Source organism: Mirounga angustirostris, unplaced genomic scaffold, assembly GCF_029215605.1.
Source record: "Mirounga angustirostris isolate CCGP_5_RB_7025 unplaced genomic scaffold, mMirAng1.0.hap1 SCAF_8, whole genome shotgun sequence".
Classification (NCBI taxonomy): domain Eukaryota; kingdom Metazoa; phylum Chordata; class Mammalia; order Carnivora; family Phocidae; genus Mirounga; species Mirounga angustirostris.
In genome coordinates, this window is record NW_026991716.1 from 49833857 (window position 1) to 49978035 (window position 144179).

General features: G+C 36.9%; 2 protein-coding genes, 1 non-coding gene and 1 pseudogene across 3 annotated transcripts; 2 read left to right on the top strand and 2 right to left on the bottom strand.

Moving 5' to 3' along the window:
• Positions 1-11643: 11643 nt before the first annotated feature.
• Positions 11644-72338, top strand: FAM83B (family with sequence similarity 83 member B). The gene is made up of 4 exons (XM_045866022.1): positions 11644-12087; positions 64740-64904; positions 65666-65790; positions 70037-72338. Exons 1-4 carry the CDS (start codon positions 11644-11646, stop codon positions 72336-72338), a joined length of 3036 nt encoding a protein of 1011 aa, XP_045721978.1.
• On the top strand, positions 27183-27289 carry LOC123838022 (U6 spliceosomal RNA). The gene has a single exon (XR_006789365.1). It is a non-coding gene; the product is annotated as a U6 spliceosomal RNA (small nuclear RNA).
• A 5135-nt stretch (positions 72339-77473) lies between the features above and the next one.
• Positions 77474-77743, bottom strand: LOC123836417 (transmembrane protein 258-like; annotated as a pseudogene).
• Positions 77744-86939: 9196 nt separating this feature from the next.
• Positions 86940-87154, bottom strand: LOC123836995 (H/ACA ribonucleoprotein complex subunit 3-like). Its single transcript, XM_045866023.1, is given in 1 exon segment — positions 86940-87154. A coding segment is annotated over 1 exon segment (198 nt). The 3' UTR covers positions 86940-86956.
• Positions 87155-144179: the final 57025 nt, after the last annotated feature.

The window sequence follows — 144179 nt, forward strand, 5'->3', positions numbered from 1 at the left end:
ACAGTGGAGTCAGTCACCCAGCGGATTGTTTGTCCGGGCTGTCGTTTATTTCCACGCGCAAGCAGTGACGGCTTTCATTCTTAACAGTACATTGCTCTAACTACTTAGTCTCCTCTGACTCATTTGGCAGCTGTTTCCTGATGTTTTAAAATAATTGTCTTTTTCTCGAATAAATGTGACTTCTGAATTATTTGTTAGAGAACGGCAAAATCAAGCCAAGATGTTCTTACAGTAAGGAGCTAGTGACCGCGATCGCGTCCCCCAGTGATCCCTTGCTTGCTTCGGGTTCATGCCTTCCTTTCCTTCATCTCTTCATTCCTTCATCTCTTATTGGCCCTCTGATCCTTTGTAGGATTTTAGGTTTCTGGCCTCTTTGTTCCTCCTCTGTGCTTCTCTTCCTTTTCTTTTCCTCTGTCTTCCCTTCCCTTCTTTCCTCGTCCCTTTTCCTCCTTAGGCTCATCTTTATTTTTCTGTCCCACCTCTCATCTTTTCTTTTTCCTTCTCACCCATTCCCTACTTCTATTTATTTGGCTATTTCTCCATCTGTTCACCTATTTGTCTTTATTTCTGTCATCTCTCAATATCAGTAGTTTTCTATTTTGGTACATTGTAGGTTTCTAAAAATCTATAAAATTCAGATAATATGAGAATCAAATAACATATTGCAGAGGTAATTTTGTTCTGTAAGAGTTAAAATATAAATAAAATTGCCAGTTATACTTTAAATATTAGATATACTATTCAACAATACATTTCTGGCATTTTATACATTTTAAAAAATGTTCTTTAGGGATTCTGGGTGGCACAGTCAGTTAAGCGTCTGCCTTCGGCTTAGGTCATGGTCCCGGGGTTCTGGGATCGAGCCCGGCATCGGGTTCCCTGCTCGGCGGGGAGCCTGCTTCTCTTTCTCCCTCTGCTGCCCCCCCTACTTGTGCTCTCTCTGTCAAATAATAAATAAAATCTTTTAAAAAAACACGTTCTTTACCTTCACAGTAGAACATGTGTACAATGATCATCTGATTAAAACTCATGATTTGCCTTCTTTGGCATGTTCAATAATTTCCATCTTTGCCTCTATTATACTCAACTTATTAGATAAGCATTTTACTAACATCAAGACTTTCATTTTTCCATTTGCCTAAAACTTACACAATAAGTTAAAGTTTCAAATATTCAAATAAGGGTGCAAATAAGATAGTAAAAAAGAAGGATCATGATGTTACTGAAACTGGATATTGACATGCCCACAGCCTCTGTGCAGTAAGTTGAAATATTTGTTAACTGATGGATTGAAAACTGGATTCATCGCAGGAAAGGTACTTTTAGCGTCAGTGTCTAATGTAGAAAAGTTCAAAGGTCAAAAACACTACGTAGGGGACTAATACATACAATTGAAACTTTCTTTTAAAAAAATCTCAAGAAAATGACACTAAAGAAAATTAAAATCTCTCTTAAGGCCATTGGACCCAAAATACGGTTCTGCAAAATGTGGGACAGGAGCCCATGAACATCCTAATTAGGTGTGTGCATGTATCACACATAGAATAAATGACTTGATAAAATCATGAATTACTTGAGTTAAAGAAACTAGTTATTATGTTGGATTTTCACATCCTAGCGTAGGGATATCCTTATTTGGGGTATCGTCTGCCTTCTCTGTCACGGTTACACGGATGCAGGTCTTACAGACAAATGGGAGTGAAACGGAAGAGCTGCCAGGGGCAGTTTCTGGCTCAGGTCTGGTTTAGGGAACCATGACTAGAACTTTAGAAGCATCAGCCTTCAGTCAGTCGTTACCGTTGCCCAGGGTAGAACCGCTGCACAGGAACGTAGCATGGTTATCGGGGAACACTGTTCACCCGTAATCCACACGACCTACAAATCCATCTTTACAAATCCAGCAGCATTTTACACATTTAAAAAAAATGTATTTATATCTTTTTGGTTAACTTCTGGGTGTGCAAGTGTTCTATAAGCAAGTGAGAGGAGCCAATGAAGAAAACAATACAAGGTCTACACTAAGACAGGCTAGTTTTCCAGTAAGATTTTTGGGGGAATTTCTGAGGAGAAAATAAAAAAGAAACACTTCATTTCATCTGTGATATAGCTACCTAAGCAGGCTTAAATAAAAGTGAATCCTGAGGGAAAAGACTAATAAAGGATTGTTAGACATTGGGCTTGCTTTACACATGTTCAGTTTACTTACGTGGCTCTTTATAACAAATTAAATTATAAAAATTAAACTAAAATCTTTCCAGGCTAGATATATTAATAATACTTAATATTTTTTGGCATGTTAAAAAATAAACTTGTGTCCACTTGCACAGTTTCCACAATGTTATTTGTTTTAAACCTCTACTTTTAATTTTTTTTAAAGATTTTTGTTTATTTATTTTAGAGTGCACACATAGAGGAATAGAGGGGTCAAGCAGACACGGAGCCTGATGCAGGGCTCAATCTCCCGATCCTGAGATCGTGACCTGAGCCGAAATCAAGAGTCCAGTGCTTAACTGACTGAGCCTTCCAGGCACCCCACTCCTCTACTTTTTAATAGTCCAAGATTTTTTTGTTGCTGCTAAATACTTAAAACACTGACTTTGATTGCCGTTCCCAACATGCGTAGGGAAAACACATTTTCTTAAGACATTTTATTTGCAAACTTTCACTTTTTCATAGATGAAGCACACTGCTTTTGTTACACATATTTGGAAAGCCACTTCCATGGTTTGTATTGGAGCACATGTTTATGATGTTTTCCTACAGCACCTGTTCTGTAAATGTCAGCGTGTACCCAGATTGGCTCTCTGTTGTCTTAAGTAGACTCAGAAGCTGGGACAAGAGGGCATATGAGACACATTCAACATTTTGCTCAGTGGGGCCCTTGTTGCCTGCGGTGCTCTCATCTAAATATATCAAGTCCTTGTTTTATATTAGACAGAGGTTTAGAAGCTGAGGTTGAAAGATCCTGAACCCACTTCCTGTCGTAATCTGGGAATCTAGGTGTTACAACTTGGGGAGGGTTGGTAAGGCAAACAAATGAGGAAATAGGTAGACCCCTAGTTATTTCACCTTTGTGAGGACAAGTGAGGGAAGAATGGAACATAGATCCCAACATACTTAAAATGTTAAGACAATAGGCCTTATCTAAGACAGCAGTGATACTCAAAATAAGGAATACCCAGTATGACAGTGGCACAGATAAATTAGAATAAACAGCTTGATGGCCTTGATCAACTTCCATTTTCGTGAGGGGGATACAGGCAATGGCAAGTAAACGAATACCTTGATTATTTTTACATAATAATAAGTGCTAGAAGTTAAATAAAACCAAGTAATAGAATTAAGCATAGCAAAGAGGGTAGGTCCTTTTTAAAATGGGAGGTCTGGAAGACCTCTCTAAGGAGGTGCCACATGAGTAAGATAGGAACGAAAAGAAAGATAATTCCAGGCTGTTGGAATGAATAGTGCAAAGATCCTAAAACAGGAATTAACTCCGCATGTTCAGTGTAAAGAAAGTAAACCACGGAAGGTGTCCAGAAACCAGACGAATAGATGAGTCTGGAGCCTAGGGGAGCAGTCACGTCTGGAGGTGTTCGAATCATCTGTGGATATAGAATATTTCCTGCTGTAAGACTGGATGACATTATCCTGGGAGGCATATTGACAGGGAAGACTGAAGGTACAGCTGAGTCAAGTTCCCAAGTCCAAGCCCAGACAGCAGGAAAATAAGGAGCTTTGATGGCATTTGAAGGAAAGTCGTAGCCTTCTGTCCTACAACCCAGTATCCCAGCAATGATTTTCAGATACCATTGGCGGTAACAGCAGTCACTGTTAAAAATCATTTCCCCTACGACTGTAGCACTCAAGGGGGGGAAGAAAAAAGATGCTGATCCTGTTGCAAGTTATTCCTACCTTTAGGGCAGAGTGATCTACGTACTTCTGAAACCAGAATCTGGATGATGTGTTGGATAAACTTAAGCCGCGCACAGCTCTGTTTTACTACATTGGAAAATATGGACTTTTAAACTTCTCAGCACTGCTCTGGGATATATAGTTAACTCTAATTTCACCTTAATGGTATACTAACCGTCGATAATCATAATCCATTTAAACACCCAGTGAATCCTTTCCTCCTGCTGAAATATAATAACAGAACTAGTATCAAAAACAGAAGAGAAATAATTCCTACTTTACAGCTAATTTGTATCACTATGTTGAAAAACAAGACTTAGAACTTTGTTTCATGAAGATTAATTTAAATACGCAGAAACTTTTCAGAATGACTTTAACATAATTAAACATTTCAAAATACAGTTCTTAGGGAGAATTCCCAAAGGACACTTGATAATATTTCTATCCATCTCACAAAGTGCTCATTTGAAATTAGTATTTATGTTTATTTTCAATAGAGATCTAGGGATTTATCTAATTACTTTGACAGTGCTCAGTGGTTTTTCTAATTAGTCTACTAAAAGCCCTTTTCAGTGGGTAATATTTTGTATTATCAAAAAACTAACTTCCATTTAATAGAAACAAATATGTGCTTCAGTCTTAAAAAGTTCTGCGTGGATATTATCATTTAAAAAAATTATACTTCAGGATTTCTTTTGGCCTATCATATTTAATCAACTCTCATTCTGTTATGCTGAGTTATTAAAGCAGTATATTATTAGCTTGTTATGTAACAGTTATGTACTGACATTGATAATTGTGCTAAACAGATAATCTCCACCATCACAGAGCTTATAGTGAAGAAGGTAGAAAATAATGCATTTAAATAGTGCATGGAAAGTGATAATATGCACAGAAATTGCTATGGGCTTGCAATGGCTCTGTCCCTAGCCCCGGCGCGTTAGGGACAGCGTTGCGCATCAGTGAGCTACTTACTCAGACCTCATTAAGTGTATGCTGTTATTTTTATTTTTTTTCCTTGTTGGTCCTTAAATCCATACAGCTTTAGTTTCTCATATTCTGCACTTGTTCATATGTTGCTCTGTAAGAATTATTAAACTGTTTTATATGCAGCATTTTGAATTACCTATGACAATCAACTTAGTACATGAATGGATAAAGAGGAGGGTATTCTAAAGTAAAAAATAAGTATTGGAATAATTCTCTTAAAAATTCATTTTTTCCCTCCAAACTATATGTGTATATATATATATATATATATATATATATATATATATATATATATGTAAACATTTGGTAAATACAGAAATGTGTAAAGTAGTTTTAAAAAATCACCCATAAAACCACCTCTCCAAATCAGTCACTTTCATCTTTATGTATGTTTTTATTTTTGTTTTTGGACGAATTTTTTAAATTATAATTCTGCTCTTACATAGTTTGATAGCCTAATTGTTATCCATAGAGCATCATAATATAAACGTTTTTGCATGCTATCAAAACTACTAAAGGAGGCTTTTGATTTTCTTGGCTTTTTGTTTGTTTTGCGTTTGAAAGTGAGTATGTAGAATATTCTTTATTTAACTTCAAAAAAAATGAAGCTGAGGGGTGCCTGGGTGGCTCAGTTGGTTAAGTGTCTGACTCTTGATTTCATCTTAGGTCATGATCTCAGGGTGGTGAGATCGATGGAGCCTGCTTAAGATTCTCTCTTTCTCTCAAAAAAAAAAAAAAATATGAAGCTGAATTGTGAAGGCTGACTTAGGAGAAACTGAGAAGGACATGAGGCAGTTCTTTGTCACACTAGAAACACTTTTTTTTAAACCACCTCCCTCCCTCCAAACAATGTTAACAAGTTTGTGGGTATCACAGATCTTTTCAGCAGGCAAAATGAATATCATCTTAGAATTTTGGCAAGGGTGCCCTGGAGCCCACTTGGTTACACATTATAGGATTCTTTCAAAAGTATGTCCTCTGCTTGATTACATACAGAAAGAGGATACTCATTAAGAAAGTAAGAGAAAAATAGAACCTTATTAAGTAAAATTCTCTCCTATATTACTCTAACCAGGGTGTGGGGGTGCAAGAGTGCCTGACTCCGGGATCCCAAACAGACCGGGTTCAGCCACTCGCTGCTGACAAAAACCCAAAGGCAGAGAGACAAGTGGTGGGGAAACGTGAAAGGAGTTTATTTCAGTGAGGCCACCGCCGGGGAGACAGTGGACTAGCACCTCAAAGACTGTCTCCAAAGTGCCGAAAATACTTCCAGGTGTATATAAGGAAAATGTGGGGCAAAGGTCAGTGGGTACCTGCAGGTGGGCAGGAAAGGTCAGGCCCATTATTGTCTTGGGGTCAATCACAAGGGGTCTCGCTGGCTCAGGGCAGTCCTCATTGCTTGAGGGGGTAGTTCAGTTCCTTGGCAACATAGGATGCTTTGCCTGAAGGGTCTTTTCCCTGCCTGAAGAGATAAGCTGGAAAGAAGAATTTAATCAATTAGGAAGTACACACTGAGGTCAAAATGGAAGTATTTGAAGTCATCTTTCGTTACTACCTAACAATTTATGTAGCAGTCTTTATGGCTGATAGAGTTGAGGGCTTTTATCTCCTTTAGTCCCTTTGCAGTCAGTAATGTTCCTTTACCCATTTTCCTAGTGAGGGACATGCAGCTTAGAGCCCTGAAATTTTGTGACCAAAATCTTAAGACCAGTATGTGGCAGAGCAGAAGACAGAACTTGGGCCATCTCACCCCTCTGAGTCACTGAGCTAACCACTGATTTTTCCCTCAACCCTACTTTCCCCCTTCATACAGTTAAAGACTACTCTTCTGTGTCTCTTTTAGTGTTCTCTTTGGATTAAACCCTCTAATTTTTCAGCTATTCTTCGTGATATAATCTGCCTCAAGCTCTGCTCAATCCTGTACTTGTATGGTTAATTTTTAATGTAAATTAAAACTTTTACACTTACTGTATTGGATTTAAACTCATTCATGTTGCTGTATTATTTCACCACTTTAAGATCATTTTGAATATTAATTCTGGCACCTAATATATATGCTATTGTTTATTTCTGCCACCTGTATCAGTGTATTTCTATTGATTCATCTGAATGATTGTTATGTATATTGATCAGGATCAGGACAAAATGGAACACTTTACAGCACAAGATTCAACCCCATTAGGATGACCTTAGCTCATTCATTGGAGCTTCTGGAATGCTTGTGTCATGATAGAATGCAATTCAGGAGTCGTTTAGGTGTTGGTAAAAGAGTAATTACTTTAATTCCACTTGCATTTTAAGCCATGCATAGAGTATTCCTCTAAAGTGTGACTATCTAATATATGCTGTCCGAGAAAAGGGTTTATTGTTTTTTTTTCCTATGAATTTCTCTACAGGAATTACTCCCTGATTCCAAATAAGTGATTATAGTTTAAACTGGGGATGGAAAATATATTGAATAACAGGTAATACAAACAAACCCTGGAATTAAGTACTTTGATATGAAGTCAATAATGTCATACCATCACCCAATTAAAAGAAATTAAAGAAATTGATGTTTAGATATTGAGTAAGTAGAATTTTTATTTGGGATTTGTGAAATGAATTGGAGGTATTTAGTTTCCTTTTCATGAGCTTGATAAGGTGGGTGATTCTATTTGTGATCTACATATGGAGATACTTGCATTCAGAACCCTGTGACTGGGTGTGCTGTGTGTTCATGGATTCCTTGGCCTGCTGGAAATCAGACCCTGTGGAAGACTGTAATCTGTACTGTTGGTCCATTTTGTTGTAAGTATTATGAAACCAGCTGAGAATTTTTTAATAAGTTCGGATATGCCAAAATTTGATATCAAATTGCACTTGGCAGCTTGACAATTATAGTAAAATTTTTAATTTAATAGTATCTTCTTTAATGTTTTAATTGTCATCTTAAATTTCTGGTAATCAAATTCATAGTCAAACACAATCTTGGTAACTAAAAATTCAAGGAAAAAAGAGATATATAATTTTCAACTGTTGTGGACCACGGATTAAATATGACCTCTCTTAATTTGATTACATCTGCAAAGAAGACCCTATTTCCAAATAAGATCACATTCACTGGTACTGAGGGCTTGTACTTGAACATACCTTGTTAGAAGACATTATTTAATCCATAATGGCATTTAGTAGTGGAAAAGAAACGGCCTAAGACAGAAGTTAGAAAAGGTGTACCTCAGAGATACCAGCATCTGTGATCCTTTTTGGTGTTCTTTCAGTCTTGACGTTGGTCATCTGCTTTCATGTTAGTAATCATAACCTCAGACCATTTGTGATTTAAGAAAATTGTAGTTTCTCTTTGAGCATTTTTCCATTGACCTGTTCTTTCAGAAGTCTTTCCAATGAGTCTTCTCAGATCAGAAACCATAAACAAGTATGTCATTTGCATGTTTAGTTTTATAATGAAACTGTTTTCCCAGAGTAGCCCATGAATTGAAATCTAATGTTTAATACCTCTGCAATGTTTACTTTCCACAGATGACACCAAAGATTCAATATCAAATAAATTTGTAATGCTTTTGAGGCATGGATTTGAATCCCATATTTTATAAGCCTATTTTTTTTGGAATGAGTCACTTAACTAGCAGATGAGCCTAGTGGTTGGTTTAGCTTTTACATCATAGTGAAACTTTTACTCTACTCATTAACTCTATTATGTATGTTTATATACTTTCTAGGAGTTTTTAATGGTTCTTAATAAAACAATGCACTTTTACATGTTTAAAGGCATACCCAATTAATTTTGTCCTCAAATTAAATCCTTAAAATGTTCAGTGATTGAGCTTCTGAGAGTGCTATATTAAATCTGTAACTAAATACAGGTGCTGTTTTATTGCAGTACCCATTTATGCAAGTGCCATTACCTTACCATTCTCCCTTAAAATTTGTTTGTAAATGGTTCCTTCAACAATTATCCCTTGTAAACAGCTCTTGTGATAAATGTGTGTCTCTAGACAGTGGTTAGAGGGTCTAGCTTCTCTAGCAGGACAAAATCTCAAGCAAATTTATTTTTTTATCTTAACTCTTTTACGTAATATCTCAACTTCCATGCTCATAGCTGTTGCATTTTTTTCTGTGATGGGTTTTTCTACATTGTATCTGGCGTTGCTATTCGATGAGTCCTATAGTGTTTTACCTTTTTTCATCTTCAGTTGTTTTTTCCCTCATAATTAACTTTTTGTCTTTGTCTTCATGGTTTTATTTTACTTTCATGGTCCTTTTGATCTCTGTGATTTCACAGAGTGAATTTTTTAATAGTTGCAGAGTATATATTTACCTAGATAAAGCTTGGGAATCAATACCATTTTTTAAAGCACTTTATGCATTTTAGCTTCTAAGTAGATAATAGGTGTTTAACTTCATATGTTATAGAACTTCAAAAGTTAAATTTTAAAAACTAAGAAATAAGTGCTAAGAAAATTTAAGATTTTTATAAATAACCAGTAGTTAACTACTGTCTTAAGCAGTTACAAATAATAGATGTGATTTTCATGGGATCACTGGGTGCTGTCCCTTCATGAACTGGAATTGTCAAATGAACACCACACCTCAGTAAACCTTAGGAACTATACTGTAATCCAATGGATTGATTCTGTCAAGTAAATAAAAACTTTATTTCTTTGTTAAAAATGAGTCCAATATGAGGTGCAAAAAAGAACTTTAATGAACATCAAAAAGGTCATTAATTAGTAGTATAATACCATGCATATTAGGTGAGCAACTTGATGAAGATTTCTCAACCATGGCACCATTGACATTTTGGGCCAGATAATTCCTTAATGCAGGTGGCTGTCTTGTGTATTGAAGTAGGTTTAACAGCATCCCTGGCTTCTACACAGTACATGCCAGGAGATAAACATGTTTTGTTTTGTTTTTTTCTTGTATCAGATTTAATCTTTAGCCTCTCTGTACTTTTAGACTTTGTTGGTAAGAATTTTGAGCCTAGGGATGGGGACAGGATTGTCTCCACTCAAAGAGCCAGGTCGATCCTGTATCTTCCTTGTTTCTTAGCTCTGCGTTAGTATGTGTGCTGAATCTTTTCTGATCTCCCCACCCTTTCAGCAAAACTTGTGGCCCCGTTTCCCATTTCTTCACAACTCCTCTGTATGATTAGTGACTTGTTACATCTTTTGAGCTGAGGAGTTAATACATGATAATAGTTTTGTGGATTACCCTCCCAAATCAGGTTTGAGTTTTGATAGTCCTGAGTCTGAAAACCTTGGGTTAAGTGGAAAGTTTTAAATTAGGACGGGGCCCTTGACAAAGAGGTTTATGGTCAAATTAGTCCTTTAGTGTTTGTAGCACTTCATGGAGCTGAATTTTGTTTGAATCTATACATTGGAGAGCATGACTTCAAAAGATTGGAAAGGTCCTTATTTGATGGAGATAAAGTGTAGTGTGGTATCTTACACAGTAAAGGATTGAATGAGTGACAGTTTGTGGGCATTGTGAGGGGTTGGGGTATGAGCTTGGTTAGGCAGATTTGAATACCTAAGAGAAATCCCTGAATTATCTTTGATATCTTAAATTTGTTCATCACCTAAATGCTGTCAAACTATCAAATCTCAAGAGTTCTTACTTTGAACCAGCTCTTGAATATTCTTGTCACTTCTTGACTGGGTGTTTGAACACTGAAAGACTTAGCTACTTGTCTCTCCTCCATTCCCCTGATACTGCCAGACTAATTGTTTTAAAGACTGGTTTTGTTGAATCACAAAAATCTCCTGTGTCCCTCCACACCTGGCTCCATCATGTCTATTCAAATTTGCCTCCTATTCCTAGTGAAAGGAACCTGCTTTCCAGCAGACCAAGGTTTTTTTTGTTTGTTTGTTTTTAACTAATTCATGAATATATCAAGCTCATGCCTATTTGCGCTTTTGCTATGTTTTTCTCTCTTGGGTGGGGTTAAAATATGCCTTCTTGCCACTGATCATATTCTTTCTTATCACCCTAGGTTCAGCTGAAGCCAGGTCCTGCACATAGGGATATACATAAATCCTTCATTCTGTAATGATCTCTACTTGCTTTAACCTGAAAGCATTGACTATAGGCAGTACGCATTTTGGCCCTTAGCAATATATGGCTTTGTTCAAAGTGGTAACAGACAGTTTGTATGTTTTGCTTCTTCAGTTAATTAATACATTTCTGGAAGGCAAGTATTTCATGCTTTTTATATTCCATTAGTATGCAAGTATATGCGTAACAGGTACCTAGTAAAAACTTATATTAATGGATGGCCAGGTACTGATTGTACTCTATTTTAAGATACTGTAAAACCCAAATCAAGAAAGCGTCTAGAAACTGGTATGACCATTTGTAGTCCCAGATTAAAATTAAGGGTGACCTTTCTGGATGTCAGAGAAAGGAAAGTGTTTTTCCATAGGTGAGAAACTGAAAGTAGAGGTACCTTGGAAAAGGAAAACCAACTAGTGGCTTGTAAAAGGAAATCTGTTTAGCTTATTTGTAATATGTATGTGAATTATGATGCAATTAATGCCACTTTGGACGTGAAATGTATGTCATATTGAGTTACTGGTAGTGGAAATGAGTAAATGCAAAAATGGTGATTGATGTGGATCATAAAAAATTTTCATTACAGAATTCTAACTGATCTTGATTTCCTTCCTTTCGAATACCCAGATACCTCTCATCACTGCACGAATGGACATTTGAAAGTGCTGTTGTCAGACGCTTGCAATCATGGAAACCTCATCAATGCTGTCCTCATTGAATGATGAGTGTAAATCAGACAATTACATTGAGCCTCACTACAAGGAATGGTATCGAGTAGCCATTGATGTACTAATTGAACACGGGTTAGAAGCATACCAAGAATTTCTTGCCAAGGAACGAGTATCGGACTTTCTAGCTGAGGAAGAAATTAATTATATTCTGAAAAATGTCCAGAAAGTTGCACAAAGTACAGCACACGGTACTGATAACTCCTACGATGATACCTCCTCTTCAGGGACTTACTGGCCCATTGAATCTGATGTGGAAGCTCCAAACCTTGACTTAGGCTGGCCGTATTTGATGCCGGGACTCTTAGGGGGCACCCATATAGACCTCCTCTTCCATCCACCGAGAGCACAATTACTTACAATTAAGGAAACTATTCGGAAGATGATCAAAGAAGCAAGAAAGGTAATATTTTCCATTTCTAAATGAAATTTTTCTTTTAAGTGAAATTTTTTTTTTTGTCATCGAAGTAGAGTTGACACACAATGTTACATTAGTTTCATGTGTATAACATAGGGATTCAACAAGTCAGTACCTTATCTGGTGCTCACCACAAGTGTAGTAACCGTCTGTCACCATACAACACTATTATAATACCATTGACTACAATCCCTATGTTGTACCTTTCATCCCTGTGACTTATTCATTCCACTCGAAGTGAAAAATATGAAAAATGTGGAAAATGCACCAGAGTAGTATAACAGATATGTATGTTAAAAGAATCTCTGTATGTGTAGACCATGCCTATTATTCTCAGGAAATATGCATATGAATACATAGGAGGGTTGTACTTCCCATATCTTGTGTGTATTTAACAGAGTGGTTAGGTCCCTGCTACAGGAGATTTCCTTCTTTTAATGTACCTTCTTCTCCCTTTGAAGGCTAAGGTATATGAATTGGCAACAAGATGATGTGTGATACATTCCTTGAGTTCAAAGCACTTATATTTTCCTTAATCTCTGAAAGGAAATGTGTTATTGGTAAATCTGGTGAAATTTTTTTTTGTACTCAAAAGGACTGAGCCCTAATTCTTGCTCTGGATATAGTTTATGCTGTTAAATAAACCGTAGATTTACTTATTAATTTCCTCAGTTGTGTGGAAATGGTATAAAATCAGGCATGACAATGTAAAATTCTGAGGTAAGGTCCTGAGCTACTTAGCATTTTAAGGCCTCTGTGTTCTTTATTAAATATTTATATTGGCTTATAAATCTCAGAAATTCTATTTTAGGGATCAAAAAAAAACCTAGAAATTTTCTTTTAATCAATCAAATAAAAGTTGTTGAGTGTTTTCTAGGTACTCAGTACCATGATAGACAATTTTGAGATTACAACAAAATTACCTAAGCTCTTTTTTGAACTCAGTCTACAGTTTTAAAAATGAATGGATAGGGCGCCTGGGTGGCTCAGTTGGTTAAGCGACTGCCTTCGGCTCAGGTCATGATCCTGGAGTCCCAGGATCGAGTCCCACATCGAGTCCCGCATCGGGCTCCCTGCTCGGCAGGGAGTCTGCTTCTCCCTCTGACCCTCCTCCCTCTCATGCTCTCTGTCTCAAAAAAATAAAAAATAAAATCTTTAGAAAAAAAAAAATGAATGGATAAGGAGTTATGATTTTTCACTATAAAGTGTCTATTTCTTACAGATGCCATTTAATATAGAAATGTAAATCTAAAAGGGACTTGAGGGTCCACACATACATGACATTGCTTTGTTTCATGTCACCAAGACCCAGAAATGCTCCAGAGCTTGCTTTTATGGAGTACAGAAATATAAGACCCTTGAAATTCTCAGTGACATTATAGTTTGCAAGATAGGCAACTAAAAGCCTCCCAATCATGTTAGGGAAACACAGTGTTCTGAGGCTAATGTTAAATGTAGGCTTTGCAAAAGTAAGGTGACTTTTTTCCCCCCCTATACCTTTTGAACTCAAATAACCTGGCTTTTAGCCATGAACTTAGCAGTATTACATGAGAGAAAGTACTAATCTATTCCATTTGTTAAAAATTAGCTATAAAATCAGGCACATGGTAGGTGTCCAAACTTATTGAATTAAACTGCCAGTTAAATTTTCTGGATTGAACCATGAGTATTTTTTATTTTATTTTATTTTTAAAATTTAATTTATTTAACAGAGAGAGAAATAGAGCAGAAGTGGAGGAGGGTGCAGCAGAGGGAGAGGGAGAAGCAGGCTTCCCGCTGAACTGGGAGTCCAACATACAGGTCTCAATCCCAGGACCCTGGGTTCATGACCAGGGTCATGCTTAACTGACCAGGGTCATGCTTAACCAAAGGCAGATGCTTAACTGACTGAGCCACCCAGGCGCCCCAAGTATTTTTAATACTTTACTGTTTACTCTGTGGACACGTCATACAATTGTATTTTGTAAAATAACAGAACGAAAGTCAAGAATATATATGAATCCTTGTAAAGGTAGAATAACAAATATCAGGTACTATAACATTTGCTCATTTTTGTTTCAGGGGACAGTATGTTTTTGAACTATAATAGTAACTGAAAATTTAGAACATCAGTGAAGATTAGTATTATGGTAAACTTAGTTATGAATTCATGAGCCTACATCACAGCTAGTTTCCTTTGGAGCATTGCATTTCTGTGATGCAAAATGAAATTCAGGAAATATCATAAGTTCTTGGGCTAGCACTCACTGGAAACTGAACAGTCGTCATGACCGTTTGGTGTGTTTTTCTTTCTTTCTAATGTGGCAACTATTTATTTAGTGAGCCTCTGAAAGTAATATCCTCTGCCTGGTCATTGTCTGCTGGGAACTCCCACTTGCACTGGCAAGATGAGGAACGTGAAGTCCATACTATAAACAGTGATCTAATGGTCTGCTTCTCTTCCACAAAATCAAAATGACATGAAATAAGAAAACCTTTATTGGGTTTTGTGTGTACATACCCAAGCTGAATTCAAAGAAAGAGAATTATTTGAACCTTGTGCATTTGAATATAAATCAAACCAGATAACATAGTGTTTTGTTTTCCAAAAGTGTTGGAGAATGTTTTAATTTCTACTGGGATGCATTAAATATTGAGGTCAAGTGGTGTGTGTATACACACACACCCACACACACACACACACATATGTAATGTATAATTCCCTAGTCTTTTGGAAATATCTTTGAGTGTCCTATGTCTACTTAAAGATTTTAGAAGGATACAGTACTCCAGAAAAGAAAAAGTTATTGAACCCATTTTTTACAAAATGTTACACTGTTTAGCCCACAACTGGACAAGGTCTTATGAAAAAATTTAAAATAAGAGCAAATATTATTTTGAAGTAAAAGCTAATCAGAACACATTGTAGATTCAGTGTGATTTTCATGACTATCATTACTCAGCAGGTAAGTCAGGTTCTTATAATCTTTGGAATCAAAGGAAGCTTATTAGTTATCAGGGTCAACTTTCTGTTTTCAAACTATTTTCAGAAGACGGATTCTCTTTATTGGATAACTCAATGAATTGTCATGGCATTATGAAGAGGAAGGCATTTTTTCCATAAAGTGTTTGAGTAATGTATATTTTATTTTTTTTATTTTTATTTATTTATTTATTTATTTTTAAAGATCTTATTTATTTCTTTGACAGAGAGAGACACAGCGAGAGAGGGAACACAAGCAGGGGGAGTGGGAGAGGGAGAAGCAGGCTTCCCGCCGAGCAGGGAGCCCGATGCGGGGCTCGATCCCAGAACCCTGGGATCATGACCTGAGCCGAAGGCAGACGCTTAATGATTGAGCCACCCAGGTGCCTCTGAGTAATGTATATTTCAATGAATAGAACGAATTTTCTTGCCTTCAGATTTCTTAGGGAGATTCTTTAGGTAATCAACATTATGAAACTGTTGAGATATGAAGCCAAACAGGTAGGGCTAAGAACCAGCAAAGCAGAACCCAAGAAAAGTGATCTTGGAGAATAATTTAAGTCCATTTTCACTGTTCTGTTTGCAATTGACAGAAGATACTTATGAAAAAAAAAAAAAGTCATATGATGGAAAAAATCTTAAAATAATGAAAAGAATCCAAAAGCACTTTTCTTAGAGGTCCAAGCATTGGAAGTCTGACCACCAAATTAACCTTCTAGTCCCTTGAGAAAGGAAATAAAAATGATACTATATCATATCTATCTGTAACTGGAAATACTTTGTTTTTAAATTTCACTGATTTATATGCTCTTTTTTTTTTTTTAAGATTTATTTATTTATTTATTTATTTGACAGAGAGAGAGAGAGAGACAGACAGCGAGAGAGGGAACACAAGCGGGGGAGTTGGAGAGGGAGAAGCAGGTTTCCCACGGAGCAGAGAGCTGGATGCGGGGCTCGATCCCAGGACCCTGGGATCATGACCTGAGCCGAAGGCAGACGCTTAACGACTGAGCCACCCAGGCACCCCTATATGCTCTTGTTTCTATCTCAAGTCACACAGTCTCTGAATGACTCTACTTTTATAAGCAAAATATAATCTTTATAGTATTTGAAAGATCCATAGATTTGTTTTTATTTACTCATTTTTTTTTTTGCCAGTTGTCACTCAGAAATTGTATAAAGTGGGCACCTGGGTAGCTCAGTCAGTTAAGGTCTGCCTTCACTCAGGTCATGACCCCAGGGTCCTGGGATCAAGTCCCACATTGGGCTCCTTGCTCAGTGGAATCTGCTGCTCCCTCTCCCTCTGCTGCGCGCACTCTCTCTCTCTCCCCCTCTGTCAAAAACAAACAAAAACCTTAAGTTGTATAGAGGTTTTTTGTTTGTTTGTTTGTTTGCAATTAATAATAATTTAATAAAAATAATTTTATACCACAGAGGGGTATGAATGTTTCTACCATTCAGACCAATCTACATATCTTCAATAACATCAATTTCACTAATGAAAACCCATTACAACCATCATTTTGCTAATTATTAAGCACTAAATATTTCAAATAAAAGCTTCTAACATTTATTATTCTAATTAACAAAACTTATGATGTTAAACCATAGTTATCTTTTTTTTTATTCTTATGTTAATCCCCATACATTACATCATTAGTTCTAGATGAAGTGTTCCATGATTCATGGTTTGTGCATAACACCCAGTACTCCATGCAGAACGTGCCCTCCTCAATACCCACCACCAGGCTAACCCATCCTCCCACCCCCCTCCCCTCTAGAACCCTTAGTTTGTTTTTCAGAGTCCATCGTCTCTCATGGTTCGTCCACCCCTCCGATTTCCCCCCCTTCATTCTTCCCCTCCCGCTACCTTCTTCTTCTTCTTTTTTTCTTAACATATATTGCATTATTTGTTTCAGAGGTACAGATCTGAGATTCAACAGTCTTGCACAATTCACAGCGCTTACCAGAGCACACACCCTCCCCAGTGTCTATCACCCAGTCACCCCATCCCTCCCACCCCACCCCCCACTCCAACAACACTCAGTTTGTTTCCTGCGATTAAGAATTCCTCATATCAGTGAGATCATATGATACATGTCTTTCTCTGTTTGACTTATTTCACTCAACATAATACCCTCCAGTTCCATCCACGTTGTTGCAAATGGCAAGATCTCATTCCTTTTGATGGCTGCATAATATTCCAATGTATATATATACCACATCTTCTTTATCCAGTCATCTGTCGATTTGTTTTCTTGCTTTTTCCATTTGTTTGTTTTTTCTTTGTATGCTTATTTTGTTATTAGAGAATTTTCCATTGGGAAAATCCAGTTAGAAATAACTTCTTACTTGTGCCCTAAGTGGGCCATATTTTTATTGACTGGCTCTTTTTTCTAACTCCTTCCTATTTTTCCCTATGTGGTTGCCATACTTATATTTGGGTGAACTCTATATAATCTGATAGCGTCTAGCAAGACTTTTCCCAGGTAATTACTTGTCTCTCAAGAGGTGTTCCCAAGATGATATATGCATGTATTCCTAATTACTGTGAACACCTCTCATGAAAGTATCCTCTCTAATTACTTTAAAAAGTCATCTTTCATTAAAGTAATTTTTCTTCTGGCCTCTTGGTGATTATCCATAAAGTTATGATTTCTGATAGTTTTGAATATGTGAATGCTTACCCAGAATGCTATTTTCATCTGTTTCCTTATTCTAGGCTAGCTGCTTCTGTGAGGTATGAATCTTACTCTTGTGAAATAGGGACTCAAGAAGACACAGAAGCATGAATCTAGTGAGAATTAGGGCAGAGTAGTTCCTGAGGTGTTTTATACTACCTCTCCTGAGTCACTGCTGTTGGGTGTGGCAGATATGGCCAGGGGAGCTATTAGTAATACTGAGAAACATTAACCACCAACTGGCCCATGGCCACAGATGGGAAGGTGAACAGATGATGGGGCTTATCCTGGGATTTGCCTGGCATTATAAAGGTAGTACTAGACTAGAGGCTCTATTATCAGGGGTCTACCACTAACTAGTTAGAGATTGAACAGGTCATTGTACCTCCCCAGGTATCTTCATTTATGTAGTGAAAGACAGGAAGCAAAGCCTTTCAGTGTTTTTTTTTGAATCTAATGTTCCTGTCCAGATCTCTAATAGTGCTTCCCAATTCAAGATTATTTCAATATGTTATACTCCTTGCTGAATTAGTCCATTATATGAATAATTTTTTTGTGTTACAGTGTGTCACTTCCATCTGCATGACTTTGTGATCATATCCTTCCCAGCAAAGTGATATTGATGTATTTATCAGTGCCTTTATTAGGCTAGGATCATCACTGCCCTGATGTTCCCGATTTTTATTAAGAATTTCCTCTCTGCCCCCCCTGTTGCAACTCTCACTGTGAATACTTTCATTGAACTTGAGTCAAAATTAGTTTTTTCCAGGGGCGCCTGGGTGGCTCAGTCGTTAAGCGTCTGCCTTCGGCTCAGGTCATGATCCCAGGGTCCTGGGATCGAGTCCCGCATCGGGCTCCTTGCTGGGCAGGAGGCCTGCTTCTCCCTCTTTCACTCCCTCTGCTTGTATTCCTGCTCTTGCTATCTCTCTCTCTGTCAAGTAAATAAAAAAATAAAATTAAAAAAAAAATTAGTTTTTTCCAGGAAATGTTTTTTTTTGTGTAGTCAGATTTAATGACATTTTTTATCCTGTGGCATTAATTTGAATACCTCTTCTCTAAAATGTATTACATGTTCATATATATATATATATATATATATATATACATACATACATATACATATATACACACACACACACACATTGTGTATATGTGTGAGAGAGAGAGCGGTATCTTGTTAAAATTGCTGTGCTAACTGTTGTTGTGTCTGTAGGGGAATCCACTTTCTCCACTGAGCTCCTGGTGCTCTACAGGGAGGTAACACATTGCACATTCTTCCCAGTTCATTTACCTACTCCCTTCTTCTACTATTAGCAGTAACTCTGATGATACTAAGTATACAGTTTTTAACACAATTACTTACTGGAGGGGAGAGGAAAGAAGGCACCATGCAGGGACTCAGACCTTATTGCACGATCAGGTTATGGGCTTCCTTAGTTGACTTGAAAACGTGTATGGACAAAACACTGTAACTTCTCTCTCTCTCGCTCTCTTTTTAAATTACCCAAATTCAAATAATGTTCTTTTTTAAAGAGGCTTCAGGGAATGGTATGAAGGCTCTGAATCTTGGAGTCAGTTAGGGCTGGGTTGAATCCCAGTTCAAATAGCTGTTTGTATTAGCTATCATACTACAACCTCTCTGAGCTTTATTTTTCCCATCTGTAAAATGGCGATGCTAATACTCCATGGGCTCCTTGTGAGGATAGAGTTGAGATAGTTGACATGTCAAGCATGACACATACACATTTATTGATTGATTTATTGATTTGTCAGAGAGAGAGAGCACAAGCAGGGGGAGTGGCAGGCAGAGGGAGAAGCAGACTCCGCACCCAGCAAGGAGCCCAATACTGGACTCCATCCCAGGATCTCAGGATCCCAGGACCTGAGCCAAAGGCAGACGCCTAACCGACTGAGCCACCCAGGTGCCCAGACTCAGATCCCTTTAGAGCCAAGCTAGAAAAATAACGCTGCAGAGGGGAAGAAGGCATGTGGTATTCCAGCAGGGAGTGAAAAAAACATGGGCAAAGGGAAGATAACTTGACTTTGTAGGCATTCTTGTTTAAAAATCTAATAAATGAAACATACCTTGCAGCTAAATGAGATAAATTTAGGACCTCAAGTGCACACTGAGGCATCTTATCAAAAGTTAACTTTCATGAGAATAAGAGGATATAACTGTCCTTTACTTATCTGTCCTTCTAATGAGATGTAAAATGTAATGGGGGTTTGCTGCGGGAGCCTTTTTGAGATGATGAGGGCTGTAACACCAGACTGACATTTTGTATTTAAAGGGTTCTGCCTGCCCTTCTATAGTTGCCACAGATTCATCATGTGGTGTATACATTTATATTAATTATTCTTTTTTTTAAACTAGTAACTCTTCAAATTATCTTGAGAAAAAATTGTTGGCTTTTATCATCAGGACTAAAAGTGGGATCTGGTTTTGAGTAATGGATTTATATTATGTAATCTAGTAACAGTATCAGGTAATATTTACTGAGTGCGTATGTGTCGGGCACTGTGCTAAGTACTTTACATGCATGACCTTAAAGTGACCTTCACAACTACCCTGTGACTTATGTACTTTTTATCATCCATATTTTACTGGTGGATAATCTGCTTTTTTTGTGATAGGCAAGCCTCCAAAATGATCGTAATTGGAAAGTAGTGATGACAGCCTATTCCTAAGTGAAGGTATTAGAAGATACGATTGAGAGGCTCTAGGATTCAAACTAGATGGTGGAGACGTGGAAGCACTGGTTTCTAAATGAACCACGTAGGAAGCCATTGTGGGCTTGCTATTAGAGGTCACAGGAACCTCTCTGCCACTGACAGAAGGTTGTGATTGAGTTGATGAGATGTAGCATCTAGGTTGCAGACTACATCAGGAGGCACTAAAAAGAAATGGAATCTCGAGTTTAAATGCAGGGGAAATTTGAAGAAGTAAGAGAAGGGGCAGTCAGATAACGAAGCTGTCCTTTGGTCTCTTCAGGCTTCAACTGTGAGGGGGGGATCAGTCAATCTTTGGCCAACCTTATGGGTAAAAAATATGACAGGGTGTTCATTCATTCAAGCAAATATTTAGTGCCTACTGTATGTCACGTACTGTTCTAAATTCTGTGGATACATAAGAGGGTAAAGTACATAGGAAACCCTGCCTTTGAATGGAGCTTACATACAAATGAGGTAGATAATAAGCATAATAAATGAGGAGTGGTATGGAGAAAAAGAAAACAAAGCACAAATAGGTTGGGTCAGGAGGATTGAGAGTGATGGTGGTGTTAGTCTGCATTTTAAATAGGGCGCTCAGAGTATACCTCATCAAGAAAGCGACAGTTGAGGAAAGAGGAAATGAGACAGCATCTTTTTGCGGCAGAGTAGGCTAGACGTAGGGTAAGCTTTAGGGCAGGAACATGACTTCCTGTTTGTTAGAGGATGCCATTAAGGATGCCAGTTGCTGGACCCAGGAAAGAGGGGAGATGCATAGGTGGGTTCAGAGAAGTAACGTGGAGGGCCGCATGAGCTATTATAAGGATCTTGGCTTATATACTCTATGTAAAATAGGGAGCCACTGGAGAATTTTGAGCAAAACAAAGACACAATCAATTTCAAATATGCTATATTAAAGGATACATCTGGCTGCAATATTGAAAATTGACTATAGGGCTCAAGAATAAGCACATCAGAGGCTCTGAAAATAATTCAAGTACAAGACGATGATACATTAAATGGTCGGGATGGCAGCAGTGATGGTTAGTTTTTGGACATATTTTGAAGACAGTAAATGTCGGTGTGAAATAAGTTAGAGTTACTCCAAAATTTTTGGCCTGAGCAATTGGAACGATGGCATTGTCATTTGAGGGTGGCGTCGGTCATCAGAGAGTTGGAATCAGGAAGCACAGAGACCAGGTTACAGAGGCCTGGAAGTTCCTATTTTCACCACTTCCCCAGGATGGTTGACCAGTAACCTAGCCACCAAGACCTACAGACATGTCTGAGTAGACATTAGGGATCACATTTGAATCCAAACACAGACTGGACTTGGAGATCAGTCCTGATCCTGAGGGCGTAGGTGAGGGATGGAAAGTAACTTACATAAGATTCGGATACAAAGTAATGAGCGAATGGAGTGAGAGATAAGAAGACTGACTGGCTGGGGCGCCTGGGTGGCTCAGTTGTTAAGCAACTGCCTTCGGCTCGGGTCATGGTCCCAGGGTCCTGGGATCGAGTCCCATATCGGGCTCTCTCCTCTGCGGGAAGCCTGCTTCTCCCTCTCCCACTCCCCCTGCTTGTGTTCCCTCTCTCACTGTCTCTCTCTGTCAAATAAATAAATAAAATCTTAAAAAAAAAAAAAAAAAAAAAAAAAAAGACTGGCTGGATGCTGACCCAGGACCTGATAAAGCAGGAGCTTACATAACCTGCTGAGATGTGGAACCTCCCAAAGGCAATTATTTAGCAACTCTCATATGCTGGGTCAGGTGAGTGAAAGACAGAATAAGACACTGGGAAGTTGTCACTTGGGAGGTCACTATTTTCACAGGTCATTTGGGTGGATAAATTTGGCATTTTCACATAGTAGGGGATGTGGAGTGAGGAGAGTGGGTTTGAAGAAAAGGAAGGCATGGGTTGGTGGGAGAGGTAGATTGAGATCCAGTTGTGGAGGTCTTTCAAATCAGTTCAGTGGTTATGGCTGGTAGGAGGTCATGAAATAGGGAAAAATACAGGACAGAGATAAGGAAATAAAATCTAGATATTTTCTTCCCTGTAAGAGAAATAGATGGATAGAGAAGTATATGTGCACATAAGGGTGTGTGTATGCATTTTAACACCTTCTGTAGATCTCTGAAATAGAATGTTTATATGTAATATACTTGAGATCCTACTTGAAATTATGTATAAAAATGTCTCCTACTTTTTTCACTTAGGATTTTTCCCATAATAAAATAATTGATTTCCTGTACTGATAAGCAATGGCATCACAAAGCAGGAACAGTGGGAGCTGCCTGCCCTGGATGCAGGTAGTAAGGAAGTTCATTATCTCTAGGGAATTTAAAACAACATAAGATTTACTAAAAGGCAGTCTGCTTTTTTATTACACCATATGCTGGCAGTTGTAAATAATGTCACTGATGATATGCTGCTCCTCACCAGGACAGATCCCTGCTCCCCCCACCCAACTTTACCCCTTCTGTCATTCCTTGGTACACCAGCGCTGATATGACGAGAGTCTCATGGTAATATTCCTTTAGAAAAGAACAATGCTTCATAACTGTTTTTGTGTAATCATTAGACACTCCATAATTAGTTGACTCACAAAGCTTTAAAAGCAGAAAAAAATCAGTACACATTTTTTTTTCACAAACCAACACTTTCCTTTGGACTGTATTAATTTCTTATTAATAATCACCTTTCAGTTTCCCCCTTAAGAATTCAAACAAATATTTTAAACAAGTAAATAAATGTGAAAAGCAAAAACATTGCCATTTGGCTAAATATCAATCCAATATGTGCTACTGGAAAATCCATAATCATGAAAAAAAAAATCAGTATCTGTGTCATAGTAGTCCTATTAAAGCCTGCTGAAATCCTGGAGCAGTTACTGAAAAAAAATAATAAATAAATAAATAAATAATCATGAACCATGTAGTCTTTTTACAAATGGGCTGTTGGAAATTGAGAAAATCTGAAAGTCTGAAGTCACCCAAATGATTAGTAACTATTAGGACAGATAGTATTCAGGCTTCTCAATTTCCATTACCAGACTTTTTTTTTTTAAGATTTTATGTATTTATTTATTAGAGAGAGAGAGAGCATGTGCACATGAGAAGGGGTGGGGGGGAGGGGAGCAGAGGGAGAGGGACAAATAGACTCAGCACTGAGCAAGGAGCTCAGTGTGGGGCCCTACCCCATGACCCCAAGATCATGACCTGAGCCAAATCAAGTTAGACACTCAACTGACTGAGCCACCCAAGCGCCCCTCCATTAATCAGACTTTTTTATGTTATGTTGCTTCTCTACTGGGAAGGAGAAGTAAATTTCTCAACAATATCAATAATATCTAATGTTCATTGAATGGCATGTGCCAGGCAGGGTTCTAGGCTCTTTAAATGTATTAACATATTCATAACCGCTCTCTAAAATAGATAGCTCTGTTGCCTCCTTTCCGAGGTGAGAACAAAGAGGTTAAATAACTTATGCTAGGATTTAGAAGTAGGAAATGGCAATGCTGGTATTTGAGCCCTGGCAGGGGGTCCAAATAGAACACACAGCGATCAGTATTACCTCTGATAGACCATTCCGTGCTGGTACTGTGGAGACCAGCTGAACTCCCACCATGCTTTTGTGCAGGTGCTGTCACATCTGATTCCTGCTTATCTACCAGATAAAGTCCAACTCAGTAGGCACATTTATAAAGCTCTTCCTGTGTCCTTTTGTGCTTTATCTTCTTCCTCCTTCCATCAGTCACCTTAAACTCCAGTTTTATTCAATTGCCATTTTCTGGACATTCCATGGTAACTTACTCCTTCTTAATCTTGTAATGGTTATTTCCCTACTTGAAGAATTCTTTTCTGTATTGTCTCCTATTCAGGTTTAAAAACCCTTCTTAATGATGAGTCACCTCCTGTGATATTGCCACTTTGTACTTGTCCTTTGATTTTAGATGAGCTGCATTCTCCATTCTGTCATAGGGTTCAGGATTATTATTCTTTTCTCTCTTAAAGAAAAAACAACTGGGTTATTTTCTTTTTAAGATTAGATTCATATTTTTAATTGAAATATAATTAACGTACAATGTCTTTGTTTCAGGTATACAACATATTGATTCAACAGTTCTATACATTGCTCAATGCTCACCATGACAAATGTAGTTACCATCTATCACAATGCAACATTATTTTTTAAAACTGATTTGTAATCTTTTTCTTTGCTGTATATGAATTCTTTGTTAGATACCTATATTGCAAATATCTTCTATGGCTTACTTTTTCACGCTGGTAATGGTATTTTTTTGATAAACAGAAGTTCTTCATTTTAACATAGCCCAATCTTTTAAGGTTAGCTATTTCAGAGTTTCTTGGAGAAAATATTCGCCTATCCTAAGATTTATTGGCTTTTAGAAGTTTTATTTTATCTTTCATATTTGGGTATACAAATCCTTCCAGTATTGACTTACATGTATGATGTGAGGTCAGGGTCCATGTTAATGTTTGTACGAAGATCTAGTTGACCCAGCACCTTTAATTGGCAAATCATCCTTTCCATGCTGTACTACAGTGTCACTATTGCCCTAAATCATGTAACCACTTATATATACTGGTGTATTTCTGGTCTCTGTTCTGATCTATTTTCTATCCTTGTGCCAAGACCAAAGTATTTTAGTTACCATAGCTTTATAGTAAATCTCTTTGTTTAGTAGTGTAAGTCCTCTGTTGTTTTCGTTTTTTTTTCCCAGTATTACCCTGGCTATTCTAAATCCTCTGCTTTTCTGTAGGAATTTTAAAATCATCTTGTCAATTAAAAAAAAAAATCTGAGATTTTCATTGACATTACGTAGAACAGTTTGAAAAGAATTGGACTTTACAATATTGAATCATCCAATCCATGAACAAGGTATATCCCTTCTTGATACCTTAAAAGTTTTTTGTTCTAATTTTTTTTTTGTCTTCTTTACTAGTATATAGAATTGTGTGTGTGTGTGTGTGTGTGTGTTTTGACTTGGGTCCAATGACTTGGTAAATTGACTTATTCAATCCAGTACTTTGTATATAGATTATTTGGAATTTTCTACCTGTATCATCAGATCTATAAATAATGAGTTTTATTTTCTCATTTAATTTTCAAAGTTTTTGATTATCTTATTACATTGCTAGGTCTTCCATTACAATGTTGGATATAACATGAAATATGAATAGTGCTTCCTATGGAATTTTTTCTTAAACTCATTTTAATTGTAAAGTCAACTGACTTTTAATGTTTGTTTAAAGATAATGTGTTTTTTTCTATTTTAAGATTTTCTTCTCTCATTTTCAGTAGCTTTAATATGATGTAACTACATGAGTATGTATTTTTCATTTTTTTTTTTCTCTTGGACATATTAAAGCTTCTTGAGTCTGTGTCTTAATGTATTCCTGTTGTTTAAATATCTCAGCTGGCATCTCTTCAAATATTACTTCTGCCTTATTCTAGTTCTCCTCTTCTAGGAATTCTAATTAGAGGTATGACATACATCTTTGTTTCTTTATTTAAAACATCCCATATAAATTTCATACTCATTTTTGTAATTTCCATAACTTTCTTTGTACTTCATTCTGGGTATTTTCTATATAGTTATCCTTAAGTTACTGTCCCTTCTTCATTTGAGTATTATTTACTATTAAACTCGTCCATTGATTTCTTAATTTTGGTATTGGTATTTTTCAGTCATGTAATTCTTGAATGCCTAAATAACAGTTACTTTAAAGTCTGTTTATGATAATACCAATATCTGGATCACCTATAAGTCTGTTTCTGTTGTTTGTTTTTTCTCTTGGTGTTTGTTCATTTGGTTCTGTCTTCTCATGTGCTTGGTATTTTTTGATTGAATGCTGGATATTTAGTGTAAAAAAATTGCAGAGGTAATCTCCTTTAGACAGGATTTAGTTTTCTTTGGGTCGACAGCTAAAGTAAGATTAGATCCTCATATTCCAAATAGGGATTGAGATATAATGAGGCTGAGATTTAGTCTTTCAGAATAGTGGTCTATCTCCAGTTTTCCCTTACTCTTAGGGTAACACTTGTGGAATTTCCTTTAAACATTGAAGGTGTTTACAGGGGCCTTTTTCTTAGAAGAATCTGAACTCCAATGTGATTGTCAAAAACATTCTTAAGCTTTTTCCCCTCTTACCAACTTCCTTCTGCTTGGTTTCTTACCCTTTTACTCAGTGAGAAATTTAGGATTTGGCAAGTGTCTTAAGGGCAATACCACAAGGAATCTTGAGTTCACTTTATTGTGATTCCCTTTGCTCTGTGATAAGGGGTTATTGAGTCCGTTTTGCCTTTGTGGTACTGGCCTCCAGTTTTGTTTGTTTTCTCTATCCCTCTGAGATTACTGGAAGGTCTTCACCATATCTTACCTTGCTACCAGTGCCTTGCTCTGAATTGGCAAATGTGTAACTGTGAGGTGAAAAAGTGGCAGGAAAAATTTGTCTTACTTTGTTATTTCTCTTCTATCTCTGATCTTGGCCCCACAAATACTGGCTGCCTTAATTATTCTTTTCTGGACCTTATTTCCAGTAGGAGAGTTGGTCTAATAAAATTATCATTAGAGAAATCCCTTTTATTTTATTTTGAATGTATTAGGATGATTAAATATCACAAAATCTGTAGGTGAATTTAAGAAAAAAATAGCACACATATCAGATACATATTAAAGGAGTTTAAAATAAAAACCATTGATAGTGTTCACTTCAGCAGCACATATACTAAAATTAGAATGATACAGAGAAGATTACCATGGTCCCTGTGCAAGAATGACATGTAGATTCATGAAGCATTCCATAATTTTGCTGGATGGGGGATGGGTCTTAAGGAAGGCATTTGTTGTGATGAGCACCGGGGTGTTATATGTAAGTGATGAATCACTGAATTCTACTCCTGAAACCAATATTGCACTGTATGTTAACTAACCAAAATTTAAATAAAAATTTTTAAAAATGATAAGCTATCACTATTTAAATGTTTAGAAAAAAATATTTAGAATTTCTGTCTAGTACAAAAATATAGATATTAACCATTCAGTGAATCAGTTAAAGCCTAGTTTTATTTTATTCTTCTTTTGAGCATTTCCAATATTTTTATGAATGGAAACCATCCTGTGTCTTATTTTAACTTCTCATGCCCTTACTTTGTCAACATTTCTCTGTATAAGGCATGTCATGAAACTCATTATTTTAACCAGTATTCCAAAGAAATTTTGTCTGTATAAGCTATAGATGATAAATTCTTGTGCTTAGAGTACTACTCAAAATAGTATACATGTAAGAATATGTTAGGTATAGATATGCTACCTATGTAAGGATGGACATTCATGTGTATATATGAGGGGATAGGTACAGTTTTGCATGTTTAAAATATTAGAGACCTGCAAGTCCTTGAAAAACACAAATGTTTAACTGGGAAACTTAATAGGGCTTACATGCTCTTAGGTTTAAAGTCTTAAAAAATTAACTCTATATGTCACAAATATCATATACAGCCATATATAATTTAGTAATAGTACTTTATATATATAACTTTTATATTTTAACTGTTTCAGTTAAACTTATTTTTTTAAACAGAAGTATATAATGCCATAATCTGTTCAAAACATGAAGATGAAAGCAACCCTGAGTGAAACCAAAAACAAGAATTTTATAGCATTATGTTCTTTACAGTTGTGTTCTAGAAAACATGTTTGGGAAACTGTAATATTAATTTTTTTCAAGTGTATGTTTACTTCATCTTTTTTCCAAAAACATTTGCCACATTCAAACAGTAAATGTATTCATTGAGCCAAGTATACTAATCTTTCTCTCTTTGTAAGTTACATTCCAAATAGTTTATTTCAGTTAACAGTCCAATTTAAAAAAACATGCAGCTCATTCCTAAAATAAAAGATTGCCCTGTCAGCTGCCACTTTATGTTTTTGTAAAAGTAGACCAATTCTGATTCAATCAACATAGGTTTTAGGATTTATTTACATAGTTTCACAGTAGCAAAATCCCTGGAGCTCAAAGTCACAGATTTCCCAGAGCTTAGTTTCACATAAGTATATGCGTCCACACTGTTTTATTTATTTATTTATTTATTATTTTTTGGTTTATTTAAATTAATAATTCCAGTATAGTAAACACACTGTTTTTTTTTTTAATTTTATTTTGTTATGTTATGTTAATCACCATACATTACATCATTAGTTTTTGATGTAGTGTTCATGATTCATTGTTTACGTATAACACCCAGTGCTCCATCCTGGTGATGGGTATTAAAGAGGGCACGTATTGAATGGAGCACACTGTTTTATTTTTAAAGGTGATATCAAAGAAATTGAGAGGTCAAACAATTATTTAAAATAATATTTCAGGAAATGTGACCCAGAGAATGCACTCACTTGTTACTCGTGTTACTCCCCTCAACACCAGAAGTAAAAAAAGTCCATTTTTTCCCCCTGGTTACTACTGAAGAAACTGGTACAGATTGCTATAACTATGTAACAATATACTCAACTCATGTGGTCGTATTAACTGAGAAGAAACAGTGATAACAATTTTTTTTTTAAATTACGCATTTATCATGGGGCTTAACATTTAAAACTGGACTGAATATCTTTGTTCTCAAATGCCAACGGCTGCTTTGATAAAATCCCCAAAGCTTCCTTCCCAACTGGGGACTTTCTAGGTGAATGCCTTTGAGTTTCCAGCTCTTCCACCTCAAATGCTACCCTCTCTTCTAATCTGTTTTCTTCAGAGGAAAAAAAAAAATCTCTGCTCTTGACCCACACCCCTGATATTCTATTACTTTGATTTTTGTTTTTGTTTTTTACTATAGTTGACACATGATGTTAGATTAGTTTCAGGTGTACAACATAGTGAATCAAGGACTGTGTACGTCATGTGATGCTCACCACAAGAAGTGTAGCTACCATCAGTCACAATACAGGTTACATCACTGACTATATTTTCTATGCTGTGTCTTTTTTTTTTTTTTTAAGATTTTATCTATTTATTTGAGAGAAAGAAAGAGAAAACAAGCAGGGGGAGCAGCAGAGGGAGAGGGAGAAGCAGGCTCCCCAATGAGCAACGAGCCCAATGTGGGGCTCGATCCCAGGACCCTAAGGTCATGACCTGAGCCGAAGGCAGACACTTAACCAGCTGAGCCACCCAGGCACCCCTGCTGTGTCTTTTTATTTCCATGACCCTTATTCATTCCATAACTGGAAACCTGTATCTCCCAGTCCCCTTCACTCATTTGCACCCCCCACCAACTATCAGTTTGTTCCCTGTATTTATAGGTCTGATTCTTCTTTGTGTTTTATTCATTTGTTTTTTAGATTCCACATATAGATAACATCATATGATATTTGTCCTTTTCTCTTTGATTTATTTTACTTTGCATAATATCCTCTAGGTCCATCCATGTTGTCCTAAATGGCAACATCTCATCCTTTTTTATGGATGAGTAATATTCCATTGTATATATATATATATACCACATCTTTATCCATTTACCTTATTGACAGACATTTGAGCTGATTGCATATCTTGGCAATTGTAAATACTGCTGCAATAAACATAGGGATGCATATATCTTTTCAAATTAGTGTTTTCATTTTCTTTGGGTAAATATCCAGTAGTGGAATGATTAGATCCTATGGTATTTCTATTTTTAATTTTTTGAGGAACCTTCATACTGTTTTCTACAGTGGCTGTACTAATTTACATCCCTACCAAGAGTGCAGAAAGGTTCCTTTTTCTCCACATCCTTGCCATCACTTGCTATTTCTTGTCTTTTTGATTCTAGCCATTCTAACAGATGTGAGGTGATACCTCATTGTGGTTTTGATTTGCATTTCCCTGATGATTAGTGGTGTTGAGTATCTTTTCATGTGTCACTTAGCTATGTGTGTGTTTTGTTTTGTTTTGTTTTTGTAAAAATGTCTATTCAGGTCCTCTGGCCCATTTTTAATTGGATTATTATTATATATTACTTTATATATTTTGGGTACTAACCCTTTATTGGATATATCATATGCAAAAACTATTAGAAATAATAAATGAATTCAGTAAAGTTGCAGGATATAAAATTAGTACCTAGAAATCAGTTGTGTTTCTATACAGTAGTAATGAAGTGGCAGAAGGAGAAATTAAGAAAACCGTTCTATTTACATTTGCACCAAAAATAATAAACTTAGCCAAGGAGGTGAAAGATCTGCCTGTACTCTAAACTATAAAACATTGATGAGAGAAATTGAAGGTGATACAAGCAAATGGAAAGGTGTTCCATGCTCGTGGATTGGAAGAATTAATATTGTTAAAATGTTCATAGTACCCAAAGCGATCTATAGGTTCAGTGCAATACCTATCAAAATACCAATAACATTTTCCACAACACTAGAAAAAATAATGCTAAAATTTGTATGGAACCACAAAAAATTCTGAATAGCCAAAGCAATATGGAGAAAGAAGAACAAAGCTGGGGTATCACAATCTCAGACTTCAAGATACACTACAAAGCTGTAGTAATCCAAACAGTAAGGTACTGGTACAAAAATAGATCAGTGGAACAAAATAGAGCCCAGGAATACACCCACACTTATATGGTTAATTAATCTACAACAAAGGAGGCAAGGATATGCAATAAGGAAAAGACAGTCTCTAAAATCAATGGTGCTGGGAAAGCTGGAGAGCTACACACCCAACAAATGAAACTGGCCCACCTTCTTACACCATACACAAACATAAACTCAACATGGATTAAAGACCTCAGTATATGACCTGAAACCATAAAACTCCTAGAAGAGAGCAGAGGCAGTTATTTCTTTGGCATTGGCCATAGTAACATCTTTCTGGATATGTCTCCTCAGGCAAGGGAAACAAAAGCAAAAACTAAACTACCGGGACTACATCAAAATAAAAAGCTATTGCACAGTGAAGGAAACAGTCAACAAAATGAAAAGGCAACCTACAGAATGGGAGAAGCTATTACTTTGGTTTTTATACCTTTAATTTGTATTTATGAGTGTTTCCTTTCTGCTTTCCAGTATAGCACTGCTCTAGAGCGAATTGCTTGCCTCCATCCTGCTATCATTTCTTCTACCATTTTTTTATCTCTTATGTTTTAACCATTATACTTCCTTAAGAAATAGTTTCCATCAAGTGTCTGTACTTCCTTATTTTTCTTTCCTCCCATTCCTACAGTCTGGATTTCTCTTCCGTTCTTCTCCTCTATAGGTCGCTGTTGTCTGTGTGGTTGAGACACACTGGCGACCTTTTAGTCACCCTCAGTTTCTTCCGCTTTGCTGTCAGCTAGTGTCAACTTTTAATTCTCTTGCCATTAGTTTCTATGATATTTCTCTATTCTTTTCCTGTACCTTTAACTGTTGTTTCTTAATGTTTCCTGAAAGGGAATGTTTCAAAGATTTTTCTCCTTGGGTCTGTCCTCTCTGTGCATTTTATTCCTTAGTGCTGCCTTCTACTTCACACCTTCGGCTACCATTGCTATTTATGACTCTGGGCTGGCCTGTCTTCTGAACATTGGTCTTTAATTCTAGCTGACCATCCGGCGGCATCTTTACCTGTGTGGCCAATGGGACTCCTGACGCAATATGTTCAAAGTAACAGCTAGAAATTTATGAACTTCACTATACTTTCCCTCCTGTCATCTCTCGGTGAAAGGCATCATCACTTTCTTAGACACTGAGGCCATCATACTTTGGAATCACATATGATTCTTCTCCCTCTCATCTTACCCAGTTCTGTGTGGACTGTACTTAGTGACTCCCTTCTAATGAAAACAACATGGCTGAAGTGATGATGTGACCAGGTTACAAAAGACATAATGCTTATTCCTTGCTCCCTTTAATACTTTCTCTGGGGAAGCCAGCTTCTGTGACTTGAGGTCACTCAGCAGTTTATAGGTAAGCCCAAGGGGTGAGGAAATAAGACCTCCTACCAACAGACATGTAAGTGAAGTGTCTTGGAAGCAGATACGCCGTACCAGCCAATTCCAGATGACCACAACCTTTGACTCTTGAGTCAGAACCACTCAGTTAAGCTGCTCTCAAAGTTTTCAACCACATAAACTATGAGATAATAAACATATGTTACTTTAAGCCACTAAATTTGGGGGGTAATTTGCTATGCAGTGATAGATAACCAACACAGGAAGCCTGATGTCTGCTAATGAGATGAGAGTCCTCCTTAGAATTCTCTTCATTTATACCACTGACGTGTTCCTTGACACTGTTTATTTGTATTGTAGTTACTCATCAACAAATTTTATACTTTGGTGAATTAGGGCAAATTTTTACAAGTCTGAACTGTTTAATAACTATGTAAATAGAGCTTAAGATATGAACCAAATTTCTGTATCAATTCAGTAACAACACTTTATGTCTTAAGAGATTCTAGATATAATTGTTTACCATCACCTGGTGGTTCTTAAAAGACATTCTCAGCATCGTAAGTTTCATATTTCCAATTATGTTATATTCAACATCCATGAACCAATTAAAATACTGTAATTCTACTAAATCAAGTTACAAGTTACAGGGCCAATTTCTAAATTAAATTCTGAGGTTGAATACTTGCACAGAGTAATATAGATGGAAAGTGATTCTTTTTTATAAAAACGTAAAGTTTAGCACCAAGGATTCTTCTTTGATAACACTTATATGCAAAGAAATATAAAAAGGAATCTTAAAAAGTACTTTGTAGTGGACATTTATATGTGTGAGCCCTCAATATTTATGACTATAGCCATCCTACTTCTCCATTCTGGAAGTGATTTGACAGTCTAATCACTTTAAGTGTTACAAGTGCTAAAAGATAATTGGTATTTTGTCATCTTATTTTAACCTGAATCAGTATGTTTTATGGTGGTCAGAGAACAGTCCTCTTTAATTATGCCACCAAGGAAACTCTTCTTTTCCATTTGGACATTTATATTTGTAGAGGGTTAGTTTAAGGGTGAGGGAGAAGAGTTCTTTCTAGGCTCGTATTTAACAGTGTGGCCTTTGCTCTTTAACCACATTAATTCTGTAGTATATGCAGCTGGTGGCCTTCGATGACTGTGGTGTCCACTGCTTTAAGTGACTCTCCCAGGTGTTCCATATTTAAATTCAGGAAGCAATGGATCTACCAAGAATTTGCAAACTCTCAAGTCCTAGAAGCATTTTTTTAAATCTCATAATTAGTAGATGGTATAAGTAGTCTATTGGATTCTGATGAATGTCTTGATTTTATTTAGGATGACAATCCACTTTCTGTAACTTATGTGTGTGATGTCTGCCAATAAAAAACACATATACCAAGGGCGCCTGGGTGGCTCAGTCGTTAAGCATCTGCCTTCGGCTCAGGTCATGATCCCAGGGTCCTGGGATCGAGTCCCGCATCGGGCTCCCTGCTCGGCGGGAAGCCTGTTCTCCCTCTCCCACTCCCCCTGCTTGTGTTCCTGCTCTCGCTATCTCTCTGTCAAATAAGTAAATAAAATCTTTAAAAAAACCACATATACCAAAAAAATAATGGACAGATATAATCTGGTTTATGCAGGTATCTAATATTTGAGAGAACATACTTGAAGAGATTTTAATTAAGAATATGTGTCATCTTAGGGAAGCTAAGAAACAGAACTCTACGGGGGTTTGCCCTCAACCATCTGGTGTTTGAATTAACATTTTTGTTTTTGACTGGAATAAAATACAAAGCCTCTTCCTTAAGTTTGGAAGGGGTACAGGCCCTTGAAATTTAGGATTCTAGTGGAGAATGGTTTTGTTTGGCCAGAAATGTATTAGAAATGAGCAGGGACAAATTTGACATTTTCCTTTCGGAGAGAAAGAAAGTTCAGAACATGCAAGTGTCCGTGGCGGCTTCAGGCAACGGTTTTGAGCACGGACTCTGGATCCAGACTGGCTCTGAATTGTAGTTCTGCCGACTTCGCTTTTACCATGTGCTAGGTCTGGTGCCCTGTGACTAAAAGAGTATTTCATTGGATCCTCAAAAACACCATAGGCATGTTTTATTTTTCCATTTTTTCAGATAAACTGAGATTTCAAGAAGTTAAGTAATTTGACCAAGATTAGCAGCTGATACACATGGTAGATGGAAGACTGGAACCTCTCTATGACTTAAAGCCAAAGGATTACAAATACTCTATTGTTGTAGACTTTGTAACTCAGAAGGGATCTGGGAAAACAATAACAACAGTAATTTCCAAATACTGGAAGGGTGAGAATGAGCATTACAAAGAGCTATTGAAGAAATGATCACTCCTGAGCTGGGAGAGAACAAGTTTTGGTTTGACTGGAGCAAGCCTATTCTTGGGAAGGTAAAGGGGAGGGTAAAAGGCCCCTTCAGTCCTTCTCATTTTAGCCTTGCATAAAATTCTATTATACGTGGGTCTTTTTACTTCCTTGAGACTGCCTTTGTAACATATGTGTACCTTTTCTTTCCTCAGGTAGATGTGCCAGTTTGTGGTTCTGGCTTTTACTTTCACAAGCAGTATGTGTTCAAACACAGTTGTTTCATCAGAGAATGTTAATACACACTCACATAACCCAAGCAACACCTGTTCTAACAGCAAGCATGTGAAGTTTACGTTCATAGTTTTAACGTTGTGTGGTTGTATGTATTGTGTATAATGGTTGTTTCTATTGAGAGACACTTCAACTAAATTAGAGAAAATGGGTTTTAAAACCAATAACCGATAACGTGGCATATTTTTTAAAAAATCTTTGGTTAAAATACTTTATCAATTGCTTGGGCACCCGGGTGGCTCAGTTGGTTAAGCGACTGCCTTCGGCTCAGGTCATGATCCTGGAGTCCCGGGATCGAGTCCCTCATTGGGCTCCCTGCTCAGCAGGGAGTCTGCTTCTCCCTCTGACCCTCCCCCCTCTCATGCTCTCTCTCTCTCATTCTCTCTCTCAAATAAATAAATAAAATCTTAAAAAAAAAATACTTTATCAATTGCTTAAACCAAAAGTATATGCCTAACGTGTTGCCTTTCAAGATTCGGCTGCCTGTTTATAGCATCTAGAATGATTCAGAGAACCAAGAAATCAATGAATCAGCCCTAAAATAGCCAGTATAGACATGACCATAAACTACAGCTTTTTGGTGTAGCAACCACCTGGGCGTCCTCCAGAGCCTATTTATCTTTATTTCACACACAATTAAACTCCCTAATCTTTCCCAACCCAGATCAGGTTACAACTACTAAATTAGAATACAAGGAGCCGTACTGACAAGAAGAGGAAAGATTAGTTTGATATCTTGATAGCAAGAGAAAAACAGTAGGAAGCAGAACAAGAATACCATGAGCCTTAGCAGTTAAGGCCCTAAAATGTAGTGACTGGCGCTGTCAACAACCTTCTAAATTGCCATTGTCAATAAATATACATTTTCACCGTAATTTTTTTTTATCCTGTACCATTGCTGAATTCATTTATTAGCACTAATAGTATTTTTGATTGCTTTAAGATTATATATATATCATGTATATTTATTGACATTGAAAATATTTACTCTATATTATGATAGGCAAACAATGAATCCCTTTATAAGAATTCTGCAAGTACCCTATAACACATCCAAAAGACAGAAGATAAGAAATAAAAAAAGGAGGGGGGGGAAGGCAGGCAGGCAGTCCTGAGACTTATACCCAGTTGTTTTCGACTCATGAACATTTATTATCTCCCTGTGAAAAGGGAGACCAGTGATCCAAACTATGGCTCTTCTGCGATATTCTTACGATTATGGTACATTTAACTGTTTATTAAATTAAAATAACTGTTTATACATTAAAAAAAATAAATTGCCATTGTCTTAGAAATCTTTAAATAATTCCAGATTTAAATTATATTCGGTATACTATGCTTGAAAAGTCAAGGAAGATTGTTCTCTATGTAAGAATGTTTTCCATTTAAAATTGATAGGACAAAGCAACAAACATATTTTGGTACTTAAAGTCACATTTCTACAACTATCAGGAAAATTACTGTGTATGTTAGCCAGGATCCTTGGAAGGAACTTCTCTTTAGTAAAAATCAAGTATATCTGTTATAAATTAAACACAATTGAATATTATAGTCAAGCCTAGATTCAGTTGGAAAAAATAGGAAATGCAAAATAATATAAAAATACATTTGATGCCATCCTGACTGTTAGTATTTAGTTCAAAGTTGTCTCTGTATTTTCTTCACTTGAGTCTTCTCTGTTGTTATTAATACTTCATTTAATTTTCTATTCAACACTGCATCCATTCCTTCGCATGTCCTCTCCCTCAGACCCTTTAGGCTACTTACTACCCTCTAACAGACCTGGGATAGCTTTACCTGCTAATTCTGCTTCTACACTGGTGTGGCAGTAACCTGCTACGTGACCTAATGAGAAAACCACAACAGTAAAATCTGGATAGTAGATAGTCCCACAGATGGGACACAGCTATGGGTACCATGATTAATCTAAAATAATATTTATAATGCTGATAATGAAAGCCTTGATTGTATTATTATGTATTCTGGGTAGTTTAAATCTTAGAAAGCTCTTAAGTAAAGTCAAAATTTCTGGCATTTACTTACGTAATATTGCGTTCTCTATGAATAGAATAGAGGGGCAGAGGGTTAAGGAAATTTTCTTAGAACTTTTGACAGAAATCCTAATAATTTCCATCTGAAAAATTCTGCAGATGTCTGGAAAAATACAAAAGAACACAAAAACCTAACTGTTAAGTTAGCTGTCAAATTCAGGTCAAAGAGTTTAAGCTTTTGTTTGGTAGATTTATATTCTGGAACTTCTTAGTAACTTTTTTTTTTTTTTTTCCTGGACTAGGAGGATAATATGACAGTAAAAAAGACATGGAAGTAACACTAAGCTATCTGACCGAAGAAGAATTGAGCAGCTCAGTTCACAGCAATGCTTTTGGCAAGCAGGGAGGGATTAGGCATGTATAAAATAGAAATAATGCCTGTCCAATTTCAGTGTTGTAGTGTAATCAAGTAAAACAATTGTCTGTGCCAAAGAGAAGACCTGGGAAAATATCTGAATTAGTATACATTTTTACCCAGCCTTATCAGACATTCTCAAAATCATGCTATCCCTTACATACTTTTCCTTTTTCTATTCAGGTTGGCCTTTCTTAGAGTGGCTAATGTTATGTTATGTTCTCCCTACCCCTTTGGATGTTTTAGCTACTTTTTTTTTTTTTTTTTGCTTAAGTAGCATTTCCAAGGAACCAACATGGATTTCTGTATATATCCCCTGGGAATTAATGCCGGAGATGAACAAGAAGGTTCTGGCATTTTCTAACTGGCCTATTGCTGTCCTCAGTTGCTCTTCTCCTCCAAAGCGGCCTATAGCTCAGAAAAGAATTTTCTGCCAACGCCAAGACTCTGCAGGAATAATAGGAATCCTTGGGAGACTCATCACTAGCTGTGTTCAGGTGGGAAGCAGGCTTGGGTATTCTCTATACTTTGTGCGGAGACTCAAACATGGAGATGGCTGGTCTTGTAGGTCATTTGTTACTTGTTGAGAATTGGGACAGAAGCAGAAAGAATGAATTGCTGCCTATCATTAGTTCACAATCACTGTCTTCTGGACATTTCCATCTGAGTGCCTGCTGCACCCCAAACTTAGTATTTGCCCAACTGAACTCTTTATCTCTACCCTTCTTACGAATTGGATATTGCATTTGTATTTTCTCACTAGGATAATGGTATCACCATCTTAACATGAATTGAAAATAGTAACCTATTTTCCGTTTTTGAAATCCGTTTTTGTTAACTCTTCCCTCTCCCATATACCTTCTTTTACCCCCATTTAAAATTTTTATCAAGACCTGTTGATTGTCTCACCAACGTATGCTAAATTGGTTTTATCTCTTCTGTCCCGAGTGCCATCTGCTCTACTTCAGGCTTGCGTGGTCTCTTGCCCATACTGTTTTGAGAACCTCTTATCTGTCTGTTCTCCTGCAGTGTTCCTTCCTGCTAATTTCTTCTTAACCTTCAAGTTTTAATTAACATGTCTTCTCTGCTAAGCATTTCCTAAACTTCCCACGTTAGTTCAGTATTGCCTTCCATGCTCACGTGCACATCTTTGTAGCACTTACTCATGCCATGATCCACATCTTTGTTTATGCCTCTGTTTCTCCAACTAGACTTGGAAGCCCTCAAGAAATTTTAAAGGTATACTTTAAAATTCTGAGCACATAGTAGATGTCCAGCATCTTGCTTAAATCAAAATGATGACTAGAACAAGTGGCCTTATTATTGTATTTTAAACAGACCTTATGTACAGCATTTATGTGAATGAGAGAATAGGTTCCAGGTTTTCCTAAATATTTCTCTCTTAAGCATTTTAAAAACCACAAGCAAATATGATTTACACTGTGATTTTAGGATGTAGTAGTAAATGCGGCAACTCTGTGCCTGAATCAAAATACACAGTATTCCAGCACTCTACCTGGTTCTGTCAGTAGTTGGTTCAAAAGCTAGTGGAAATTGCCAAATTGAATGCTTTTCAAGGGTTCATTGGTGACTGAAGATAAGTTGAACTCCAGGGGCCAAATGACCCAGAGCACACTTTTTAATCATAATGAAATGATTCATAATGAAATGATTCAGGTATAAACAGACAAAAATAAAACCTATACATGAAACAGGTTAAAATAGTTTATTCCATGATGCACAGTTTATGAATGATTATAAAATGCAGTATCACATTTAAAATTGACTAGAATTTTGTGAAAATGTGTACTTGTGTGCAAAATGTAATTATGTACATGAAGGTATTAATGTAATAATTATTATAGCATACTTCAGCTTAATGGTGGGGCTTTGCAGCTCTTAGTATCCTCATGTAAATTACAAGGCAACTTGAAAGCAAGAACGTAGAATTTATCTATCTTTAGATCATTGCCTTTCAGTGGGGTGGAGTGATCGGAAGAGAGTGAGGCACTCCCAACCTCATCCCACCATGGCAGCGTATCAGAATCTCTGGGGGCCTTTTCAGACTGTTCATTCTTCTCGGACACAGTAGGAATCGCCGTGTGTAAAGACAGCTTTTCCTTGACGAGAGTTTGTTATTCTGGAAGAATATTAGGGCAGAAAAAATGAGAGTACTATTGAAAAAGGAGTCAGTGGTTGATATCACTTTTGTTTCATATTTGCCTTTTATATTTTCACATACTCAAAATGAAGCATTTATAAAATAATAATTTTGGTGTTACAGATTCTGTCTTTTCTGTTAATCAAGTAAATATTGATGACTAAGGGGAGAAAAAGGGACATATCATTGACAATATATGCATAAATACCTGTAACACATATACATAGTAAATAAAATGCTTGACATAGGAAGGCTGAACCGACTCTGCTTCTAGCTAAATGGTGGTAAACCTCACATATGTCCCTTTTACAAGGAAGTGAGAGATGCCAAAAGTGAGCATGATAGACCACTCATTCTACTTAGTAAGAATGGCTGGGAAATACGGATGCAAGACCACAGGAACTCTGTTTACATGTGTAACTGCTAAATAACACCAGGCACCGATATACTCACCATTCAAAAGAATGTTAATTGTGTATTCAGACATTAAAGGGCATCATAGGTCAGAATTTAAATTTCTTCAATAGAACATGACTGTTCTTTGACACGAGTCAACTTTGCTGAGTTGCTGGCAACAAAAGCTATTATGGACACATATGTAGAAAGAACTGGGGATCTGTCTATATATCTAGCCAAATCAGGATTCTTGAGTAGTCTAAAAACAACAAGTCTGAAGGTTAAAGATGATAAATGTCTCAGAATATAATTTATATTGATCCTGCTTTTTTTTTTTTTTAAGGTTATCCTTGAAATCTGTTGCCCTCCTCTTAATACATTAACCATGTTTTCCTAGACTGGAAACATCATAGGAACTAGGGAATTTGGCAGATGCCTAACTCAACACAGTATCTCAGTAAGCAAAATTGTATCAGGTTTAGTGTGGCTCACCTTTATAAAAAATTGTATATTATTATGACTTGAAACAAATATGGTAAAAGCCTGTTACAATAAGGCAAAGAGGTGATGGTCTTATCCCCTGAAACAATTATGTTAAAGACTTTCCTGTCCAATGAAAGAAGACGTAACACATCACATACTCACTGAAAGAAGCTTTTAAAAAGGCTGTGGTGACACAACATTGCCATGATAGAGATAATTAATGAAATAACACATAGGTTCTTATAAAAATAGCCTTGCTTCGTTTATCCGTTCTTTTAATACTGAAACAAAAGAAGGAACAGTTGCTGGTTGAAGTCACGCTGTTGAGGTGATACTAAGTTTTACCTTGGAATGACTTTGAAGAGAAGTCAGTATTTTACATTCAGATCATTTTTATTAACCAACTTGATAAAGAAGTAATTTAAGGTAATTAAGCACTTTAACGCTGACAGGTTGATGTTGTTTAGTGACAGGTGTGTCATTTGTATGGCAAGTAGCTAATTTGAGACTGTATTTTTTTTTTCAGGAGTCCCTCTCCTGCCTCCTTTTCCAGTCTTCAGAGGTCAGCTGTCTTCCCATCCTTGGGTCTTTCTTATTTAGGGAGGATAAGACTGACTTTATTTGCATTCGTAATATGTGATTGTGCCACCATTTGCCTGAATCACTTTCAGGACAGTTGTTTATTTCATCTCACTCATGGCAAAGGGATTGCCTTTTGGGATTGAACATTGTTTTCTGTATCTCTGTGCTTTGCTTCTGACACTGAAATCAAACTGCATGTTGTGAGATAGCAGAGTAATTGTGTTTCGTGATGTTGACTCTGAAATTGGAAGACCGTGTCCCCAAATGCACCTACATTTCTATTTCAGAGGCATATGTGAGTCTATAAATCATGAATTCACTTTTAGTAATTTTGGATCATATTTCCATTGTTTTGACTCTACTAACTTCCAGAAGTAGAAATTTTGGAAGTCTGATCCCTAGATGGAATTTTGTCTTATCTAGGGACGCATTAGTGGGAATTGTCCAGGTCTATCCCAAGAGTCTTCAACTCTCTTGTGATAATAGTATTTCTGAGAATTCTAATTAGTTTGTCTTGGTTATCGGAGAGGCTACACATGCCCTTCTTAATTACAGTCATCTTGCTTTTGACAATTTCCAATACTTTTGCGTTTGTCTTAAGATAAAAAGACTGCAGAATTCTAGGCAGACCTCCCTTATATTGTATAAGAGTAAGATTTAAGATTGTTCTCGGGCGCCTGGGTGGCTCAGTCGTTAAGCGTCTGCCTTCGGCTCAGGTCATGATCCCAGGGTCCTGGGATCGAGTCCCACATCGGGCTCCCTGCTTGGCAGGAAGCCTCCTTCTCGCTCTCCCACTCCTCCTGCTTGTGTTCCTGCTCTCGCTCTCTCTCTCTCTGTCAAATAAATAAATAAAATCTTTAAAAAAAAAAAAAGATTTGATTGTTCTCTTCATTTTACTTCTATTACTTTACTAGTGATGTCCAAAACCTTTTATACGTGTAACCCATTGTTCACTCGGGCAGAAATAAGTCTCATTAAGACAGAATTTTTTAGAGTGCTGGTTTACTGTATTTTCTCTCTATGCACAGGAATCTTGAGGGACTCTTTAACTTCAGCCTTTAGGATAAAACGATTTGTTCAGAATGACTGAACTCCAGGGCACCTGGGTGGCTCAGTTGGTTAAGCGACTGCCTCCGGCTCAGGTCATGATCCCGGAGTCCTGGGATCGAGTCCTGCATCGGGCTCCCGGCTCGGCAGGGAGCCTGCTTCTCCCTCTGACCCTATCCCCTTTCATGCTGTTTCTCTCTCTCTCAAATAAATAAATAAATAAAATCTTAAAAAAAAAAAAAAAAAGAACTCCAGTTATGTAAGGTAAAATCTATATAATTTAATTTCATAAATACTTTCATAAATACATAAGTAAGGTAAAATCCATATAATTTAACTTCATAAATACTTTTCATAAATACTTAAATTTCATAAATACTGTCATTAAGACAGAATTTTTTAGAGTGCTGGTTTACTGTATTTTCTATGGACAGGAATCTTGAGGGACTCTTTAACTTCAGCCTTTAGGGTAAAACGATTTGTTCAGAATGACTGAACTCCCAATTATGTAAGGTAAAATCTATATAATTTAATTTCATAAATACTTAAACATTTTGATAATCCAAAAAATGGAACTAATTCTACTTATCATAATATTAATACAAATACAACACCAGAGGTGGAAAGAAGACAATAAAAATAACCTGAAATAATTTTGTGATTATAGTTGTAGATTTTTTTCTATGTATATTTCTCTATATTTCAGTAAATGGGTTTCTATCCTACATACTGCTTTGAATCTGGCTTATCTGCACCACTTTTTTCCCCACTATATGATTGTACCGTAACTGCAATGCCCTTTTATTTTCCAGACATTTAGGTTATTTATGTAATTATAGAGAATCCAGTGTTGAACATGCAAATACATACATCTCTACATTTGAGTAATGTTGCCCCTTAGGGTAAGTCCAGAGAATTGGTCTGGTATGGTAAAAAGGTATAGTTTGGTCACCTATTAACTGTAAAGAACATTGCCAGATTGTCATCTTGGAAGATTATTTCAGTTTGTACGCCCTCTGAGATTGCATATGAGTACCTGTTTTCTCTCTTTACCTGCCAACATTGTGTGTTGTTAATCGTTTCAATTTTTTGACATGGTGATAGGTAAAACCTAATAACTAGTTTAATTTGCAATCCTGTCTATTACTGAGGTCTTGTACATCTTCCCATACATTTATTGGATATGTGTATTGGTTTTAATCATTTTTCTATAGAAGTATTACTCTTTATTTTCTTATTTCCTAACTCCATTAATGTAATACATTGTTTTTCTTCAACTGTTCTAAAATCACCTTTATCAAAAAGCATCTTGAATATATTTTTGACTCATTCTTCTTTCCTTTATTTTTTTTCCATTCCTTTCTACTGATCTATTTTTTTATGTGTTAAAAGCATACTATTTAATTCTAGCAAAATATTACACTTTCATTTACTCAAATTTTTGTGAATTTTTCTATATATTCATGTTTCATTTTCCAGGCAAATATTAGAATCATGACTCCATATATTTACAGATCATGCACATACAGAGTAGGTTCTGATAGCACTGCCCAGCTCTTCCTCATTAAGGAATTAGTGTCAACCTTATCTAGTAGGACTAAGGGAAGAGTTCTTCGTTAGAGTGAAAATAATGTCCTGCACCCACACCATTTGGCCAAGATATTTGCTTTTTAAGGCTCCCATGACTAATCACAAGTAGTTTAAAGTTTTTGTTTACATATTGTTCAGTGTTCAGTTATTAAGTATTGAGTCAATGTTTTAAAAAAATTATAAGTGAAAGACTATTTCTCTTCTAAAATACTTTACAAAGTAGTTGTTCTTCTCAGATATTTAACAGTGTTAGGGATACTTTACAAAGTAGTTGTTCTTCTCAGATATTTAACAGTGTTAGGGAGTGATGATCAGTAAATATGTTGATATGAAGGCAGTTAACAACAAGTTCACTGAACAAACAAAAATTTGTTCTAAAGCAGTGAATAGCATTATCTTCCCAAAGTCCTAAGGCACCCTGTCAAGTGAATTTACAGATACTACCATGTCTGTCTAGAAGTACTATTGCCCAAAGATTGAATATTGTTGTAACCTAGATATTGCCTCCCCACACTTTTCTGAGGTAATTTAAGATAAACAGTCATCCACGGTACCCTCCCACCCCCCACCCTCCGGCCCCAATTTAATACCTCTCACAGTGCCTGGCAGAGAATGAAAGCTCAGTACACAGTGTTTTGTTTGTTTGTTTTAAATAAAAAATATACAGATGGACATGACCCCACCTCTGCCCATTTCAGTCGTTAGTGTTTGTTTCATGGATGGGCTTAAGAGGTTCTGGCCCAGACATTAGACTAAGACATTCAGCACATGGGACTGTAGATGACATTAGCTCTAGAGCTGGGAGGCCAACAATAGTCAGACCCAGAGTTTAGCTCCGTCTACGGGAACGTCACGCAAGCCAAAGTTGGCCAAGTGGGCGTGGGAGGCAAAAACTAACTCTGGAGAAGCCAAGGGGTCAAGAGAAGCAAAGAAAAAATATATATCCAGAGGGACAGAGAAATAAAATGAGAGAGGAGAAAGGATGGGAGGGAGAATTGATTACCCGTAAGGAAAGGAAAGGATGTTCTGGCAAGGCCTGGGGAGGAATCCCAGAGGCAGGAGCCATGTGGAAGCAAGAATAGAGTAGGCAGAGATGAGGAGGAGCTGCTGGCTAAAGTCATGCCGCTTACTCAGTGTAAAGTCTTCTCTGCTTCCACTCAAGGTAAGAGGAAGAGGGTGAAGAAAGGACAGAGGGGAAGCGGAACTGCTGCAGAGACAGTGTCGGGCATTGGAGCGGTTGGGGGTCACTGTGGGCTCCAGCCGTGCCTGTCGGAGCTGCTCTCGTACTGACCACATGGCCAGGAGTCCACTCCTCAGGAAACGGGTCCCCCCATGGCTGCAATGTAAAGGCATCAGTGTGTGTGAGTATGCTGGTGGGACTGAACGTGGAGTCCGATCTTGCTTCAGCTGCCCATCCTGTTCCATCACTGCAGAGAGCCTAGACTCCATTTAAGTGGCACTTGCAAAGGGCCACAACTTACAGAATGTCTGGCTCAGTTTAGAAAAACGGGGTCATTTATGCTATTAAGAACTGATCAAAGCAACATAACCTGTGATAGTGATTCCATATAGGTATCGCACGGACTGAATGGAGCTGCTACTTAATCTATTCTGTCTGATCATCTAAATTGAAATGTTTAAAACATCCTTATTTTCCTAGACTCAGAACTCAGTAATCTAAGTCTATACTATAGACTACATTGTCAAAGCAAAACAAGTTATTGACTATTCCTACAGTTGCTTAGGTGATTTTAAAAATATGGAGATTTGATATAATGTTGCCAAGAATTATCTTTAAGTCCTGGTAAAATACTGTGACTACATGACATGGTGAAATATCCATCCACAGGTACAGGAGGTATGATGCAGTCTCCTTCATCCAATATGTATTCATGAACCCTTTTGGTTAGACATCCTTTCTTGATTATATTAAAATTCATTCCGTTTTATGAAGTGCCCATTTCCATTTTATGTTATTACTGCAACATATTTAGAGTAAGCAGTACCATCAAATATAAACCTCATTACAGTTACATGGAGAAAGCCTACTTTTTAATATGTGCTTTGTATCCATTTTTACCCTGTGCCCTTTCTTGAATGCTGGTTAACTGTAAAAAAAAAAAAAAAAAAAAAAAAAAGAAAGAAACATATTCCAGCCTCTTTTGTTGTTGTTTCTGTAGTGTACAGCCATTATCAAGATGTCTTACCATATTTTTAATTAAACTAAAGATTGTTCCTATCATTATTCAACCAAATAGTATTTAAGAATGTGTTATTTTTCTTAGTGTAATTGTATTTACTGATCTCAATTGTTTAGAAATGTTATAGTGGAAAACCATCAAATTCCAAAGCATTGTTAAAATGTTGCTAAAATATAAAAGTAAAATGTTTGTGCAGCTAACACGTTTGAGTACTGGTCACCATTTTCATAAAGGGAGTGCCGTGTCTCTTCAGTTCCTTACTCTCTTTGCTCTCATTAGATCTTTACTTCCAACTTCTATACCTAACATCTCGTTAGCTTGTAGCATAAAGAGCCTCCTGATGGCATGAGACCAAGGAAATAGAAATCTTGGTAACATTTTCATAGGGGATGTGTTTTGTGAAGTTTGTGTTTGTTTTAGTTTTTGTTTTTTTTAAAAGGAGCGTAGAATCTGAGTTTGAAAGAATTTCAGAGGTCAGAATTGACCTAATTTATGCCTTTGATAAATGAATGAATTTCTTCTATTCTGTGCAGGATTCCAGTTAAACACTATAGTGTTGACCAAATTTCAGAGAATGTATTAAAAATTGAAGGAATCTCAATTTCTAAAGCTAACATGTTTTTTATTATGGCTTGGAAAGGGACCAAATATAAATGTTGTAACACATTTAGCTTGAGTCACCATATGATTTTTATCAAAGAAATGGCATTAAACAGATGTGATATAGAACTCATTATGAAAGAAAATCCACTCAAGGGGTTAAAAAAATTACCACTACTTATTTAAGGCTCTCTTTTACCAAAATTTAGAGGAAGAAAAAAAGTAAGTGGACTTGATATTTGTGCAATAAAAGGCAGCTGTTGCTACCTCATTTGTTGACCCAGTGGAGAGCATTACCTTCTTGGCATTTCATGGGGAAAAAAAAAAAGTGCCTAGCAAATGCTAGCAAAGATGCTGAGAAAAGATATTCCACTAATAGAAGTTGTAGTCAGTGATTTCATTCACTCTCAAATTCCTTATTATCTCATTCCACTTTTTTCCCCTTCGTTTCTTTATTAGAAACTAAGCAGTTTCTCTCTTGAGCCATTCTGTTTATACTTTTGTAGCTTTGACTCCTTTAATAGGTATAGTTCTTCCATTCTGAGAAATATTTCTAAGGTACAGCTCTACCACCGAAGAAAAGAGCTCCTTTAAACATTCTGAAACCTGTCTTAGGTAAATATTCTGTGAATTTTAGCATGGATGAACATACGATTCATTTTGATTACTTGATTTTTAATTTTTAAATTAATGAGATAGATTTTTCAAACAACCACTTTTCAGCTATACTTTTTAAGAAAAAAATCCAGCTGTAATTTTCATATCTCATATAACTTATGCATATATTGGAAAGCACCCATAGTGATTTTATATACATTTGGAATAGACCCTTCAGACTAAGGTTCTGCCTGTAATGGCTTTAGATATGGCTCTACATAGACTATCGAGAGAAAGTAGAATTCAATACTAGTTTAATCCAATGATAATAACGTGGGGATTGTCAGAATTTTTTAGACAACATTCAGAAGGTAGCATACATTTTTATTTCAAGAATGCAACTCTGGGGCGCCTGGGTGGCTCAGTTGGTTAAGTGACTGCCTTCGGCTCAGGTCATGATCCTGGAGTCCCAGGATCGAGTCCCACATCGGGCTCCCTGCTCGGCAGGGAGTCTGCTTCTCCCTCTGACCCTCCCCCATCTCATGTGCTCTCTCTCATTCTCTCTCAAATAAATAAATAAAATCTTTAAAAAAAAAAAAAGAATGCAACTCTGCATCAAACTATTCTTTGCCTCTTATTATCAGTGAAGCATTAACCATACATCTGGGATCAAGTTGGATTTTTTTTTTTTAAAGATTTTATTTATGTGACAGAGAGAGACACAGCGAGAGAGGGAATACAAGCAGAGGGAGTGGGAGAGGGAGAAGCAGGCCTCCTGCGGAGCAGGGAGCCCGATGCAGGGCTTGATCCCAGGACCCTGGGATTATGACCTGAGCCGAAGGCAGATGCTTAACGACTGAGCCACCCAGGCACCCCTCAAATTGGATTCTACCAAAAGAGATGGTCACCATGTTCTGGAACCCCCTCAAGTAAACACATTTTCCACTGATTCAGACAAGGGGTCATATGGCATCATATTAGAGTGCTGAGCTAGAAGAAAATTAGTTCTAGTTATAACTTCATCGCTTACTGTGTGATATTAAATAAATATCTTAGTTTCTGTGATCGTTCGCTTTTTGTCACGGATGTCATTGGTCTGTGATACGACTTGTCCAGCCTAACTCATAGAACTGTTTTGAGAAATATGATTCTTATTAATACCTTCCACAGTGCAAATGTTTGTATTCCCAATTTACTACGACACACATTTTTAACATTTATTATCTGTGGCAATTACAGTATATTTCAGGACATACTTTATTTGAATAGCAGGCAGATAACCTTTTGGAAATCTTCTAGTTTTCTCAGAGAGGTGCACATACATAAAATATTGCCTACAAACGCAAGACTGTAAACATAGTAGTAACGGCAGTCCACGTGCTCCCTTCTACTTCCTTCCTGGAACTCAGTTTTATTTATTTATTTATTTATTTATTTATTTATTTATTTATTTATTTATTTATTTATTATTTTTGAGTACTCAGTTTTAAATGAAAAGCACCATGAGAAGTTTCCAAGACAGTGCTTTATTTAGAAAATCACAAGAATCTTGAGTTCAAAAGAAGAAATGTAAATATTCATTTAAATTATTTGGTTGTTTACTATTTGAAAATAACTACACTTGATGCTTTGGAGAAATAACAGTAATATTATTGAGTTTTATTGGTAAATTGATGGGGACACAAAAGTGACTGGTATACCTCCCACCATCTGGTAGTTTATTTCTTCCTTGACTAAATAAGCAGCAGAGCTGAGTGAAATAAATGCTAAAAGTATAAATAAACTACAGATGGAATATAAATTAGGATGTAGTTAATTTAGGCTCAGGAGTTGGCAAAGTCTTTGTGAAAGGGGCCTGCAGGTAGGCTAGGGCCTGAAAGGTAAGTTGGATTTTCCTAGAGAAAGGGAAGGATGGGGATTTTAAACAAAAGGAACTGCACAAGTAGTACAATATGAAAGATGGTGAAAGAACATGGCCATCAGAGTGGGATGCATGGAATATGCGGTGATGTATGAAACTAAGAAGAAAAGTTAGATTGATGAATTCCATTATAAAAAATTCACATTTGATTCCATAAATTATTTTCAAATATTCTGAAGTATAGAACAGAATATGTGAAATTGGAAGCCAGAAGCTTTCTCCTGAATCTCAGCCCCGAAGACCAGCAGACTATATGGGTTTCCACCTACTGTGTCATAGATGGCTGAAATTCAACAGACCCAAAGCCAAGTTCATTCTTTCCAACCTCCCATCTGCGCCTATGTCTGTCATCAACGATACCAACTTATCAAGTCACACAATCTAGAAATCTGGATGTTTTCCAGAAGTACACTCTCCTCATGTACTTTGCCATCCAGTTGACTGTCATATGTTTTTGTCACCTCCATCCTAAATATCTCTGAAATCTGGCTTGTGTTCTACATCTGTGAGCGTTTTATCCTCTTGCCGCATGCTTGTCAGATCTTTTCCACATTTCTCTGCCCTTTGGTTTTTGGAGGGTGCTGCAGTAGGCTGCATCACCTGAGTCCTTCCTGCCTGCTTTCCTCTTGGGGGGTAAGGGGTGCCCAGGGGGAGGCACCAATAGGAGAGTGAAGACCGAACAGAGAAAAGTTCATTTTCTTTTTGTTTTTTCCCTGGCACACTCCCTGCTTAAGTTCCAGGCTTTCATCTCCCTTCTTGGTACCCTTACCTGTGCCCACATTCCTGTAAATAGTCTTTTCATAAATTTGTCAACATTAAAACCCTGCAGGAAATTTGTTTTCCTGCCAGAACTCTGAAAGATAGAAACCCCTTTTCCAATTAGGGTTCTGGACTTTTGCAGCAGAATTCTAACTGGTCTTTCTCTGTCCAGACTGCATTCTTCACACTGCTTTGGAGAACTATGTTTTTTGAACATGTGATGTTATGACAGTTTGTATAATAGGAGAATATTCTGTAATGACCAATGTGTGGCATTACATAAATAATATAATCTCAGTTTTGTAAAAAAAAAAAAAAAATGTACATACTCCAGTATGGAAGGGAGATGGCATTGTCCCTGGCATAACTGTGAAAATATTGCTGTTTTTCTTTACTTGGTCTGGGTTTGTTTGTTTAATATTTACTCTGGGGGTGGAGAGAATTAGACAAACTGTGTATTTATATAATAGACAAATATTTTATAACTTTTTTTGATATTATAACAATGTTGCTAACTGCTGGTTTGTTTACTTTCTGACCCAGATGCTAGAATTGAAAGAAATGCCCCTAAATTTTACTTAGAAAGTTTGAGTTCAATGTAAAAAAGGGCAGATCTAACATTAAGTCTAAAAAAATAGTGAGGTGATCTTTTAACTGGATATACAAGGTAGGGTTGGGAATCTTTTCTAGATGCTCATGAATTATAATTTAACTTAAAACTAAATATGTTTGATCCCAGGGTTCTGGGATCAAGCCCCGCATCGGGCTCCCTGCTCGGCAGGAAGCCTGCTTCTCCCTCTTCCACTCCCCCTGCTTGTGTTCCCTCTCTCACTGTGTCTCTCTCTGTCAAATAAATAAATAAAATCTTAAAAAAAAAACCAAACCTGAATATGTTATTTAAAATGCTACATTCTATCAGTTATTTAAATTCCCAAGAGCATTTTGCATAACCCTCTTCTACACTCCTCTCAGAGGACAAATTACTTTGGACCCCTTATCAGTTGGCAGGCTTACTGCTGCATGTGATTAACTCAGTAATAAAAGCTTATGGTTGGATTTCTTACTGAGTTGCTCCACATTTTAATCATTTGGATAATTTTTTCTTCTGTGATTATCTGAATGTTTTAATGCCTATCTGGTATAAGTTTATTTTGCCATTTGATCTATTTCCAAAAATGAAGTCTCAAGAAACCTAAATTATAGACATATTTAATTTTTTAAAAAAATATTTTACTTGCCCAAATTTTGTTAGAAGGGAAGTACAAATTTAATGTATTATTCCAAGAGAATTTGTGTATTGTTTTTCTTCTTGTCCTCATCTCATTCTGCTCCTCTTTAATCATTAACTTCCATTTTGCCTATATTTACAGCTTGATTAGATGCTTGAGGATGTATTATATGGGACACATTTTATTTTTCAAATGTTGTATTTATGGAGAATTATCAATCAAGGGTGATATATGAGGACATGGAACTTTCTTAATTTTATAGATGAAACAATTGGGTTTAATGTAATGGCAATGGTTGGAATAAATGTGATTATTTCAGCTCTTGATAACGGTCTCATTTTGATAAAACCTCAACTTTCAGATGCAAAATATGTAATAAACAGAAACAGACTTTACGTAGACATCTGACCCGTCCCTTGCTATGAACCTACTTTAGGAAAACAAATAAATTATACTTTATCATTTTCTCAGAGAAAATGAAGATTTTCACAATGGGATTTGAATAATAATATTGAAAACTTGAAAATAAAATAGCTGCTAATAAAATACAAAATCTGTGTCTTCTTATTAGAGCCCCACTGAAAAACATTTACTGTTTTGTGTCTGTATATCGTTTATCTGTATAGAATGACTGCCATTAGGTGTTCAAAATGCTTAAGAAACCTGAAGTGCGTGGGAGAGGGATTATTCAGGAAGTAGTCTAATGCGGCTAAAGTTTTTCAGTTTAGCTTGATGGTCTCCTGAAAATTATTATCCGTATCTCCTAGCTTTTAGAAACACTGCTCCCTATACCAAAGGAATGCTGTCTTGCAACTTTCAAGCACCAAAGTGAAAAATAATACACAACTCACAGAAGTTAGTAGTGTGGATATTACCCAAGAGAGAAAAGAGGAGTATTGGAGTTAAATGAGCAGGGGATGAAATACATATGATTTGACTATAAGGTAAAGGCATGGCAATGTGTTGAATTCAATACAAAAGCTGCTGCAATTATTTCAAGACTTTAACTCCTTGATACTGAAGTTCCTTATTCCAATAGAAATTACTAGAATAAATAGGATTTATGGTATTTTTGCCATGCAGTGTGTTTGTTATTTTTTATGTCATGTTAATTAATTATTTATGGTTGGCATTAAAGTGGAACAATTGTTTCCCAAGTAAAGACTACAGCCTCTTAAAGCAGGAATAGAAAGTTTTGTTCTGTTTTGTGGTAGTTGTTCTTCTAAGGATTCAGGAATATTTCTTTAAGACCAACATTATAAATGAAGAGGATAATGAAGTGAGAAATGTGAAACACTTCACTCACCTTCTCTTTAAATTAGGGACTATAAAGTTCTCAGTATAATAAAAATGTCTATTCTTTTTAAAAAAATTTTTTTTTAAAGATTTTATTTATTTATTAGAGAGAGAATGAGAGAGAGAGCATGAGAGGGGGGAGGGTCAGAGGGAGAAGCAGACTCCCTGCCGAGTAGGGAGCCCGATGCGGGACTCAATCCCGGGTCTCCAGGATCATGACCTGAGCCGAAGTCGCTTAACCAACTGAGCCACCCAGGCGCCCAAAAATGTCTGTTCTTTAAGCTATATTATCACCAACATTTGTTTTTTAGTAATAACAACTATTTAATGATCCTTTGCCATGTGCTTATAATGCTTATTATTATTTCTCACGGGCCACTTACCAGCAACTTGATACACGTCATCTTAATTTCTCTAACAATCCTGCAGGATAGGAGTTATTTACTTGATTTTATAGATGAGAAATTTGAGGCTTAAAGAGATTCATTTTCCTCACTTGATTTTACCTAGTTAGAAAGTGGCTGATCTCAGATTCAAATAGATATGTAAAGACAGACATTTGTAGAAGAAAAGGAAACCTCAAAAAGTGACTTAGGAAGAATGAGTACAAAAATAAATGGAAAATTTGACATGAGTTAAAAAGATAAAAATAGGAAGAGAAAAGATAAGTAATAAGATGAGTCAAACTCGTTTCTTGATTACTTAATCTTGTTAGGGAAGTTTTCAAACAGACATAAAAGAGAAGATAATATAATGAAACCTCATGCACCCACCACTCATTTCAGTAATGACCAACTTGTGGTCAATTTTGTTTCCTCCATATTCCCCTTTGGTGCTGAATTAAAACTACATATATTAGATCATTTCATTTCATCGGTAATTGTTTCATTTTCATTCTCTAAAAAATAAGGGCTTTTAAAAAAACATACATTACAAACCTAAAAAAAAATCATTAATATTAAATATCCAGTCAGTATTAAAATTTCCCTATTTGTTACAAAAATGTCTTTGATAGCTATAGAACATTGCTGGAAAATTTCTCAAAAACTTGCTTAAAAATCAACAACAAGTTCACATTTTTTTAATCCCAATTGGTCTCTCACTTTACACCATAAACTCTTGATTTCCCCCTAACTTTTTACTGTATTCGTGAGAGCAGACCTTTTTCATTCCCATGCAAGCCCATAATCTGGGCTCTTACCACACACCCAGGGGAACACTTTAACTCTAACCATGAAATGTATGGTATTTCTTTCAGTTACCACTGGTTCTCTTCTTCCTTGTGGTCTTAGCACTTTTGTGTAGCCTAATTCGAAGACAAACTCTTCTTCCTGTGCTCACCCCATCCCATTCTAACACCACTGAGATCTTATGCCATCAACCTAATTACCTCTTTCCCATTTTATTCTTTTGGTGTCCACCCAACTTTTCCCATATGCCTAAAAATGCCTAAACAATGGTTAAAAAAAGGAGAAGAAGATGACTGCATGGATGGGTGGGTGGATGGATGGATAGATGATTGGATGGATAAATAGATGGATAGGTAAATAGAAAAATCAAAGAATACAACTTTTTTAGCACATTGTTTATCACAGTTTTGGCTTTCCTACATACAAAAAAAGTGAAATACTACTTTTGAATTTTAAGTTTTCTTATAATGGTGCTATAATTACCCATTTAATTTGGGTCTCTTATCCCTAATGATCCCAGACTAGCTGCTCTGTGTTGTGTTCCTCAAGCACTTAGCCATTGAATGTTGTCAAAACACCCTTTACAAATTTACCTCCACCCCTTCTTTTTATTTCTGCTACCACTATCCACATTGGGATCCTATACATTTATGCTGCATTAGGATTGAAACCCCCTAACCCCTCTACTGCTGATAGATGTTCCAATTTCTAATTCATCCCATATATACCAACATATTAATCTTCTCAAGTATTGTTTTGATTACATCATTCTTTGAGTATAAAGCTTTTAAATGTTTCCCTATTGTGCCTTATGGCATCTGATTAGACTGGCATTCAAGGACTGCCCCCTCCAATCTGGGCCAAATTGACCATTCTAGTCTTTCTAACCTTATGGTTAGCTCCTCCTCAGCAGATTTCCATGTCTCAGCAAAACTGGATCACGAGCTGTTCCCACTGTAGTGCTTCCCTGTCCCTGAGCCTCCCTTACGATTCAGCTCCTATTACCCAAACCCTTCCTCCTCCTCAGGCACTATTCTGCAATGTTCCTAACATACCTGGATTTCCACTCTTTCTTCTCTTTCTCTTTCTGACTGCATGCCCTTCACTCCTTTCTTCACGACAGACACCCCTTTATAGTGCAGAAATTCACATATGAGGTATTTCAAGCCCATGGATGATTATGTTTTAGAATAAAAAGATCCTCCTGAGTCTCAGGAAAAAAAGTTAACTTTCGTCAACTCAACAAGATCTAAACGCTGGACCTTAGACTTAAAAGCCTCATCCATTTCTTTAAAGTAAACCTATTTTGACTATGTTTTGAACACTGATGTCTGACATCAGAATGCCATTTTAACAGTGCCTGTTGTAAGGGCTCACGGTCCTGACAGACCTTAGTTATCTAGCTGTCTCCTTCTTTCCCTGTGGCAATATGATAGTAAGCCCCAGTATACTTGAAGGCCACAAAATTAGAGTAAGAGGGACTTGTTACATGAGGTTTAGAATGTGTCTGGTTCAGATGCTGTTACTAAACCAAGTCTACTTGGCCAATATTACAGAAAGCTCAAGTTCATGCCTTTGGTCACCCACTTGTCCCTCTGGACAGTACTTAAATGAACGTGGGCAGTATTTGTCTCTGTGACTCTGTTTCCACAGTTAACCAACTGCCATATTCTTCTGTTGAAGCATCTACTTTTATTTATGTTACTGTCATTCATGCGGATTCATTTGACTATCCTCATATTGGGCAGACCTCTCTCTCTCTCTCTGCTAAGGGACTCTTTGTACCAGTGCTTTGATCCACTCTTCAGTGACATTTAATTCTTAGAAGGTAGTCTCATTCCCTTATTTAACAAGATCTAAGGAGACACTTCACTCAGCTAGGCTCCAGGTACTAATGGCATACAGTTCTTAGTTAGAAGAAATTTTTCTCTTACAGTAGTTTGGTCATAATTTTATTATGGCAAGTATCACATTGATTTATAGTTCTACAAATGAACCTCATAAAAAAAACAAAACTGTGCTCCTTGAGAGCAGGCATCGTGTAGCTACTGCATCCCAACAAAAATTAATTAAACACCTGATTTATTTCAGGTATACTTATCCTTGGGGGCTAGGTAACAATGTAAATATATTCAAGTTTTGTGGAGTTACAGAAAGTTTTAGCTAACCCAATAATTACAGCACACTTACTCAGAACAATTAAATATGTGTTAGTCTAAACAGAGGTTTTACTTAAAATTACAGTTTTTATAAGACTATAAAATGATTTTTAAAGAATTTTCCGCTCCTAATTCTTTCTTTCCCAGTGGCTTCCTCTTAAATTTAAAATATTTTTTAAAAAATTATTTCTCATTTTAATGCCATGCTAATACTCATGATTGGTGAAAATTAAAAAGCAAAAAAATTTAAAAATATAATGACATACCCTTTGCCATAGTTTTACCTCTTTGGTCAGAATTTTGAATAGTTTAGTTTAAATTAATGATTTAAAATAATAATTACTCTAATAAACTCATTTTCCCCATAATGTTTTCTTTTAAACATCATCAGTGAAAATAACCAATTACACATACAATTTTAGGGCAAAATTGAAAGGTTAATAGCTGTTAAGAAATTAAGTAGAGAAATGTTTATTACTACTAATGAATGGCTGTTGGTCTCAAGTGAATCTTCTGTTCTAGTCAGGTGCCTTATGTATCCATCCCAAGCCTTTTTCTACACCCTGGGTAAAAATTACAGCCATAATCAAATTTATCTCAATTTTTATTCTGAATTTTGATCCCAAATTTCTTAATACATTTACATGACAGCATTTTAACACTTCTTAAATATTGGTGTCAGTATGGATATTCATTCTGATATTCTTTCAGCTTTACTGCATGTTTGACAATTTTGAAAATAAAAGTTAAGAATGAAGTTTTAAAAAAAAGTCACATATAAATATTACATTTTAATTCAGTCCTAGGGAGGTACTGCTACTATATATCTATATTGCTGTATACTTATATACCTTGAAGTATTAGGCTACTATATAACATGTACTGTGTCTTTTAGAAATTGTGAATGCTTCATAGTTTCCTAGTAAAGTCTGTTATTACTTTTAAATAAATATATAAATTTAACTTTCTCCTTCTGTTTTTTTTTTTATAAATGTTGCCAGAATTTGACTAAAATGTGACTCTGATTTTTCCATAGCAGCAGAATAAACTAGCATTTCTAGTGCTATGATGACAGAGCACAAATCTTTATTTTAGAGAGCATCCTTTTGACACACTGAGTTGGGCTTTGCACAAAGTCAGTGGTATGGTAACTGTTGTTGGTTGAACAGAATTGGCTTCCATGCTGCCTCCTCGCATTCAGGCTCTCCCCGTCTTCCCTGGTAGGGCTCCTGCTTCAGCAGTCCGGTGGACTGTGCTGTGATCACAGAGGCTGGGAAGTCCTGAGCTCCTTTTTCCCACTGCTGACTCTTCTGTCTAGATGCTGTGACGCCTCAGCTTTGGGGGCTCGTGCTAGAAGACCCTTGCCTGGCCAGATTTGAGGAAAAGTCACTTTAGGGGAAGTACTGAACTGTGAAATCAGTGAAAGGAGTATGGCTCTTCCTTGCAGTTGCTTTCAGGCTTTTAGGCCTGCTCCCATTTCTTTCTTTCTTCCTTCCTTTCTCCTTTTTCTTCTTTCCTTTTTCTTCCTCTCTCCCTCCCCTCCCTCCCTCCCTCCCTCCCTCCCTCCCTCCCTCCCTCCCTCCCTTCCTCCCTTCCTTCCCTTCCCTTTCCTTCCTTCCTTTCATTCCTTTCCTCTTTCTGTATTAGGGTAAAAGCTATTTTAAAAAGCAAAGAGGGGCACCGGGGTGGTGTAGTCGGTTAAGTGTTTGACTCTTGGTTTTGGCTCAGGTCATGATCTCAGGGTCATGAGATCCAGCCCCATGTTGGGATGCATGCTGAGCACAGAGCATGCCTCAGATTCTCCCTCTTCCTCTGCCCGTCTCACTCATGCTCTCTCTCTCTCTCTCTCTCAAATAAGTATTTATGGGATATCTGGGTGGCTCAGTCAGTTAAGTGTCTGCCTTTGTCTCAGGTCATGGTCCAAGTGTCCTGGGATCGAGTCCCACATCGGGCTCCCTGCTCAGCGGGGAGTCTCCTTCTCCCTTTACCTGCCACTCCCCCTGCTTGTACTCGCTCTCTCTCTCTCTGACAAATAAAATCTTAAAAATCAATCAATCAGTCTTTGAAAAAGCAAAGATCCGACTTGCACAGAGCTGATAAAAGGCTTTGATTAAATTATAAAGATAAAAACATAATCCATTTTTGTAGTTGTCGTAGTCCGTTCGGGCTACTGTAACAAAAATATCACAGACTGAGTAGCTTGGTAGCTTAAATAGCAAACATTTATTTCTCACAGTTCTGGAGTCCAAGATCAAGATGCTGGCAGATTCAATGTCTGCTGGAACTCCCTTTCTGCTTTATAGACACCTGTCTTCTCACTCTCCTGACATGGTGGAAGGTACAGGAGAGCTCTCTGGGGTCTTTCTTTATAAAGTCACTATTCCTATTCATGAGCGCTCTGTCCTCATGACCTAATTACTTCCCAAAGTCTCCACCTCCAAACACCATCACATTGGGGGTTAGGATTTCAACAAACAAAGTTTGAAAGGACACAGACATTCAGTCCATAACAGTGGTGTATAAGTACCTTCAATCATATAGTACAATGTAAAAGATACAGGAAATAATTTATGCAGTTTCTCTTCTGAGTTGTCAGACATGCATACTAGTTCAACAAATTTATGTCGCAGCCATAATAGAGCCCAAACATTCCCCCAGATGTTGGGTAATCGGGAGTAAATCAACAGTTCTTGAAACATAGAGTTTTAGAACTTGATAAAATGCAAGATCTTCTCTGGTTTATTTAATGTATAACAGAGGTCAGTGAGACTCCGAATTGTTTCAGCGGCTTCCCCAAGGTCACTTGTGATAGACCAAGCAAATGATATATTGGTAACAACTATTAGTACAGTCTGCAAAAATTAAGGCCTTCATAAGGTAAAGCTGTCATACTAAACAATAGTATAGTGCACACAATATATTGTATGTAACATTTTATACAAAATGAACACTTTTCCTTAGGCTGCAGAAGGATAAGGGCCAAAAGCATTTATTCATAACATCAGCCTCTCTTTTTTTCTGAAATCCACTTAGCTCGTTGCTTTTGACAGATTTTGTAGACTCAAAAATATATATTCCCTAAGTGATCATTTCCCTTGATTTCCTCAATTCAAAGTTTTCTAGCTATGTTGAATTTTATTAAAAACATATTATAGAACTCCATTAATTTATTTTTTTTTTAATTTGAACTCCTTCTTAGCTTTTCTTCTGTTGGAAAAAGTAAATCTTCCTGTATCTATGTAGGCAATTACCAAGGAAGTCCGAACCCTTTCAAATGGTGCTTAGTATTTTGAAGCATAAAAGGTATAATACTCAGTTTTTCAATTTTGAGGATGATAATGACAGTTCTGTGACTACAGAACATTAACCCAAGGTATACTTACATTTCATGAAGTATCTAGGTCATATAAAAGCATATTGCTAATGGCTTTCTTTCCTAATGGATTACAATGAGAAAAATAAGATAGGGTTCAAAATTAAAATTCTGAAGATTATGAAGCATGCTTCTAAGGTAATGCAGGTATTGAATATTAACATTGTGATAAACATTTTCTATCAAATCTATCTTCAATTTTCAGCTCTTTTCATCTTATCACTGGTTTCTGCCTCACTTTTTTTTTTGTATTTTAGTGCATTTATAAATATGAACATTACAATGAGAATAATGGGGCTTCATAATCTTCAGTCATTATCACTCAGTGGAATTTAGATACTTTCAATATGAGTATTACCATCAGACTCATTTTCTCAGGACACTATTTTGACCAGATATTTATTTTTTCAGGATTTATATTGCACTCCAAATCAAATCTAAACATGTGTCAGATTTTCAAGATCTTTCATAACCTGTATAAATCCTAAGTCTATTCCACATTCATAAGGAATGACCTTTGTGTTTAATTTGAGGTTAATTCAATAAACATTTTTAAAAATATTACTATCATCTTCATTCTGATCTTTGTCTCTTTGTCTTTGCAATGCTGGTCCTCCAGCTTAGATAGCTAGAAGTAATCTTTACTCATTATTTAAGGCTTATCCATGAAGCTCTGTTAGTCTTTTTCCTTCTGCTGTGGACCCACCCCTAATAACCATACACATATAGAGCATGTTTTTTCTTTCTCTGAATTACAATTACAGTATATTACTTAACAACTGATTATATAATCTCCTGAATGGCCTTATATGAGAAATTCATTGTCAGTATTCATATTATTTTAACTTAGTGTGACCTGCAGTGCCTGGGTCACTTTGGGAGAATTTGCTACTGTGAGTAAGCTGAGAGAAAACCAATGACCTTGAGTCAGGTTCTCTGAAACTACTAAAAGATGTGAGGTATCAGTCAAATCTTAAAAATGACCCAGGATATCTTTCTAAAAATTTTCTAAGTCTCATGTTGCTGATAAATGCATTTATTTGTTTAGTTTTTCAATTTACAAAGCAAGAATAACACAGGAATTAATGAAGAAGCAAAATAAGAATTTAAACAGTATATAGCATGATAGTTTAATGAGTACCATTTCATGTGACTGGTTTCTTTATTGACTTATAAAATCAATTGATGTACCTTTTGAAAAGCCTTATGTTAATTAGGTATATAATTTTTCTTTCATTATAGTCAGTCATTGTCATTTCTACAGCGCAGTGTGATTTACTTAACTACTTGGAATTGTTATACTTTCAGATCAGGTTGGCATACCTCCTTAGTAATTATTATTCCTTTCCAGGAATATAACCCCCATAAGAAAAAAAAAAGCACTACATTTTATTTTGCCTTCCTTGGCACAGCTGAAATTTTCTGTAGACTTTATATAATTTTCCACCTCATGAGGATGCAGGAAACCTGAAGTCCTGATAAGCTACCTGACTCGGTTGACATCAGATAAGCTTGTCAAAGATGTATAATCTAGTCTCTTGGATCCTGATCCACTGTATTATCTGTCATGCAAGAGAGACTGTAATTTGTTCTACATTTAGTATGCTAGAATCATCCATTGGCTGACTGACTTCAATTACTTTTTTGCAAACAGAGACCTTTATTTATCCTGGTAATGTGTTTTGTTTATTTCCAAAGTCTTAATTAATTTATTACATGAGACTCTAGCAAATAAGAGATAAATTCTTTAGATGTGCTGATTAATTTCTTAAACAATACATGTTGTATAATAATGTTTTCTTATTTAAAAAAAAATTCTAGTTAAAAAAAATAGTGTCAGACTGCTTCAGACCTAAATTTTTAGAAGTTATTCTGTAAAATAAGTTTATAATACAGACATTTTCTTTTCCTTATCTCAAAGTTCTACATCGTCATTCCACTTGTCATTTCAGAGTAAATGCATTGATTAATAATTTTGATGTGACTTGAAGGTTTTTTCTCATATGTAGTTTTATAAAGACTATGCACAAGACATGCATGAGTTTGTTACCACTATCTTTTTCATTGTTCTGGCACCTCATACCATTCATAAATAAGAAAAGGGTCATGTAAAGCTGCTAGAATGATTGAAATTGTTCTTCCTAGAAAAAATCTGATGAAGTATGTTTCATTGGTAGTTTGAAGAATGTCATCGACTTGTATAATTTGGGTATGGTCCAGTTTTTTCTTACAACCTCTCATTAGAGTAAATAAAAACAAGTTTACATATCATCCATGACTTTCTTCATCTTCTAACATATTCACAGTTATGTTCATTACATTTTCCTGGTTATCGTTGCCATGTGTCTCTTCCATCCCCTCTCGTTTCTTGACAGTTTTTGTTCCTTGGTCTCCATCACTCTTTCCAGTGCTACTCTCATCTCCACTATCCATGAAGAGATGCTTCTAAGATCAATCCCTTGCCTCCCATGATTTTGTCCTACATATACCTCAGCCATTGACTCTTGGTCATATCCTTGATAACAGCATAGCCTGTAACTGCAGATCCTCTAGAACCTAACTCAGGTATCCCCATCTGATTGTCACTTCTCTCTGGTACTTGCTAGTATCCAGTATTCCTTTATTTATTTATTTTTTAAACTTTGTGCTGTGAAAGTTTCCAAAAGTAGAAAGTAAGTATGTAGAACGCTCATGTTTTCCCAATTTTGTTTCATTGACTATCATGTGAACTAAATACAAGGCAACCTATTATTTCAACTGTAATTATATTAATATGTATATTATTATGTATATTTAAAGGATAAGACTTTTTTTATTATTATTATCATATATACTGTCAAAAAGTTAAAAGTAATTTCTTAATATTTGTTTTTTAACCCCATCAAGACCTCACAGATTCATTGATTCCACTCTCATTTCACTGCCTCCCACATCCATGACTCTTTCCTCTCTTTGTCTAGTTTAAATCCCATGACCAGTCACTCTAGCCACTCCACATTACCTACACCTTCAGTTCCGTTTCCTTCTCTCACTCCATTATACTCTCATGGCCGTAACTACATCTGTGGTTAAGTCAAACTCTCTGCCTGCTCCATGCTGGAGCAGCTCATTAAAGCTGGAGAATAACTCACAACCACATTGACTGTTCTCATTTTAAATTTATGATCTAGTGAGTCCTTAATACAGCCCTGTAATTTTATGGTATTTCTGTAGTTCATTCTGTTTCCTGCCATCCTAGATGATTGCTTAATACCCCTTTTGTCATCTTCTATCTAACACATCTCCCATAATCTAGGGTCTTCTCAGTTGAAGCCCTTGCTTCCCAGTTTATGGAAAACACTGAAGCATTCACAAGAGAGCTTGCCCAGCACCACCGCCACACCTGCCTTTCCTCCAGCATCTGCACCCTTGGCCTTCTGTCTTGATATTAAAGATGATCTTTTCCTGGTCTTTATTCTCTCTGCTCTCATTACTTTATTTTACATTAGATTTGCTCTTTTATTTCCTACTCAAAGACACTGCTCCAGAAATTCTTTCCTTCCCCACCCACCTCCTACCATCTCCGACATCTTTCAGTTTTACTCATTCAGTTAGCATACAGACATGCCGTTATTTCTGTCACCCTAAAACAACAAAAAAGTAAAACTCCACTTGATCCAGCTTTCCCCATGGCTACATCTTCATTTCTGTGCTTCTTATTATAGCCAACTTACTCAAGAAGAGTTGCCTATTCCTGCTATTTCTAGTATCTGTCTTCCCGTTGCCTCTTAAACCCCTTACAGTAGGGCTTTTGCTCTCACCACTCCACTAAAACTATAGCGTCCTTTGCTGGTAGCTTCTCTTGTCCCAGGGCACAGTCTTTGATCTCCTTTCCTTTATCCAGTCTCCCTTGGTGACTTGGATTTAATTGTCATCTCCACACAACTGACACCCAATTGATATCTCTGGCCAAGACTTCTTTACTTAGCATTCCACTTGGCCCCTCAAACTTAACTAGCCTTTCTAATCTTCTACCTAAAATTTTGTGTCGCTGCATTCTTCCCGATCTCAGTTGATGACAACTTGGTCCTTCAGGTTGGTGAGGCTAAAAATTTTAGAGTCACTCCCTGTTCCTGCTTTTCCTCTCACATGCTATGTTCAATCCATTCAGAAATCTTTTGGCTCAAAGGTATCCAGCATTTGGCCATTTGTCTTCATCATTGGTGGTGACTAGGACCAGGACTATCCTTCTCCTAGCCACCATCACCCCTCACTTAAATTGCTCCAGTAGTTCTAACTGGCTGCCTGTTTCCACCCTGGTTCGCACCCTTAGAATCAACAAAGTAGCCAAAACAATCCTTTCAAACATAAATCAGATCATATTATTCCCTCAACTGAAAAACTTCTCATAGCTTACAGTCTTATTCAGGACAGAAGGCTGAAGGCTTTATAATACCTTCAAGGCATTGTGATTTCATGTCACTTCCACTGTCTACTTGCTGTCTCTTGAATATGCCAGGCAAACTCGTTATGTTGGGCCTTTGCACTGCTGGTATCCCCTGCCAGGAACACAATTTCTCAGGATATCCATGTTGATGACTAACTCAATTCCTTTTTATGTCTTTGCTCAAAGGACACTTTCTCAAAGAGACCTACCTAGAAAGTCCCAAACCCTACCTTCTCAATTTCTGGGGGCTCATGATCCCTCTTATTCTTTTCTATTTTTTCCCCAATAAGCTTCTCATCTTACAGGGGTGCCTGGGTGGCTCAGTCAGTTAAGCATCCAACTCTTGATTTCAGCTCAGGTCATGATCTCAGGGTCATGATATTGAGCCCTGCATCATGCTCTGTGCTCAGTAAGGAATCTGTTTATCCCTCTCCCCTAACCCCTCTCCCACTCATGCATGCAAAAAAACCTTATAGCTTATTACCAAGTTTATCTATTTCTTGTATTTATTGCTTGTGGTTTCTTCCCTGACCTAAAGTATGATCTTCACCAAGGGCAGGGATTTTGTGTTCTTGTCTAGCACATAGAAGGTGATTAGTTGAATGATTTCACCCTGCTTTCAGCATTATTTCACTCCACTGCTTCTCAGAGTCAATAATGGTTCTGTTGCCAACAGTTAACTTGGACTCTCTTCATTTTAGGGGTCTGTTCTTTAGGAAATTTCTGTGTTTATCTTCTTAATCATTCTGCCTTTTGCTTATTCTGCTTATTTTGTCTGCTAAGCTTCTTTTAGGCACATGTATTTAATTTTCTGATCTTCAAGTCTGTATCCTTTCTCAGCTTTGGCTGCTTCCTAGCTATATTTCTATAAGATTTTTTTTCTCTTTCCCAGTACCCCAAAACATTTATTACTAACAGTTAGTTTTCCCTAGAAATGTTTCCCACAAAAAATTGTAACACTGGTTTCCGCCTTCTGTCTACCCGTCTCCTCCCACTACCCTACTTGCATCCTTGTGACTATGATTTGGGTTCGTCCTTTGCTCAGCATCCTACTGAAATGCAGATTCCCTATGACTTAAAGCCAGTATGAAATTACTTAGTTCTGCAAATCTGTATGTAGTCACTTGTTTATTTTCAGTATACTTTTGCATCTCCTATTTTAAGAAACTGCACACACATTGTGTATACATTTATAAGTGTTATGTATTTGATTATTTTCTATTTTATCCAATTATTATTGAAAGCAAGCAATTTCTAAACCTTTCCCTACTGGGTATCTATAATTGTTTTACATTTTTATCTTTAATAGGTCATTGCTTTAGTGATGGATATATTTACAGATGTGGACATTTTCAAAGAAATAGTGGAGGCATCAACTCGAGGGATATCTGTATACATTCTGCTTGATGAGTCCAACTTTAATCATTTCCTAAATATGACTGAAAAACAGGGCTGTCAAGTTCAACGACTCAGGGTAAGAATTCCATGTTTGTTTGTTTTTTCTTCAAGTATTTTGTGTACCATTTTTATCTCAGTTGAATTTAAGGCAAGTTAAGCTACAGCACTCCAAAAATAAAAATATATACATATATGCATAAATATATTTAAGATGGTATAATGATTGATCACAGAAGGGTACCCTTGTACTTTTTTGGAATGTGACTGAAAACACACATCTTCATGATGGTTTTAGAAGGTGCTTTTCTTGATAATGGGGCGCTTAAGCTTCTGGGTTAACTTTGCTCAGTCATAATAAATGCTTCGGTTTCTCCATGAATACCCTTGAAACCACTGACTCGAGTGATTCTTTGATTCAGCAGATGTTGCTTATCACAAACATGAGGCATAGTGTCTTCAGTTACATTTGACTTCTTAAAAAGGAGCATGGATTTTAATTGTAGTTATTGTGAAATCATGCTACTATAGCCTGAAAGGCTCTCTTGCAATAGGATCGTAGGTGATTTATGAAACCATTCCGTGTAAATGTGAAATAATGCCTCCTGTTTATGTTATGTTAAAATACATATTTAAAGTGACTGTTTTTCTTGAGTATTTCTTTTTTGGGTGACATCTTAAAATTTGCTTTTACCATTTTTTGTTGTTGCTGTTACGTGTTTTAAAAGATTATTTCAAGCATACATTTTTGGTACTAAGATTTTATATTGCCATGTATTTCACTTTCAAAATATCTCTTTTCTAGTTATAATTTTACTTTATATTTACATGTAATTATAGAATATTCGAGTGCGGACAGTAAGAGGCCAAGATTATCTTTCCAAAACGGGAGCAAAATTTCATGGAAAATTGGAACAGAAATTTTTGTTAATTGACTGCCAGAAAGTTATGTATGGGTCCTACAGGTAAGATCATTGTGTTTACCTCCAGCATTTTCAGTCATTTGTAGAATTTATTAATTTTAAATTTTAATATAATCTATTTAGCTATTTCTTAGAAATAAAAAAGAACCTTTGCATGGAAGCTTGGAGACTTGGGTTTCAGTTCTGGTTGTGCCTCTAAAGAACATTAAGACATCGGGCAAGTCATAAAACTTCCTTGGGTTCCAAGTTCTCTGTCCCCAAAATGGGGAGTGGGGTGTTGACTAATATTTCAGGTTCCCTACAGTTCTGTAACGCTAGGAGTGGTTTTGCTCCTTACGAAAACAGTCGTAGTATGGGCTTAATAATATCAGTTGCTCATAAAAATAGAAGCGCTTTATCAGTTGGAGCAACCTGACCTCTGGATTGTTCTTATTTTAGTATTATTAAGAATCTGATAGTTATCATCATGTAGCCACTATATATAGTACTAACTCAAAAAAGCATTTCAGAGTCAGGCTATTAAAAAATGCCATGGTAGACACTAGGCAAGGTCACTCGGGTTACTATTACCTGACATCTTTCAAGGCGACCACCGGTTGGAATCCCTACTCTGTTCCAGCTTGGCTCTTCCACGTATATCATCCCCCATCCTTACCACTTATACAGGGTATAAGGGCACTTGTTCTCATCTACATTTATAATGATGAAAGTGAAGTTCCAGAAGGCTAAGTGACTTATCTGAAAACTCCACAGCTAAAGGTCAGAAGCAGTCGAGGACTGGCAGCCCAGTCCAAATTCTGCTGGCTCCAGAGTTCAAGCGCTTCTCTAATACTCTCTGATAAATTCCGGCCATCAATCCTAAATGGGTTACACAATAAGGTCGTATCACCAGGCAGATGAAAATACCAACCAGCACCTGCGAACTGCTAAGTCACCAGGGCAGCACAGACTCATTACTAACGACCGTGGGAAGGAGCCAGGAGAGCTGTGGGGGTAAACAGGACAGTATGAGAGGAAACATCTCCCTCTTAAGAACTGAAAAAGTCCACGATAAGGAGACAACGAAACGTGTTGAAGTGATTGGCCATGGGCAAGTTACTCAACTTGGTTGCACTTCAGTTTACTCCTCTGTAAAGTAACGATGATCCTAGAGCCTACCTTGTGTCATCATAAGAATCAAAGGAGTCAATGCAGCATAGCCCCTGAAGTCAGCTATTACCTAGGCATGCTTTAGCTGTTACTATCTGCTAATTTTCCCTCTAGGCTCTGGGACCTTTTTTTGAAAGTGCCTTTTAGAGTTCTAAAGGAAAACCTGGGGCGCCTGGGTGGCTCAGTTGGTTAAGCGACTGCCTTTGGCTCAGGTCATGATCCTGGAGTCCCTGGATTGAGTCCTGCATCGGGCTCCCTGCTCGGCAGGGAACCTGCTTCTGCCTCTGACCCTCCCCCCTCTCATGTGCTCTCTCTCTCTCATTCTCTCTGTCTCAAATAAATAAATAAAATCTTTAAAAAAAATAAATAAATAAAGGAAAACTTGTTAAGAGCCGAAATTACAACCAGTGCTTGAAATTAACGAGTCCTCTTAAAGACTCATTATATGTGTATGTATTTGTTCAGACCCACTTGGTTTTACAGGGTTTTTAATTGAAATTTTAATTAAAATTAGGCGTTCACTTGACTTATAGAATGGTATTTATCAAATATTTTTAATATCTCCTACTTGGACCATTTTCAAAGCATCCTGTTTGTGTTTTATAGATGCATCATTTTCTCTATTTCTTTGAGGATATTAATTATAGTTTTTTTGTAGCTCTGTTTTTATACGTATTCTTATCTGTGCAATTTCTGTTTCCTCCAGGTGCCTGTTTCCTGCTTATTTTGGTCTGTTTTGCATCTAAACTTTTAAGCTTTCTAAACCATCTTCTAAACTGTCTTCAAATGTCTGCTGATCTTTTGCTGTGTATTGTTAAAGAATGAGGGACTCTAACACTTATTAGAAATTGCATGGGAAATGTTTATCAAGAGCTGAGTTTACAGGAGAGTGATTGGCTGGAGTCTTGACAGTTTTATTGAAAGTTTCCTGGATGTCAGTAAAATAGCTCTTTTATTTGGGGCTGTTAGTGTTTCCAGAGAATAATCTCTACACTGAATATATATAATTGAATGTCTTCCTGTTGCCTGAAGTGATATCACAATATTGTTTTTGATTGACCAAAGCAGGGAAAGTTCTCCAGTTGCAATATATTCACCAGTACCATTATCTTTTCAGTTTCCTGAGGTCAACACCTGGAGCTTATTTTTATTTAATAACCTATACACGTTCAAGTTCTTGTTACTGCCTCAACATTTTTACTCTTTATTCCAATTTCTACTCTCGTGTGGGCTCTTATCACCTTACTTCAATTCTTTTACCCATCACAGTAAATTCAGTCCCTCATCTTTCAAGTCTATAGTACAAATACCTACTGGAAAAAAATCACTCCTCAAACATCTTTTTATGATAATTTATCTGAATTTGACAAAAAAAAAATCGTACACAGTCACAGCTTTCAAGATTTTCCCCACCCATTCATCAGTCTCTTATATAACTTCTTTACTTCCGCTAAATGTAATTTCTTTTCTGTGTTCAACCAAAACATGGCCATTCTTACTTCCTTCTTACTCCCATATGTCTCTCCTCCCACACAAGCTGTTCCATACCTTTTGTGTTTTAACTTCTGGGTTGTCTACTTTCTGTCAAAATACAGCTAAACTTCCATTTGTCTCTGGGGATTTTCTCATATGTCATAGTTGACTATTCATTCCTCTACTGGCTGTTTCTCACAAATTTTGTATTCAGTTCTTCAGTGGGGTTGAAAATTCCTGTAGTGATTCACTTTGTATCACTTATTTTAAGTCAACCTGTGGCCCACACGTCTGTACAAAAAGAGCACTTAGTGAGTTATTCTTTTCATACCATGCATCCAGGAAACACACTAGATAAAATAATAGGACTCTTAAGTTGTACTCTCTTGTTTATGATATTTTGTGTATTTTAAATTCATACTCTGTACATTCTTTTAGTATTTCATCTGCCTTTGTTATTGTGTCCCCTCTATAAAGAGCAAGCTCCTTCATTGTGGAGAATGTCTGTATCCTTTTTCCCTTATTAACCCCTATTATATCAGGAACAGTATTTGATAAATAGCATATTAGCAATTCCTTTTTTGGCTCAATGACTCTGTATGTTACAGTATCTAAATTTTTACAGATCTGACTTAAAATTTTACATGACATTTCAACTGTCACCTCTAAACTGTAGAAGTTCCACAAAGTACTATAAAGAAGTTACAAACTTTAATTTCCTAGAAATTGTATTTTATATGAAAAGATCTTTTTTTTTTTTAAGATTTTATTTATTTATTTGAGAGAGAGAGAATGAGAGAGAGCAAGTACATGAGATGGGGGAGGGTCAGAGGGAGAAGCAGACTCCCTGCCGAGCAGGGAGCCTGATGTGGGACTCGATCCAGGGACTCCAGGATCATGACCTGAGCCGAAGGCAGTCGCTTAACTAACTGAGCCACCCAGGCGCCCTATATGAAAAGATCTTAATTGGCATTCTGACTGGCATGGCTTTTGAGGCTAAATTTACCAGTTCTCTGTCCACTGCGTGCATAAAGTAAGCAGTAAGGTGCCCTTTATGGACTGAGACTGCAGCCCACAAATGCTCTCTCTGTTCACAAGCCCTAGCATCCCAAAGTACACTTCCTGAGTAAGCCAAAGAGATAAAATGTATTAGCAAAGACCTATCTTGCATTATAACATGCTAGAACTATAAGGAATGGTAGGATTATGCTAGCATTTTGGAAACTGAGGTCCACACTCATGTGGGTAGATAGCTCAACAAAAGCCAGGTCTCTCAACTTTTCCACTCATACTGGCTTGCCTGACCTCTGCCAGGCTGCTGTTTATGAAATATAATATTTTCTACACCATAAAATCTTAGGCAGAGATGCAAAATGCACAGCAGGCTTTTCTTTGGACTTCTAGAAAGTAATGTCAGAAATTATGGGTGGATTCAAAGCCAGGACTTGAGTTGCTTTGTTATTTAAGATACAAATGTGGGAGTAGGGAGATACAGGCTCTGCAAGCATTTAATGATTGAAGATGTTCTAAATTACGGTAGGCAGGGAAAATGAACAAAAATGCTCTTGTTGATGTTAAACAACACATTTTTTCTTAGTAGAGTTATATATTGTCATTAATCTTCTAACAGAAAAATTAAAATTTTCCAATTTTGATTCTTTTTCAGCTACATGTGGTCATTTGAAAAAGCTCACCTCAGCATGGTTCAGATAATCACAGGACAACTTGTTGAGTCCTTTGATGAAGAATTTAGAACTCTCTATGCCCGATCCTGTGTCCCCAGTTCATTCGCTCAAGAAGAATCAGCAAGGGTGAAGCCTGGCAAAGCACTCTGGGAGAATGGCACCTACCAGCGGTCACTTTCTTCATTAGCTTCCATTTCCAGCCAAAGAAACCTTTTTGGCAGACAAGACAAAATTCATAAACTAGAATCTGGATACTTCAAAAACAGAGGGATATATACTCTAAATGAACATGACAAATACAGCATAAGAAATCATGGATACAAGCCTCATTTTATTCCAAACTTTAATGGTCCAAATACAGTCCGTCAGTATCAATCCAGTCAGATAAATGAAAATTGGAAGAGGCATAGTTATGCTGGGGAACAGCCAGAAACAGCACCATACCTGCTGCTTAACAGGGCTCTAAATCGAAACATTAATCCTCCAGGTAACTGGAAAAAGCCTTCAGATAGCCTCAGTGTGACCTCCTCATTGCGAGGAGGCTACGTGAGCCACCAAAACACACCTGCACAGAGTTTTGCTGATCGGCTTGCCCAGAGAAAAACAGCAAATCTTGCAGAGAGGAACTCAAATGTGCGGAGGTCTTTTAACGGAACAGATAATCATATTCGCTTTTTGCAACAAAGAATGCCAACCCTTGAACATACCACGAAGTCCTTCTTGCGTAACTGGAGAATTGAATCCTACTTAAATGATCATTCAGAAGCTGTACCTGACTCAAATGGATCGGCTCTAGGTGACCGGTTTGAGGGCTACGATAGTTCGGAAAATTTGAAAGCCAATGCCCATTATACTCATTCTCGGCTTCGTTCCTCTTTTGTGTTTAAACCAACTTTACCCGAACAGCAGGAAGTTAACAGTTGTACGACTGGCTCCTCAAATTCAACTGTCATTGGTTCCCAGGGAAGTGACACACCTAAGGAGGTCCCGGACACCCCTACAAGTGGACAGCACGTGACAGACAAACCCGTGCCAGAATCAAGCCCCAAGCTCCCGTTGCAGTCAGAGGCACCAAAAATGCACACCTTGCAGGTTCCCGAAAACCACTCCACAGTAGTAAATCAAACCACAAATGGCCAAACAGAGGCAAACAACTATTTATATACATCCTTGTGTGTAAATAAGCAGACAGAAAATCTAAAGAATCAACAAAATGAGAATCTGCTCAAAAGGCGAAGTTTCCCATTCTTTGACCACTCAAAAGCCAACCTAGATCATGGACATAGTAAGCATTATGTATATAGTACGCTTACCAGAAATCGAGTTAGACAACCAGAAAAACCCAAAGAGGACTTGCTGAAAAGTTCTAAAAGCATGCACAACGTGACCCAGAGCACAGAAGAGAACAGGGAGGTCATAAAGAGACAGCCTCCAAGTGGCACCACGACCAAGTCAATTTCCGTTGCTGCTTTGCTTGACATGAATAAAGATGAACCTGGCAAAGAACTCACTTCAAAGAAGGAAGTTAAAGGCTCTCCGAGTTTTTTGAAAAAGGGATCTCAGAAGTTAAGGTCATTACTTAGCCTTACCCCAGAGAAGAAAGAAAATCTATCCAAAAATAAAGCACCTGCCTTTTATAGAATGTGTAGTAGTTCTGACACTTTAGTTTCTGAGACTGAAGAGAATCAAAAACCAAAAAAATCAGAACCAAAAATGGATTCATCTCCTAGAGGAAAGCGTTCTTCGTCATCAAACTCTCAAGGCAGTATTCACAAGAGTAAGGAAGATGTAACTGTTAGCTCATCTCAGGGGATAAATTCTCCATCTGATGAAAGTAGCAAAATAATACCTGCTCCAGGTCCAGTTGAAAACAAGTTCTTGGAAAGAGCAGGAGATGCTTCTGCCCCGAGATTTAACACTGAACAGATCCAATACCGAGATTCGAAGGAGATTAATACAGTTCTTGCTCCTGAAAGAAAACCAGCTTCTTCTCCACAGCCAAAGCTCAATGAGCTTCTAAGATCTCATTCAACCGACAGGCGCATTTACAGTCGCTTTGAGCCATTTTATAAGATTGAAAGCTCTATTCATCCAGCAAGCAACGTACCAAATACTGGTGTGCACCGCCCAGAAATAAAATCCACAACCATAGGCAATAGTTATGGCAGGTCCAGCCCGATGCTTAATTACAACACTGGTGTTTATCACTCATATCAGCCAAATGAAAACAAGTTCCGAGGATTTATGCAGAAGTTTGGAAACTTTATACACAAAAATAAATGAAATACTGTAATTTCAAATAGTTTTTAAAATACAAATGACTATAGCTATAAGCATTTGTCCAAAGAACTTTGTGGACAGTTTTTGTAACATGCCAATAGATTTCTGTAGGGAGAGAGTTTGGGGTATGATGTATATGTTTACCAGTGTACTAATATACAGTAAAGTTGTTCTGTGTGATAAAGTTAGTTGTGCTTAATTACAGTGTAGATGAAATGTCTCTGTACACATGATTTTTAAATGGTAATGGTAAATAGAATGTAAATTGTCTTCTTCAGACTGAGGATCTTCTTAAGTCTCAAATAGAAACTTTAGTGGAGAGATGGTGTATGGATTTTAAGCATTCATTCCAAAGTCTTTCCTTTTAAAAAAGGATCCTAATACTATCAGCGGCCCTTTATAATATATCTTTATGGGTTTTCATATTTCCAAATTATGAGAAAAATAGGACAAAGCCTTTTTGGGTTTTAATTACCTTTAAACTCTACAGGACAACTTGTTATATTTTATTAATTTTCCTGTGGAGCATACACAACTGGTTGGGCGGGAACAGTGCAATTTAAACTATGTAGCTCAGCACATCTTTCATTTTGAGGTGTTTGCAAAGTATCAGCCTCATGTGGTACATGGTAGGAATTTCTTTTCCTCATTTTGTAAAAATCTTTCCACTCTGGACCAGAGGACCCCATGCTGCCCTCACCAGTCAGCTGCTGAACTTATATAGTCCTTCCTTCCTTGAAACTTAGAGCAACCAGCAGATATTTGGGAAACCTGAATTACACCTCTCCTCTAAGATAAAAAAGCTTTTAGAGATGTAAACTTCTGCATAAATTTTTATCTTCGAGCAGTCCAACAATGCTTAGGTGTTTTGCTTGCAAAAGTTCTTTCTCTTTTTTATGCTGTGCCAAATGCAGTGTGAGTGCATAGTGTTTTCATGAAAGTACCGTGATGGACATGAGAAGTGGTATCTGGCCTCATTCTTTCATGACCAGAGAGCCTGGTTGAAAGTTTTAAATCTTTCCTGTCTTAGCTGGATCATCCTCAAGTATTTAGATCATAAGATACTCTTTGCCTTTCTTAAAGTAATGAAATTAAAGCCCCACATCCATTAAAGAGACTTTAACTTGGCTGCACTTCATCCACAAAGGACAGAATTCAAGAAACAACACACCATTTGAGAAGTGTGAGGTATTTCTGTAACTCTTTAAATATATTAACACCTTCCAAGTTGTAATATGGGGAAGTATGTTGTTTCAAAAATTCAAGATTCAGTCAAATAATATCTATTAAGTTAAAATGAGAGTATTAAAATATCAGTCATTAAGATAATATTCCATAGTGTTTAAAAAACACGATGAGAACATGACAAGAGAAAACATGACAGCAGGGAAAAGAAAATCTAACATTTAGTGAGCCCTCGTATGGACCAGGTCTTGAGCTAGAAACTAAAGTTCCCACAAGAATTATTTTGTGGGTACCCTTGTCCTCATTATTTGTAGATGATGATTGAGGTGATAAATGAGACTTTGAGACTCAGGTAATGCTCCAAGTCACATAACAACAAATAAGTAATTGTACTAACGTGTCTGTAACATTGTCACATCCCATTACCTCCCAAATGTGTTCAATATCTGCCTCGCCCAAACTGTTGAGAATTAAATGAGAGAATATTTATATTTTGTGACTCAATGGTAATCAGCCAAGAAAGCTTTAGTTGAATTCCACCAGACAACAAGGACACGCAGGGCTCAAAATAATCGTAGTAGGTGAGGTAGGGAATGGAAGTGACATTACTTTCTGATTGTAACTTACCAGGACAGTTTTAATTGCTAGGCCACCATTTTGATCTTGTGCTGGCTGCCCTGTGACAATGAAAAGGGAAAGGAAACAAGTTTAACTTGTGTCTGTGCTAGGCAAAGCAGTCCTTTAGGAAGCTAGGCAAGGGATGGAACTCAATGTTAAATATATTACCTTGTTAAGTATTCACAATAATGCTGTAAAGTAAATAGTTCCTTTTTGCAAATGAGAAAACTAACCCTTCGAGAAGTTACAGAACTTTCCAAGAGTCACATGGCTCTGCATTGGTAGAACTGGGTTTGAACGCAAAAGCCCGTACTTTCAATACTACACCACATCATACCTTGCTGGCTTCTACTCCATTATGATGGAGGCAACTTTTCTGAATGTTGTCTCTCTCTTTGCTCTGTCTCTACCAGAATATACCAGAAATATTGCAGTAACCTAAGCCGTTTATGGCATTTTATAAACACAAATCCAGAATATGGGCCCAGTTTAACATTATTCATAAAAGCAGGTTTTACGACTCCCATTATAACAGGGAATTCCCAATTACTGCAACATGGGATTTTATTGTTTTGGAAAGCTGCATGTAATCGATTGGAAATTTTGCAGACTTTCTAATGAGGTAATAGCATACAAATAAAACTTTGAGAGAGAACAGTTATTCTTCACAGGAAAAGTAATCACTTGATCTACAAAAGTTTTGCATTTAAAGAAAAATAACATTGGCTGGAATGGGCATTGGCTTATAATCTGATAAGGAAATTGTATAATCTTTATATATTAGTATCAAATTATTAAAAAGCATTAGAATTGGAGTCCAATGAATGCAAGAGATTTTTCATTTTGCTCTTAGAAAAATTCGCTTTTGTAATTCTGGACCATTGTCCTTTACCCACTTACCAAAGACAGAACCCACAGTTACCCAAACCAGATTGACTTTAATATTACCCATTCTTTGTTAGATGGGGCATTTTTCAGGCCTAAGAGGAAAATGGGCTAATTGTCTTTAGGCAACTCTGAAATTGGAAGTCCTAAAATGTAGAGCAAGATAACTCTGAAGGTGAAATTACATAAACTAGTTTTAATCATTTTTAATTACAAGCAAAAGCCTGTTGCCTTTTTGTGCAGCAACCGCCATTTCTGGAAACAGGTCGCTTTTATTTATTTTTTTATTATTTTTTTAAATTTTATTTTATTAAGTTAGTCACCTACAATACATCATTAGTTTTTGATGTGCTGATCTGCAATTCATTATTTTCATGTAACACCCAGTGCTCCATGCTTTTAAATAATAGCTCCTGAATTCCTCCTCTCCTCATGGCATTGAGAAGTGCAGGAGGCTTTGTTTCATTGGCCTGTGACTGGTAGCTTTGACTTTTGCACAGATTTTTTCTCCTCTGCCGTTTGTCTTTATTTTCCTTTATTTATTTTTCCCTCCAGAAACATCTGTGTGTCAGAATCTAGGTGTAGTAACTTTCCAAAATTTCTGTGGCTGAGAAATTCCTCAGGGGTGAAGGCTGAGCAAGCACATAATACTTCAAATAATTTGCTCAGAGTTTAAGTTCTCAACAGACACTTCTAAACTTCATGGATTTAATCCTTTCAAGCAAAATACTTCCCTTTTCTCCCCATATTAATATTGGTGGAAAGATAATGGCACTTAGATGTACTTTCATAGTAAAGATGGGTAAGGTGGTTTTACTCTCTACATAGTACATTTAGTGTGTAAGCAGAAACTCAAGAAAATAGGTATGAATTCAAAGTAGTTCTAGGCAGATATCTTCAGAATAGTTTAAGTGCCTGTATCCTGAACACGCTGGTGTCTATTATAATGATTGGGATTAGCCATAATTCTAATGTGGTGTATCGAGTAATGGGTATATATTGGCAATCTACTTTTATGGAAGCAAATATCTTGTTTAATCAAGATGACATCTAGAGTAATCCAGATAAGCAAGGAAGAAGTTGAACTCTGGCTACATTCAACTTTAACTTTACTCAAGATTATCCAGTTATTCACCTATTATTCAAAAGATATTTGTCATGAAAGACAAATATGACGTAATATGACTATGGCTGAGGAATATAAAGTAGAATCATTGTTTCACATTAACCATGTGTCATACTGTTTAAAAAAATGTTTATTTTAATATTTAGTTTGGTTCTAGGATATTTAGAATGAAAAGGATGAAATTATAAACCAAAGAGTCCATTTTTACATACATAAATGTTATCAAAGAAATATTCTTCCTAAGTAGCTTGGTTTCAGATCTAATAAATGGATATTAAATAATTTTGTACAAACATCAATGTAAGTTGTGTTTTATCTTCATACCCTGCATTTCTCCACTTAAACACATGCTTTTACTTAGTTTTATATCATTTATATTTGTGCACGTTTTTAAATATTTATGAATTTTGAAATATCTTAAACACTTCATTTTATTTTTGGTTAGCAGTTATATTTCATACAATAATTTATCCATATTTGATACCCAGTGACAATACTCTTCCCTTAAACAACGATATCCTATACCCTCTATTTCTATTGCTACTGTAATATATAGTTATTTTAAATAACTTGAGACTTTGAAAAATACAGGCAATTTTGCTAAAAACTTGATAGCTGAATTTTGTATAACGTTGTAGCATTTAGTTTGAATAAATATTCTAAAGGTGCATTTGTAGTAGATCAGTTAGTGACGTTAAATAACCTAGAGTCTGAAAGTTATTTAAAATTCAAAAGGCATTTTTCCTAGGGGGAAAAAAAAACAACCTGTCCCTTCTATCACAGATTACGATGTAGTTGAAATACTGAGTATTGGGACTTAAATAGTATCATTTTAAAGGCAAATGTGATTTTTAAGTAGATAAGTATAATTTTCAGTAAAAACCTTGATTTTTTTTTCCATTTACTGTAAATACAGATGTTTAAGAAAACCCTAGTTCAATGGGCTAGTAAGGAAAATAAGTAAGGTTTTGCTTTTGTGACCATACCTAAAAGAAACACCTAACTAGGCTCTGTTATTTAAGGAGTCAAAGACCAACCTGAGGTAACTGGGTTTAAGATGAGAGGGGATTGAAAGGAGTAAGCATATGTCCTGCCTGTGGGAAAGTATTACATGAGGTGAAATTACCTGAGCTGAAAGCAGTAAGAAACTGAAGTAAGAGACATATAGATGAAAAATATGTCAAATTGGACAATTCTCCCATAATCTGTTTCAACAGTCTGGCTCATTTTTTTTGGGGGGGGGTCACACATCTGCCTTTATTGTGAGCAGCAGGTAGGACACTTCCAACAATAGTAAAAAAAATTAATTTACAAAAGCAGGGATTCAGTGAAGCCACCTGGTTGGAACCCTTGGAAGCTCATACATAGATGCAACCCAGAGCAACAGGAAGAGGATTCCAAAGCCCATGAAGAGTGAGGCCACCAAGGAGATGAGGAGCTCTTTGTAGATATCCCGAGTGCACGTGTCGATATCCTCATAAATAAAGAACTAGGCAGTGAAGAACATGCCAATGATCAACAGCACCACAGTCAGATGGGGGAAGACAGCCAGGTTCACTGGGCTGGTGTATCTGCTCATGGCCTCAAGCTCCATTTTACCAGGCACAGGGTCATCCACAGCTCTGCCACTGGAATCTAACACTCATACTGGGAAACTACTTTGTTCCAAGTATATAGGTTATAGTAAACGTTTGATGTAAGGAAAAAAAGAATGGGTAATCAGAAGCTGCAGCAAGTTTCCATGAGTGTTTTAAGAATAGCCCAAACTAACAGCAAAAATTTGCTACCCACAGCCTGTTTGTCCAAATTTGTGTTTTTTTGTACTCCTAGTGCCTACCAAAGTGCACAGAAGAAATGCCTGATAAATATTCTGTGTGTGAATCCAGTCATTTCCTTAACTATAGTTAGGTAAATATATATTCCAGTAATATCGATATATTAAAATGTACAGATACCTAAATAGCCATTTGTATTAAAAAAAAAAAAAACATGGATGAGTTAATGCAGCAGGGGTCCTAGTATAAATTTCAGTCACATTTACCTAGGATCTTGGCATCTTTATAGATCCAACAGGGCTAGTCTTCTGAGGACATAATTTTTTTTTGAAGGAAAGAAAACCCCTGATGAAGAATTCATTCTAAAGGAAAATGGAAGAGAGCTGTTCAAATTCAGTTCAAAGATAGTTGACACACAAGGGAAGGAAGTGGTGACTGTGCGTAAGGTCATTCGGATTGTCAACCAATGTAGTTCGACTCTGTGGGACTGCAGCAGAAGAATGACTTCTCTAAACTCTCCATGGACGGTGCGTGGAGAGTCAGGTGTCAGGGGCCACCACCAAGGGTGTCCGCACCATGATCCTCAGCACAGCCTCCTATGTTCAACAGCAGCCTCTGTGCTAATGTTAAAATGTTACAGCAACCACTGCAGACTCTTCTGGGCACAAGTAGGTACATCTGCACTTTGGGTGTGAGTGGTCCTTGGCAGCATTACCACAGAGGGCCAGAGCAGAGAAGAACAGGTGCCATGAGGAAGCCAAGCTAGCAAATCCCTCTGGGGACTCCTAGAACATATGTGGCAGGAAATGAGGAGAGGTGGACACCCCACCAGAACAGGTTTAGATGGGAACTTACAGTTTCCTTATTCTTGCTGAACTCCATTGGCTTGGGAAGTATGTCACATCTGTAACAGAGCCACAAGGAAACACAAAATGTTGTGACAAAATTCACATAATCAATTTGACAGAATGGTCTCTGCTATTTTGCTTGAATTAGAAAGAGGTAATGGGGGGGAGAAACCAACAACCCCCAAAACAAAACAAAAACAAGAACCTTAAATCAGGGACTTATTTTAGAGAACAACTTTCAAGGTATATCCTGACATTAACACATTCTGTCTCTAAACTTCCTTTTCACAATCTCTCTGTGTCTCAGTTATCAGGCACATTCAATTAGATTTAATAGACCACATTTTTTAAAGAAGGTTCTTTTGGGTTGTGGGAAGGGGGCATATTTTTGGTTTATTTGGTTGTTTTACAAATTAGCAAAATTTTCTTTGAGTTCACTACTAAGGCTAAATAAGTTAGATAGTCATTTAATCAAGATAAGCATTCTAGCTAATAAGAGTCTGCCAGAAAGCTCAGACTTAGATGTGTTTTCATAATTGGGGTGTCAATTGAAAGAAAGCCAACCTCAAAATGGTAAATTAGCAAATGCTTTATAAGTTGTCTTACTGAGGATGAACACCCAGTAAAATCTTTCAAATTGCTTTGAAGAACTAACTGTTCCAAAGCTTATGAGCTACAGGTTATATATACAAAATGGGGACAAGGGGATACATGTTCTCCAAATGCATGTGTGTCACAAGGTATAACTTGTAACAGTTGTAAAATATAGGGTTTTCTGATTTCCACACAGGAGAAAGACCCTGAGGTCATCTTAATACCTTATGTTTTAATCAGAGCTGATTGTTGCATACCTCTGCTTAACTGCTTTTCTGGTTCTTCCTGTTTTTGAGATCTCCTTGAGGTCACTTGAGATATTCACAGAAGCCTGACATCAGTCACCTGCTGCAGTTTTCATGCACAGTCCCCCTTTTTGGCAAATTGCAACCTGTAGGAGACAATGGTGACCAAGTATCTCTTTGTCCCAGGGCACTAGAAGGTAGATTCCTAGTTATTCTGATATATGAGGCAAACATGTCCTAAAAAGCATAACTATCTGTAAACATCTAAATTTGCTAAAGTTTAAGAATTTTATAGCCTGAAGTGTTTCGTTGTGTCTAGGTATAAACTGTCAAACTTTATACAGAACTGTATATATTATTTATAGTATCCAGACATTTGACCATCTTTAGCTTAGGGCAAGTCTGAGTACACCAATGCACACAACAAGAAGTTAATTTGTATAGTAAATATATTAACAGTAAAAGGCTAATATCTTAGCTAGAAACATTAGAATAGATTTTAACCAAGAATTTCAGAACCAAGCCATTGAGCTAACATTTTCCTGAGACTGGGTGTTGGGTCACTTAAGGCTGATATTTGGTATGATTAGCTTGTTCCAGCAGAGTGGAGCCCTCTGACTTAATCTACCCTAACTGAGAGTCGTCTACACGTATCTGGAATAGATTTTCACCAAAAGTCCTTGTGGTGTGGTTACAAAGTAACATTCTCCCCTTTTGACAAGATTTTTTTTTTTTTTTTTTCTTAGAATAACATCACCTATCAACACTGTTCCCTCTTAGCTGGAGTTTAACTGTTCTGTTCTGGACCTTAGGTAAGAAGTCTGTTTCGCATCTCATGAACCAGTCCTAGTCTTGAGAACAGGTCAGTTCACTTAAATACAGTTGTCTCGTTTCAGGAGCGGTCCTGCAGATGGTCTCTCAGAGTTAGGACTGCATTGTGCAAGCAATGTAGGTAATGAATAGAGGCATTTCTTATAGAAAGAAAAGAAAAACACGGGTTAATGGAGCAAATTATAAACCCAGTGTTTGAGTCCTGAGTACTATCAGTGAGAATATTTCTAGATGTTGGGCTCAAAGCATCTTCAGATGGAGTGAGAACAGACAGTGCAGTCTGACAGATTTTTCTGGTTCAGTTTGAATATTTCTGGTGATCTTTCTAATTGGCCCATTTAGCAACAAATATGAAGATTGTCTAAATATGGCCACTGTGGCAATTTCTCTGAAGTTTACCTCAAGTTGTCTAGCTTCAGTCTGCAGGGCTTCAGGGAAATGGGCAGTTTAAGTTCTCAATGACTCTAAGTCAAAAGAACAGAAGAAAATTGGAAATCTTAGTTTGGAGAGTAATAACCAGATATTTGAGGAAACCAGAGGAATTCAGGATCCAGCCCAATTTTATAGGCAAACAACAAACACTCAAAGACAATTAATCAGGACTAGAATCTAACATCCACAAAGTTGTGTTACTGAAACAGAGTTTTTCTGAAATCACCCTTACTTTCCATCAAAGTTAGCCAAAGACTAATTTATAAAATAAGTCCAGTTTTAACAATCTTGTCCTAATTATTTACACAATGCCAGCAAGAATAGGGATTGGCCATATAGGTCCTTTCAAATCTGCTCTGCTGCAAATTTTTATCAAGAATTTTAACGGCCCCTTGAGGCTAAGAAGCCAAGCCAAATACCTGCCATCAGACTTGGCTGTAATAGCTGTAGATTTGGTTACTTCCTTTCTTCTTGCAGTCCCTAAAATATTCTGAGGTTCCAAAGCCTGACAGGAAGTGACCTTCCTTACTCACCTGGTAAGGTTCCCAGGAATCCTATAAGCAGTATCAGGCTGATTTCTCCAAGGGGCTTCATTGGCTGCATAGAATCAACCTTAGTTGCTTAAAGCTGTCTGCTCATCCCTGAGTCTATGAATGTCTCTCTCAAATATGGCATTCCGGTCAAAGCCTTGCTAATATAAGTGATGTTTCCAATGATGTCCTGTTACAAGGAGAACAGATTCTTATTGCACTTATGCAAATAATTATAACTGTCCTGGAAGTAAGAATACTTACTGAGAGTTTCCAAATTCTGGAGGGATCAGGTAGGGAGAAAGAGAAATGTTTCATATTTGTTTACAAAGGAATATTTTACCAAATTTCTCTAAGTCAAAGATAGCTTAAGAGAAAAAGTTTCCTTAAATCTGAAAGAGCAAACATTATAGAACCAGTAAATGTTTCAAACAAAAGTCATAAAAAATATAATCATCTTCCTCAGTCCATTCACTACCATGCTATTAATTCCTGCTCTGTTTGAATCCAGTATTCCCATTAGTTCTGGCAATTCTTTACCCAGTTTAGTTTTATGACCTTGAGGGTATCAGATACTTGTATTTGTCGTAAGTCCTTTCCATGAATATTCTTGAATCTGAAACATGTTTGCAAGAGCATCAGAGTAAAAACAATAATGGTAAATGACAAAAGATTCAAAAATGGCCATGGTTAAAGATCTGATGAGAGTTCATTATAAGGCAAAGTTGGTTATTTCTGAGACACACACCATTTCAATAATTAGACTTACAAGTGATAACATTATACCAAAACAAATCAAAACTTGAGAAATTTCATAGAATTTCTAGAGCAATTATATTAATAGCATTCACCCATACTATATAATCTAAGAAGGTTTATCATCATTTATCTGACAATGCTTCCCATGTAGTTTAATGTACCAAATAAGACTAATTAGTCAAAAAGACGTCCTTCAAAATTTTGTGAAGGTTGTCAAAAATATCAAAGTTTTAAAGGATTTGCCTAAATAGAATTACAGAGCAAAACTTAATACTTAATAATACTTATCTATTTAACCAACGTAGCAATAAAAGATTCTAAAGGCAAATAAAGAAATTACATAGTTGTTAGCAAAACTTAGCTCTTTTAATACTGAGAAGATTCAGTTTTCTTAAGTGATCAAAGATCTCATAAATACAAAACAGAAATTTTTTTCTAGGTGATTACATTAAAGATAAACAACCTTGTTTACAATTTCACATTAAGAGTAGAGTAATAATCTAAGGAAACTTTGTCATTTTAACAGAGAAAAACCAAATTCCAATTTTACACCAGTGTACATTTGACATCATTTTATATAAATTTATTCTAATCTTAGCTACTACTAACCATACATATTCTTTTCCAAAGGTTTCCTTTTTGCAAACTTTCTACAACTTTTTTCTTTTCTTTCTTTTTTTGTCTTTCTTCTTTTTTTTACATTTAGATTTGTCCTAAGTTTTCCCTCTTTAAATAGTCTCACTTTAGGACAAAATAATTTTCTTCAACAAAAATGCATTCCCATTCCTCATGCTTTTTGTTTTTTTATACCAAAACCAAAAACATATATCTCACTTTCCTTGCATAGAGTTGTCCATTAATCTTAATTACATTTATTCGAGTTCTGAACTCTTAGAAACCTTAGTTTCTAGTAAAAACTAAAGTAGTAAGCAACTGTGAACTGTTTGTTATACCAGTATTCTTTAGATGGGCAAATTTACAAATACATTTAGTAATTTTTAGAAATATATGCCTTCTTGTAGTAAATGTTTCAACATGGCACAAAATATGTTTATTAATAGACCCAAATACCTTTAGTTTCTCTGTAATAGAAAGTTCAAAGTAGATAAACCTATGTTAGTAATTAATGTTTCAGTATTTTATCTTATTTGAAAATGATCTAGGTATTTAATGACTATCCATCACATAACTTAGCAAAACTCTAACGTTTTAACTTACAAAAAAAAAATTAGGGGAAAATACCTTAAGTAGACACAAATATTGCTGACAAATCTATAAACTTTTATCTTAAATCTATTTTAATCCCCTTGTTCTTAATAAAAAATTTGAGATGCTTATCAGCTATCATCTTTTTCCTTTTTTTTTTTTAAGATTATATAATTTATTTATTTGACAGAGAGAGCACAAGTAGGCAGAGTGGCAGGCAGAGGGAGAGGAAGAAGCAGGCTCCCCACTGAGCAGGGAGCCCGATGTGGGGCTCAATCCCAGGACCCTGGAATCATGACCTGAGCCCGAAGGCAGACGCTTAACCAACTGAGCCATCCAGCAGCTCTAATTTTTAGTACATGTGCTGCCAAGTAAGCACCAGCATTTCTTTTAGGGGCTTCTAAATACCAATCAAAATATGCATCCCACTCCAGTTTAATTTAATAGCTGCCTTTCTTGAGTTGGGTGGGTAAATACATGGTATTTCAAGGGAATCCCGTTTAGGCCATTTGAATGTTAGAATCATCCTTAGTATAATTTTCTCATTTATTTAGAAGCTTGCAAATATATGATCCGTGTGTGTTAAACATGAATCCCCCCTGGAGTGTTGGAAGGGCTACCCATCCTGTTTTTCCATTTGTGATGATTTATCTCAGTCCTACTGGGTTTAAATGCTTGGCACTACCTAAGGGATTTTAGTTGTGGACTGATGTGCTGATTAGAATGACCTTGCACCTCCAGGGTCTCCCCCTGGAGTTGGTTAATGGTATTTGTGTCTTGCTGTTTCTCTCCATTTAGCCTGGCAAAAATGAAAAGTGCTCAGAATGCTGAGCAGAAAACTTACATGCATCCCTCAGTAGAGCAACTAAATTATCTGTACTGTAAATGGGAATCCCTAGGAGACCGGTTGCAGTGTGTAAGGTTAGCCTCTGCACTCTCCAATGAGAGGAGCTCCTGTCCTTTGTCTTCGGATTTCTTCAGAATCTCATTTATGTCATGGTAGCATCGAGTATTCACACTGGCAAAATTCTGAACAGTTTTTAATTTCTGGGATGAAGATTTGTCGCTCCAACAGACCTGCAACCTGTGCTCTATACAGCCCGGCGCCCTTTCTGACTTACACAGGAGGAAAGAGACAACGGATAGGACCCAGAACCTGTGTTAAGCACAAAATGGCGCTCTTCCCTGACTGCAGGGGAAAGAAATAAAGGTTAAAGCCCGAAACCTGGGTCATACACAGAATGCCACCTTTTCCTGACTTTGCAGAAGAAAGGAAAACAACAATCAATAAAGCTCTGGACCATCTACCAAACGGGGAGGTCCGGATCCCAGGAAGAGCCCACCCAGTCCATTGTACTTCGTGTAAGGAGACAATTGGGCACAAGAACCAGTACCAAGGGTCCGTTTCCTGGTGGAGCCCAGATGAGAAAATGGCCTCTTTTGGGGTCCTTTCGTGGTCGCCAGACTGTCAACTGAAAGAAAGCCAACCTCAAAAGAGGTTAGTAAATACTTTATTAGCTGTCTTACTGAGGACGACTGCCCAGGAAGCAGTCTTTCAGACTGCTTTGAGGAATTGCTCCAACGCTTGTTAGCTACAGGGGATTATATATACAAAAAGGGGAAGAGGGGATACATGCTGGCAAGCAATTCTCCAAATACCTGTGTGTCATAAGGTATACTTGGTTACAGTTATAAAAAATTAGGGTTTTCTGATTTCCACATAGACACGAGAAAAACCCTTAGGCCATCTTAATACATTAGGTTTTTGTCATATCTGATTATTCAGAAATATTGCCTGCATGCCTCTCCTTAACTGGTTTTCTGGTTCTACCTGTTTTTGAGATCTCCTTGAGGTCGCTTGAGACATTCACAGAAGGCTGACATCAGTCACCTGCTGCAGTTTTCATGCACAGGGGAGTCTAAACTTGGTTTGATGTTTTATTGTTCTCCCCCAAGCAGAATATGATACTGCTTTTTTAAAGACAAAAGAAAATTCTCTTAGGTATTTTGCTAATTCAAGTATAAAACAATGTGTATTGGGCTTTGCAAAGAATGTTTTAAAATGTGTTTTATGTGATTCGGAGTTAAATAGCATTTGTTCTATCAAGTGCTGTCACAGTGCTTGGCACAGGGAAGGGACTGAAAATGCTGATCACATTTGATTTGCAGAGGAAAAACTTGAGAATATTTTGCATTCTAGTCATGATAAGATAAAAGGCGTTGCTTTAAAATAAAATTAGATAAAAATAGAAGGAAGAACAGAGTGGAAAGCTGAATGTACTATCTTCTGACAAACCACTTACAGGCACTGAACTTCTTTGTGCTTGATTCCCTTTGTAATACATGAAAATAATAACATCTGGTACTTCATATAAATATTTGAATATTAAAGACATTTACCTTGTGATGTGAGTTCCCTTTAAAAAAAGGGCACAAGGTAAATATTAGCATAGTAGGACCAGCATTTTTTTTAATGTGTTTTTTTGGATAAAGGCAGTAATAATTTTTAAACTCTTAGCAGTTTTCTCCAGGGTTCAAAGTTGGACAATAAGGTTGATTTCCATATATTTAAAGGTCATCTAGCTTAATGTGTTTCTGAGTGAGTTCCAAGAAATAGAAAACCAGAGGTTACAGATTGGCTAGAGCAGAATGACTGGGAGGCAGGGCAGGCTGGTGGGTGGCAGGTGAGCAGCATGTGGGAGGCAGGTGGGAGGCAGGTGCTTCTCCAGCATCATGTTGCCACACATGTTCCCGCCCAGCCTTTCCATGACTTTCATGGAGTAAGAGCTGTTCCATTTGTCAAAGTGATAGAATCCCATTTACTTTTATTGGATTCCTAAATACAATGGTTTTAGAGATTGTGAGGATTTCTTAATGTATAGTGAACCTGAGAAGTCAGTTTTAAGTTGTCTTTATCTCATGTCAGGGAATCCTAAGAATGTTTGGGATTCTCACAGACCATCTACTACAATAGCAATACACCTCAGTTTGGTTAGTGGCAAAGTGTGTTTTTAAAGTGTGGCAACCGGGGGCGCCTGGGTGGCTCAGTCGGTTAAGCGTCTGCCTTCAGCCCAGGTCATGATCCCAGGGTCCTGGAATCGAGTCCCGCATCAGGCTTTCTGCTCAGCAGGGAGTCTGCTTCTCTCTCTCCCTCTGCCCCATCCCCACCGCTCATCCTCTCTCTCTCTCTCAATTAAGTAAATGAAATCTTTAAAAAAATAAAAAGTAAGTGTGGTGAACAGCCATGATCCTTATCCACACTAAGTTACGGATTTTAGATTAGTTATATACTTTTCTACATCAGGCTCCATATTGACTTATCCAAATTCAAGTTTTTTTTTTTTCTTTCAAATCATTTTAGTAACCTGGCAGTGATTCAAAATATGGAAAGAAGATTCAAACTGGTTCCCTTAAGGGGGATTGCTACCATGATTGCCTCACACCAGTGGATCAAAGGCAACAGTGAAACAGGGTTCCAAAGAGCAAGGGTGATAAGAAGGCTTCAGGGCTCACAGATGGAAGAACTTGGTTTCGAAAAGTCTCTGAGGGGAAAAGGCAGCAGAAGAGACATGAAATGTAAGGGACGCTCAGAGGATAGGGCATGGTTGCTGGGTCTTGAGTGCCTTGAAGTGTTTCTTGATGGTGATTCAGTGTCAAGAGTATTTGTCATCTGGGGAGAACCCAGCAGGATGAGTCGAGGAGGTCTCTTGTCCCATAGGTTCAGCCCAGCTTCTTCGTTGTATAGACCTGATCTCCCCACTGTTGAGATAATACTGCAGAAACATGATCACGCCAAAGCCAGATGTTGCAGTTTAGTCTGCAACTCCTTCTGACTCACATTTTCTTTTTTTTTCCCAAGGCTTTTTGTTTTTGTTTTTGTTTTTCATATTACTCTGTATGTAATCACCAAAAATTACTTGTAGGTACATTTCTTCAAGTACTTAATAAATTATTTTTTCTATGCCTGGATATTATTTGTCTTTATATCTTCCTATGTCAGAGTAATAATGAAATAGGGTAAGTTGGACTTTAATTCAGTATGCATAATATTAAATTACCTAGCACACATCAAACACCATTTTACACATTATGAAGTACAGATCTTAAGGATTATAACATACATTTGTGGAAAGTATGTAAACACATAAGTACAATTATAGAAGGCTAGAGACTATAACACAATGTGTAAGTTTATATATTCATTTTATCAAGTCTTATGGTTCTTAAATGTAGTACTATAAATGAATATCTATTAAATCATCTCCAAACTGTTATGTTTGCCACTTTTTAGATAATCTATATGGCTTATTATCAAGAACTTAGTGGTACTCAGTTGTTCCTTATTTGTTACATTTATTTGATCAGTTACAATAGGTTTGAGGCTTGAAATAAAGTGTCACTGTTTTGAAGTGACAGTTAAAAAAGATGGTTCAGTGGGACTGCATAGTATTCAACTTTATCATTCAGCTGAATGCTGCTATGTAAAAAGTATTTGTTTTTTCATAGATGGCACCATCCCAGGAGGCCTAGCTTATGCCATAGAAAATAAGATTGAAAATGACCTTAGTAAATGGGAAAGTATTTAAAACCACAGAATGGCATTCAGTTTTTAAAAATTTGAAAAATAGGCTGTACAAACATAAGCTAAGGAATGACTGGATGCCTGGAGAGTCTATGAATCTGGACATTTATTTGGTTGCAGAGCTAAAGAATAATCAGAACCTAATGCTAGAAAGACCAGTATAACGAGAGTAGACGCTTACATACAGAGTGGAACATAGAGAAGAGTGTATGTTCAGGAGTACTCTCCTTTTATCCTAGGGTCAAGTTTGAATAAAAGATACAATTTCATCACTTGGAACAACACTGTTTTATTTAAAGTAATGTTTCTGTTGGAATATATACTCGAGAACATAATTTTAATATGCCCCCCGACAAAATTAGAGCAACATCAGGGAGATGAGATGCTTAAAAGTCTGGGAGCCCTATGAGAAGGTTGGTATTTAATATGAAATGTAGAAAACTCATAGAGTGTACATTGGACAGGGGGAAATTAACACATGGAGAATTATTTCATTGTATAAAACAGTGTTTTCCATGGCTCATTAGCTAAAACAAATTTAGTGGTTTATCATTATGTTTTTTTTTTAAATAAAATAGAATAAGAAAGAATAAAATAGAAAGTACCAGAGTGCCTCACAAGTACAAATAACATGTATTTGATGTCACTTTAATTGTTTACAACTGTGTAGTCATTGGTCATGATCAAAAATGTTTTTTAAATATATTGACAGAATTTCAAGCACATGCAAAAGTAGACAGATACTTTAATGAATTCCCATTATCCATCACCTGTCCTAAACATCCATCAACACTTAGTAAAGCTGCCATATCCACAGTCTTACTACCTCACCATTTCATACTCTGTCTGAAGCCATCTTTGATGTCATACCTGTGTTTTCACTATGTATCACTAAAATTTAAGGATTATTTTCTAACGTAACTACAATACCATTATCAATTATTCCTTAATATCATCAAAGACCTAAAAATGTGTTTGTCTTTCATGGTCACCATCTCTGTTTCACTACTTAGAAGTGTGCCTGACATTACACGTGGTGGATTGAGTAGATGCTATATGTTGGAAATTTATGACATAATTTCTGAATTAGACTTTGATGGGAATGTAAAGTAGCATTATTTGGGCTGCTTTTGATGTAGAATCAAGTTTTTCCTCATTCTGCAAGTAACAGAGAAGAAAAAAGTATCTTCCTGGATTTTTCATCCTTTCTTAAATGTGTATATCTTGAACAATTTACTACTCACTGATTAATCAACCTTATTCTAACATCACAAAGATCCTTCTTTATAGATGTAATTACTATGCATGTTGCCTTAGATTCATTTATTATTCAGTCACTGAAATTAAATGTCCGTTGTTCACTTGATACCTATAGTTGACTTATATTCCCTTTTCTTCAGGAGCACAGTTTAGTGAGCCAAGAGTAACAAATAAACAGTATTGCATGTGAGAAGCCACAGTGGAAATACTGAATGTCAGTAAATAGAGGATATACTCTAGACAGAGGGAAAGCATGTAGAGAAAGAAATGTATAAAAGGCATGGCATTTTTCTAAAACAATGAAGAAGTTTGTGTGGTTTGATCTTAGTGTTTATGGGGGTGCAAAGAAGGAGCAGTAAATGTGAAAAAAGAAAGTTTGGAGCCAAATTATATATCCTATGTGTCAAGCTAAAGTTTAGACTGCATTTTGGAAGCAGTGAGAAATTTTTGCTGTCCCTTAAGTATGGAGCAAACTTTATTATCATTGTTGTTGTGATGATGATGGTGATGATGACGATTTTGTAAAAAGAAGTCCCAGGAAGTGACTCTGAGACATGGTTGGGAGGAAATGTGGAGACATGGGGTTCGACAAGGAGACTATTGCCGTGAATCCAAGAAACTGTTGGTGGATGACAAACTAATGCAGAGGCATTGGAGGGTGAATGAGAGGGAACAAAATTGCTAACTAATTTGGAATAAATACTTGATAACCAAATATATGATTTTCATTGGAAGAAAGGGATGAGTGTTGGATATTTCTGAGGTTTTTAGCTTGGCAGACTGCATGGTTTCCTTACCAGAGAAAAGGCATACAGAAAGAGGAGCCGGCTTGGTGTGTGTTGTGGCAGGGACAACGAGGATGAATCATTTGCAATTGTATTATGTTTCAGATGCCCACAAGATGCTCAGTTGTAGGTAGCCATTAATGGCGTGTATCTGGAGCTCAGGAGGGAAGAATGAGACAGATGTGAAAGTAATCTGCTTGAACTGGATAATTACACTGGGTAAGATTTCCAGGGAGAGATAGAAAGAGAAAAGAAAAAAGAAGGAAGAGAGAGGAGAGAAGAGAAAATGAATTTTTATCCTGTATTTTTTCACGAAACAAATAACCACAAAATAAATGTGTCTCCCCTGCTGAAAATGTTTATTTTGCTATTGATTGTATATTTTAAATAGTCAATAAGACTTTTCCTGAGATCTTTCCTTGGAAACCTCTGACTTAAATCCAAGATGCTAGCTATGTTGCTTTCTTTCTTTCTTCTTTTTTTTTAAGATTTTATTTATTTTTTTTTTAAGTAATCACCACATCCAACGTGGGGCTCGAACTCACAACCCTGAAATCAAGAGTTGCACATTTCACCAACTCAGCCAATCAGGCATCCCACTGAGGGATGCTGGCCAGTTTTCTTAAATACTTCTTCCACATTCATGATGAGGATAAAAATGTGTATAATACACACCAAAATTTCTCAAGATGGTAGCAACCACAAAACTGCCTTAGGCTAAAAGTAACAAAGAAAGAAGATTTGGTAACTCCTTAAGTGTTCTATCTATTAAGCTCTTCTTTATTCAGATGGCCTTTCATGGTGGAAACATAAACTCAAAGGTGAAGCATTTTCACAAAGGCTCTCTTTGTCCTGACATTATTTGCCAAGTAAAGTTACCATACTTCAAAATATGACCAGATAGGAACCAAGTAACCACAGCACAATTGTAAAGAAAGATCTAAAACCTAGAGCTACAGCTATAATAACTTCTAATGAGGCATGGGGGGAGTTTGACTACTTCAGTTGGAAGGATGAGAGGAAAGAAAAACTTAGAATGTTGGAAATATAACAAGAGACCAGAACAGACAGTCCAAAACAGAATCCAACATTTGGAAGTACTAACAAGGAGTAAGATGAGGCCCCAAAGGTAGGTAAGTGGAGTATATAACCTGCTAGTTTATCTGAGAGTAGGTAGCATGGGAGTTAGGGCTGGCCACAGGGACCTGCTCCTGACAGGATTTCTAGCACATATTCTAATTAATTTGGGGACTTGTCAGAGCAGCTGAGTTGCTCTGAGACTAGAAATCTTTGCTTATCCAGGTAGAAATCTGGACTCAGACAACAAAACAGGGATACAGTGACTAGATCTGAGAAATTAGAGTGTCGGGGAGTGAATGTTAGTGTTTGAATTCTGTACGTTATTCTTTCTGCCTTCTCTAATAAGGAGGCTCCTGATACCCCAGTAGTCAGTCCTCACCACACTCAGGGTTTGGCTGAAAAGTAGTGCTAAAGCTTAGATCTAGGAACCTGTTGGATGCTTCCTGCAGTAGTTCTGTTCCTTTCCACCCCTCTTTCCTGCCCACTCCCATGTTTTATCCTCATATAAATACACACAGTGTTTTTGCATGCTAGTGAAAAGTGCCCTATTCAATGACTTCCTTTCTGACTAATCTTATGAATCAATCCATCCACTCAGAGGAGCTAATAAGGTTGGTGGTCAGAAGCACATGCTTGGCTGGACATTCTATCCTCTGTGGGAAGGGGTGGAAATATGAGAAGAGCATTAATATTTTACTCTTTTCTAGAAATAGGGACATGCTCTGATAACTAGACAAAGTAGAACTAGCCCATATGGCGAGTCAGATTGGCAGTGAGTGTCGTGATGCCAAACCTCAAATTGTTGATCTAGAGTTTACTTGAATATCCCTGACTATGATCAAGATCCATCTTATACACCAAAATGAGGTTGAGCTTGCGCTTGTTACACAGAGGACGTGAAGCAGGTATGGCACTGTGTCCATTGTTTTCTAATTTAGTCAAAGGAGTAAATAGCTAGACAGGACCTGAAAGGATCTGGAAAAGGCATCCATGACAAACATGCGACTTAAGTTAATGATTTCATGTGTTTGCTCCTAGACTTCTTGGCACATGTATCAAATTTCTCCTTTTGGTGAGGAATTGAATTAGACCAGAGGCCCTCAAACTTTAGTGTGTATCTAAATCTCTTAGCGAGCTCAAGAAAATACAGATTTCTGGATCTTACCCCTATAGTTTCTGAGTCACTAGTTCTGGGTGGGGCCTAAAAATTTGCATTTCTAGCTCCCCAGGTGCTGTGCATGCTGCTAGTTTAGAAATAACATTTGAGGGCCACCGAATGCTACGTTTCTTAGTGACTCTAAAAAAAATTCCTAAGCCTTAATAATTTCAGGAAAGATGACACTACCAAAATTCAATGTTGAAATCACAATGCTTAACTATAATATATTCTACCAAAATAAAATATTAAAACTTGTTTCTTTAGGAATGATTTACCTCCTTCATTATCTCCTACAAAACCACACACACACACACACACGCACATGCACTTCCTAAGATCAATATTTAATAAATGACATTATATTAGAGAGAAATCATGCTTCCTCCATCTTCAAGCCCGGAATAGTTTCCCACTAAATGGGTTCATTCTTCAACTTGTGCCAAGATGGTTAATTTACCCACCCAATCCAAATTTGTAGATTTGCTTACTCAGCTGTGGGAGATGTGTATATCAGAAGTGGAGAGGGATGATATGTACGCTAGTTTGCCTTATTGGGACAAATGTTATTTGCCTCTAGGCTAATGTATTTTATTTTTAATAAATGATATTAGAAATTAGATTGGAAATTATATGTTCTATATCATATATAGATCATCAAGGTATAATTTAATTTGCCATTTGAGAATGGAATCTCTCTCTCTTTTTTTTTTCCTAAATATTTTGCTATATTCATGACAAGGGAGCTCATTTGCTGCTCCAGAGTTCTGTGGTTGCAATCATTTTGATCTGGCTAACACATAGCATGAAAAACATTATTAAATAACCTGGACATCAAATGTGAATTCTGAACCTTTTTTAGATACTCCTAAAATCAATGATAATTTTAATAAACTTGAATAGAAGCCAACAAGGTACTCCTCACAAAAAATTTTATTTTCAGAAATAATAGTAAAATTAACCATTTTAGCCCATTAAACTAACCCACTCCTCACTTCTTGAATCAGTGTCATATATTCACAGTAAAGGCATATTGAGTAACTGTGTTATCTTTATCAGACTTAACACACTAGAACTAGATTTTTTTTAAAAAACATACTGTTGGTTTATATATTCTATTCAGATTATATAACTAATGAACTGTAAGATACACTTGAATACATCATACTATTTAAAGCTAGCTAAAAAATTAAAATAAAAGTGGACAGATCATCAAGATTGGTGATTCTGTGCTTTGTTATGTATGAAGAGAAAATGCCAAGGACTCGGGGGCCTGGGACAGTTAGTTCTCTTTATATAAAGCATTCTGAATGGACAAATAGCAGCTTATTAAAGTCCAGTTAATAAATTCAAGTTTATCAGCATTAACTATCCACTCAAAAATGTCAGGTCATAATAGAGACAGCTGTAGAATAGATGAACATTACAATATTATTAATATTTATTGTTATTTATTGAGTGCCAATAATGTGCAGAGTATTTTAAATTCATTATTTCAATTGATCCTCACAGAGATGTTATTGACTAGGCTCTGCTAACATCCTCATGTATCCAACAAGGAAACTGAACACTTACAGAACTTTTTTAATATCTGAAAGTACAAAGAGCCAGTAAATGGTAGAATCAGAATTTGAACTGAGACAATTAGCTTTCAAAGCCTATTAAAGAAAAAATATTATGTTTTAGAATTGACTCATCTTTCACTGGATTGACTACAGTTCAAAACACATGGCATGACTGCTAGTATCTTAACCACAAGGTCTGTTCAGATCAGATTTATTATCATAAATTAGAATAAGCAATCATATTTATCTACCCACCTCAGCAAAATTAACTTGAGGCACTTAGAATACAAAATATTAAGGCCCTTAAAGCAGTTCTGTGCATATACTAAATGTTTAATAAGTATTAGAGACACGGAGAAAAGGAGAACATGCTTGGATGACGTGACTGCACCTGGAAGGAAGATCCTACTGAAAAAAGGTTCAGATTGGGCACTCCAGTGCTTCCAATATGACATCTTGTGCCTTCCTGACCTTGGGGATGGCATGTTCTTTTCAGGTCTAATCCTCTACTTCCCTCTGAAGTTTCCCTTCCCCTTCTCTACTTTTCTCCCCCCAGAATAAATTCTCCTCTCCACTTCATATTTATCTAATCTCTCTCTTTGCAAAAGATCAAAGCAAACCAGACATTAAAAGCAGACAGGTATTTATTAGTTTAACCCAAGAAACTGTTTGGCACATCATTGTTTCCCTGTGCCTGCCAAACAAAAAAAAAAGCACACATCTTTCCTTATCATGTACATTTCCACAATTAAATGTTTCATCCAATTGAAGTCAATGATTTTTCATTAATCCCCTATAGCAGGAGATGAAAATACCTTTTTAAGATTCAGTACCTGCCCTCAAAAAGTTTACAGTATATGCAATCTGGCAGAATGACTCAAGGAAATAAACAGCAATTAATAAGAAACAAAACTGCAACCAGAGGCATGCAGACAAAATCCTTAGAGGACTTAGGGAAAGGAAGAAACATAAGCAGAAAAAGCTTCACATCATTCATTCACTATATGAAGTAGCTTAAATTTGAAGCAAGTTTTGTCCAGAAAATGAGACAAAGACACTAAAAGTAAGAAGACAGGTTAGGGATATCTCATTTGCTTTAATTTTTCCTATTTAAAAACTTCAAGAGCAATTGTAGGTTTATGACAAAATTGAGTGGAGAATACAGAGTACAGGAAAGTACAGAGATTTATCATATACTCCCTGCCCCCCCCCCCAGGCCTGTCCTCCCCTATTAGCAACAACACTGATCAGGAAGGTGCATTTCTTACCAAGGGTGAATCTACAGTGACACCTCACAATCACCCACAGTCCACAGTTTACCTGAGGGTTCGCTCTCGGTGTCTTATACTCTGTAGGTTTGAACAAAAGTATAATGATGTATATCAATCATTGTAATAGCAGATAGAATATTTCACCGCCTTAAATATCCTCTGTGCCCTGCCTATTCATCTCTACTCCTCCAACCCCACCCTCTGCAAACACAGATCTTTTTACTGTTACCATAGTTTTACCTTTCCCAAAATGCCATGTAGTTGGGATCATATGCTATGTAGCATTTTCAGACTGGTTTCTTTCACTTAGTAATAAGCATTTAATTTTCCTCTATATCTTTTCTTAAAAAGATTTTATTTATTGAGAGAGAGAGGGAGTGAGAGAGCACGAGCAGAGGAGGGCAGGGAAAAACAGGCTCTCCGCTGATCCGGGAGCCCGACATGGGGCCTGATGTGGGGACTCATCCCAGGATCCTGGGATCATGACCTGAGCCGGAGGCAGATGCTTAACTGACTGAGCCACCCAGGCACCCCTCCTCTATATCTTTTAATGGTTTGATAGCTCATTTCTTTTTAGTGTTAAATAATATTCCATTGTCCCTAATGTACCACAATTTATTTATCCATTCACCTACTGAAAGACATCTTGGTTGCCTCCCAGTTTTGGTGATTATGAATAAAGCTGCTGTAAACATTCATGTGCAAGTTTTTGTATGAACATAAGTTTTCAGTTCCTTTCGGTAAATACCAAGAAGTGCGAAGGGTGGATTGTATAGAAAGAATGTGTTTAGTTTTGTAAGAAAATGCCAAACTGTCTTCCAAGTGACTGCACCATTTTGCATTTTGTACAACAGTGAATGAGAGCTCGTGTTGCCCTACATCTTCTCCTGTATTTGGTTTATCAGTGTTCTAGATTCTGGCCATTCTGATGGGAGTGTAGTGGTATCTCATTGCTGTTTTAATTTGCTTATCAATTTATTGATCTTTTCAAAGACCCAGCTTTTGCTTTGGTGGATTTTCTCTATTAATTTATTTTCTTTATTGATTTTCCTATTGATTTCTGCTCTAATTCTTACTATCTCTTGTCTTCTACTTACTTGGACCTAATTTGTTCTTCCTTTTCTAGTTTTCTAAGGTGAAAAATTAGATGATTGATTTTGGATCTTCTTTTCTAATCTATGCATTTCAATGCTATAACCCTCCCTCTAAGCACTGCTTTCTCTGCATCTTAGAAATTTTGATAAGTTGTGATTTCATTTTCATTTAATTCAAAATATTTTTAAATTTCTCTTGCGATTTCTTCTCTGACGCATGTGTTATTTAGAACTGTGTTGTTTAATGTTGAACTATTTGGGGATTTTCCAGTTATCTTTCTGTTAATGACTTCTAGTTTAAATCCACTGTGGTCTGAGAGTAGACATTATATAATTTCTGTTCCTTAAATTTGTAAAGGTGTGTGTTATGGACTAGAATGTGGTCTCTCTTGGTGAATGTTCCATGTTAGCTTCAGAAAAAAATGGGTATTTTTGCTGGATGAAATGGCTTGTAGCTGTTCATTATATCCAGTTGATAGATGATATTGTTGAGTTTATTTATGTCCTTACTGATGTTTTGCTTGCTGGTTCTATCCGTTTCTAAAAGAGGGGTGGTGAAGTCTCAAACTATGGTAGTGGATTTGTCTGTTTTTCCTTGAAGTTCCATTAGTTTTTGCCTCATGGATTATGATGCTCTTTTGTTAGGCACATGCATATTAAGAAAATGTTGTATTTTTGGAGAACTGACCCTTTATCATTATGTAATGCCCTTCTTTATCTCTGATGACTTTCCTTACTTTGACATCTGTTCTGTCTAAAATTAATATAACTACTCCCACTATCTTTGGATTAGTGTTAGCATGGTATATTTTTTCCATGAATTTATGTTTAATCTATATGTGTCCTTATATTTAAAGGAGATTTCTTACAGGTAACATATAATTATGTCATGTTTTTGGTCCACTCTGACAATCTGTCTTTAATTGGTGCATTTAGACCATTTACATTCCTAGTGGTTATTGATATAATTGGATTAAGATCTACTATATTACTGTTTTCTGCTTGTTCCCCTAATTTTTTGTTTCTATTTTTGTCGTCAACTCTTTTTCTCACTTTTGTGATTTTAAGTTAGCATTTTTATATGATTCCATTTTCTCATTTCTTAGCATATCAGTTATGCTTTTTGTGGTCCTAGAGTTTGCAAAATACATTTATGACTTGTCCAAATCCACTTTCAAATAACACTATACTACTGCACATGTAGTGCGAATACCTTATAATAAAATAACTCTAATTCCTTCCTCCCATCCTTTGTATCATTGCTGTAATTCATTTAACTTATATATAAAAATATATGCATATGTAATTGAATATATAATTGCTCTTACTATTTTGAACAAACTGTTATGTGTTAAATCAATTAAGAAAAAAAATAAAAGTTTTTATTGTACCTTTACCTATTCCTTCTTTGATGTTCTTCCTTTATTTATATAGATTCACGTTTTTGACTATATTATATTCTTTCTCTCTAAAGAACTTCTTTTAACATTTCTATCAAGGCAGGGAATAGGTCCACTGGCAACAAATTCCCTCCAGCTTTTTTTGTCTGATAAAGTATTTCTCCTTCACTTTTGAAGGATAATTTCACAGGGTACAGAATTCTAAGTTCATAGGTGGTTTTCTCTCAATACTAAATATTTCACTCCACTCTCTTCTTGTTTGCATAGTTTCTGAGTTGAAGTAAGATAGAATTCTGATCTCTGTTTCTCTATAGATAAGTGTTTTGTTTTTTTTTTTCCCCCTTCTGGCTCTTTTACTTTTTCTCCAGGATTTTTTTTCTTTATCTTTGATTTTCTCTAATTTGAAAATGTTATTCTGAGGTATAGTTTTTTTAATTTAAACTCAATTAGCCAACATACAGTACATCATTAGTTTCAGATGTAGATGAGCACTGGGTGTTATATGCAACTGATGAATTACTGAGCTCTACATCTGAGGTGTAGTTCTGTTGGTGTTTATCCTGCTTGGTCTTCTTCTGAGCTTCCTTGAACTATGGTATGGTTTCTGATGTTAATTTGGGCAAATTCCCAGTGATTATTGTTTCAAATATTTTTCTCTTCCTTTCCCTTTCTTCTTCTTCTGGTAGTCCCATGATGCATATATTATACTTTTGTAATTGTCCCGCAGTCTTCAGATATTCTGTTCTGGTATTTTTCTTCGTTTTCTTTGCTTTACAGTTTCCTAGGATTCGATTGCTATACCTTCTAGCACTGAGATTCAATCCACTAAAGGCATTCTTCACTTCTGTTGCAGTGGTTTGTACCTACAGCATTTCTTTTTGGTTCTTTCTTAGGATTTCCATCTCCTGTTTATACCACCCATCTGTTCTTGCATGCTATGTACTTTATCCATTAAAGCCCTTAGCATATTAATCAGAGTTGTTTTAAATGCTCAGTCTGATAATTCCAACATCCCTGCCATGTCTGGTTAAGATGCCTTCTCAGTCCATTCAAACTGTGTCCTTTGCCTTTTGGTGCGCCCTGTAATCTTTTCTTGATAGGGGGCACGATGTGTGGGGTAAAAGGAACTGCTATAAATCAGTTCTTAGTAACGTGGTACTGAGGAGTGGGGGAGAGAAAGCATTCTTAGCATTCTAATCATAGTCCAATGATTAGGTGTCAGTCTTTTAGTGAGCCTCTGTCTCTGGACTGTGAATTACACGAGTATGTCTAAGTGTTTTCCTCCCACCTCAGGTGGAACAGGATGGCTACAGTGGGCTGGATTTGGGCATTTCTCTTACCCAATTTTTTAGGCTCTGATAATACCCCAGTGGGTTAGGCTCTGGTTAACTAGTTTCACCAGAGGGCAGGCTCTGTTAACAACAGAGTGCTGTAGAGTATTCCAAAATGGTTCCTTTTCCACTCTCCCCATGGGAATCTGACTGAGCTCCTCTAGGTAAATCTCCTGATACTGTGGGGCCCCACTATGACTGGGGCCCCCTAGAGTTTTTAACTCTCAGAAATGTTCACACCAAAACTCCAGAAATTCTTCAATTTCAGTTCAGGTTCTCACGCTCTTGCCCTGGATCCCATGCGATTTCTACTCAGTCTCTGTTCTGGTGAGCCATGACTGTGTGTCTTTTCTGTCTTTGGGGCAGTGGTTTTTCCAGTGTTTTCTCCTCTCTTATGGATCCAAGAGAGTTGTTGATTTTTCAGTCTGTACAGTTTTTAACTTGTTGTTAGGATGAAATGGCAACTTCTAAGCACCTTATAAATGGAACTGGAGATAGGAAGTCCAGCTTTAATTTTTAGCAAATTACTTTACCTTTTATAATGTTCTAATACTTATGTCCTCTCTTCTTACCTAGAGTTTTGTTGTTGTTTTGTTTTGTTTTTAAGCCTTATCTCTTTTACTTGTTTACTGAAGGTAAACACTAGTCTAGTAAAACCATGGCTCATCCAAGATGTGACATTTACCTTTATTGCCAAGTCACAAGGACAAATATCCTAAGGTGCAACATGGTAACAGTAGAAGCAATAGTTGAAGGATGAAGTCTTTCAGAGTTGGCGGCCATGACACAAAATAAGTAGATTGTTTTTCAGCCCAAAGATTTTAATACTGTTGGCAATGAGGATAGCATGTGATACCAATTATGAATTTGTTAACTCATAAGTCAGTGTATCATCACAATGCTAATTATCAGTTTATCATTGTGCCCCAGTCTCTGCAGAGATGTAGTCTACAGTGTCCCTTAATCCTTCATGTCCCTAGCTGTGTACTCTAACATATGCAAATGGGATTCTTGAAAATCCCAACATTATGTGCCACTATGGTGAAAAAGAACAAAAACAGACTATAAAATTATTTTCAATCATTATCTCTAAAATTGAACAGTTGTTAAAGTGCAAATAAAATATTATAAATGTATATAAAAGTTAATCTTAAGATGAATATTGGATATTAAGATGTTGCTCTGAGATAATGATTATGATGATGTCATTTTTTTTTTTCACTTATTTAATGGATCGAATGCTTTGCCACTATTTCTGGCTCCTGAAATGAGGAAAGGATTACTTTTTCTCTTTACTGGCAATTAATTGAATGTATAATTTTGAATAATCATTTGTAATTATTTTTTGGGCATGGTCCCATACCTTTCATCCAATTCCAAAAGCCTAACATATGTGCTGAGTTTTTTGAAGTTAGCTTAGAAGTAGAAGGGTTATAATATGGGGGTTGGCAATCATTCCACTTGAAATAGGACCAGAACTTCAGGGTGCCGTGCAGATGTCAGCAAAGCAAAATGCTGTCTTTATAAATTCACCAGCACACCGTTTTACAGAAGTGGTAGCAGTCACCTTCTGCCAAACCTATCTGCAATGGTCAAAATTGAAAATATGACTACAGAACAATTAAATGTGATTTACTTTTTGTGTGTGTGAAATTCACTGAATTTCGTAACAATCAGAACTCTAGTAACAGTGTACAGTTGTTAAGGTGTGATCTCTTGGGTCAATCAGATCCAGATTTTATCTTAGTTTCTTATTTTTTAGGGTAGGCTTGGGTAAGTTACTGAATTCTCTGCTCTTTAGCTTCATTATATGTAAATGGGGTCAGTGAAGATTTCTATACAGGATCAGACAGTAAATATTTTAGGCCTTGCCAACTATAGGGTCTCTGTTGCAAATACTTAGCTTTGCTTGGTAGAGCAAAAGCACCCATAGACAATCTGTAAACAAATGGATGTAGCTGTGTTATATTCTAATAAAACTTTATTTATAGATATAGAATTTGAATTTCAAATAACTTTCACATGTCACAAAATATTCTCCCTTTGATTATGTTTCAACCACTTAAAAAGTTAAAAATCATCCTTGGTTCATTGGGTTACACAAAAACAGATAGCAGGCCAAACCCAAAGACCACGTTTTGCTAAATTCTGATCTATAAAATGGGCAGAATTGTAGTAGCTCCCTATGGAATTCTGATGAAGCATAAGAGAGATAATGAACGTAAAGTTCTTAGCATTATTTTGGCCCTTAAAATTTTTATTCAAGTACATGTGGTTTTTATAGACTAGTCATCCCGGGAGTTAATATATATTTTCAACCATGTTATTTGGAATAGTTTTGTATACCTCTTTGAGAAGTAGCTTAAAAGACTGCATTAGACCCTCCTGCTTGCTGAGTACTTGGCAACATAAGCCAGCAGGGAAGAGAAGCATGGATGTACCAGATGAAATCAAATGACTTAGCTTTGTAGCCAGCTCCTCAGTGCCACAGGGCTTGAGTAATTCCAAATTCCAAACAAGCCAGCAACGATGCTGAAGGAAATACAATTTGGTAGGTTGAACAAGGTAGCAGGAACCACTCACATCAAGAAGTGTTGAAGTCAGTAAGCCATTAATACAAAGTAACATCATTAGGAATACCTTCAGAATTAGTCAAGTGAGCAGAGATTTATGACAAGGATGGAGATATGACATGCTAAACTCAAAAATGTGATATTAGACAAAGAGTACAGAGATTGATATCAGCTGTGACTTGATGCATATTTGAGTTGCCAGTGCTCAGCAAGGCTCCCTGCCTGCCAAGTTTACAGCAGTAAAACTTATATCACTGGTGGAACATAATGGTCTTGACTGGTTCAGGGGAGATGATTGGGATTTAACAGTAAACACATACAGACCAAGCAGTGCACTGTCCTTTGCACATAGAATATCTCATTTAATCTCTACTCAACAGTCCACAGTATGTATTGCTCTCATTTAATAGAAAAACTTAGTGGTAGAGCCAGAAATAGTCTATCTGAATCCAAAGCCCATTCTTTTTTATAGCATCGAGGAGTGTCTACTTTTTCTCCTAAATGCCTCTGTTGGCTCTCTCTATGTCTTTTAAAGTTTTGATAAAGAATGTTTGCTAGCAGGACTGAGCTTGCCCAATGAAAGAACCCAAAGTCTCTAGGATAAAGGCAATGCTGATAATCAGACTCACCTGGGTTTTCTTTTTCTAATAAGACATTTCCCTAGTTAGGAAACTTCCATTATTGCATAATCCACAACTTGCCATCTCCCACTTCTCTATAAATACATAAAGTAATACAATCAGAGATGGCTTTATCAAGACTCTAATAAAGCACAGCTTGGAGCCCTCTCCATAGTGGATGTGGAGAGGTGCTGGGAACATGATAGGCTGCCCAGCTTGGGTATGACTCTCTATCCCATGATGGTGGCTTGGGCTGAGGACAAACCAATAGAATACCATTTTTACTTTCAATAGTTAGATCTGTGCCTCAAAGACCTCATTATGTATCTAGACCCCACCTTTGACTTAAAGAAGAAAGAATTCATTCAGAATCTGCTCCATTGCTCCTTACTCAGAGGTTACCATGACCAGGCATCATGGCTGCATCATGCCCTGTGCACCAATTGTCTGGTGAGGGTTGGCTTAGGAAGAGGTGATGATACAGGGAGGATGTGGACAAACTGGACCGGCAGCATTCATTGCAGTTCTGTGATGACTCGCCTCCGTACAGGAAGCACTTTCTGAGCAGACGTGACATTACCAATAAAGAAATATGACATAGAAACTTATGAATCAATGATTTTTAAAAATACACCCAACTTTCCATCAATCATGCCAGAGCAATTGAATATTGCCTCTCTATTTTCCATTTATAAAATTATAACACTGCTGTCATGTGAAGAGGCAGAGAATATGCACCACAAATTGTTGGAAATAAAGTTTTAGATAAGTGTATCAGATTTTTAGTTAATAACACTGACATCTTATTTTTCTACACTGTGTGATATTTGTGGCACTTGGCCATTTAATTTTTTTTATTTGTTAGGATTTCTCATTCCTAATAAATATACAACTTTATCCCTTACTTTTATTCATACTTTTAAACCTATCCTTAAAGAGAGGGTCATACAATTGAATGTGTTTCAGGCACCATAAAATCTGAATCAGCCTGAGTCCAAGGGTAAAGTCTCTCTTTCAGCATGCAGTGGTGCCAGTTCAAGACTGCTTCTCTGATAAATAGAGATCTTGTCTTCTATATTGCAAATATTGCAAATTCTTTACAGTATGAATCCTTCTTTGTCACTTTGTACATTGCTAGTAGTAGTGTGTTTGTCAGTTGCCTGTGTATTTTTTGCCTTTGTCATAAGTGACTTGGAAATAGATGTTGAACTTGCATATGGAGAGGATTTTACTAGCTATGGCCTTAGGCAAATTATGTGAACTTTCAATATCTCATTAAAAAAATCTATTATATGAGTTGTGTTGAGCATTAAATGAAGTTATGCAGGTAAGGGACCTAGAATAGTTTCTGGCTTTCAGGAAATTTTCAGTAAGTGTTGGCTAATATTGTGCTTATCAACATCATTTTTATTGTGCAGATCTATGAAAGACAAAGATGAGTTTTGGTGTTTCATTCCTTGGATATTTACATTGGTCATTAAATCTTCAGTACAGGGGTAATTTGATGATGTAAACAGTAAGAAAAATAAAAAATAAATTGAAGCTGTGTTTGATGAAAATGGATGAGTTCATAGAGAGATGTGTGACACAAAAGTGGTCCACCAACTTGCTCTGAAGACAATACCACCCTTTACCCACAAGAGTACTAAATATATTTGATACAGTAGCAATTTCATGGAATGTTTATCCTTCCACCATGACTACTTTGATAGAGTTTCCACAAACACAATCCCATATATAGATGTATGAGGTATATCATGTCTAAAAGTAAATCAGACTCATAGCCCATATAGATCTACTTGGTTCTGCTCAGCTCCCTGATTAGATGGCAGGAGGAGTTGGTATTCATCCTGTCTGACAAATCTTAGTGCATAATAGAACACCATAAAGCCTGGCAACCTGATAAATACCTTGTTAAGAATAATGCAAGTAATTTTGAGTTCCTGGGAAGAAAACTATTTTATAAATTCAAGGCAGCCTTATATCTAACTTCCTTCCTGATGCTTTGTTAAAATTGAGTTTGAAATATAAAAGAACAAAGAAGCCCAGCCCTGCACTGTATACAGAGGAAGTCCTATTCAATTATGTGTTTTCTTAATTATATGTCTGAATTCGTAGTTAATGATTAAAAAGCACAATCTTTTTCAAATAAAGAATAAAACTCCCACATTTGCATTCATGCAAAACAAACAAATATCTTAGTCCTGGTGATGATGTACATATCATTGTGTGAATGCTTTTTTCCGTAGTGCATAACTAGTTGTTAAATATATATTTCAGTAGATCAAATTAACATATCAATCTCTCGAAATTGGATCTGTGGCTGCAAGCCAAGGAATGCGGTTAGCTTTCAGAAACTAAAAGGGAAAGGGGACAGATTCCTTCTATGGCATATAGAAGGAAGGCAGCCTCGACTACACCTTGATGTTAGCCAGTGAAAACCATTTTGGATGGCCTTCACACCTGGTGTTGAGAGGGTAACACAGGTGCTAGAGTCCTTACTACAGTGTCTGTAACAGAGGAGGAACTTTCTATATCTCAGTCGCCTTCCTGTTTTCTTCCTGGTGGCGATTTCCTGCTTGATCCTGATATCCTACTTTTGGGAATCCCTCTTTCATAGGGACATTAAGTCCCCAGAGGAGTCAGGAAAAGATGGTGGAGGAGTAGGGGACCCTATCCAACTGGTTCCTGGAATTGAGCTGGATATCCACCAGACCACTCTGAACACCCACAAAATCAGCCTGAGATGTAAGAAGATATATCTGGATCTCTACAAACAGAATATTGCAGGTGGTTGGTTTCGAGGTATGAAACAGGCAGCCGTGATTCTGCAGGCAGATATCAGAGTATAAACGGCAGTGGGAGGGAGCCTGGCTGTGGGGATCCTACACCGCTGGTGAGTGATAGCCTCCCACGCTGGGGACTGGGCACAGACTCGCAGACCGGTAGCGGCAGGGAAAGGACTTTAGGGCAACTCCCAGGACTGAAACCCGGAGTGCCGGGACTGCACGTGTGAACTGGGGGTGGCTGGCAGTTTTAGAAGCACAAGGGGCAGAGACGTGCCCCGACCTGGAGGCAGGACTGGGGGCACTGCTGAGGAGCACGCAACCCAGGACACTGCAGTTTATAGCAGCACAGACAGAAACGGAGAGAGTGTGGCCTGGAGAGCTCACTGAAGAATAGACTGCAATCTCTCTGCTCTGAGGCAGAAGGTTGGAAACGATCTCTTCTGCTCTGACTCTCAGACGAGATGCCAAAAGCTGCCAGGGAAAGCTGCCAGAGAACAAATGCCCCCAAAACTGGTTTTCACTGAGCCCATCCCCCCCTCACAGGGGGCAGGGCAACTCTTCCCAAACAGGGTTGCCTGAGTAACAGCCCAGCAGGCCCCTCCCCAAGACGACAGACTGGGAGAACAAGAAGCCAGCAACTTAAAGGTCCCAATAAAACAGGTGCATCTTGCTTGGGTTGTGGTCAGTAATTTGGACTCTGTATATTCCCTCAACCACCCCTCAACAGAATGACTAGGAGGAGGAACCCCCAAAATAGGAAAGACTCAGAGACTGTGACTTCTGCCACAGATTTACAAATGGATACAGATATAACCAAATGTCAGAAATGGAATTCAGGGTAGCAATTTTGAAGACAATAGCTAGAATGGAGAAATTGATTAATGGCAACATAGAGTCTCTAAGGGCAGAAATGAAAGCTGAACTGGCAGAACTTAAAAATGCTATCAATGAGATCCAATCCAATCTAGATAATCTAACAGCTAGGGTAAGCGAGGCAGAAGAAAGAATTAGTGATTTAGAAGACCAATTGATAGAAAAGAAGGAAAAAGAGGATGCCAGGGAAAAACAACTCCAAATCCATGAAAACAGAATTAGAGAAATAAGTGATGCCATGAAATGTTCCAATGTCAGAATTATTGGGATCCCGAGGGGGTGGAGAGAGAGAGAGGACTACGAGATATATTTGAACAAATCATAGCTGAGAACTTCCCTAATCTGGGGAATGAAACAAACATTCTTGTCTTAGAGGCAGAGAAGACCCCTCCCAAGATCAAGGAAAACAGGCCAACGCCCCAGCATGTAATAGTATAACTCACAAATCTTAGAACCAAGGAAACCATCTGAAGGGCAGTTAGGGGGAAGAGATTCCTTATGTACAGAGGGAGGAACATCAGAATAACGTCAGACCTATCCACAGAGACCTGGCAAGGCAGAAAGGCCTGGCAAGACATATTCAGGGTACTAAATGAGAAGAACATGCAGCCAAGAATACTTTATCTGGCAAGGCTGTCATTTAGAATGGATGGAGAGATGCAGAGCTTCCAAGACCGGCAGAAACTGAAAGAATATGTGACCATTAAGCCGGCCCTGCAAGAAATATTAAGGGGGGTTCTATAAAAGAAGAAAGACCCCAAGAGTGATATAGAACAGAAATTTACAGAGACAATCTATAGAAACAAGGACTTCACAGGCAACATGATGACAATAAATTTATGTTTTTCAATAATCACTCTCAACGTGAACGGCCTAAATGATCCCATAAAATGGCACAGGGTTGCAGATTGGATAAAAAGACAGGACCCATCCATATGCTGTCTACAAGAGACTCATTTTGAACCTAAAGATACATCCAGACTGAAAGTGAAGGGATGGAGATCCATCTTCCATGCCAGCAGACCTCAAAAGAAAACTGGGGTAGCAATTCTTATATCAGACAAATTAGATTTTAAGCTAAAGACTGTAGTTAGAGCCACAGAAGGACACTATATCATTCTTAAAGGGTCAATCCAACAAGAGGATCTAACAATTGTAAATATCTACACCCCCAACATGGGAGCAGCCATCTACATAAGCCAACTGTTAACCAGAATAGTCATATTGATAACAATACGTTAATTGTAGGAGACCCCAATACTCCACTCTCAGCAATAGACAGATCATCTAAGCAGAAAATCAACAAGGAAACAAGAGCTTTGAATGACACACTGGACCAGATGGACCTCACAGATATATACAGAACATTACACCCTAAAACAACAGAATACTGATTCTTCTCGAGTGCACATGGAACTTACTCCAGAATACACCACATACTGGGCCACAGATCAGGTCTCAGCTGATACCAAAAGACTGAGATTATTCCCTGCATATTCTCAGACCATAATGCTTTAAAACTGGAACTCAATCACAGGAAACAATTTGGAAAAGATTCAAACACTTGGAAACTAAAGACCACTCTGCTCAAGAATGCTTGGGTCCACCAGGAAATCAAAGAAGAATTTAAACAATTCATGGAAACCAATGAGAATGAAAACACATCAGTCCAAAACCTATGGGATATGGCAAAGGCAGTCCTAAGGGGGAAATACATAGCCATCCAAGCCTCACTCAAAAAAATAGAAAAATCCCAAATTCACCAACTAACTCTACACCTTAAAGAACTAGAGAAAAAGCAACAAACGATACCTAAGCCATGCATTAGAAGAGAAATAATTAAGATTAGAGCAGAGATCAATGAATTAGAAACCAGAAACACAGTAGATCAGATGAACAAAACTAGAAGCTGGTTCTTTGAAAGAATTAATAAGATCAATAAACCAATGGCCAGACTTATCCAAAAGAAAAGAGAAAGGACCCATATTAATAAAATTATGAGTGAAAGGGGAGAGATCACGATTAACAGCAAAGAAATAGAAATAATTATTAGAAATTATTATCAACTATATGCCAATAAATTAAGCAACCTGGAAGAAATGGATGCCTTCCTGGAAACCTATAAACTGCCAAGACTGAAACAGGAAGATATTGACAACCTGAATAGGCCAATAACCAGTAATGAGATTGAAGCAGTGATCAAAAACCTCCCAAAAAACAAGAGTCCAGGACCTGATGGGTTCCCTGGGGAATTCTACCAAACAATCAAAGAAGAAATAATACCTATTCTCCTGAAGCTGTTTCAAAAAATAGAAACAGAAGGAAAGCTTCCAGACTCATTCTATGAGGCCAGCATTACCTTAATCCCCAAACCAGGCAAAGACCCCATCAAAAAAGAGAATTTCAGACCGATATCCCTGATGAATATGGATTCCAAAATTCTCAACAAAATCCTAGCTAATAGGATCCAACAATACATTAAAAAGATCATCTACCACAACCAAGTGGGATTTATTCCCGGGATGCAAGGGTGGTTCAACACTTGCAAATCAGTCAATGTGATAGAACACATTAATAAGAGGAGGAGAGAAGAACCATATGGTCCTCTCAATTGATGCAGAAAAAGCATTTGACAAAATACAGCATCCTTTCCTGATTAAAACTCTTCAGAGTATAGGGATAGAGGGAACATTCCTCAAGTTCATAAAATCCATCTGTGAAAAACCCACATCAAATATCCTCAATGGGGAAAAGCTGAGAGCCTTTCCCTTAAGATCAGGAACACGTCAAGGATGCCCACTCTTGCCACTATTGTTCAACATAGTACTGGAAGTCTTGGCAACAGCAGTTTGACAACAAAAAGAAATAACATGTATTCAAATTGGCAAAGAGGAAGTCAAACTCTCTCTCTTCGCAGATGACATGATACTTTATGTGGAAAATCCAAAAGACTCCACTCCCAAATTATTAGATCTCACACAGCAATTCAGTAATGTGGCAGGATACAAAATCAATGCACAGAAATCAGTTGCTTTCCTATACACTAACAATGCAACTGTAGAAAGAGAAATTAGAGAAACGATTCCATTTACAATAACACCAAAAACAATAAGATACCTCAGAATAAACCTAACTAAAGAGGTAAAGGATCTATACTCTAGGAACTACAGAGCACTCATGAAAGGAATTGAAGAAGACACAAAAAGATGGAAAAACATTCCATGCTCATGGATTGGAAGAATAAACATTGTTAAAAGGTCTATGCTACCCAAAGCAATCTATACTTTCAATGCCATCCCAATCAAAGTTCCAATGACATTTTTCAAAGTGTTGGAACAAATAATCCTAAAATTTGTATTGAATCAGAAAAGACCCTGAATCGCCAAGGAAATGTTGAAAAAGAAAAACAAAGCTGGGGGCATCACCTTGCCGGATTTCAAGCTATATGACAAAGCAGTGATCACCAAGACAGCATGGTACTGGCACAAAAACAGACATATAGACCAATAGAAGGGAATAGAGAGCCCAGATACAGACCCTCAAATCTATGGTCAAATAATCTTCAACAAAGCAGGAAAAAACATGCAATGGAAAAAAGTCTCTTCAATAAATGGTGCTGGGAAAATTGGACAGCTATATACAGAAGAATGAAACTTGACCATTCTCTAACACCATACACAAAAATAAACTCAAAATGGATGAAAGACCTCAATGTGAGACAGCAATCCATCAAAACCCTAGAGGAGAACATACCAGTAACCTCTTCAACATCGGCCACAGCAACTTCTTTCAAGATACATCTCCAAAGACTAGTGAAATAAAAGCAAAAAGGAACTTTTGGGACTTCATCAAGATAAAATCTTCTGCACAGCAAAGGAAACAGTCAACAAAACAAAAGAGGCAACCAACAGAATTGGGGAAGATATTTGCAAATGACACTACAGACAAAACGCTGATTTCTAAGATCTATAAAGAACTTCTCAAACTCAACACCCAAAAAACAAATAAGCAAGTCAAAAATGGGCAGAAGACATAAACAGACACTTATCCAAAGAAGACATATAAATGGCTAACAGACACATGAAAAAATGTTCATCATCATTAGCCATCAGGGAAATTCAACCCAAAACCACATTGAGATATCACCTTACACCAGTTAGAATGGCCCAAATGGACAAGGCAGGAAACAACAAATGTTGGAGAGGTTGTGGAGAAAGGGGAACCCTCTTACACTGTTGGTGGGAATGCAAGTTGGTACAGCCACTTTGGAAAACAGTGTGGAGGTGCCTCAAAAAATTTAAAATAGAGCTACCCTATGACCCAGCAATTGCACTCCTGGGTATTTACCCCAAAGACACAGATGTAGTGAAAAGAAGGGCCATATGCACCCCAATGTTCATAGCAGCAATGTCCACAATAGCCAAACCATGGAAAGAGCTGAGATGCCCTTCAACAGATGAATGGATAAAGAAGATGTGGTCCATATATACAATGGAATATTACTCAGCCATCAGAAAGGATGAATATCCAACTTTTACATCAACATGGATGCGCCTGGAGGAGATTATGCTAAGTTAAATAAGTCAAGCAGAGAAAGTCAATTATCATATGGTTTCACTTATTTGTGGAACATAAGAAATAGCATGGAGGACATTAAGAGAAGGAAGGGAAAAATGAAGGGGGGGAAATCGGAGGGGGAAATGAACCATGAGAGACTATGGACCCCAAGAAACAAACTGAAGGTTTTAAAGGGGAGGGGTTGGGGGGATGGGTTAGCCCAGTGATGGGTATTAAGGAGGGCACATACTGCATGGAGCACTGGGTGTTATACAAAAATAATGAATTGTGGATCACTACATTAAAAACTAATGATGTATTGTATGGTGACTAACATAACATAATAAAATTAAATTAAATTAAAAAAAGCATATCAATGTCTTTTACAAATTATATATCTTCTGGCAGTTACACATTTTGCCACTTATTTTCTCCAGTAAATTAAAAAAATGTATAGAGACATAGTTTTTTCATATTTTTAATGGCATAGATGAACCTACACATATAGAAAACAAACAAAACACAAAAAACCCAGCCAGTATTCCATTACTGAAGAACACTGAAAATATTGGTCTCATTGGACATTTTTACATTCATTTTTACAAAAAACAAGTCAGTTTTCAAAACAGAGATCATTGTTTCTTTGAAATATGAAATAATTAAAATTATAATACACCTTTTAAAATTTTTATAATATCTTCCTGTCTGTACATAATTTATATTTGATATTCATAATTAGGTCTCTAAGAATCAATCAGGGAAACTGTTTACCTAAGGTAATTTTCTAAAGTTAATAAATTTGCAATTCTCAAACTGTGGAATGATTCAGAAGAGAGAGATCTCCAGGTGATTTTCATACAAACTATGGTAACTGCCAGATTTGAGCAGTTACCCACCATGATTTCTTCTTTTCTCTCCTATTTTATTTTTTTCAACTTTATTGAGGTATAATTGACAAATAAAATTGTAAGGTGAAGTATAGAACATAATTACTTGATATACAAACACATTATAAAAGGATTCCCCCCATTGAGTTAACACACCCATCACCTCACCTATTTATCTTTGTATGTATGTGAGAATATTGAAGTTCTACTCTCTTAGCAAATTTCAATCATACAATACAGTGTTATCAACCATAGTCACTGTGTTATACATTAGATTCTCAGACATCATTCATTGTCTAACTGAAAGGTTGTACCCTTTTACTAACTTCTTGCTATTTTCCCAGTCCCCTAGCCCTTGGCAACCACTTTTCTATTCTCTGATTCTATGAGTTTGACTTCTTTATTTTTTCAGATTCTACATATAACTGATATCATGCAGTATTTGCCTTACTCTGTCTGGCTTATTTCACTTAGCATAATGTTTCTCCAGTTTTACTCATGCTGTTGCTAATGACAAGATTTCCTTTTCTAAAGTCTGAATCATAGTTTATCTCATATACATCATATTTTCCTTATCCATTCATCTGTAGGACATTTAGGTTGTTTCCATACCTTTGGCTATTGTAAATAATGGTGCTATGAACATGGGAATGTGGGTACCTCTTTGAGATCATGATTCTATATTCTATGCATATACCTTGAAATGATATTGCTGGATCAATACAGTAGTTCTATGAGTATGAGAAATCTTCGTACTGTTTTCCACACTGGCTGCACCACTGTACATTCCCACCAACAGTATATAGGTGTTCCCTTTTCTCCATGTCCTCACTAGCATTTATCTCCTATCTTCTTTGTAATAGTTATTCTAACAGATGTGGGTTGATATTTCATTGTGGTTTTGATTTGCATTTTCCTGATGATTAGTGATGCTGGGCAACTTTTCATATATTCGTTGGCCATTTGATTGTCTTTTTGAAAACATGTCTCTTCAGATCCTTTGTCTCCTTTTTTATTGGGTTATTTGTATTTTTGCTATGGAATTATGTGAATTCTTTGTATATGTTGGATATCAATACCTTATCAGATATGTGGTTTGCACATATTTTCTGCCATTCTGTTCTTACTTTTCATTTTGTTGATGGTTTCCTTTGCTATGCAGAAGCTTTTTCTTTTGATGTATCCCCACCTATTTATTTGTGCTTTTGTTGCCTTTGCTTTTGGTATAAAATCCAAAAACTAATTTCTAAGACCAATGTCAAGGAGCTTACCCCCTATGTTTTTCTTTTAGGACCTTAAGGCTTTAGGTCTAATCTTTACATTTTTAATCCATTTTGAGTTAATTTTTGTGAGTAGTATAATATAGGGATCTAATTTCATTCTTTTGTCTGTGGATATCCAGTCTTCCCAACACCATTTATTGAAGAGACTATTCTCCATTGTGTGTTTTTGGCACCCTTGTCAAGTTGACCATATATTCTGTGAGTTTACCTGTGGGCTCTTCATTCTATGAAGAGTGTCTGTTTCTGTTTTTATGCCAGTACCATACTGGTTTGATTACTATAGCTTTGTAACTACCGTTTGAAATCAGGAATTGTAATGCCTTCAGCTTTTTTTTCTTTCTCAATATTGCTTTGGCTATTTGAGTTTCCATACCAATTTTAGGATTTTTTTTTCTGTGAAAAATGCCAGTAGAAATTTGATAGGGATTGTGTGGAATATGTAGATTGCTTGGGTAGTATGGACATTTTAGCAATATTAATTTCTTCAATACTTGAAGACAAAATATCTTTCCATTGATTTGTGTCTTTAATTTCTTTCATAAATGCCTTATAGATTTCAGTGTACAGATCTTTAACTTCATTGGTTAAATTTATTCCCAAGTAGTTAATTCTTTTTGATGCTATTGTAAATGGATTTTCCTAACTTCTCTAACAGTTGTGGATGTATAGAAACACAGCTGATTTTTATTTATTGATTGTAGGGTTGATTAGAAATTGGATCATCAGGCAGCAATTGGGAAAGCATGTAGTTAAGCCCCTTCTAGGTAGAAAGAAGCAGCTAGGTGTTTTTGCCTGTGCTTTCTCTGTGCTGGGCCCAGGTGTATGGGGTGATTGGGTGGATATATGGGCAGGAAATCTGGGGGCCCATCCCTTAGGTGATAGCCACAAAAGGTGGGGTGGCAGATGTGTGCACAGTTTCCTTCCAGGGAGATACTGGTGACTTAGTTTTATTATTAGAGCAGGCCAGAAGGCAGGAGAGTGTCCACCAGTTTCCCTGGTTACTGGGGAGACTGGCAGCCCGCACCTTGATGCCTGCTAAATTAGAAACCTGGCCCTCAGGCAGCAGATTTTAAAGTATGCAGATGAACCCTTTTCAGGGAAAGGTTGGGAGATGGAAAATTTTAACTTGCTCCTTCTGCGCTGAGCCCTAGGACGATGGCTGTGGAGAGTGTTGTGTACCTGGTAAGTACTGCTTCTTTGTTTGCTACAGTTGTGGGATTTGAGAATAATGCCCTGTTGGCTGACAGAGGTAGGCAGTCTGGAGCCCCATCTCTCAGGTGGCAGCCAAAAAAACTGGGGTGCAAGCTTATGTATACAAACTCCTTCCAGGGAGGTACTGGTGACCTGGAGCATGGTGGAAGGAGAGAAAGGGGGAGAGGTATCCACTGGCTTCCTAGGTCTCTGAGGAGGAACACAGCCAGCCCTAAATGCCTGCTGAAATTAGAAGCCTGGTCTCAGGAGAAGTTTTTATTTTTATTTATTTTGACAGAGATACACAGCGAAAGAAGGAACACAAGCAGAGGGAGTGGGAGAGGGAGAAGGAGGCTTCCCGTGGAGCAGGAGGCTTCCCGTGGAGCAGGGAGCCGGATGCGGGGCTTGATCCTAGGACCCTGGGATCATGACCTGAGCCGAAGGCAGACGCTTAACAACTGAGCCATCCAGGCGCCCCCTCAGGAGCAGTTTTTAAAATATTCCGATAAAGCTCTTTCTAGAAAAAGCTGAGACGAAGACGATTTTGCCTGCTCCCTGAGTTCTGAGCCCCAAGGAAATAGCTGTGACAAATGCTTGTGCACTCGTTAAGAACTGCTGCTTTATTACTATAGTCTTGTGGGTCTCATGGACACAAGTATCACTGGTTTTCAAGCCTACATGTCTGGGGAGTCCACCCCTCCAGTATGAATCCCAGAAGTTGGGGCACTAGACATGGAATCCAAACCCTTTGCTCCTTAGGGAGAATCTGGGAGTTGGGGGTTCCCTCTCAACTGTATGGTGCTGTGCCTGGGATGGGAGGGTGGGGTTTATGGCAAGAGTATGCTCAGCCTTTCCTACCCATTCAATATGGATATTTTCTCATTTGTCTGAAGTGTAGGAGTTGTTTGGTTAATTTCTGGATGTCTTTCAAAGGGAATTGCTCTATGTGTAGCTATACATTCAATGTGTTGGTGGTAGGAGGAGGTAGGAAGGAGCCCTATGTCACCTTCTTGGTTCACTCCCCCTCATATTTTGACAACAAAGTAGATCTACTTTTCCTGTATAGATTAACATACACGATAACAATCACTTGTTTTATTGGCATTGTTCCAATAGTGTTGAAAAAGAATTAAAAACAGGCACAGTCTTCTAAGAAATACATAAAAATTATTTCAAATATGTTAAAAGCTCTCTTTCACATAAAATGTGTTCCACGGTACTTGGCAGTTTCTTGTACTGGATCTGTTGTCTATAAACTGTTCTCTTTGAAACCATACTTATGAATGAATAAGAAAATGATTTTGGTAAGGATAATTACATGTAGGCATGAGTAGGAGATATTGTACTGTGCACCATGAAATATGTGGGCATAATGTTTGTTTGGACCTATTATGTTACCAGAGGTAAAAGTGAAGATCCTGGCAAAACAGTTAAAACAAGTTTAAGTTTGTGATGGTTGCACTCCATGGTCAGCTCAGAAAGCCTATATTCTCACAGTTTTGTGACATGCTATACTCAGGGAACTCAGACTGATCTCTGGAACCCAAGGTAGGATCCCTAACCCTGCAATTCAGCATGAGGCAGAAGACAGAGGGCTAGCAGGAGATTGGGGGAACTGTGAACTGGTCTTGGGGAAGGTGTCTTTACTTCAACCAGGATTTGGTGTGCTGAGCCCACCTAACTACAAACATCCCCTATTCTACCTGCCCAGGTTTTCCAATTTCTGTTATTCTCTCTTAATCTCAATTTCTATTTCACACCCTGTTTTCCCGTTACGCTCAGCCCTGACCTAATTGACCCTTAATGTTGCCCAAACGCTGTGTCCTGTCTCCCATATAAAAATCATTTGCAGGGGGGATAAAATCAAAACAGATATCCAGATGCCCAGAGAGGCCATTTGCCTAGACTTAAGTAATTTTCTGTATTGGAATTTGACTTGGTAGCATCGTAGTTGCCAGTCAGGTCCCAGGAGAATGGTCCCCCTAGCCTGATGCATGCTGCAATTGTATTCTTAAGCACTGGCTAAACCAGAGTCAGCTGTCAGCCTTGTAATAGAGCTGGTAAAGCTCTTAGGTTTTGTTTCTTACTGATTCCAGCAATCCTGAACCATAGCCACCTGAGTCAAACATGTGGCCCATATAGATGATGGGAAGATTATCAGAGTGATCATGGCAAATACCTGGCCCTCCCATAAATTGATCTGAAAACTCTTTTTGAGCCCCATATAGCTCTTCTTAGCTACTGCAGCTAACTACTACCAGTATATCAGAAGAGGAAAAAAATCGTAAATCTCAACAATCTATTTTCCACATGAAGAACGTTTTATCCAAAGAACTCTTTAAGGACCCTTCTTATCTGGTCTTGAAGAATGCCATAGGAATTAGAGAAGATGGACAAGTAGAGAGGACCGGACTTCTAATAAAAGTGATGTAATTTAAGACAATTCAATGCTTAAAAGGCCCTCAGTATGAATCAGAACATTAATTCTCTTTTAAGATCTGTCAAAATTAAGGGTGATTTCATTCTCTGAGCTTGAGCTTTGATTCTTTTACGAGTATAAAGAGGGGGAAATGTCTGGAAAATTAGAGATACAGATTGGCTAAAAGGGACAGACTGCTCTTTAATTTCCTATTAAATATGATGCTAAGCATCATGCTAAGTATTGCTTTCAGCTTTAGCCTGAATCGGGATTTGTTACTTACCCACTTATTTCTGAACCCGAGGCTCATGGTACTAGTGTAGTAATTGGGGATGGGAACACCGGGAAGTATTTGGACCTCGCAGCTGTTGCAAGGTGTGACCTGTGGGGCCAGTGGGATTTCTTTCTGTAAGTGTGAATTCATCCTGACTTCTTCCATTACCTTCGTCTGGCAGATTTTGTGGATCCTTGGTGATTTTCTATCACAACTCCCTCGATATATATCACTGGAGAGCAAATTACTTTCTCTTTTCTACTAAAAATATAATAAACCAAGCAAACAGTGTATTTTTAAAAGCAGATATTGCAAGAGTCAAGTTGTAGACTTACATAATTCTTTTCCTTGTTTTATATGCTGTCTATGATTTGAAAAGGGGTATAAAGAGGCTTTTTATTTCCTTAAAAACAAAACTCATGATTTGTAATTCCTTTGTATTCTATAAGCAGGAAAGCTCATAGAGACTTTTATGAAGATCTCTCCTAACAAATGACTTTCTCATCAGTCTTCAATTTCCCTTTCTGCTTCTTATGCTTCCTTTTAATCCTTAGTAACTTCTGTTTTAAGCTATGTCCCTAAGTTCGTACAGGAGCTTTCCCTACTGCGTAGCTTGTGGTGAAGTTCAGGACATCCAGTCTTTAGGGGCCAGTCAAGGAATCTAAGTCATTGAGGAGTGGAGGTGCTGCTCAGCCTGGATGACTGGAGAGAGAGTTTCTCATCTGGTGGTGAGTCAGAAACAGGAAAAAAAGAAATCTGTGGCTGAAATTTGACTTGAGAGCCACCAGCTTGCTGCGAATGGCAGTTTTTGGAATAGTAATGTTTTCAGATTCTATAAGCTTGCATTTAAATTTTGGTTCTGCCAATGATCAGTTGAGACTTATGAATAAATCCTTATTTTTCCAAGTTTCAGGGAAACAATTTGGAACAACTGCCTCTCTGCAGTAGACAACTGTGTGTGTGTGTGTGTATGAAAGCACAACACAAACCATAAAGTCACACAAAAATAAAATACTATTTAGTAAAAAAAAAAAATCAGGTGTTTACAGTATACATAAATTACAATCAATGATGCTATCATAAAACACAAACACGTGGAAGATATGGTTCTTGTTCTCAGGGAGATAATGACCTGTTTGAAGAAGTATATTACTATATGGATACCATCTACAAAAATGCACACAAATATTTTTAGTATAACTTACTGTTCTTCATTTTTCCATCCAGGTAGAAAACAAATTATACTCCTTTTCATATTTAAGTGACAAAAGCTCCAAGAAGAAATACTTCTGGCTTCAGGTTAGGCTCAGTTCATATGCAGCAACTCTTTCATTTATATCTGTAGCCTCTTTGGCTACGACCCACCCATTCATGCTATGTAAATGGTTTGGGAGGAAGGATTCCGGATTCTGTCAAACAGTGCACAGAGCCAGGCCTCCTTAATGGTATGGGTCAGATCCCCCATTTCAAAACCATTTCCCCTTAGGCCTCATTTCATAGGAGCAACCTCTAGCCCATCCAACTTGGGCCAAAGATTCAAACTTCAAAGAGAAGGAATGTATGTTCCACTCCTGATCCTTTTAAATTCTTCCTTTATCCTTAAGCAAACTTCTGGATGCAAAGACGTACAGTACATAAGACATTGAATTAATAATATACTATTATCCAACACCCACACCTAGGGCAAACATCTTTACCAAGACAAGACATGCATTATGATTTACCTGCTTTATTTTGAGGTAATAACTAGGGAGTACATTCTGACAAAATTTCCAGAATTTAGGACCTCATATCTGTCTACAAGAAAGCAACTGGCAACAACTTTTAAGTACTTTTATATCAATAAAAAATAAAATGAAACTCTGCATTCTAATCTATCCCAATAATGATCAAGTACTGAAAAATTGATGATAGGAAGGTAATACATCCCGGAAGAATAAAATTTTAGAGGAAGTTGGGCCTATAGACCTGCAGGTACCTAGCTGCTTTGCTAAGAAACAATTTAGGCATTATGATGAATTCATGCATGCAAGTCATGTGTTTGGAATTTTGCAGCATTTCTCTGAATTCAGCATCATAAAGACTAATGCATATATGGAGAAGAAAGTAAAAGACAAGCAAAACAGAATCATGCAGCAGTAATGTTTGCCTTACAGCTTTAATGATGGCCTGCTTATGAATTTCAGAGACCATCAATTTGAAATGCCAGTTTTACTTGAATTGTGCTTAGATCTAAGATTTTTTTTTTGGTACAAATCTTCATTTTACTCAGAATAGCAACAAAAAATGACATTCTAATACAGTCCTGTCTTGAATATAACAAAAGTACTTAAATTTATATGTAGAAGATTTCAAACATAGGCGCTTCATTTGGATGATCCTCAGTTTTTGCAGAGACAGGACACAAGTCTGTAATTTGGGATTGGCTTCGAATAATTGTCACTAGGTCAAAGCTGCTCATTATGCTATAGTGAGCCTGAATGGACAGGGCCACAGAAATCACTGTCCCTAAAAGAAATGGCATTTCTCCCAGTATGAGCCCACAAAGCCATGCTGAGATAATGGTTAAAGACGGATTCTGCAAGCAGGTTACCTCTGGAATTAATTCCAGTGAGTCTGTGTGTAGATGCAACACCACGCAGCACACACATTTTAAATGTAGGAACAACCCAGAATAAATTGCCATGTAATTTAATATATAGATATAAATATATGTTGACACTGAATCCGAAGTAGCTTTAAAATAAAAATTCCCTGTTACAGTTCATTATTTGTACCAGAATACGATTTATGTGGGCTACCAAAGGAATAGGGGTTTGGGCGCAGGGTTAGGGGGGACCAAAAAAACATTAATAGTTCATTGTTTGCACATTTGCCACTTTCTGTCTTCAAAATGAAAGATTTTTCTCTGGGGTTTGGATCTCTAACCCATTCAGTGAATAAGTAAGGCTTAGTATTTCCTGAATACTTAACTGATACTTCGTTGAATGCATTTTACTGAGAGTTACCAAGACCACGTAAATTACCATACTTATTATGCATTTCCCTTTTTTTATTATGTTAATCACCATACATTACATCATTAGTTTTTGATGTAGTGCTTTATTATATTTTGAATGCAGACTTTTAAGAGAAAGCAAGGAAACTGACCCTAGGTTCTTGCTATTACTTTCTTTTTTGAAGCTGTTACTACCGCTTCCAGAAGAGGTTTCTCCAAGCAAAATACCACAATATTAAATTGAGGAAGCAATTTAAAGGGTCCCTAGGCATATTATCCAACATAACCTTTCTGCCCCTTTTCAATGATCCTGAATCTTTTCCTCCTTAGTTGTCTCCAGTGAGTCAAGTCGGGACAGCTCCTTCATTCTGCTTCCCCTGTATTAAGTGATGTACTTTGTTACTTTTCTTGTGGGATACGGTTGGACAGGTGGTGAAAAGATCTTCCAATCTGCTGCTAGTGCCTGACCCCAAAGCCATTACTGAGCATTAAGCCCTGCCCTAAGTCAGGCCTTTTCTCATAAGGAAATATCCAACTGACGGAGAAGAAGCCTCTAACTGATGGCATCGATTAATTCAGGACATTTTAATCAAAGTTAAGAGAGAAGTTCAGAGTTAAGAGATAATCTCTTTGAAGACAGAAGTAGGTAGGGCATCAGAACTTGACAAGAAGGGATATTATGAGTTGAATGGTGTCTCCCCTCCCCCACCAAAAAATGTTGAAGATATCTCAAATGTGACCTTGTTTGGAAACAGAGTCTTTATGGACATAACTAAGTAAAAATGAAGTAATAGGGTGAGCCCTAATCCAGGATGACTGGTGTCCTCGTAAGAAGGAGAAATTTGAACACAGAGACAGACATACACAGACGGAAGAGGATGTGAAGGCAAGCGTGAACTCCATGTGAAGATGGTTGCAAAGGTTGGAGTTGGACTATCCTAAGCGCAGGAATACCGAAGATTGAGGGGCACCACCAAAAGCTACAAAGAGGCAAGAAAGGATTCTCCCCTGTTGGCTCCCAAGGGTGCACAGACCTGCTGACACTTTGATTTGGACTTCTAGCCTCCAGAACTGAGATAGGATACATTTCTGTTACTTTATACCACCAATTATTGGCACCTTGTCCCAACAGCCCCGGCACAATAATACAAAGGAGAATAACCACCAGATATGAAATAAAAAAGAAGGATGGTGAGAAATAAAGTAGTTTTAGGTGATTAATTTTTTAAAAATGTTTTCTTTCCCTATTCATTAGAATATTAATCTCCCTACAGAAGCTGTAGCAAATACCGAAAAAAAATACTTAAAAAAGAAATTTCTCAACTATATAAAACCTTCTTTGATATTTTCATAAATTTCTTTTTAGTTTCTGGTTTATTCACATAGATTTTAAGTTGAAAGCAAACTATATACATAATTATGTTGTGTTTTTAAAACTTTTTGCAAGCATGTCTCCATAAAATAAGTTATCATAAACATCAGTTTGAATGTGTACATAATAGTCTATAATGTGTTTGAACTATAATGCATTTAACTATCTTATTATTAGACAGCTATTTTTCCTTCCATTATAAATTTTGTATAAAACAACATCCCCATTTAAATATATTTTAAAGGTCTAGTCACATATTTGGATCAAATAAAAAAAAATTTGAAATGTTTTGGCAGTTTACTTTCAGTAATCAGTAGGAGTACATAAAAGTGTTTATTTTACAACACACTTGCTAGCATTAAACATTTCCATTAAAATTCACTTTTTCTATGAATTTAGCAGATGTAAAACAGTTTGTTTTAATTTTTTTTTTATTTTTTAAAGATTTTATTTATTTATTTGACAGAGCGAGTGCACAAGCAGGGGGAACAGTAGAGGAAGAAGGAGAAGCAGGCTCCCTGCCAAGCAGGGAGCCTGATGCGGGGCTCGATCCCGGGACCCTGGGATCATGGCCTGAGCCGAAGTCAGACGCTTAACCATCTGAGCCACCCAGGTGCCCCAAACAGTTTGTTTTTAAATTATATTTTATTTACTACTAAAGTTGTATTTTTATGTTTCATGTTTATTTTTGTCATCTAAATTGTTTTTTTTTCTATTTATACCTTAGCATTTTTCTTATAGATTCGTATGAATTTTTTTGTCAACTTTATTTGATGTCTCCCTTACATTGCATCCTTTATTTTATTAAAGATTTTTTTTTTTTTTATTTGACAGAGAGAGAGAGAACAAGTAGGCAGAGAGGCAGGCAGAGGGAGAGGGAGAAGCAGGCTCCGTGCTGAGCAGAGAGCCCGAGGCGGGGCTTGATCCCGGGACCCTGGGATCACGACCTGAGCCGAAGGCAGCCGCTTAACTGATTGAGCCACCCAGGCGCCCACATTGCATCCCTTAATCTTACTCAAATACATGTAGAGCAGATTTACATTTTTTAAAAAGTCAAATCTTAGCTGATTTTGTTTGTAATTTCTTCAGATGGTGTTAAACTTAGAAAATTATTTCACAGTCACCTTAAAATGATTGCCTATACACGTTATGCGACACTCCCTTACCAAAGGCTCAATAGGCTATTTTTAAAAATCTATAACAAAACTAGAAATAGAAGCGTTATTCCCTCAGTCTACCAGAAATGAATTACTGGAAGGTGGCAGACAGTGGAATCAGATTAAAGGAGGGGTCACAGCCCAAAAGTTAGATACAAAACCATTCCTGGGGTGGGTGGTGAGGATGGCCAGTGGCGCGTAGAAGAAGGTGTTGCAGGCTGGCACATGATGAGTATGTTAAAGAAGAAGGGATTTCAACAGACACAGCTATTGGTGGGTGGAGCTGCCCCAAAAGATATGCAATTCTCCTGCTCCACCCCCAGCTTAAGGCTAAGTAGAGGTCTTCGTGGTCAGGCAGAAGCAATGAGCTTCAGCATGGAGACCAGAGAGGCATGCAATGCCCTGGGTATCTAGAGAGACTCAAGAGGAAATGGAAATCTCTGTGACCAGAAAATTCATTTCTGATTAAGTCCTTTCTACATCCTCCTGCCCCTCACAGTATGACCAGTAAAATGAGCACACAAGGAAAAATCTCCAGTCAGGTAAGAAAAGAAACCCTAGGAAAAAGAGACCTAGGTCTCAAGGAACATACCAACACCTAATGGAATAGCATGACTAGAGTACAAAGAACAAGCCTTCAGATAAAAATCATTATCCTCAAAGGAATGAAGAGGAAATTTAGTCCATAAAAAAGAGCCAACAAGTGGGGCACCTGGGTGGCTCAGTCAGTTAAACGTCTGCCTTCAGCTCAGGTCATGATCTTGGGGTCTTGGGATTGAGCCCCTGTTGGGCTGCCTGCTCAGCAAGGAGCCTGCTTCTCCTTCCCCCCACCCCCCGCCAACCCCTGCTCCTGCTTTCTCTCTCTCTCAAATAAAGAAATAATTATCTTAAAAAAAAAAAAAAAAGCCAACAAGAAATCTTGGAAGTATAAAATTTACTAAAATAAATGAAATTCAACAGATAAAATGGGTATCAGAATGGATTCATATGAAGAGTGAATTAGTGAAGTACAGATCAAATAAAAACTTCCAAATTGAATCATAAAGTCATAGAAGTGAAATGTATTGAAATAGAAGTTGGGAAATAAAGAGGATAGACCTAGAAGTTCCAACATGGGTCTAAAGATAATTAAGCACAAACAGGTTTTTGGTGGATACTTGGGGATATTCTCTGGACATGATCGTGTCATCTGTAAACAACAGTAACTTCGCCTAATTGCTCTGGCTAGAGTTTCCTGTATTATACTGAATAGAAGTGGTGAGAGTGGGTACCTGTGTCTTGTTCCTGATCTTAAAAGATTTCAGCTTTTCATTGTTGAGTGTGATATTAGTGGTGGGTTCATCATATATGGACAATATTATTTTCAGGTATATTTCTTCTATACCGAATTTGTTGTTTTTATCATGAAAGGATGTCGAATTTTATCAAATAGATTTTCTGCATCTATTTACAGGATGATATGTTTATCTTTCATTTTTTTAATGTGGTAAACTGCACTTAAGAATTTGTGTATGTGTGGAACTATCTTTGCATCTCAGGAATAAATCCCACTTGAACATGTTGTATGATCTTTTTAATATGCTGTTGAATTTGGTTTGCTAGGATTTTGTTGAGAAATTTTGCATCTTTATTTATCAGAAATATTGGCCTGTAATTTTCTTGCAGTGTTCTTATCTGGCTTTGGTATCAGATTAATGCTGAACTTGGTAAATGAGTTTGGAAGTGTTTCCTCTTTAGTTTTTTTGGGAAAAATTTGAGAAGGATTGGTATTAATTCTTCTTAAAGTATTTGGTAGATGCCACCGGTGAAGACATCTGGTGTTGGGCTCTTCTTGGATAGGAGGTTTTTGATTATTGATTCAGTCTCTTTACTCATTAGTGGTCTGTTCAGATTTTTTTCTTTCTTTATGATTCAGTCTTGCAAGTTGTTTGTGTCTAGGAATTTCCCCTTTTCTTCTAGGTTATCTGATTTGTTGGCATATAATTGTTAAAATAGTTGCTTATCTTTTGTATTTCTGTGATCTCAGTGGCAGTGTTTCCTTTTTCATTTATAATTTTATTTCATTTTTTTTTCCTTTAGTCTAGCTAAAGGTTTGTCAATTCTGTTTGTCTTTAAAGAAAACCAACTCTGGGACACTTGGGTGGCTCAGCTGGTTAAGTGTCCAACTCTTGATTTTGGTTCATTTAATGATCTCAGAATCATGGGATCTAGCCCGCATTGGGCTCTGTGCTTAGCATGGAGTCTGCTTGAGATTCTCTCTTTCCCTCTCCCTTAGCCCTTCCCTCCCCTCATGTGTGTGTGAGTGCTCTCTCTCAAACAAAATATTAAAAAAAAAAAACTTTTAGTTTTATTGATCTTTCCTATTTTTCTATTCTCTATTTCATTTATTTTTGCTCTAATCTTTATTCTTTCCTCTGCTAACATTGTGATTGGTTATTCTTTTTTCTAGTTCTTTGAGGTGTTAAATTTGTTATTTTGTGATCTTTTTTCTTCTGTAAGCATTTACAGCTATAAACTTTCCTCTTAGAACTGCACCCCATAAGTAGATTGTGTTTCCCATAAGTAGATTGTGTTTCCATTTTCTTTGTATCAAGATATTTGTTAATTTCCCTGTTGATTTCTTCTTTGACACATTAGTACCTTAGGAGACTGTTATTTAATTTCCCCATAAATTTTCCACATAAAATTTTCCAAATTTAAAAAATAATTACAATTTTCCCATTGTAATTGATTTCTAGCTTTATATCATTGTGGTCAGAGAGATGATTGATATGATTCCAATCTTCTTGAATTTGTTGACTTGTTTTATGGCCTAACGTATCTGTTTTGGAGAATGTTTCATGTGTTCTTGAGAGGAATATGTATTCTGCTGCTGTTGGATAGAGTGTGCTGATATCTGTCAGGTCTATTTGGTCTATAGCATTGTTCCAATCTGTTGTTTCCTTATTGATTTTTGGTCGGAATAATCTTTCTATTGTTGAGAGTGGGGTAGTGAAGTCATCTATTATTGTATTGATGTCTTATTTCTGCTTTCAGTTCTGTTAGTATGTGATTTATATATCTAGGTGCTCTGGTATTGGGTGCATAAATACTTAGAACAGTTATATCTTGGTGAATTGACATCTTTATCATTATGTAGTAAACATTTGTCTCTTATGGCCATTTTTGACATAAAGTCTGTTTTGTTAGAGGTACAGCTACCCTTGCACTCTTTTGGTTATCATTTGCTTGAAATATCTTTTCTGTTATTTATTTATTTATTTATTTATTTTCATTTTCAGCCTGTGTGTTCCCTTAAAGGAAAAGTGAATTTCTTGTGGACAGCGTATCACAAAATCTTTTAATCCATTCAGTCAGTCTATGTCTCTGGACTGAAGACTTTAATAAAACAATTTTGTTTAAAGTTAATTATTGATAGGTAACAACTTGTGCTATCTTACTAAATGTTTTCTGTTTGCACTTCCCTTGTTCTTCTTCTGCTTTCTTATTTTGTGATCTGATAACTTTTTGTAGTGGTATGCTTTGTTCTCTTTCTCTTAATCTCTTGTGTTAATCTACTATAGATTTTTGCTTTGTGGTACCACAAAGCTTCTAAGAAATATCTTAGAGTTTTAACATTCTATTTTAAACTGGTAACAATTTAACTTTAATCACATACAAGAACTTTATACTTTTGCCCCCCGACATGTTAAGTTATTTTTGTTGCGATTTATGTTTTATCTTGTACATCAATAACATATTATTATAAAATTTTTAAATTATATATTTTTAAAAACCTAATTTTTTAGTAGTTTTGGGTTCATAACAAAATTGAGAAGATAGATAGATCTTTCCCATATACTCCCTGACTCACAGATAAATCTCTTCCCTAATTATCAACATCACTCACTAGAATGGTACATTCAGTACCAATAATGAACCTACATTTACACACCATAATCACACAGTCCATTTACTTTAGGGGTTATTCTTTTTTTTTTCCTTAGGGTTCATTCTTGGTGTTCTATATCCTGTGGTTTTAGACAAAGGTGTAATGGTATATATTTATCATTAAAAGATCAGTCATAGCTTTTGTTTTTTCCTAACCTAAAAATTCTCTGTGCTCTGCCTATTCATCCTTCTCTCTTCAACCAACCACTGATTTTTTTTTTAACTGCTTCCATAGTTTTATCTTTTCCAGAATGTTATATAGTTGGAACCACTATCAAATTGGCTTCTTTGACTTGGTAACATACATTTAAGTTTTCTACACATCTTTTCATGGCACATTAGCTTATTTCTTTTTAGCATTGAATAATATTACATTGTCTGCCTGCATTATAGATTATTTTTCCATTAATCCACTGAAGGACATCTTGGTTGCTTTCAAATTTTGGCAATTTTGAATAAAGTGGATATAAACATCTATTTGCATATTTTTGTCTAGACATGAGTTTTCAAGAACTTTGGGTAAATACCACGAATCATGATTGTTGGATCATATGGTGGGACTATGTTTAGTTTTGTAAGAAGTCATTAAATTTCTCGTCTTTATCATTTTCCTTCTCTATTAAGAACTTCTTTTAACATTTCCTCCATGGAGGTTCTACTGGCAATAAATTCCTTTATGTTTTGTTTGAGAAAGTCTTTATTTAGCCTTGCATTCTGAAGGATAATTTTACAAGTCACAAAATTCTAGGTTGGTGATTTTTTTGAGGGGGGGCTTCTCACAATACTTTAAATATTTGACTTCACTCTCTTCTTGCTTACATGGTTTCTGAGGAGAAACTGAATGTAATTCTTTATTCCCTTGTAAGTAAGTTACTTCTTTTTCTTTCTGGCTTCTTTCAGGAATTTTTTTTTAATCTCTGATTTTTCTCTAATTTGAAAATGATATGCCTAGGTGTGGTTTTGTTGTAAGGCATCTATCCTGCTTAGTATTCTCTATGCTTCCCAGATCTCTGGTTTGATTTCTGACATTAATTTGGCAAATTGATAGTATTTATTGTTTCAAAATATTTCTTTTGTTCCTTTCTATTTTTTCTCTTTTTGTGTTCCCATTATGCTTACTTTACACTATTGTAATCATCCCACAGTCCTTGGGTATTCTCTTGTATTTTATTTTATTTTCAGTTTTTTTTTTAAGGATTCTATTGATATATCCTGTAGCTAAGAGGTTTATTTCTTAGCCTTGCCCATCTTACCAATAAGCCCATTTAAGGAATGTTTCACTGCTGTTGTTTCAGGGTTTCTTTTCTTTTAGTGCCCATGGTTCTTGGTCACACCACTTCAAAGAATGAAGAGGTAGACCAGACAAAGAGTAGTGGGCAGCAAAGTTTATTGGGCAATAGTACAAAGCTCCCCAAGAGGGAGGGGACCCAAGAGGGTTGCCGTTGGAGTTTCTAAGTCTAGGGTTTTTATGAGATTGTTGGCGGGCTGTTTTAATCTAATTAACCCTCCATGGGGCTATCACCCAGTCAGGTTTTTGTCCAAGTGCTATCAGGTAGTTGTTTATATGGGAAAGGGTGGAGGGCTCCTTTCAGGGTGGTGTAGAATAACAGGATGGGGTCTATTCCCTTTTAAGGATAGTTTCCTCTTAGTAAGGGGGTCTCTTGCCCCTGCCTGCCTTTCTTCCAACTATCCTCCATTACTCTTACAGCAGTTTTTCTAGCATTTTTTCTTGATTCTTAGGAATTTCATTTCCCTGTTTACATTGCCTATCTTTTGTTACATGCTATTTGTTTTATTCATTAGAGTTCTTAACATATTAATCACAGTCGGGGATAGGTTGGCTAGAGTGTGCTGGAGTTGGGTATTTGCCTTACCCAGGTTGGTTATGTTCTGATAATACCCCAGAAATTTAGGCTCTTGTTAACTAGTTTCTCCTGAGCTATGGTAGGCCTTGTTAAGAAGATCAGAGTACTTTGGTGTATTTCAAGATGATTCCTTTTCCCCTCCCCCACTCAAAGCCTGAGGGGATGTTTCTTGATATTTGCTGTGGGACTCTCCCTAAGCTACTAGAGGTAAATCTCACAATGTTGTAGGTGCCATCCTATGCCCGGGTCCACCTTGAGGTTTTAACTCAGAGTTGTGCACACTGAACCTCCAGCAATTCATCTATTATAGTTCAGATTTTCTTAGCCAAGCCATGGTTCCTAGGGTTTTTCCTGCTCCTGAGTCCCTGCTGTAATCAGCCAGGACTCCCTGTGTTTGCCTGTCTCTCCAATTTTGGGGTCAGTGATTTTCCTGGGTCCTCCCCTCTCTTACGGATCCAAGAGGTGCTGTTGATTTTTCTGTTTTACTTGTTGTTAGGGTGGAGTGGTTACTTCTGAGCTCCTTATATGAGGAATCAAAAACCAATTATAGTTATTTTGGGTACATTTGTTTTTTTAAGTTTTATACTAGATGGGGCACCTGGGTGGCTCAGTTGGTTAAGCATGTGCTTTCAGCTCAGTTCCTGATCCAGAGTCTTGGGAACAGCCCCGCCTGTCAGCCTGCTTCTCCCTCTTCCTCTGCTCCTCCCCCTTCTCCTGCTCCTGCTCGCTCTCTAAAATAAATAAAATAAAATAAAATAAATGTTATACTAGAGTCAAAATGACTTCTATATTACCATTAAATACTAGAAAATTCTGACTCTGACTTTTGCAGGTGATTTTTATACATTCATGTTTTTACTTTGTTAGTATCCTTTCATTTCAGCTTAAAGAACTTTTTAGCATTTCTTGTAAGGCAAATGTAATGATGATGCACTCCCTCAGCTTTTGTTTGTTTGGGAAAGTCTTTACATCTCTCCTTCATTTCTGAAGAATAGTTTGGCAAGCTGTATTAAGAATGATTAATGTTCTGCCTTTGATCTAGTGTGTTTATAAGATTTTTTAGTTGTTAGCAATAAACTGGTTTATATGTGTGTTATATAATAATGTAATTATAATGTGTATATATTATATATGCACATTTCATAAACACACAGTCGATTCTGGCTATTCATGGTAATGAGGTTCTATAAAGTCATGTGAATACTGAATCAGCAAATACTGAGCTATTGCTTCAAGGGAAATACAGGGTAAGGTTTTTGCCAGACTTGCAAGGTTCTAGTCACATTTTTGTCAACTAAAAAGCCACTTGCATTGTATAGATTAGTTTGTCAATGTCCTTGTGAAACAAGCTAGTGTCATGACTATTGGAAATCTCCTTCCATAACAAACTTTTTCCTAGAAAACACTTATCAAGTATTTTATTAATTGCCAATTTAACATTTTTCATGCAGTTATGACCTTTTGAAATGTGTGAGCCAGCCAGTACGAGCTGAGGATGGTTTTACATTTTCCTGACTCTGGGTAATGTGATCATAAATTTCTTTGGCTTTCAGTCTCACAAATGATTACCACTATGCCTCTTTTTTTTTTTTTTTAAATCCATAATCATCTCATGAGCCCACAAGTTTAATCACTTTTCCATCTTTTCCATAGTTTCATCAGGCATTGTAGATGTTACTTTAGCACATTCTGGAGTAGCCTCGTGTAGAACCACAAATTTGCTCTTCCTTTTTCTGAACATACTATATTATTGCTTCATTAACATGAACTCATGGCCAACAGTCTTATAATTCATGCCTGAACAAAACTTATCTAACATGGGCATTTTCTCCATAAAGCACATCAGACGTTTTGCACTTACGAACACTAGACAGTACTTCAACCTAGTGTTTGGAGATCATTTTAAACCAAAATCACTCCAATAAACACAAAAATGCAAAAACTTAACACTTACGTAGTCTTTGAAAAGGGTAATAGCTTATAGTATGAGAGCTGAAATAAGAAGGCAGATTATAGCCTTGTTTGACCTCCCCTGGGAATGTGTGTGTTGGGCCGCTCAAAGTTTTCAGCACTCTGGACCTGTGTATAAATGACCACACATTGGGGGAATGTTGATTTTGGCATTACCAAAAAGTTTAGTGGGTAGGCAAATTCACAAAAATAGAATTGATGAATAATGAGGATTGACCTTGTGTATGTATTTGGGTGGGTGGATAGGTAGATAGAGAGGATATGAATTTTCACTTATGAAATCAAAGAATACACAAGAATGTCTCCCTTCAGGAAAGGCCAGGGTCTTTTTCTAAAAGGACTCACCTAATTATATCATGCCTACCCTGGATAATATCCCTTTTGATGAATTCAAAAGATCTTAATTACATCTACAGAATACCTGTACCTTGTTAATATAAAGTAACATAATTATGAGAGTGACATCTCATTTCCTTTGTCATAGTCTGTTGATTAGAATCTGCCCACAGTCAAGTTCAGAAACAACACCAAGAGCTGGAGGCTATGAGGGGCATTTTAGAATTCTATCTACCATTTGGGGGACTATTTAATTCCTTGAAAAATGTTCAGGATGTAATTTAGGAAGAGTCAAAGCAGTTTATAGAGTATTAAAATAGAATAAATGTTAAAGGGTAGTATAAAAATAAATATAACTGGTTTTCTGTGAGTCATGAATAAGAGTAATTTTTATTTTCTATTCCAAATTTATTTACATATTCCATATTGTCTATGGTAAGCAAGTGATGCTTTTTTAATTAGAAAATGAGTATCTTGGTTAAGAACATGGGTGCTGGAAGCAACTGCCTGAGTTTTAGTCCCAGATCTGCAATTTATAAGCTCTATGACTAGGGTAAGCTCTCTACCCTGAACCTCAGTTTCTGTTTTTAATAAATCAGACTCCATATCTGTTGACTGCTGTTCGCTGTCAAGACTTACTGTGCCCTATTCCTCTTCTGCCCTGTCTAGGAAATCTCATAATAAACCCTGAACGCTTCCTCCTTTTGCTCTGTTGGGAAGTTCAAGCCATGCTCAGGAAACCTCACAACTCCCACCCCCTAACCACCACAGAAGTCTAGCCAGTTTCTTTTCCCTGCTCTCTCAAACCACTTCTGGGCCTACTTTGGAGTCTACCTTCTTCTTCTTGAAACTTTTATCATGTGACTTATAAACATTTTCATAACATCTGTATATGTATGGTGTCATCTCTCTTGACATCTGAAACAAATTTTGGGTGGGGAAGATCCATCCTGCCTCTTCAGGGTGACTACGATATTTTATTTGTGAAATCAAGTTTAAAGTGGTATCAACACATTGCCTTATTGTAAGGAATAAATTCATTAATGTGTATGAAAACATTTAAGACAGAACCTATATATAGTAAACACCATATAAATGTTAGATGTAAATATTTATAAAAATTGTTAGTGATCTGATGATGTGCTTTATTTTCCTTACTCTGCAAGCCATCATTGTTTTACAATTTTTTAAATAAAAATTTAGATAGCATGGTGTGCTATAGCAAACATTTTAATAGATTTTTAGGAAAAAAACACCTGTCATATACTAATTTATAGAGCAAATTGTGTTTTGGGTCATTTTGTAAATTAAAAGGGACTGTGTTTATTATGATTTGAATTGTTTTGGTTATTTTCAGTCTTTAAGATTTTGTAATTATATATCAAATACCCATTTATCTGGAATTTTTGGTTACAGAATGCTTTTACAGTCACTTTTCTTGACTCTAATGAGAGTGACCTAAAATATTTTAGAATGGGTTAACACCAAGGGTTTGTTATTTTTAACCAGTTTCTAGGGTTTATTTATTCATGGAGATCTCTTAGGCTTCTTATATATGTATCAACTGAACTGTAGAATAAAAGAAAAAAGATGTTAAAATGATAATGGAATTAGGAATATTTATGGAAACTTTATTCATATTTGCCAAAACTTGAAAGCAACCAAGATGTTCTTCAATAGATAAATTGATGATCAAACTGTGGCCCATCCATACAATGAAATTACTCAATGATCAAAATAAATGAGCTATTAAGACTTGAAAAGACATGGAAGAACCTTAAATTCATACTGTTAAGTGAAAGAAGCCAATCTGAGAGGGCTACATAATCTATGATTCCAACAATATAACATTCTGGGAAAGGCAAAAACTATGGAGATAGGAAAAAGATCAATAGTTACCAGGGGCTCCTAGAGTCAGGAAGTGAATAGAAAGATATACCACTGGGGGATTTTAAGGGAGTAAAACTATTCTGTATGATACTCTAATGATGGATACATGTCATTACACATTTTTCAAAACTCATAGGGTCTACAGAGGAAAAAGCATACCTTGATGTAAAATACTTATTTTAGTTAATAATCATGTGTCAACATTGGCTCATCAATTGTAACAAATACACCACACTGATGCAAAATGTTAATAATTGGGAAAATTGGGAGAGGGGAGTAATGGAGATGTATGAGAACTTCTCGATTTTTCTGTAAACTTAGAACTGTCCAATAATTAGTAATCATTTAAAATGTTAGAATGGTGACTTATGGCATTACTAATCCTGAATTTCCTTTTAAATTATCAAAGAATGATTCACTTACGCTCATCATTATATAAGTATTAAACATTTTTATTACACTTGTATTATAAAAAGTTTCATGCATCATATCCATGACTTCTACCAATGTTTCGGTGCATTCAGTTAAACAGAACATCTATTTCCTAAATAATCTGGATAAAGCATTCACATTTAACACCTTTTTTCCTTAAAAGATTTTCACGAAAGTTCTTTTCATATATTATATAGGTTCCAAAATCATTACCCAAGTAAGAAAAATAATGTGTGATCAGAGGTATTTAAGTTGTAAAATAATACAGCTAGAAAGAAAATCCACTCCCTCATTTAATCACTAATGTGTTCTATTCCCTCGTGTAGAAGCAAACCATTAAGATGAGTTATATTTAGACACAATACCTCATAAAAGAATTAATCTATTCATCCAAGAATATTGATTCTGCTCTCTTTCTTTGCCTGATTTTTTGAGGTATATTTGACATGTAACACTATGTAAGTGTTAGGTGTACACAGTGTTGATTTGATTTATTTATATGTTGCAGTATGATTACCATCAGTTAGCTAACATTTCCATCACGTCCCATATCATTTCTTCTTTATGCTGAGAATGTTTAAGATCTAGTCTTTTAGAACTTTGAAGTATATAATATATTATTGTGAACTATAATCACAATTCAGTGCATTAGATCTCTAGAACTTACTCATTTTCTTAATCAAATTTGTACCATTTGACCAACATCTGCCCCATCCCCCAGTACCTGGTAACTAAATTCTACTCTGTTTATATGAGTTCAATTCCACATATAAGTTATACCATACAGTATTTATGTTTGTCTGATCTCACTTAGAATGTCTTCAAGGTCCATGTTGTAGCAAATGGAAAGATTTTCTTTTTTCTCATGACTGAACGACATTCCATTGTATGTCAATGCATCTTCTTTATCCATTTATCCATTGATTGTCACTTAGGTTGTTTCCATATTTTGGTTAATTTGAACAATGCTGCAGTGAACGGAGGTGTACATATCTCTTTGATATTTTGTTTTCCTTTCTTATATATTCCCAGAATTGAGATTACTGGGTCATATGTTAGTTCTATTTTTAATTTTTTTGAGGAAACTCTATACTGTTTTTTGAAGTGGCCAAACCAGTTTATCACCAACAGTGTACAAGAGTTCCTTTTTCTCCACATTCTCACCAATGCTTGTTATCTCTTGTTTTCTTGATGATAGCCATTCTAACAGGTGCGAAGTGATATCTCATTTTGGTTTTGATTTGCATTTCCGTGATGATTAGTGATTTGATTCTGGTCTTGAATTTCAGCAAATGAGGTATTTTTATTCCTTTTACACCTTACCATGCAAATTATTCCTTCTTCATTCAAATAATTTCAGATAGAAATGATTTACCTCTTAATTTTCTTCCCTGCCACAAATATTTTTCTCATAATGAAAAGGTCATTCAGGAGCAGGAGGGCATAAAGATTTCAGGCTGTGTCCATGTGGTGCTGGGGCATGTCAGAAACTAGTTACGGTCAAGATCTCCGGAAATACCACATCAAAGCCAGGAAGTGCTTTGCCTTTCACTGTTTTTGTGTAGAGTGTGTGTGACTTACCTTGTGCCTGGCGCATGGTGGCAACTCAAGAGATGTTTGCTGTACATATAGCATGATAGGAGCCAGGGCTAGACTGGTCTTTGTGTGACTGTTGACTCTGCCAATCCCTATTTACTTGATTAGTTGTTTGGGTAACTCCTATCACAGCTCTGAACTGGGTTTCCTCATCTGTAAAATGAGGATAATGAGTCCTACATTTTAGAGTTGAAATACTGTGGTATTAAAATGTAAACTCCACAAAGGCTGGGATTTTTTTTTTTTTCCTATGTAGTTAACTGCTATAACCTTCATGCCTAAAATATGCTTCATCCATATCTGGCATTCAGTATATATTACTTGAATGAATTAAGTTGGCTAATATTTGCCAGATCATTATTAGACTTTTCAAATAGTTTATCTCTTAATAACATCCAGCTTAAGGAATTGTTGTATTTTTTTTATTTTTGGATGTTATTATTATTATCATCTTGTGACAGGAAGTGAAGCAAAGGTTAAATAACCTGCTAGAAAGTGTCATTAAGAAAAATTCAAAGCCAGGCAGCCAAATTTGGAGGTCTATGTGCCTAATTTTTTTTTATCATGTTACATCATAAAGTATGTAAAGTTCTAAAAAATAGTAAGTGCTTAATAAATATTCATACTTATTTCAGGAGAGTCATTAAAACTGGAATTTCTGATTCAATTAGGTTATGATATCCATTTTAAATAAAAGGCCAATAACGTAAAACCTGAAATTCTCCAGATAGTTCTATTTTAAACTATGTGTTTTTTCTGCTTTGTGTTTCGTTTTTGTAACAAAGGGCTAAAGAAAGTCCTGATTCATATAAGGACAACTAGGGAAAAAGTGACCAATTCCAAAACATTTAATAGACCTGTATAGACTAATATTTTCAAATTGTAGGTCATAAAGTCAAATGTCATGCCTATTATTTTTAAAATAGAAAAACACATACTATTTTGCATGTGATATAAATGCATGTACACACTGGATCACATTGTAAATATTTTCCTTACTGTGGACATGTTCACCAGTTTTCATTGCTACTAGGTTAAGCCTATCCCGGGTTTTATTACTGAAGATACAGTGATCCTCACCTCAACCTACTACCATTGGCTTTAAAAATTTATAAGCTAAAATGTACTAGTTGTCCTTGAAAAACAAAATAAAAATGAATATGTAAAGATGTTTAAATATTCTAGAAGAAGCACCACCATAAGCAGCTTCATTTTCTAGGGGGAGGCTGAAAGCCCTCATCTATGAAAAGAAATGAACAATAAAGAGTGCTGTTGGCAGCTTATATCCAAGGTCAATTATTATGATCTCTTGGCCTCCTTTCTCCCTGGGAGAGGTCTTTCTCCATCCCCTGGGCTAGGTATATGGTAACTCAATTACGGTTAAGGTCCCAGCTTCCCTGGCTGTTAAATGTGCCATGTGACTAGGTGATTAGCTAGTAGAATATGAATAGAAGCAACAGGTACAACTCCGGCTTTAAATGCTTAAAAAATGCAGATGCCTGCCCTTCACCCAGTCCAGGATGTAAATGTGAAGCTGAGGTAGATTTGGTGATGAAGAAAAAGTTCAACAAACACCTTCAATAGATTGCAGGGTACCTGGGTCCCTAAATGACCTCATGAGGCAGAGTTGTTATTCTCTTTGGAATACCAACCTACTTTTGGCCTCGCATACTTGAGAGCACAGCACACTTCTATTTTGTTTCAGTCATGAAGTGTTAAGGTCTGTTTGTATCAGCAGGTTAGCTTATACACCAAATGAAATCTTCCTGGGATTAAATGTAGGTAACAACACCATCAAGACTACCACTGACAATGAGATTGGCAAGTGCTTATTGAATGTATTCTCTGTGCTTGGCATCATGCTGTTCATTTTGAACATCTGATTGCAAAACAACCAGAGATGTAGATATCATTCTGAGACTTAGATGAAAATTTTCTTAGCAATCTTCTCTCCGTCATTAGTCAGAAGGTGAGAAAGCTAAGATGGAAACCCAGGTCAGTATGATTACAAACCTTGCGAAGTTTAATGCAAATTTATTCCACTTTCAGCATTCCCAACCATTCATATAGTGTCTCATTATAAAATGAGGGCTTCTATACCAACTCTCATGACACCATTAATGAATTTAAACTGAGAACAAAATGGGCTTGTGTTTCCAGGATATGAAATTAATCATGCTGATATTATTTTCCATTTTTTTTTTTTGACAAACTTTCTATTGAAGACTTTGTGAAGGATATTACTAGAGTTGGGAAAAGAAAAAGAACACAGTACCATCCCATGAGGTAGGAAGGGAGAAATGTACAAGTGAATCACTTTAACACTGATAACAATATACATTTAGATGGCTGCAGAGTGAGGAATATAGAGGTGATCCAGGTGGCTAGACACAACTTTTGTGAAGTGTGAAAATTCTAATTGACCTTAAAAAATAATGTCTGGGGCGCCTGGGTGGCTCAGTTGGTTAAGCGACTGCCTTCGGCTCAGGTCATGATCCTGGAGTCCCTGGATCGAGTCCCGCATGGGGCTCCCTGCTCAGCAGGGACTCTGCTTCTCCCTCTGACCCTCCCCCCTCTCATGTGCTCTCTCTCTCATTCTCTCTGTCAAATAAATAAATAAAATCTTAAAAAAAAATAATAATGTCTGGGGGTGCCTGGGTGGCTCAGTTGGTTAAGCGACTGCCTTCGGCTCAGGTCATGATCTCAGGGTCCTGGGATCGAGCCCCGCATAGGGCTCCCTGCTTGGCGGGAAGCCTGCTTCTCCCTCTCCCACTCCCCCTGCTTGTGTTCCCTCTCTCACTGTCTCTCTCTCTGTCAAATAAATAAAATCTTAAAAAAAAAATAATGTCTGGTAAGATGGGAGATAGGCGACATTTCAAGTGGGAGGTAAACTGTATAAGCAAAAAGTTGGAGGTAAAATTGAATGTGATAAATTAGTGAAATACTAAAGAACTGACTTAGTGGGAGTTAATATTACCCCTGGGAGTAGCACAATAAAGGGCCATCAGTACAACTTGAGGCTAAAAGGTAGAGAAATTGGCGTATCAATCTCCAGATTTTTTAAAAAATCTTAAAGATAACATTGGGGTCACAAGATTGAATTGACATCTTAGAAAGATTAATGATCTAATTTCTGGATTGTATTCAGAAGAGGAAGAACTGAAAAGGGGAAAGGGAGTTACATTGTTGAAGTAATTCAGGAGTGAAATACACAAACACTGATGGACAGGTGGGGTTAAAATGGAAATAAAAAAAGTAACTACTAGAAATGAAAAATATGCAGGATTTAGAGGCTGATTGCTAAAATGTATATTGCAAACACTATCATTAGATAGATCACTGTTTTTTTTTTTAAATTTTATTTTATTATGTTAGTCACCATACAATACATCATTAGTTTTGATGTAGTGATCCACGATTCATTGTTTTCGTGTAACACCCAGTGCTCCATGCAGTACGTGCCCTCTTTAATACCCATCACCAGACTAACCCACCCCCACCCCCTCCCCTCTAGAACCCTCAGTTTGTTTCTCTGAGTCCATAGTCTCCCATGGTTCATCTCCCCCTCCAATTCGCCCCCTTCATTTTTCCCTTCCTTCTCTTAATGTCCTCCATGCTATTCCTTATGTTCCACAAATAAGTGAAACCATATGATAATTGACTTTCTCTGCTTGACTTATATCACTTAGCATAATCTCCTCCAGTCCCATCCATGTTGATGTAAAAGTTGGGTATTCATCCTTTCTGATGACTGAGTAATATTCCATTGTATATATGGACCACATCTTTGTCCATTCGTCTGTTGAAGGGCATCTCAGCTCTTTCCACAGTGCCTCAGAAAATTAAAAATAGAGCTACCCTATGACCCAGCAATTGCACTCCTGGGTATTTACCCCAAAGACACAGATGTAGTGAAAAGAAGGGCCATATGCACCCCAATGTTCATAGCAACAATGTCTGCAATAGATCACTATTGACTATTTTTGTTTCCAAATCACAGGTCCCTGGGCAGCTATTATCAGGTGTCAATAATTGCCATGTTTTCATCCTGTTTGACTAATTTTTGAGAGGTTAGGAGGGTTGAAAATGGAGACAGTGTTATAGTGTGGCAAATTGAAGGAGAGTACAAATAGCTTTGAAAATTGGAGATGTCCGGGAATATCTAGGTTGAGTGGTCCCTTTTTCTTTCTTTGTTTTTGTTTTCATAATTTCACAGGCAAGTGCCAAGCTAAAAGATAAAAGGTTGAAAAATGATCTTAGAAACAAGGTATCTAAGTTATCTAAAATTTCTTAAGGACTGAGTTCGCTTCATAACTGCATAACTGACTAGTGTCTGTTTTGTGCATAGGAGAATTATTAGCTTCACTGTTGAAATGTCAGTTTAAACATTAAAATTCTAGATGGCTTTTGCTCTGCCCTATAGTCTTCTTTCCCTAATCCCCAAATAATCCATTAGCATCAAGATAAATACTCACTTTCAATGCCATGTATGGATTGCTTAATCATCTATATTTTATACATTTTCAAAAAGGAATCTTCAGATACATGCCAGTGTGTATACTTTTTAGCCTCAGGTAAAACAAATTAAAAAAAAAAAGTTTGGAAGCTTTCTATGTAAACTTAGATTTGGATTTAAATTTTTGACTACAGATATATTTGTATATATTTTCTTTTTTTTTTTTTTTAAAGATTTTATTTATTTATTTGACAGAGAGAGACACAGCAAGAGAGGGAACACAAGCAGGGGGAATGGGAGAGGGAGAAACAGGCTCCCCGCTGAGGAAGGAGTCTGACGTGGGGCTCAATCCCAGGACCCTGGGACCATGACCTGAGCCGAAGGCAGACGCTTAACTGACTGAGCCACCCAGGGGCCCCTATTTGTATGTATTTTCGATACTCTTCACCAACGGACTGCATTCCAATTCTCAATCTCTATTATATCTGCACATATACAAAGAAATTTGATTTGTGTGTTCATCTTTTTTCTTAAAGGTTCCTTCCCACTGAGAAAGTGGAGTGAAAGGTTCAAAGAAATCTCTTCAAACAGGGCCCCAGCATGAGTCACCACCATACAGTCAGGACTTACTCACATCTCTCTTGTGATGGTAATATAGTGCCAGATAATTTCACTCACTTTTTTTTTTAAAGATTTTATGCATTTGTCAGAGAGAGAACGAGAGAGAGAGAGAAAGAGAGCACAAGCAGGGGGAGCGGCAGGCAGAGGGAGAAGCAGGTTCCCACTGCGCAGGGAGCCCGATGCAGGGCTCGATCCCAGGACCCTGAGATCATGACCTGAGCCAAAGTCAGACGCTTAACAGACTGAGCCACCCAGGCATCCCTCACTCACTTTTTAAAAATACATACTCAGGTGCATTACACTTTGATTTTTTTCTTACATTTATATTATTCTTCCAAAAACCCATATTTGGCCCAAAAGTAAACAATCTAACTCAGAGAAATACATAAAGTGTACCCATGTGTGATGAGATGTGAAGATGCACAATTGGCAAATTAAAAATTTAAAGTTGTATTCATTTCCTTCTATTTCCCCCCTTTCAGAGGGACCAAACTTTAGGTAGGCAGGCACAGGCTCAGGATTATTCTCTGTCAGTCAATTATGGCAGAGGAAAGTTTGAAGAGAGAAGAAAAAAAGTTTCACAGACAAAGGGATGGAACTGTTTCTAGGGCAGCCTGTTGGAATTTGTGTCTACCAAAAATGACAAGGGGAATGAAAATAGATACTCCTTGACTGTAAAGACAAAATCCCAAATTATAAGTAATCATTAGTGGAGAACACAATGAGTATTTATTGTCAAAATATTGCTTGTGCCTTCATATTGATAATTGCCATAATAAAATTAATAGCTCAGGAGTTAGTTGGAACAGCAAGAACAAAGTCGGTACTGAGTATGAAATTTGGGCAGTGTGTGGTGCTGAATATTGTAATCCCAGTAGCTGAATTGGTCAACATGACAATAAATAAGAGATATGTGTCAAGAAGATATGTGAGCATTGATGTCATTGGACCAGAGAACTGGGTGCCAAGAGCAAACAACAGACATTAAAAACCTGAAGTCAGCTTTAGACAATGCAACTCAAAACTCTTCACAGATAATTTGCACTGAAGGCTATGTGTTGTCAGTAATAGCAGAGACCATTTTGTGGTGAAAACAAATCTGAGACCAAGAACAGTATCTAAGAAATTTAAGAGTCCAGGATATCTGGTGGGCAAGAATCTGTAAGAAACCAAATAATAAACCATAGGACACAGAAAAAAAACCAACTAGCACTAAAGCTGAGATTTTGTCTTCACATCTGTGAAGAAAGCACTTGTCAGTCCTTTAGTGTTGAAGGATTGGTGATTAATGGAGACTTCCCCTGTGATCCACCCATGGTGATTCGGGTTAAATAGGTGTTGAAGTAATGGTTACACAAAAATTCTGCTTTCTTTCCCCATAGTTCTTTGTGGTTTCTCATGCCCATGGTTTAAAAATCATCGTGGTATTGTAAATGAAATGTGTTTAAATGAGGCAGCTGGCTGTATAAAAATCTAGATAGGGATAATTGGGTCTTCTGGGTCATCATATGGGCAGACCCATAATACACCATGGGTGCCTGGAAACTAGTTCTCTTTGGTTATCACCAAGTGACTGGCTCCTACATGTGACTCTGAAAAGGGAAAAGAGATTATTTGCTGTTTTGATGAATCCATTCTAGTACTTAATATAACACTCCTGTCTGTGATATTTCATTGATTGTGATATTTCATTGATATTTCTTTCTTCATAAGAAAACACAAATTATCCTAAGTATACATTACTTTGAATGTCATTGAATGTCAAAGATTGAAGGAAAGGCATGTCAGTAAAAAAGAATGAAGAGGAGAGTTATTTATTTATTTTTTAGAGCATGGCTTTTTTCCTTCCCATTTATAAGTAAGTGCAAATCCTCCTCAATTTTTTTTCTTCTTCTACCATTTTATTTTCCATACATTTTTTTTCTTACACATGACTCTTCTTATATCCCTAAATCTTGAAATGAAGAAATATATGATCACATAGGGTTAGATTGATGATTCACCTTCCTTTTTATTTTAAATTCAAGTCTTAGGTTACCATTTCATGACTACACGTATTCTCATTCTCTTCCTCCCTCCCCATTATTATTGGGTTTAAAGAGGCTTTAAAGGGTGACTCACAAAAACCCATTGCTATTTCATTTTAAAGGACAACTACCTCGAACTGAAGACACACCAAAGCGGTCTGCAAAGTTGTAAGGGGAACTTTTTAGTATAATGAAATTAGTTGGTCCTTTAAAAACTTACTGAATCAGACTGCTTTCATATCTTATATCATTTTAGTAAATATGATTGGTGACTCATATATGTCCCTCTCACACTTAGCCTGTCAAGCCAGGACACCCCCACAATTTCCAACTTGTAGTATCCAATATTATTTGCTTGTAGGTCCACTCAGTCTGGACCCAAAAGTGAGGGAAGGACTGGGGACTTCAATGGTTCTGGGAGAAGCAAGCCAACAGAATTTTCCTCACCCCTGAACTATATGTCCTACCCTTGTTTCTCAAGTTTCCCAGAAAAATCAAGTTCTAGTTTCCCACAGTAGTAATTTTCTTGATGACATAGCATTTAACCTCCTCTTCCCCTTTCTTGCTCACTTCCCCGTTCCCCCATATTTCGTGAGAACCTTCCAAATAAACTACTTCCACTCAAATTTTAGCAGAGGGTCCTTTTCTGGGGAAACTCCAACTAACAGGGTCTCATGTTCCCTAATTTCAAGTATTTATAGAAATGTTGGCATAGTAATTTTGTAAGGAAAAACAGAGTCAGGAAAGGATTTTTATTATAGAGTTCTTTATGTAAACATCCTTGTATGAAGTTGAGAACAGTGATTCAAGAAAAAAATGTTTTTCTTTAAACTGAGCAGAAGCAGGGACATCTTAGTAATGTAAAACCTATTATTTTTTCAATTGGGTTTAAAAATAAAAGTAAAATAAGCTCTCATTAAATGACTCACAAAAATTCTCTGATTCTATTGACTCCTATTTCTGTTCACTCTAATTCATTTCAATTCAGGTTTTCGTTAAAACAAGGCACAATGGACAATACTCAAATAGTAAATGCAGGTCATTTCCCTTAAGGAGTTTATGGAGTAGTTGTGGGGTGGATATCCAGAAATAAAACAATATTAACCATCACTGTGCATCATGCATAGGCCTTTGAAATAACTGAAAACAGATAAAAATGTTAAAACCAACAAAACTGAGAAATCCTATTTTGTAGGCCCTCTACTGGGATCACTACATTCATTCCTTCCCAGTAGCGGGTCCCATGGCTTCAACTCCCAGCCCATTGCTGATATCTTGTGTATTTATTTCCCCAGCCTGGACTACTCTTCTGAATTCTAAAGTCTTATACCCTCCCTTCGACTTTCTGCCTCTATGTTAACATCTAATGGGCATGTCAAACCTATCACGGTTAAATTGGAAGTCTTGGTTTTGGCCCCCACCTATTTATCTCCCACTCTTCTCTCCAAGTGTCTAAATCACCTATTTATCTGACTAGTTGCTCAAGAACCTAGGTCTTATCAAATTCAGCAGCAAGGCATGTTGCACATTCCTCCAGGATACCTTGCCAATGTGTCTAATCGTTCCATCTTCATTGCTGATCATCTAAGCCTAAACTACGGCTCCCTTGGGCTCTTTCTTCCATTGTTGCTTCTCTGCAAGCCGTTTTCTACTTAGTAGCCTGGGTGATCTTTCTAAAGATCTGTAAAAGAGAAATTAGATCATGGTTCTTCCCCTTTTAAAATCCCCCAGGGACTTCCACAGCAATTAAATAAAAACTCCTTGCCACAGCTTCTAATCTCTAACCTCATCTTCTACCACTGTTTTCCCTGCTATGTTCCAGCCATGGGGCTCTCTTGATGTATCGCAAACATGCCAAGCTCCTCTTTAGAGTCTTCACGATTGACATCTGAAATACTTTGTTTCCATATTTGCATAGGTTGGTTTCTTGTTACTCAGGTCTCAGTTCAAACATTTTCTTCTCCCTCGAGCTTTCCTCCCCAAGCAGTCCATAGCTGGCTATCTAGTTACTCTCTGTCTGATCACTCTGTAAGTTGCACAAACAGAGAGACCTCATACTGTTGCTTACCACTTTATTCAGTAGCATCTATACCACTACCAGGTACCAAATAGGCGCTCAATAAATGTGGATAGAATGAAAAATTGAATGAATGAATAAAAGGGAATGAATTGCCTGAGGGTGAGGTGCAGAGTGTCTTCGGAAATGCTGAGGGAACTAAAAGGGAAAGGGGAGATGGCTGTGCGATACCAGGAGTCAGCTAGGGATTCCTGAATGGGTTGAGTCACATCTGTGCTTGAAGAAGCATGGGCTTTGTTCTTGGAAGGGAAGAACAATTCTTGCCACATTGTAAATGCATATTTGGAGATGAGCCGGGATGTTCCAGGAAGGCCACGAGAGAAACATGACTGGAGAAGGAGTAGTGCTGAGCAGGTGAGGTCAGTTGGCCTTAATGTTCAGTCTGAGGTTAGATTTGACCTAGGGTAGGGGCGCCTGGGTGGCTCAGTCGTTAAGCGTCTGCCTTCGGCTCAGGTCACGATCCCAGGGTCCTGGAATTGAGCCCCGCATCGGGCTCCCTGCTCCGCGGGAAGCCTGCTTCTCCTTCTCCCACTCCCCCTGCTTGTGTTCCCTCTCTCGCTGTCTCTCTCTCTGTCAAATAAATAAATAAAATCTTAAAAAAAAAAAAAAAAAAAGATTTGACCTAGGGTACAAAAGAAACCATTGTTTGTATTGGCAAATGAATGGTATAAAGTATTAAAACAAAACAAAAACCTAAATAATTTTGAACCTTATAGTGTCTTGTATCCTATGTGTTTTTCTGAATTGGTGCCTGGAACACGATGTTAAAAGCAAGAGCTTTGGAGTCAAACAGATGTGTGTGTGCATGCAGACAGCAATTTGCTAGCTGTCTGTCCTTGAACAGATACTTAATTTCCTCTCTCTATACTCCAAATTGTAATTTGCAAATTGCAAATTGTAGGATTAATTTCAAGAATATATATAAATCACTCAGTGTCATGCCTGACAGAAGAAGAGATTAATAAATGTGATCATCACCTTTATTAATATTTTAAAGCATGGTATCTGATATGATTTCCAGACCTGATGTTTAGATGATTCCTTTTGATTCAGCAGTATCATCTACCTCTTTGTCTCTGCACCCACCAACTA

Excerpts from the sequence above, each read along its gene's own strand:
- FAM83B (XM_045866022.1), top strand. The coding sequence starts at position 11,644 with ATGGAAACCTCATCAATGCTGTCCTCATTGAATGATGAGTGTAAATCA. Across the intron at positions 64,905-65,665 it reads GTCAAGTTCAACGACTCAGG|AATATTCGAGTGCGGACAGT; the intron begins GTAAGAATTCCA and ends ATGTAATTATAG. Across the intron at positions 65,791-70,036 it reads GTTATGTATGGGTCCTACAG|CTACATGTGGTCATTTGAAA; the intron begins GTAAGATCATTG and ends ATTCTTTTTCAG.